The sequence below is a fragment of the Podarcis cretensis genome (assembly GCF_951804945.1).
Source record: "Podarcis cretensis genome assembly, chromosome: 4".
Taxonomy (NCBI): Eukaryota; Metazoa; Chordata; class Lepidosauria; order Squamata; family Lacertidae; genus Podarcis; species Podarcis cretensis.
The window spans coordinates 37,220,466-37,364,644 of record NC_137173.1 but is presented as its reverse complement, the minus strand read 5'-3'; the positions used below and the strand labels follow the sequence as shown (position 1 = coordinate 37,364,644).

The following is a 144,179-nucleotide window of genomic DNA, read 5'->3' as shown; positions in this document are numbered from 1 at the left end:
TCAAGTTGAGGGAAGTCAAAAAGAGAATGGAGATAAAAAAAGATGTATGAATTGTATAAATTTTGTACTGGAAAAATTGAATAAAAATTATATATATATATATATATATATATATATATATATATATATATATAACAAAGTGCAAGAGATCTCACTCAAAATCAATGCCAGAGTAGGCAGGGTGAGCAGTGGTGGCAGGGCAGGGTGTCACTGCCCATTTTGCCTCAAGTGGCAAAACAGCACATACCACCCCTGATCCTGATTGAGATTGGAAAGCACTAAAGTAAGATGGTCAGAATATATATTTATTGGAAGGAGTCCTCTATTTGAAGACATATCTGGGCCAAGTCTCATTTAAAGATATAGTGCAAATCACTATGCCTAGACTATTGCCAGCGAATAACTCAAAAGCTTGTACTGGATGCTCGTACACTTACTGGGCCAGGGTCAAGTTTCTTACATTAATTTAAATGGCCCTTAACAGTTTGGGTCCAGGACCCCTCAAGGACTGCCTCATCCCTTACATCCCTGCTTAATCACTGAGGTCTTTGAGGGGGTCACTGTTAGTGGTCCCCAATGGAGTGGATGTGTGACTTATATCCATCAGGAGCTGTGTTCTGTTTCATGGTCCTAGTTTTATGGAGCTCCTTTCCAATTAAGGCCAGACAGGCCCACTCCCTGTGCTTATGCAACACTTCTTTATTCCTGTAGGCTTTCTACTGAATTCTGATTTTGTAGTTCGTTTGTGGTGCACTTTCAATCTCCTGTACACCTGTATGGTTAAGTAGTATACAAATCATAGAAAGAAAGAAAAGGGGAGAACTATTTCTGCACTTTGTGCAACACAACAGTGTGACTCTTAACAATGCATTTGTGTTTCTGTATACACAATGTATGGAACACACAGACACCATCTGCGTGTTTACATTGTGAGCCTCTTAGCACTTTCTTTTTCCCCCAGCTTGCTGTAGCTATTTAGAGGAATGTGTGTAAATCTGCATATGTTGCTGCGTGAGCTGCTAATTATATGCTCATTGCTCTTCACAGTCAATTTCTCTTACCTGCATTTGTTTTAACAAGCATTTGTTGTAACTGCTGTAATTGGGTTTTATTTACATTTGAGTTCCAGCTTCTCCCACCCCCTATTTCTGCATATCGATGAGTGTTATGTCTGGGGATCCAGCAGAGAAAGACTGCCGCAGGAGAGCTGGAGGTAAACACAACCACTTGCTATGTTTCCTGTAGCACTCTAAGGAAATAAGCAGGAAATACAACAAAGAGCCCACCTGGGGAATACGGGCTTTCGAAAATTTAAAGAAGCACACCGCAGCCTTCAGTGATACAGCATCAGAAAACCACATCATTAGTTTTCACACATGTATACCACCAGCACATAGCAGCATGGAATCCTGGTAAAACTGAATGCTGGGAATAAACTCTTCTTCCCAGGAGGACTACATCAGGGATGGAGAACTTGTGGTCCTCTAGATGTTGATGGACCCTGTCTTTCCTTTCCAGCATGGGCAATGATAATGGGTGATGGGACCTGAAGTAATGGGGTGGAGCAGCAGCATTTGCCTGACCTCTTGACAGCTGCTTCATGGGATGGTGGGGCAGCAGGGAAGTTGGCATGGCGCAAACACATTGGTGGAGTCAAGCCAGTGTTCCTGCCAGTGTGTTTGCACTCTGCCACCATTCTTGCTGCCTCACCCCTCCACCTCTTCCTCCCAGTAAGCAGCAGCAACTCAGCTGCCCAGAGACTGAGTTCCCCACCACTCTGTGGTCCAGCAACAGCTGGAAGGCTACTGGCTCCTTACTCCTTACTCCTTTTCTGAATGTGTGGATTTTCACCTCCTCCAGTTTAATGAAATGCTCTAGAGCCCTACTACAATTTAAATAAACATTCCCACTTGATAAAAACCGAATTGCATTGGAGAAATGCATTCTGATTCCCCCTCGGCATTATTAGAAAGCAACAGAGTTGGGTCAGCAGACTAAAACTGTAAGTTATATTTTAATGTGGTAAACCACTCAACTGAGACTTCTAAATTCTATATCTTTTTATTATTATTATATGCTTTATACTCAGCTGACTATAAAGGAAACAAACCCCCCTTGTTCTGAGCACCAATAAACAAGGTTGGTTAAGAAGAGGTTTTTACGCATTTATTTTTAGGCTCTTAAATCCATGATTGCAAACAGATGCACTTTCAATTTATTTTCTTTTCAGTGGAATAAAAAAAGCAACAGGATTGATAGCTGCTTTGAAATGAACCCTTGCAGATAGAGGCACAAGACAATGGAGGGTTTTGTTGTTGTTGTTGGAATCTAGTCTGTGCCAATCTTCTAATCTGTAAAACATTTAGTCCCGGTGTGTTTGGGAAGGAGGAGGGCAGAACAGCGTGTGTCAATATCAAACTGTTCTGCAAGAATGCCAGAACTGTATAGTTTTTGATATATGAAGCAATTTGGGCTTTTTCTTAGAAGGGAAGGGTGTGTGTGTGTGTGTGTGTGTGTGTGTGTGTGTGTGTGTGTGTAAAATCTCATTGACATTTCTGACCAAGGCAAACTCTTAGCTATTGCTTTTCTACAGCCCATCCTACTTTTTGCAGATGGCCTTATCAAGTGCAGAAAAAAAGGTTGAGGCCATTTTTCTTCATTTCCCCTTCTCTCAGACCTGTAACCAGCATAGAATCATAGAATCATAGAGTTGGAAGAGACCACAAGGGCCATCGAGTCCAACCCCCTGCCAAGCAGGAAACAATTTTAAAAGGCATTGTAAGTTAGCCCAAGATAGCCCAAGTGTCTGCGAAGTCATTTTTTTTACTTAATTTTAACCATATTTAATGTCAAGCCAGTGTTTAAAAGACTGGTCTCCCACCCTCCCATATCTTGGTAAATAAAAGTGCTAATGGTTTCTTACTTGGCTGTTTGTTTTTTAACAATCTCAGAGGAAGGGTCTGTATATACCCATGAATGTCTATGGCACTTTAGTAGGATAAGCTCTGTGCAGATACTGTTTCTGTAAGAGACATGCCCTTGCTACATGGAAAAAACATCTATCTGCATTTTATATCATTTTCAGTTACAAATGTCAACGCCACATTTATCAACTTCATTTTTTTTCCAATTGTGCTACCATTTTGGCCCGGTTTGAATCAGTGGCATGCAAGGGGGAAATAATTTAATTGCTCTATTCATTTTCATTGTTAAAACATTCATTCTTTCTTTTTCTAAGTGAATCAGAGCAAGTCCATTCATTTCCATATGTCCCATTCATTTCAGTAGCCATGGAGTGCCAAGTGTCAGTCAGTAGCCACAGAGTGCCAAGTGTCAGTAGGAAAAGAAAAGAAAAATGGAAAACTGAATGATGGGAAGTGGAATGCCCTACTTGGATGAAATGACTGGCCAGAACCCTAAACAGGAATAAGGATATACCGCAACATTTAGTTGCAGTTTCCAATTGTTTAAACCAAACAGAGCAGTGGCTGCTTAGGCAGACTGCTGCCCATCTTGCACAGCAGCTGAGTGTGGCAAGGCAGAAGAATTGAGTAGCAGACCAGACTCAGGTGCCAGACAGTCTTAAATAGCAGGAGAGATCTGCATTTACACACAAACAGCAATGGCAGTTTGGATTTGATCAGCTACGTTGAGTGTCCTAATGTCAGACCAAGCAGAGTTTGAAGGCTCAGTTGCATAGTGGAAATGAAATGGATCTCTGCCTACTTAGTCTCTTAGTTTGGAGAGTCCCTCAGATAAGTTGTTCTGAGCCTCCTGGAGAAAAAGAGTGATATTAATATAATAAATAAATATATTGCAAAACATCTATTGCCTATCTATCTATCATCTATCTATCTACAACAGGAGATGGCAGTTCTTGCAAGCATCCCTGCACACCCTCAAGCTGGGTGGTGCCTTTAGGCTGTGTTTGGTGTCTGGGCCTCCAGAGATAGAGAGAAATGCAAACCACAAAATGTGTGGCTGTTCAGAACTGACATTGTGGTCCTTTCTAAAAATAACTAGAGGTGACATGTTCTTCGAGTGTGGCCTGACACTTACTCTCCTCTGTAATCTCAGAGGGGGGAAAGCTTTCCAGCAGCCCAGTTTTAATTACGGCTTATTTAGGTTCATCCAGAGGGACTGTTCAGTTGTCGTGACAAATGCAAGGACAAGCAGTTACAATTATCTTATCGTGCAATCCGCAATCATGCACAGACTCTCTCCTTGTAAAAGTTGGATGCTCTAGTTTGTTTGTTTTTAACTGCACATTTGTGACCTTTGTGACAACCTAATTCTAACCTATTTCTCCTAAACCAGAGGTGTGGATATGAGATGTTGTTGGAACACAACACCCATCATTCCTGACCCATAGAACCCCAGAACCATTGACCTTGTTGTCTGGGGCTAATGGGAATTGATGTCCAGCAATATCTGGATGGCCACAGGTTTCTTATGCCTGTTCTAAACCATGCTTGTCATATTTCCTCTGAAGTAAAGAAGTTTGGTGACACCTAAGACAGGTGACTGGAGATGGAAGCAAGTGGTATTCATTCATGTTGCTTATGGGGAAATGGCTACATACCTCCTCCCAGAAAGCATATTGACTGGTGGCAAAGGACTCTAGTCTTCTTTCAAATCATAGTAAATTTGTCACGGTGGATCTTCTTGCAAAGAAGGGCAGCTGCTAGGTGCTCTTCGTCAATGGCAGATCTCATTGTGGGTAAGAGACCCACCAGGGTACTTTCTGTCAAGTAAGTCTTGAGTTGGGCTCTTTACATTTTCCAGCAAAAAATTGGGACGTGTGGCTTTTGGTGGTATTCTGATGTGTGAGTCAGTTGACTCACGAAGGAGCACAGGCACCAAAAGACACTTGAGTCAGCTGGCTGTCTCTCCTTCCATAGCCCGTACTTGGCACCTGCTTGCTCTCTTCCCTCCTCGCTCACTTCCTCTGCCCACACCATACCTCATGCTGCCATGACGGCAGAAGTGGCTGTGGCTTCTGCAGAGAAGGGCCAATAAGAGTGTCGCACACATCCACTGCCTCTGTTCTGGTTGGGAGATGCCTCCCCCATGCAGAAGGGTTCCACTTGAGGAGGGTTCCCCTGTTAAGCACAAGTGCCAGCTCCTTGCTCTCCCGTGCTCGGAAGCAGTGGCGCTGGAGGGGGGAAATGGGACATTCACGGATGAAATTGGAAGCTGGGGTTGCTTCTGTAATTCTGTGAATGTCCCGGCTAAATTTTTTTTTTTTTTAATGATATTTATTAAGTTTTACAAAATATAACAAACTTCGAAACAACAAATAACAAACAACAGAAATACAAACAATATCAGAAAACATAAAAAACAAAAACATACAAAAGATTCAACATAATAATAACAGAAACATTAAAAGAAAACTCTGGTTCATTCTAATAGTCTTCAAAACCTTATTTTCCTTACTTCCTCCCGCCTCCCTTCTTGTATTCCACTTTAAAAGTTTTTTCAGCAAGCTCATTCAAAATCGTTTTATCCTTTATCTTTCCCTTTATACTCTTCCTTATCCTAATCACTGGAACCCCATCATTTCATTTACGCTGCCCTTAGCACTCATAAATTTTACAATGATTTTGTAGATAAACTTTGAACTTCTTCCAGTCTTCTTCCACCAACTCTTCTCCTTGATCTCGGATTCTGCCAGTCATTTCTGCCAATTCCATATAGTCTATTACTTGTGTCTGCCATTCTTCCAAGGTGGGTAGATCTTGTGTCTTCCAGTGTTTTGCGATGAGTATTCTTGCTGCTGCAGTAGCATACATAAAAAAGGTTCTATCCTTCTTTAACACCAATTGGCCGACCATGCCCAGGAGAAAGGCCTCTGGTTTCTTTAGGAAAGTGTATTTAAATACCTTTTTCATTTCGTTATAAATCATCTCCCAGAAAGCCTTGATCCTTGGGCACGTCCACCAAAGGTGAAAAAATGTACCTTCAACCTCTTTACATTTCCAACATTTATTATCGGGCAGATGATAAATTTTTGCAAGCTTGACTGGGGTCATGTACCACCTATACATCATTTTCATAATATTCTCTCTTAAGGCATTACATGCCGTAAATTTCAAACCGGTGGTCCACAACCGTTCCCAGTCAGCGAACATAATGTTATGACCAATATCTTGTGCCCATTTTATCATAGCAGATTTGACCGTTTCATCCTCGGTATTCCATTTCAGCAGCAAGTTATACATTCTCGACAATACCTTAACCCTGGGTTCTAGTAATTCTGTTTCCAACTTCGATTTTTCCACCTGGAAGCCATTTTTCCTGTCCAAATTATAGGCCTCTCTTATTTGAAAGTAATGTAACCAGTCACGCACCTTATTTTTAAGTTTCTCATAACTCTGCAATTTCCATTTATCTCCCTCCTGCTCCAAAATTTCACAATATTTTGGCCATTTAGATTCCATATTAAGTTTTTTTAAGGCTTTAGCCTCCATTGGAGAGAGCCACCTTGGGGTTTTATTCTCCAAAAGATCTTTATATCTGACCCAGACATTAAACAGCGCTTTCCTGACAATATGGTTTTTGAACGACCTTTGTACTTTATCCTTACCATACCACAAATATGCATGCCATCCAAAAGCATTATCGTACCCTTCTAGATCAAGAATGTCTGTGTTCTCAAGAAGTAGCCATTCCTTCAGCCAGCAAAAAGCTGCCGCCTCATAATATAGTTTAAAGTCCGGCAGGGCAAACCCCCCTCTCTCCTTCACATCAGTAAGAATTTTGTATTTAATTCTGGGCTTTTTGCCCTGCCAGACAAATCTAGAAATTTCTTTTTGCCACTTCTTGAAACAATCCATCTTGTCAATTATCTGTAACGATTGGAACAGAAACAATAGTCTTGGCAATACATTCATTTTAATAACTGCTATTCTACCCAATAAGGATAATTTTAAATTTGTCCATATTTCAAGATCTTTTTTCACTTCAGACCAACATTTTTCATAGTTATCCTTAAATAAATTAACATTCTTTGAAGTCATGTTCACCCCTAGGTATTTTGTTTTTTTCACCACCGTTAAACCTGTTTCTCTCTGAAACCTATCCTTCTCCATTTGTGTTAAGTTCTTCTCTAAAACCATAGTTTTTGATTTGTTGAGTTTAAACCCTGCCACTTGACCAAACTCTTGTATTAATTCCAAAGCTCTTCTAGTACTAGGGATTGGCTCCTGTAATGTCAAAACTAGGTCATCTGCATAGGCTTTTAATTTATAATGTTTCACTCCGACCTGTATACCCTGAATCTGTTGGTCCCTTCTAATCATGTTCAGCAATATCTCCAGGACTGAAATAAAAAGTAGAGGGGAGATTGGGCAGCCTTGTCGTGTCCCTTTCTCTATCTTGACTTCTTCTGTAACCACATTATTCACAATTAACTTTGCCTTTTGTTCAGAATAAATCGCCCCTATACTGTTTCCAAACCTTTCTCCCACCCCCATCCCTTGCAAATTTTTCTTCATAAAAGAATGTCCCGGCTAAATAGGGACACTTGGTGGGTATGTGCCCGCAGAAAAAGAAAACCCTTTTCTATCCTTGTTCCAGAAAAACATTTGGTAATCCAGCACAGCCTTAAAATCATCCTTTCCCTAATAAGTTTCAACTGTGTGTCCTAAAACACTTGACATTCTTTTTTCTTCTTTTTTTACTCATAAAAAAGAGCAGCATGTCAAAGGCACAGTCTCTTGATGTTGCCTACCCCAAATGAAAGAGTATCTCAAAGTCATATTTTAAAAGGCTTTTTTAATTCTAAAAAAAGAATCAGCTGGCTTTGGTTTTGTTTCCTAAATATACTATATCTGAAGGTAATTAAGACTCTCAAAAGAGATAGTTGTTATGGCAAAGCTCAAAGGCAAATCCGCCCCCTGCCCCCCCAGGCTAGGCTTTATACAGGTCTGCCGAAGATCTATCAGGCCATCAGCTTATTTATTTTTAATTAAAGTTATATGTTTCTAAAGGTTTGTTCTCATAGGAAATCAGGACTGATTAAGTAGATGATAATGCAGTTCCCATAAAGGTTACCCGTGTGCAGCAATAAAAACCTTGTCTTTGAGAATAATGGGATTCTTTAGTTCAGTATTCTTTCATTGGATTATATGGAAGTGCATATGACCGAAAGAGGGCAGCTAGATGTTTTTTTGTCCCACTGTTAGAGGAGATGGGTATATTTTGGTATCTGTACCTGAGATTGCTTTCAAGATAGGCTCAAATCCTTTCTCAGGTATTACACATAGGGCATTCACAGTTGGAAGTAGGAGTGAAAGATAAAAGCTAAAAGAAAGTACTATGGAACCAAGATGGCCTTAAAAGATGATTAGACCATGGAGGAGAGGGCCATTGGTAGCTATTAGCCATGATGGCTCAGCTCTGCCTCCACAGTTGGAGGCAGCAATAATTCTGAATAGCAGTTTCTGGAAACCACAGGACGGGAGAGGGCTCTTGTGCTTGGATCTCCTTGCAGGTTTCCCACAGGCATCTGGTGGGAACAGGATGCTGGACTAGATGGGTCATTGGCCTGATCCCAGCAGGCTCTTCTTGGGTTCTTATGAGTGGAACTGGGCTTCTCACCCACTCCCAGTGTCGTACTAGCCCCAACATCTGATTGAGCACAGTTGTTTGCAATTCCCATGCAACCAAGGGTCCTATTCATGTGAAGTCCCTTTGGGCAAACATCTGCTTGTGCATTGGGGTTCCTTTGCAAACAATCTGTGAACCGCCCTGAGACCTGCGGGTATAGGGCGGTATACAAATTTAATGAACAACAACAATAACAATAGTGTCCATGGTCAATTTGCTCCCGTTTCAAGCCATACGTGCTCTCTACATGTGAGTAATGCATGAGCAGGGCTTCGGAGAATATTCAAGGGCATTATCTCAGGGCATACAGAGAGGAGGCAGGAGGACAGAATAATAAAAAAAGAATAAAGGATGCAAAACTTGTTGGAGAACGGAGTCAGACAAGAATGGGATGAAGATAACTCTGAAGAAGGCTGCTTTGAAGAGACATTCCCAATTGTCACCTTTCTTTCTTGGTAAAATTGCAGAAGGGGTTCACAGAATGAGACTGGATCTCTGCTTCAGCATCTTGCCAAACAAAGCTCTGATTTTAAATCTCTGTGTGCCATTTTCAGCTGATGCAACAGATGCATCAGTATGTGAGTCCCAAATGTAAAGTGAGAAGCAGCCTTTGAATGAATGAATCATTCAAGGGCAGCTGTAGCCCAGTGCAGTGCACTTAAAGCAGGGGAGTTGTAGAGTCGCCTGGGAGGCCATTTAGCTGTTCTTTACAGTCGTAGGTTTCAACTCCACTTACCTGGGAGTAAGCCCTACTAAATTCAATGGGATTTCTGAGTAGACATGGTTAGCTTTGCAGCCTTAAGCTATTTACACACTCCCATTTCCTGGGTCCAGTGCACTCCCATGCCACTGGTTTGGGAAGCGGTGAATACACAGTATTAGCCACAATTCATATCTATCAGGGGTGCCAACTTGAATAAAATATTGGGGGGGCAGGTAAGCCCCATTCTGCATAATTGATCACATGGCACAGTGCAGGCACACCATTTGAATGGCAATGACCATCAACTTTGGGGAGCCCAGCCCCCTCAAATATTTTATTAGAGGGACGAAAAACTCCTTGGCCCCTAGGAGTTAGCTTCTATCCCATCATTTCTTGTGAAATACTGTGTTTGTCCCCAACACAGCCTTGATCCTAATGGAGAAAAAGGATGACCTAGCTGTGTTTTAACCTGGTGATGTGTACACAGCCTGAGTCAATTACTTGCTTTACATGAGGACCATTCTAAGGTTATTCACCCTCATCCTCCCACCCCCAGTGTAGACTGCAAACAGCTCCATGGCCACAGACTTGCCATTGTTTCCTCATATATCCCACTTGCCTAAGTGTTGGAAACTGGAAGGATGGGGGGGAGGAGCAAGAAAGAGAATAGTGATACATAGAATCCAGTCACTGATTTCTAGCTCATCATAAGCAAACTCTTGGTAATCAAAGAAGCAGCATGTGACAGACAGACATGGACAGGCTGGTCTCCTAATAAAGGATTTCCATTAAATAACAAACGCATGATGTAAAATCAGTAGATATCTAACCAGAGATGCAGTGAAATATAACCGCAGATTTATTTAGGACACTTCTAGGCTGTCACCATTCTTGGGTGGAATGTTTATTTGGTTACATAAAGATATGTAACGAAGGCAACAGATGAGCCTTCCAGGGGAGAGCAGTCCACAAATGGGGAGCCACTGCAGAAAAGGCCCATTCTTATGTTGCCATTTTCTAGACCTTTTGTGGAGAAGGCTCGTGAAGAAGGGCATCAGATTATTATTGTGGGGTCTGGGTTAGAGAATATGGAGAGAGGCAGTCCTTGAGATATTGCAGTCCTGAGATATTTAAAGCTTTTATAGGTCAAAACCAGCACTTTGAATTGGGTCTGAAAACTCATTGTCAGCCAGTGCAGTCAGGCCAGGATTGGTGTTATATGCTCAAACCGTCTTGCCCCAGTGAACAACCTGACCACTGAATTCTGCCCCAACTGCAGTTTCCAAACAGTCTTGAGAGGCAGCCCCACACTGCAGTAATCTAACCTAGAGGATACCAGAGTATAGTTGACAGAAGCTAGGCTATCCCTGTCTAGATAGGGACAGAGCTGGGCCACCAGCCGAAGCTGATGGAAGCAGGATCCTGAACTAGGAGGATGTTTGGCTTGATCCAGCACAGCTGCGACTATATTCAAAGGGATTCCCACTCAGCCCTCTTTTAAAGAAAATATGGTTTATTTCTGGTTTGTTCAGTCTACTTTATTTCTATTTTTGCTAACCTGTGAACCCGTGATCCTTCAAAACCTAAGCAAACCCCATTGTCCTGAAGTAGTATGATTTTTATTTTGCATGCTACTCAACTGAGTGAAAAAATTAGCTTTTTTAAAACCTCAATCTTCAGTGTGGGCCCCTGGCCATTGCCCATCATGGCTGACCCTTGAAGCCAGCTCCCAAGACAACATCTACTTGGAAGCCTACAAATAGCAGGGGACAGGGTTTCTGCAACACAAGTGTGGGGCTGTTGTAAGTAATGACCACTTTGTTTCATTATCAGCTGTGGTAGCTGATGTTTTGTTTATTCAGCTGATAACAGCGAACAGCTGAAATGGCAGCTGGGCCTTGCAGGGACAAGAGGTCAGCCCTGAACGCCTTGCCAGCACAGTATGAAGCTGATGCAAAAGGTCTAAATACAGTATCTTTTGAAACATATAGTAAGATATATAACAAGAAGAACAGCCAATTGCGTATAGAATGCAATGGTAGATTTTTAACACAGAAAATACAGCCCCTCCTGTGTCGTGCTATAAGGCACAGAGAGTGTGCCATATATCTCTTCTGACCTTTTGGGGAAAGGATGGCTATGATAAGCTTGAAAAATGGTGGTATTTGAGTTCATAAGAATGTGCCTTCAAGCGGTCTCTTCTGGGTTTTGCTTTCCACAGAGGGCCAGAACTGTCCCTCTGTAACCCAGGCCATTCAAGCAGGCCTTTAAGTCAGGAGGGATGTATCACAGGCTGTGAATAATGAGAGTGTAACATTAGCATCTGCATTTTCTCAGTGACACTCTAATAGTAGGAAACTGTAACTCAGCATTACATCTCTTTACAGAGCACTGAGTTTCAGAAGCCTCTGTCTGGCCTATAAAAACGTTGCAGCAAAAGCTTTTAATTATGGAAGCGGACTAAGGTAGCCATAAAAGTGTTTATAACCTATGCAAAACCAATAGGCGGCTGCAGCTATTCTGTTAAGTGTAAGCATGGCATTTCCTGGCTATTCTTCCTCTGATAAATTTTTACAATGACAGTTTTTGAAGGAAGATCAATGGCTTTTTTCATTATGGGGCGGGGAGCATGGCTTCCACCATTTCTTTCATAAATCTTTTCCTTTGGGCAGATCCTCTCTAACTGCATGAAGCTTCATGAAAGCTATAATGCTTCACATCAGCTGATGAATTGGCCATATTACAGGCAAGTACAGAGATCAAGAATAAAACTGCAACAATATTATGCTGCTTTCATGAACTCCTAAAGCTAATTTGCTGCACTAAGTCATTTCCGAGTTCCTACTGTCCTTTCATTCATTCTATTTGTGACTAATGATATCTAACTTGGCCAGCAAATGCCACTTATGTGCTTCTGAGAAGGGTTAGACTGAAGCTTTGCCAAAACATGTTACCTAGGAGCTGTCTGTATAGCAACAGGCTGTAACACACAGGATAACCTACACTAATTTCCTAACACAGGAAGCTGGGAACATCGGTCCATCTAGCTTAACTGGCTTAGCCAATGGTAAAAGATTATGGAAGTTGTTGTTCAGCAACATCTGAAGAAGGCTACACCTTGCCTGTTCTTGTTCCATCTCTCATTCTATCCTGAAAGTTGAACATTGTCATGCCTAGTGCAAAAAGTATGATTGCTGTTTTTCTAGTCTTGTTCTGTCCTTATTCAGCAGAAAGCTTTCATTATACAGTGGTACCTCAGTTTATGAACTTCATCCGTTCCGGAAGTCCGTTCTTAAACGAAAATGGTTCTTAAACTGAGGCGTGCATTCCCTAATGAGGCCTCCCACTGCTGGTGCCCTTCCACTGTTTGGATTCTGTTCTTAGACCAAGGTAAAGTTCTCAAACTGGGACACAATTTCTGGTTTTGCGGAGTTCGTAAACCAAATTGCTCTTAAACCAGACTGTTCTTAAACCGAGGTACAACTGTAGTACAGTGGTGCCTCAGGTTACATATGCTTCAGGTTACATACGCTTCAGGTTACAGACTCCGCTAACCCAGAAATATTGCTTCAGGTTAAGAACTTTGCTTCAGGATGAGAACAGAAATCATGCTCCGGCAGCGCGGCAGCAGCAGGAGGCCCCATTAGCTAAAGTGGTGCTTCAGGTTAAGAACAGTTTCAGGTTAAGTACAGACCTCCAGAACTAATTAAGTACTTAACTTGAGGTACCACTGTAGCTCCATATTGTTTGTATCCTGTGCTGAATGAAACCCAGATTTCTTTTTCAGAGGTCTTCATACCAACCCTTTCATGCATTCAATGTTCATGTGAAGAGGGGGTGGAATTATACCCACTAGCCACACCCCAAATGCCAATATGCCCACTGACCTTGCTCCCTGGTGGCCAGGCACTTGGCACTAGTTAGAAAGGGACCTTCCATGCATCTGCCTAGCCACTGTGAGCCAAGGTGAGGGGGAGCCTGTGGGTGCAATTCTACACTCTGCTCATATATCCACTGAATGCATGATGTCTACAAATGTTAGAGACCACAACTCCCATCAACCCCAGCTGCCACCACCAATAGCCTGGCATCATTATTATAGTATTATTATGGTTGTGGTTTTGATTTCACTCTAAGGTCCCAGGGCAAGTCACAATAAATAAAAATGCAATACCTGGTGAGCATATTTCTGGCAACACTTTCCTCCACAGATGTTAAAAGGCAGGGTTTGAAGATGTCTGCCTAATATGAACTTTTAAAAACTGCAGGTGAGGAACTTTTATATATTTAGTAAAACACATCTTTCTAAAGCCATACAAGAAGGCAGTGTTGAAAAGCCTGACTAGGTGCAAATAAAAAATCCTTTATGAGCTGTAGAAACATTTGATTCTACAATTAGAATGGAGTCAACATTTTCCTCTAATGCATAATTTAAACCGGCGAATTTGCCCTTCCAGCTATATGTTTTATGCAACAAAATAAGCTGCCCCCTTGGAAAGGATAGGAAAGATGCATGTTCAGTCTCTCAGCTTTTTCCTGGTACAGCAAAAGATTTGGAATGACTGGACTAAGATGATTAGCTCTCCCTCTCTGTGCTTTGGTTAAACAGACAGGCAGTTTTTGATGTCAACGCTGTCACATTTGTGGGTGGCCCTGAGACTTTTATGCTGTGCAAAGAGCAGCAACAACAAAAATGGAGGCGATGCGTCAGCAGCTACACTGAACTGCTGATATATCAGATTACAACATTGTGCAGCAGCTTTGCAAAATGCACTTGCTGAGCTGGCAGTATTTACTGTGTGAGCAAAGCAGGTATGTTTGGGGAGGTCATTTATAATGTGAGTGTGGTGTGTTTGCTTCTTTTTTATTAAAATAATAATAACTAAAGGGAACGTACACCTCTGTCCTTTAGTGTATATGATTTTTGAAATTAACAACCGTGGCACCAATTTTGCTGCTGTCACATAAAATGTTACACATGACTGGTGGAGTGATGTAAAATGCAAAGCAAGTGCAGAATTCAGTGCAGAGAAAGGGTTTAGGTTACCATTTGTTCAGGTGCTTTCCAAACTAAGTTAATTATCTCTCTCTCTTTCAGGGAGGGGCAATGTAGGTTGAATATGAATTCACTGCCCCAGGTTTTTGAATGCTTCAACATATATGCCCTAATCATCAGCCAGCCAGCATTGGGAGGTGATATCATGCCATCTTCTGGGACTGATGGCCCAGGTCTGAGTCACAGTTTTGTTGTGTTAGGAAATAACTCCTTACTCCAATGATCCCTGAAGAAATTTCACAAAAGTCCTAGTCTTCCAAGCATAAAGGAACCCAAAGTCACATGCAGATATATGAAATCTTTGCTGTTTGAGTACGTGTGATAAGCAGACTTTCAGAGAGGAGATACTGTACATAGAAGACCTCAATGATACCTTTCTGCAAAGAATGAAAGGTCTAATAAATTCTGGACTTGCCTTGCTGACCATCATCTTCTAGCAAGTAAAAGCAGAGACTGAATGATTAACTGTCCTAGACCCAATATTCACCAATAGGGTGAAAGTAGTGGGGACCTTGGGTGGAAGTGACCAAATCATCATGAGATTCATAATACTGAGGAAAGGGAAAGCTGAGCATCAACATGCACAATGGGCTGTTGCTGATTTCAACAAGGTTAAAGAATTACTGAGTGGGGTCACACAGTTAGAAATATCCAAGTAGAAATGAGTTCAAGATGGGTGGGAATTTCTTATAAGCAAGAAATGAAGGCAAAATCACAAACACTTCCAAGGAGGTGAGTGGGAGGCATCTCATAAGAAGCCAGGGTGATTAAGGATATTTCTTTTGGAATCAGATTTTAAAGGGGCATGTATGGGAAATGACTGCTTAACTGGTCCAGAGGTGGGCAGCGGTTATGGCATGGCGGCCTCTCACATTCCCAGCTTGCTGCCATCCTGAAATTTGAAATTGCCCTAACAGGAGCAAGCTGAGGGGTGGAGCCTGGGGTAGAGAAGTCTTCACTCAGAGCCGTCAGCCAGAAATAAAGTCTGACTGCACCTGAGCATGGCACTGCAGCTGGTGGAATCCTTAGTCCAATTATGGATTTGGGGAAGTGGTGCATCACCCTAGCCCAAGCATAGGCAGACTCTGGCCCTCCAGATGTTTGGGACTACAATTCCCATCATCCCTGACCACTGGTCCTGTTAGGGATGATGGGAATTGTAGTCCCAAACATCTGGAGGGCCTATGCCTGCCATAGCCTCAAGCAAGCATAGGTGCCATCTCATGCTGAAGATTATGGGTGCCTGCAACGAAGGGCCTCAACTTTGCCCCTTGACTTTTGGGTGGGGCAGTCCCCAGAAATATATTATTGTGGGTGCCGAAGAACCCACAGCCCCCTGGAGTTGGCTCCAGTGCAAGCAGGTGTGACTTTAGAAGGGCCTAAGTCAGAGCACTGTGACTCAGCCTGCTGTCTCAGCCAGATGAGTTCATCAGGGACTTTGCCCAGAGAACTTTCCCCAGGACCCCTCAAAGCTAGAGCCAACCCCTGGCCATGCTCTCCCCAGTGCTGTCCTGACATGCCTGGGTTTGCTGAGAACAGTTTGTGTTGAAAGTAGAATGGCGGTCCAGACAGGCAAGAGATTCCTGTGAAGCAAGTAAGGAATATAGTTCATCTCAGGACAAAGTGTAAGTCATGGGTGAGTGAGTTGCAAGAGCTTACTGGGACCCAAGACGGAAAGAGGGTCTTGTTGATGCAATGATCCCAGGCGACTCACTGCTGTGCTTCTCAGATAGCAATGATGGAAGGGAAAGCTCCATTACAGCATGATAAGCTACATGAACATGTAGTGGTGTGGGAAGTAATAGGTCACGTGGGCCCGAGAGAGAGAAATACCCAGTTCTGCTAGAACTTCTAAATACAGCTCAACAGTATTGAGCACAGTAGAACAGATTGTCTAAGTGCAGTTTCCCCTTTGAACATAGTTTATAACCAGCACTTTGAAGTATGCCCAGAAATGGGCCAGCAGTCAGTGAAGCTGGTCACACCCATAAAGGTAAAGGTAAAGGTACCCCTGCCCGTACGGGCCAGTCTTGACAGACTCTGGGGTTGTGCGCCCATCTCACTTAAGAGGCCAGGGGCCAGCGCTGTCCGGAGACACTTCCGGGTCACGTGGCCAGCGTGACATCGCTGCTCTGGCCAGTGCCAGAGCCAGAGCCAGAGCCGCACACGGAAACGCCGTTTACCTTCCCGCTGGTAAGCGGTCCCTATTTATCTACTTGCACCCGGAGGTGCTTTCAAACTGCTAGGTTGGCAGGCGCTGGGACCGAGCAGCGGGAGCGCACCCCACTGCAGGGATTCGAACCGCCGACCTTTCGATCGGCAAGCCCTAGGCGCTGAGGCTTTAACCCACAGCGCCACCTGCGTCCCCGGTCACACCCATACTATACATTTAAAACATATTTAAAGCACATAGATTCACCCAAAGTATCCTGGAACTGTAGTTTAACCCTTACAGGGCTACAGTGCCCAGGATGTGTGTGGCTGCTGTTGCAATATCGCTGTCACATTCTCTCGTGGTCACATTTCCCAGCTCTGTGTTAAAACATTTTTGAGAGCAAGATAGTATAACACTAAGCTGAACTTTACAAAAGAAAAAGAAGAAGAAGAATCAAAAAAGAATGTGAATATGAAAAAGTAAAAAAAAAAAAAAGTTTCGTAAAAGAGACATAACAAGGAATCACATAATTAGGCCCATCTTTAGCAGCCTCATCATGCTTGCTTTCATTATTCATTTTGTCTGCAAACAAGCAATTATTCAGCAGATGTGCTTATATTGGACATTTTGTAAGCCGTGTATCCAGCCCAGATGCTTCAGGGCACTTTTAAGCGGAAGGTGGACCATTTGAGCGTGTATTTATCATTTTAGTTTTGCATGCAAAAGTCAGTCAGAAAAGCCATTGGTCACTTGACTCCCCAAGTACACTGTTAAGAAAAAGGCTTGGGGTTGTGGAAGCCCCTCCTCAAAATTCCTGTCAGAACCATTCAGATGTAATCCCTCAGTTCCTTCATTGCCTCTGATCTAAGTTTGCTGAGGGTGTTGGGAGTTACCAGAAGGCGACTATTACCAAAATTTATTTATTTATTTGTGCCACTTCCCACGACTACCATATAGGAGTACCAACCATTTTAATCATTTCACTGTCTTCTAAACCCTGGAGAGCAGCTGTGGGACTCCCCCCCCCCCCCCGCTTCACAGGTCATAGACCTGAGGGCATTGTATCATTTCATTTGGCCTTTTCTGAGCCCTCTCTCAGTCTCATTTGATATTTCTTTCCTGAGTGCGAAGCCCAGAACAATATGGAGTATAGCAGATGTGCTGTTAACAATCCCTTGAAAAGTGGTAATATAACCTCTTTGCACTGAAGGAAATTGCTCTATATATGCACCCGTGAATGGGATCAGACTTTCAGGGGGCAATGTCATGGAGCAGATAATTCATTTGGTTCGGGCAATAATTGCCCTTTTTCCCTTTGTGATTACTTTTTGGAGAAGCTGCTGCCTCGTGAAACTTTTACACCAGGCCCCACAAAGGTGGCATCTAATTTTTCTCTGAAGTCTACATTATGCCTGCCTTCAGGAACTAGTCCCCTGATTACCCCAGTAACTCCACTAGTGTATATTACATTTATCTTCATTCTTACAATTCACCCTTATGATATATTGCCAAGTGCAGCAGTCTAGGAGTGGATGGATGAAGAAATCTATAGACTCTTGGAGGTAAAAACATAGCCTCTGAGGCAATCCTAAATTATCTTAGCTTTTGCAGAGGAAGACATCAGCGAAGTAGCTAGTTTAAATTTTAGAGTGTCATAGGACTGGAAAAGGGGCTAATAATAAAACTCAACTGGGTGGGTACAGTGGTACCTCAGGTTAAGTACTTAATTCGTTCTGGAAGTCCATACTTAACCTGAAACTGTTCTTAACCTGAAGCACCACTTTCACTAATGGGGCCTCCTGCTGCTGCCGTGCTGCCGGAGCCTGATTTCTGTTTTCATCCTGAAGCAAAGTTCTTAACCTGAAGCACTATTTCTGGGTTAGCGGAGTCTGTAACCTGAAGCGTATGTAACCTGAAGCGTATGTAACCTGAGGTACCACTGTACTTTCTTTTTCCCCTCATGCAGCCTGGATTTTTAGATGAAATGATTTTGTAAAACAAACACAACCTTGGCAAAAATGTGTCAAAGGCAGGCAAGACAACAGACTGTTTTGACATTTTAAAATACAGTGGTACCTCGGGATGTGAACAGGATCTGTTCCGGAGCCCCATTCGCATCCTGAAGCGAACGCTACCCGCGTCCGCGGGTCGCGTTTTGCCACTTCCATTCATGCACATGACGTCATTTTGACTGTCTGCACATGCGCATGCTGCGAAACCCGGAAGTAATGTGCTCCGTTACTTCCGGGTCGCCACGGAGCGCAACACAAAAATACTTAACTTGAAGCACATTTATCCTGAGATATGACTGTAGCTATTAAATAATAGGCACCAGAGCAATTTTCTTTTTTTATATGAATGCTGTAAGATTGTTGCTCGATCTGGTCAAAGGCCTATCTAGTCCATCTTGTTCTCACAGTGGCCAGCTAGATGCTTCTGGGAAAACCATAAGCAGGACAAAAGAACAGCAGCTCTCTCTCCTCCTGAGATTCCCAGCTGTGGACCTCAGTTTTCTAGAAGGGTCTCCATTTGCACAAGGGGAAATGTAACACCGGAAAAGAAAAAGAGGACAAAAAGAGGACCTTGATTTGCAAAGAAGTTGCATATACTAAAACTGTATACATAATAGATACAAATTTAAAAAATAATGACTGCAGTTTAAATAGAAATACAATATATCTCAGCAGGAAAGACTGTGACAGGGTGAACTGAATGTTATTGCAGTGAGCTATATCCTGGAGGCTCAGCAAAGTCCAAAGGTCTTTAACATGGGGTGGGGGTAGCTTTTCTCATTATGGTTTGTGTTCATTTTAAACAAGCAAAGAGCATATGACCCAATATTTTAAAAAACTTTTGTTTATTTTCTTTAATGAGTCTCTTACTAGATCTTGCGGTCTAATTTCCTTAAAAGCTTGAGGACAATTGAAAATAATAGAAGAATATGGTAAAAAGATATTAATGTTTGATGTTTTATTATGTGTTGGAAGCCGCCCTGAGTAAATAATAATTTTTTAATTATTATTATTATTACAATATTTTTTAAAAAAATATATATGAAATGGCTATCAAATAAAAGCAGTAGAGAACAAATGTCAATATAAAAGTCATTACTGATTAAAACCAGAATTGATCTTATCCATATCAAAACAGAAGTAACGATTACAGCAGAACATCCCCTACCTTTCCTTGCAACAAGACAGATATCTGCATCTAGGGTTAGTGAGTTCAATTACCCTGTTGCCATGGATGAATTATTTCCTTGTAAGGTTTGAAATGAAAGTAAAATAGCATGATTGCTTACAATGGGTAGTATTCAACTACCTTTTACTCAGAGTAGACCCACTGAAATTAACTTATTCATTTCAGTGGGTCTACTCTACAGAATTATAGTAAAATTTAATAAAACATTCACAGTGGCATAAATGGTTTTAACATTCTGGCCTAATAAAAGGCTTTTGCCAAAAGGAAAAAAGGGAAAAAAGGAGGCATGTGGGTCAGTTTCTGGCATTAGGGTGTCAAATTTCAAAATTAGATTATGATGTAAAAATCCAAATGTTGAAATGTTTTGAATTGTTTCATCTCTATCTTGCCTTTAATGCATCATGCCCAGCAGGACAATTGTTCTTAGTGTTTCCCATTCTCTTATTGGGTACATTATGTTTGTGTACGTTAATTAATAAATGACTAAAACCACAATAGATATCTGTCTGCAAATAATGTGGCACTGCGGGAAGTTACGAGACCATCGTTTTATTCTTGGCTCTGTTTTTGGGATTAGAAAGTGATCTTAGGGGGATATCTCTGTCCTTGTATCTATAAAATGCATGCACTGATATTTACATTTATAAAGTACTTCCACATCCATTTGAGTGCCCAGAATAATTTCTATTCCAGTAACTTCTAAATCAACTAGTCTCTATTCCAGTCACATCATTACAAGCATGTTCTATCACCATACAATTATTTATCAAGGGCACACGTATCATTACTGCTTTCTATTTGATGCCTTTTTTTTTTCATTAGGAGCATGCCTGCAAAACACTTTGGTGAAGTTTAAACTCTTTCACCAGGCTTCCTCGACCTTGGCCCTCCAGATGTTTTTGTTTTTTGTTTTTTTTAAAATAATATTTATTACTTTTAAAGCTTACAAAAAAGAAAAGGAAGAAAGAAGACAAAAGAACAAAAAAGATCAAAAAAGAGAAAAAACAGTACAATACATAAACAATACAAAACACAACCTTAATACATTAAACTAACACAATAAACTAAACCAAATAAAACAAAAACAATTTAAAAACATTCATAATACCTTTTCCACATTCTATCTTTCATTCCCTTGTATCATTGACCTCCTCTCACCTCCCTCTTTGTATTCCACTTCAATTAATTGTTTCAGCAATTCCTTTCCATCTTTCTCTATTTTCTATCATATAAATGTCTTAACATATTTTTAATCTTATTTCCATTAAAATTAGTATACTTGTTTAAACTTAACTCCTTATAGCATTTCAGCTAAAGCCATAAAATTTCCTTCCAACATTTTTCTCTCATTAATTTTACAATATTTCTATATATAGACTTTAAATTTCCAATCTTCTTCCACCATCTCCTCTCCTCAGTCTCGGACTCTACCAGCCACTTCCGTCAACTCCATACAGTCCATCAACCTGGAGATCTTATATCCGAGGCTCTTAACTCTTTTCCACGTCCCTTCTGCCAGTCTTCTTCATATTCTTTGATGCTAAAGAGCAGATCTCGGGGAAACTCCAATCCAACAATACTTTTATTCCTTCTCGACAGGTCAGCCAGATTTCCATAATTAAAGCTAGGATCCATAAAGTATTTCTGGGCATGTTTCAAAATTCCTCCAAATCCAAAGGCCCCCAGAACTCCAATATCCTCCTGACCCAAGTCCATATTCCAAAAGTCAGTTAATCCCTGCATAGAGGGATCTTTCCAACTTTCCTTTTCTAGTCCAGGCCAGGCTCCAATCTTCAAAATCTTAGAATCATAGAATCATAGAGTTGGAAGAGACCACAAGGGCCATCGAGTCCAACCCCCTGCGAAGCAGGAAACACCATCAGAGCACTCCTGACATATGGTTGTCAAGCCTCTGCTTAAAGACCTCCAAAGAAGGAGACTCCACCACACTCCTTGGCAGCAAATTCCACTGTCGAACAGCTCTTACTGTCAGGAAGTTCTTCCTAATGTTTAGGTGGAATCTTCTTTCTTGTAGCTTGGAACCATTGCTCCGTGTCCGCTTCTCTGGAGCAGCAGAAAACAACCTTTCTCCCTCCTCTATGTGACATCCTTTTATATATTTGAACATGGCTATCATATCACCCCTTAACCTCCTCTTTTCCAGGCTAAACATGCCCACCTCCCTTAGCCGTTCCTCATAAGGCATTGTTTCCAGGCCTTTGACCATTTTGGTTGCCCTCCTCTGGACACGTTCCAGTTTGTCAGTGTCCTTCTTGAACTGTGGTGCCCAGAACTGGACACAGTACTCCAGGTGAGGTCTGACCAGAGCAGAATACAGTGGCACTATTACTTCCCTTGATCTAGATGCTATACTCCTATAATCTGACTTTTTCTAGTCTCAGTTATAAAGGGCCTCAACTTGTAGTCCTCAATTTGCCTCTGTAAGGCTAAGGCTCCCCCTTGTATTACTTTAGGTTCGACAACAGCAACTTTCTCCTTCTCCTTTTCAGCAATTTGTCCTGTTGAAATAGATTCCTGTGCCAAATCCTGAATAATTTCTGTACTGGTGCTCACTTTTGGTTCCAAAATGTCAATTTTAGTAGCCATAGCATCCATCTTTTTATGAAGTTGTTCCAACAAGTGGCTTATCTTAGAAAATGCAGTCCATAAGGCTTCTCCTGTCGACATTCTTGGATATCCAAGGTCAATCTCTAGTTCTCACAGTTCTTATCAAGCAGCTGGAGATTTCCCAGCTCCACTCTTGTAACAGTTTCAAAAGCTCCCTCTAAAGGGGAACAGTCTCCACTTGTATCAATCTTTTCCAACACAGATCAAAAAGTAAAGATAATTTCAATTTTCAGATACTTTTCCTCCCTTTTAAACGCAGAAGCGGACAATGGAAACAATATATTTCTCTTATTTAACTGACTGTCAACATCCATTCTCTTCGCTGTCAATGAACTCTCCTGAAACGTCAATCACTGGGAGCCCATTCCCAGGTTCAGAGCAGTGGTAATTTAATTTTAATCACTCTCTCCTGCAGGATACACAGTCCAAAATTTTCCCCCTCTTCTCCTGCTTCCAAGGGGGGTCTAATAATTTCAATTGATGGAAGTTTAATCCTTTACATAAGGCTTTCCGAGACCTTAACTTGTAAGCTCTTTGCTTCAGTCTATTTACAAAAGGGGAAGGTGGACTTCCTGTTTTGAACCTTCCCCGTTCGATGCCAAATTAAGATATTTAAAGATCCAATTTTCCGTTTTACTCATGGGTTGTTGTTTAAAATCCAATTGTCCACAAGAAAAAGTCAGCGCTCTCCGGCAACAGCAATGCGGCTTCACTCCGTGAAAGAAGCGGTCGATTCAAAGCACCGCACTGCTCACCCCACGTCGCTCCGGATCCCCAAAACAGGGTTTCCCCGTGAGTAGGGGAGGCGCAAAAGGTGCCAGCCAAATCCCAGGTTCACAAGCTTCTTCCGCCTGTGATTTCAATGGGTCTCCGCCTTCACCGTGGCGGTTCAGACCCAACTTTCCATGGAGCAAGTTCCTCCCGATTGGAGGACCTCCGCCATTGCCGGGGGCGCCAACCCGGAAGTCGGCCCTCCAGATGTTTTTGGCCTACAACTCCCATGATCCCTAGCTAGCAGGACCAGTGGTCAGTGATGATGGGAATCGTAGACTCAAAACATCTGGAGGGCCAAGGTTGAGGAAGCCTGCTCTCATGGTATAGCTTCATTGACAATAGACTCCAAATGTAGAACAGTCAAGCTTGTACAAATGTAGAACAGGGAGCTTGTAGTTCCAAAGCTGTTATTGCTACACACACACACACACATTATGAATTTGTTAGTTTTACCATCACTCCCTGCTCTGCTGCAGCATTTCATCACTAATTATTGATTCACGGTTTCTGTGAGTAGACGATTTATTCTGTTCTGTGTTTGAAGTAAAAAAGTTAAAGGGACGACTCTGGGGTGTGGCACTCATCTTGCTTTACTGGCCAAGGGAGCCGGCGTTTGTCCGCAAACAGCTTCCGGGTCATGTGGCCAGCATGACTAAGCCGCTTCTAGCGAACCAGAGCAGCACATGGAAACGCCGTTTACCTTCCCGCCAGAGCGGTACCTATTTATCTACTTGCACTTTGATGTGCTTTCGAACTGCTAGGTTGGCAGGAGCTGGGACCAAGCAACGGGGGCTCACCCCGTTGCGGGGATTCAAACCGCCGACCTTCTGCCCTAGGTTCAGTGGTTTAAACCACAGCGCCACCCACGTCCCATGATATTGGTTAGGCAGGTATTCTACTAAAAAATGGTAAAGTCAAACATATTACTGTAATTTTAGGGCTGTATAAAAACAACAATTAAGGGCGGAAAGGTAAGTTGACCTAGTAACTGGAGGAGAAACTATTTTGTCCCCCAGCTTTGGGGTTTTTTTCTGAACTATTTTGTTGTTTCGCTAGCATTTATACTTGGGGTCAGTTGCACAGAATTCTGATTAGACATGCAGAGGGTTGCACAGTTAATGTATTATTATTCTCCCCTCCCTAGAAAAGAATGGATTGCCTCTTAAACCTTTGGGTCTGCTTTTGAATAAACTGGGTGTGGGTGGGTGTTGCAAAACATTCTTATACAAAAAAGAAAAGAAATCCAAATGTTATAAAAGCACATTTTCCTAGGAATGCAGATTTAATGGTAGGGTTGTATGAAACAACATACTGCAACTTTATACAGGCAACTCTGTAGTTGAAATAGGTGTAGTTGAAATCTGGCGGTCTTAATAATTTTGTTTTCCTCATCTGTTTTGGAGAATCAAGGCAAATGTGTATTAATACCTTGTGTATTAATACCTGGATTCAGAGGTCCAGTCATAGAACTCGTTCCCTGTTTATTTCAGTGAAAAGATAGGCTTTGCTGTGCCTGTATTGTTCTCTTCCTTTGAAAGACTCCACATATCAGGCAAGGAAGTTTACTTTTCTGAACTCGAAATAAGCTGTATCCTCTGCACTTCTTCTATTCCACCCTGTGAGAATTCACTTCCTGCAATGAGGCGCTCTCTTTTTAACAACCATACAGTAAAATAACATGATTGCTTACAGCGGGTGCAAAATAATAGTCAAATATTTTGTACCACTGGGTTGCATGCTCATTAAATGTCTCTCCTGGGGACCACTTTATCAGCATATTGTCTCAGATATTTACCATTTAAAGTATACAGTGTGAATACAAAAGTGGCTCGTGAAGCAATTTGAAAATGTTGCTCATTGTCTCTAGGCTTATATGTAGTAGCATTCAGCCAGCATATTGTAATGTGAAGCTTATTTCGCTCCATTTCAGAAGAAGGTATTTCCTTATTTCTCATTATTTTGAAGTCTTATTCTGTCACAAGTTAACTAACACTCTGTCCTTTGAAAATAAGGTTTGGCCCTGGCCAGGAAGGATCATAATGCTGTTGAGGCTTTTTAAAAGGCAAATGATAAAAAACAAACAAATCTGTGCATATGTTTCTGTGTGACAGACTTGGTATTTTTCATAAACTGATGTTGATAAAGTACAGAGACTGGCAACTTTGGGGGATTATGGACGCGTTTGCAAACCAGAGAAATTGTAGTAACACACACACTCATACACCACAACCTATTCTATTGGCTACAACAGAATGCTTTTTAAAAGTCTATTTTTTGGGGGTGGGGACCCTGTAGGCATCAGGGAAGGCCTCTGTAGTGCATATGGGGCACCATATTGGAGACCCTTGATGAAATGCATAGAGTCAAAAGAAGAAACTGGGAATTACGATTGATTAAATCTCAAGAAATAACACTTTTGGTGCTGTTTTGAACAAATTGAATCCTTCCTTAGATTTTAACACTTGCTGGATCCAGGAATTAGAAGGGTCTTAGCATACATTGACTACTTACCCAAAACTCATAATAATATATTTTGAGACCAGAATATGTGATATAATTCAGTATTTCCAAAATTCAGCTGTTGTGTAAGATGTAGTATTTAGTTTATTCTTCAGAAGTATCATTTTGCCACAGTAGTGTCCATTACAGGGTAACTCCAGGGGAAGTAGAATTACACAGAGCTTTCTCCATACAACCAAGAACTCTACTTGTGTTCCCAGTCATGCAGAGAGTTCTATGCATCTACATCTGAACATGTGTCAGCTCCATGAAGACATTCTGCTTAGTATGCACAGGTTCCTTTTCTCCACCCAGGCATGTACACTCATACTGCAGTGTCTCATCATTTCCTTCATCCCCTACATTTTTGGTTGTGGGGGACCCACCAAGGTCTCCTCCCTTTTGACGTGTTCTCCTTAGGCTTTCCCTAGGTATTGCAGCATTCATGAGATCTGACATCTGGTTCTGATCTAAAAACGCCTACACAGCGAGAAGAGTTAAGGAGTCACAGTATCCTTTTCCTAGGAGTACAAATTCTGTTCAGTGATGAGTCACTGGGTTAATCTGATGTTTGAATTCATTCCTTTTGTTTGTTTTTGACAGCGTTGTCCATCAAAGGCCCCAACTGAAAAAGCAATTGTTGTCAATCATTTTAAATAAGGTTAATTAAAACTTTGTTTTGAAAATACCCAGAGTAAAAATGCTTTTTGCAGGCAAGCAGAAGGGGGGGGGTGGGGAGACATTATCTTCATATTCTTCACACATGATCATTTTCTACTTCAAGGTAATGTTTTTGTGGTCACATTGTGGTAAAAGATCCCTGTCACACAGAGGTCCCTGCCAGCCCACCATGTTCCTGGAAAGCTTTATTTATGGCTTTGCTGGGAGCAAACTGAGTTGGCAGCACTGTGTTCCACCAAGAGCTGTGAACGAATGGCTTCTTTAAATTCACCATTTCTCCAGGTGTAGGAGAAATTCTCCAGCAGTTTCTCAGGGTTGGTTCTCTCTCTCTCTCCCTCTCTCTCTCTCTCTCTCTCTCTCTCTGGAGGAGCGAGGTTGGCAGCAGCAGCAACTCTGCTGGCAGTCTGGCCAACGTTGTATATCCTCCAAAATGTCCAGGGTCTAGGTGGATTTGTAGTCTTTTTGGCAACGTGTATGTCAGGTGTCACTAGCCTCTTTAGGCATGTGAGCACTTTTGAGCAAGTGCTGTGGGTGCCACCTCCTCTGGTTATTTCCCTCTCTCTTCCTCCAGATCAGTTCTCCTCCAAGAAAGAAAGAGAGCAGGCACATATGCACACTTTGCTTTTCTATGAGACCTGGGTAAAAGAGACATAATTAATCTCAGCCATGAAAAACTGAAAGAGGAAGTGGGAAACAGCATCACATGTCCAACTTCCTCCTTCAGCTTCAGCTCTATATGTTTTTCAAGGGAGAAAAGGGTAACCAACCATACCACCTTAAGACCAAAGAGGCAGTGAGTAAGGGTGGGAGTGGTTTGCAGATTTGTGGGCACCTGGGGAAGACCTAAAGTGTACCACTGCACCTACAAGTGACATGTTGTCAACTCCAGTGTGTGTGGCCACCCTAACACTGAGAGGATTTATTACTACCCTAGTTGCAGGCAACTGTGCAGTTGTTTATTTCCTTAAAACAAGGAGACAATTTTACCTCAAAGTCCTGCTTTCAAATCTCAAAAGTGAGGTGGAAGGTTGTGGTTCCTCCATGAAAGGGAGAACACTGTGAGTGTTCAGAAGGCACCTAATACTACTTTATGGTGTCTTGATGTGATTCTTAGCACTGGGAACAGCTTCTGAGCCCTGGTGAGCTTGGTACAAATTAAGCATCTGCCTCTACTACCAGCCAGTTATCTAGGGATCCATTCAACCTAAGGATAGCTGACTAAGCTACCACCATTTGGAGCTGGAACTTGCTATCCCAGTCCATTAAAAAAGGTCAGTGTCTTCACTGCCAGATTCCTAGTAAAGTCATTTCTACCTGTCAGAACTGTATTCACTCACATTATAGTCTGATAACATTTGACACTCTCATTACCCAGTTAACAATGACTCCAAGCCGCAGGGAAGCGAAGCCTCAAGACCCTTAAAAATATTTTCCTTCTAGCTGTTGCCAAAACAGAAAGTATTTATTTTATTTCCCTGCCTGCCCCAATGAATTGCTCCTAAGGAACCATTGCCTGATTTAGATGAGAGGTTCATCTTATATTCTAAGAATTTGCAGTGAAATTCTTAGGTGATATTCTTCACTTTCCATCTGACTCCATTTGATGTTATGCTGCTTTGCTTCAGATGATATATGTGCATTAACTCAAGATGTGCAAAGGAGTTCAGGATCCTGCCAACTGGTCCTAGGTTGTATCCAGCTAAGACATACTCAGAAAAGACACATGAAAATCAATGTATTTAATATAATCAAGTACTTAGATTTCAGTGTATGACTTAGCTGAAACCCCGGGTTTCTTACTGATCATAACAAACGCATCATAATTTATGAACAGAGTTGTCTCTGTACAGATGTTATAATGAACATATGTACGGAGACATACAGAAATGGAGGAGGGGTGATCCTGACACCTATGCATATTCTGCCAGCAACCATATATTGTCTAGATAGGCTCTAGTGCCTTCAAGGAAATATTGCAAGTATTGCAGGGTTGGTTATGTCATAGCAAAATGATCATCATTATGAAAGTTTATTGGACAGTGAATTTTCATGTTGCATAGACATCAGTGAGGTGCAAGATCCATAGGACAGCAGACCCAGCCTCAAAGAAATGCATTGCCTGCTGCCACGGTGGCAGCAACAGCCGAGGCAGGTTGCTTGGAGGCTGGCTCTGCCACTTCTGTTGCATCTGCCCCCTGCCCATGCCGTCTCCACAGTGGCCTCTGATAAAACCAAGTGCCTGAACCAGATGGCATTCAATGCATTTTTCTGACAAATGAAGTGAGTCATAATATCACACGTTGCTGCACAGGTTGCCTATGACTGCAAATCCCTCCCCGCTCCATGGTATTTTTGGTTTAAACAGTACGGGATTCTTACATCAAACTCGAGCTGGCATTGGTAGCCTCATCAGTTTAACTCAGCTGGCCATTAGAAACATTCATTGGTGCCCGCTTTCAAAGTGAGCTGCAGAGCACATGAAGCCACAGAGATATGCTTTATTAAAGCTTTGCACCATGCTGTCAATCTCTCAGTATGACTGAAATCAAGATAAATGTTTAAAGGAGTCACAAATGAGATATAAAAAAAGAACTGGCCTGAACTTTGGGGAAGTGCTTCCAATGGAACCCAAACCAATCCTTTGAGGTTCAACAGTATACGACTAATCTTTTCTTCCCCTGCAATTATGTGCCTCTGCAGTGGCTGGTTCAAACCAGAGCTGGGAGTAGAGGAGCTACAGGAGAAGTCTATATCCCGACCCCATAAGACTGTTTCTCTCATATAAAGCACTCTAGGATTTTAATTAGGAACCTTAGGATCTACAGCAAGGAGCTAGCCTAGTGAGCTACCATTGACTATATATGATAAAGCTTCAGAGCCCACTTCGGGAATAGGGATGTGCAACATTAGTCCCTGTGACTGGCAGAAAGTACAGAGCCTTGGGATTGGCTAGTATAAGCATTATGCTCTGGCCTTCTGTATTTGCGGGGTCTAGGGAGCACTGCATTGCCTCACTCAGACTATGGACTTCAGAGATTCTGAACTGGAAAGTGTACCTTTGGGACTTGGGTGTACCCACAGCACTGACACCTTAGAGTGGGTGCCTGTAGGCTCTTCAAACATTATCAGACTCCAGCTCCCATCAGCCCCAGTCAGCATGGCCGATGAGCATGACTGCTGAGCATTATAATCCAGGGACACCGAAAGAGCCACAGATCTTCCTCTCCACCTCCTCAGGGAAAAGTCATCGCTCAGTGCTTTGCACTGCCTTTGCAGGCAGCAGGTCTCATCTTTAATTCCTCAGCATCTCCAGGTAGGGCTGGGGAGAAGTCCTGCCTGAAACCCTGGAGAGACACTGCCAGTCAGTGTGGAGAAGACTGAGATAGATATACCACTGGTCTGTCTCTGTGAGGCAGCTTCTATGCTCCTTCGCTCTGCATACAAACGGCGTTTCCATGCGCTCTGGTTTCTGTCCATTGCACCAGAAGTGGTTTAGTCATGCTGGCCACATGACCCGGAAAGCTTTCTGTGGACAAACGCTGGCTCCCTTGTCCTGAAAAGTGAGATGATACCACACCCCATAGTCGCCTTTAAATGGACTTAACCATCCAGGGGTCCTTTACCTTACCTACAATATAGTTTACATTTTTCAAAGGAATGGTAGTGCTTTCATTCTCCAAAACAGGAATCTGGTACAAACAAGTGCTGCCTGTCTGACATCACACAGACTGAGAGAAAAAAATAGGGTCAGTAACTTGGCAAGGATAGTTTTCTCTTGAAGGAGTATAGTTCCACACAATGAGAACACATTCCTTGATTCTCCGCCATATGAACTACTCATTAATGAGTCATGTCTTTAACTGGAGTTCTTATTGTGAATGTTTTGAGTTTCTGATTTGCCAGGGACTGTGGTTTTAAAATGCTCTCTAGTGAGCATTAGACGTAAAAGGTTGAGCAACCTTTGCCTAGTCAAGCTACTCATTAAATTCATTTTTTTTTAAAAAAAAAAGGCTCATATGAAAAATAAGGCAACTGTGTTTTTTTCACAGGTCTCCTACAGAAGCAGGAGCAAAACAGCTGAGGGAGAAGGTCCTTAGTCCAAGAATGGGAAACTGGTGGACCCTGCTTATGTTCTTGGACTTACCTGGAACATTAGCCATGTGGCTGCAGTTGGTGGGACTTGGCATAGCCAAGTGTTCCCCCCTCCCTGCCTTATTCCATGCTTCAAATAAGATGTATATCTAGTACATGGATATGTGGTAGTAAAGAAGCAGGTTGACAGACATTTGAACAGAATGATGCAGGTACTCCTGGTCATAAATGTGTACCACATTGTATTGTTTCCCCTCCATTATATTTTTTCTCTTGCTCAAACCTCCGGGTTTATCCTCCATTGCTTTCAACAGCATTCCCTCTATGAGAGGCCGAAAAACCTGCCTGCCTCCTCTTTCCCTCCCTGTGTGGGGTGAGCAAGAACAGGGCATGTTGTGTGAAAGGATTATAAAGCCATATAGCATCAGTTCATACAGCATGTTATAGAGTAGCATTAATGCAGTGTGTGATTTAAATTCAGAGGGCATGGGTGAGAGAGAACAAAGAGGAGGAAGAGAAAAGGTTAATAAGGGATACGTGCAAATAAAAGCGCCAAGAATTCGTTTCATTTATATTATGGGTGAGGACTGAAATGTGCAGTCGAAGGCTTCGTAAAAGAGGGGAGCCAGAGGTGGATATTTCAATAGAAATGGTGTTTCCAGCTGGCTGCCAAGAAAGACCCGTCTCAGGCATCCGGCGTGCCTAAAACCCAGCTGACTGTGTGACATTCAGCTTCTAATCTACACAAGAATGCCTGCAGGAGAATCACGAGATGCTTGCTATTTGGCAGGGTCACCTAGAGCTGCTAGCAAACTCACCATAAAGGACACAGAATTTAACTGGCAGTTCTCATGGCACCTGCTCTCCTTCTCCTTCTCCTTCTCCTTCTCTTGTATTAGTTGACCAGCCCTATTTTTAAAATGTAGCTTACAGCTTATCAAAACAAGCCTGCTTACTATCTTAGTACTATTACTCAAGGTTGGTGGGACAAATCACCACTACTGCATGTCATAGTTTGCGATCCAGTGTGGTGTTTAGTGGGCAGAGTGCTGGACATGGATTAGAGAAACCTGGGCTTTTTTCTTTACCAATCTAGCTGAGTCCCTGGGCTCAGATCCTTGCCCAGCCATGGAGTTCACTGTATGGCCTTGCACGAGCCACTTTACCTGCAAAATTGCACCTTGTGTGACATCTATATTGCTTTCAGACTCCTAAAATTTAATTTTTCCTCATGCTTTTTTCTAACAAAACATATTCTTCTTCCCTCACTTTGCTTAATCTTGCCATTCCTACTGATGATTTCTGTAACCTACTGATGATTCTAAGACTCTTACTGCTCTCATGTGCAATGTCTACTTTACGTTGTAAGGTTGCAGGGAGGATTGTATCTAGCCAGCATGGACTAGTGAGTGCCTAGGAGATCTGGGTTATAATGATCCCTGCTTGGCCATGGACTACCTTGGGCCAATCACATTCTCTCAGCCAAACCTACCTCACAGGGTTGCTGTGAGAATAAAACAGGACATCGTCCTGAGCTCCTTGTAGGCAAGGTGGGATGTAAATGAAATAAAAACTAAAGAAACTAAACAAAAACTAAAGTATATACTGCCTACCACTTGAATTTAGGGCATCCAATTGTGCAAATGGAAATCCTTGCACTAACAGGCCAGTGACTTCACACTGCTTTGGATGCAATCCTAAATACTGTACTTTAAATTATTAACTCTATGTATGCCACTTTGCCAGAGTTTACCAGAAGAAAAATGAGAAAGAGAGAAACTGACGAGGGCCTGCTCGCCATAAGAAATAAATCAGTCTCACACCAAAAATGTATTGAATAGGCCTAGCCAGCAACAACTGAGCTGAACTGAGCTGAACAGAACTGATCAGGCCTGCACATGCTCAAACTGCTGCGGCCTAGCATTTTATTATTTCACAGAACATTGTATCAACTCAACAGTAAAAGACAATACCATATAAGGAAAATCACTCCACTATCAGGGTATGCTGTATAAGCCAATCACAGGCCAGCATAAGGTGTCCACGCGCTGATCATGCTTAACACAGCCTGCCCTACCAAAAGGTCAGGCTGCAGTACATTTCCACCCATGCGCCCATTTTCCCTATAGGTAAACCCAACCATATTCCCACAAGAAACGAAACAATACAATACAATACAATACAATACAATACAATACAATACATGAAGTCAATCTACTTTCCAGCTTGTGACTTCTAGACACTTCAGAGATTGTGTTTCTGCATAAAATAATGAGTCCTATCTAGGGCAATATTCATTCCTTTCTCCACTGTATTAACAGATTTGAGAAATATTGCTGTTATCAGCAAAAGTTTTTTTAAAAAGTTTGCTGATGGGACAAGTACAGTGCATTTTAGTATACTGATAACCTTGATATTTGGCAAAAGAAGATTCTGGAAAGTCAATGAAATTATCTCTGAAACAGCATAAATAGAGAATAAAATAAAATAGAAAGGTTTCAAAGTCACGAAATTAGGAAAGAATTCATAACCTTGGGGAAACTGTTTTGAAAGAGGAAGGCCACGTGGCTTTCAGCTAAGATATCTAATGGCATGATTCAGAAAACAATCAAATCAGCCCATTTTTTAAATAATCTATACACAAAAGAAAAGGACTAATCTGATTCTCGGATCAGCAGCATGACTTAGAAGAAATGCTATGTTGTAAATCAGAAATGTGAACCAACTATCATGTCTTACCTTTTATAAATCAGGTATCTTCATAAAGCAATGTTAATCTTTACAGTGGTATGATGGCATCTACCACAAAAAACCACGGGCTTCAATCTCCAAACCACTTGTAACATTCAGAAACACATGGAAAATCTCAGGAAAATCTCTTTTAATTATCTTCCTCCATAATCCCAACAAAGGACAACGGAAATTTAGTTATCATGTGTATTTTCCATTATTTAATATGAATGTACACTTTTCTTGAATGAACTTGCTGCAAACAGCGGCTATAACAGATAAAAATGGACATTTGCCATAGATAGCAGTGAGTAAAATTACTGTTCCATCCATGTCCTAATCAACAAATACCTTTTGCCAGGTTGGATTACTACCTGCAATAAAGCAAACCACCTGTTGGTATAAGAGTGGGTTTTTGGGGACAAGATATGCTGATCTTTTACTTATATTTGGACTACTGCAGGCTGGGAAAACTCTGACTTGCAAGCCAATCTTGGCCCACAAGGCCATTTTCTCCCAACCATACCCACCTGTCAATCAGCTGGTATCACTGGGTAACATAGAAGCCAACTCCTAGGGGCCGAGGTCCCTTCAGCGCCCAAATAAAATATTTGAGGGCCCCCCGAAAAAGTTGATGGGCATTACTATTCATTCAAATGGGGTGTGTGCTGCGACTTGTGATCAATTAATCAGGGCAGGACTTACCTGCCCCCCCAACAATATTTTATTCAAGTTGGCACTCCTGCTAGATAATATCAGCTGATGAGTGTAGGGTGAGATACAATCCTTCTTCCCCAGTGTGTTACTTGTGGTAACTGTTGGGAAATCCCATTCCACCTTAAGTTGCAGACGTGTGAGATTGTTACATGTCACATGTCTGTTTACATTCCAGCACAGTTTGCTGGGAACTTCCATTGTGTATAGCTTTTGCTTTTGACTCTCTCTCTGAGGAGGAGATGGAAAGAGAGACGGCATGTTTCTTTTGTCCTGATTTAGGCTTAATAAATCCGTAGCTTGTTAGTATGTTTCCACAAGCCTCACACCTCGTACAACTCTCTAGATTCTGTTTCATGGAGACTTTGGCTACTTAGACCTCCTGATTTGTAATCCTCTCTTGATTCTCATGCGTACCAACATGCCATGACTGAAAGTTCTGCTGAAATGTATCAACATTTTTAAATGAATTAAAATGAATTTTACTAGGGGGTGATTGACCCACCTCTGATGTGTTCCTTGGACTGCTAGACCTTAATGTTCTCAACTATGCAACATGTTGTAAAGTAATAGCAGCACTCTATCTTGTATTCTTCACCCCGGTGGACTGTCAGGGACCGTGCTGAGGAGGGCTGCACTGAGGAAGAATGGGGGGAGCCACCCCTCCCCCTGATCCTGGTCCTGATCCTGAATCTTCCCAGGATCCTGATCCTGAATCTTCTCAGGACAGTATAGATTTGGAACAGTGGTTTGCAGAGGGGCATAGTTCAGAAGGCAGAAGCTGGGAAATCCTGGATGGAGAACAGCTAGGAGAAGAAACACTGGAAGAGAGAGGGTTATTCACGTTCTTTGGACAGCATTCCTCCAGCACCTTCCCCAAGGTCGAGAAGAGCTCAGTAAGTCTCAGAACAGAAAGTGCAGAGGGTACAAGGTCAGATTACAAGACATAGGAGTGATGTAGATTAACAGGGATGGAGGGGATGTGAGCCTTAATTGGAAGCACTGCCATTCTAGGTAGATGGATTCTTTTGTCTCTCACTGTGATTATTAATGAATCTAACTGGTAAGAAGTTCCTTTTGTTTGATCTCTTCTTATTTACTGCCACAGGGGAGGAAGCCAATTCCCCAAAGCCTGACATGGACATTGTTCAAGGGCAACACAACTATACTCTAGGAGTGTCTACCTGAGTTGAGGAATCTGTGGCTCTTTGAAACACTTGGAGAGGCACAGATTCGCCACCTTTCCCCAGGTGGTCCTTTCCAAACATTGCTTGTATATGTTACTCAATATTCTTCTGACTGGTCCCTGTGCCTTTGGATGTGCTGCCATTATCTCTTTGTACCTTCCCCAGATTTTGTCCTGTTCCAGAGCCAGTCAACTCTCACCCTTTGCCAAGAATGGCAAAAGCAGACTCTGGCCATGATACAATCTTGAGTAAACACTTCAAGATTAAGAATTACACTCATTGTGATTGTTCTTTTCTGGGGTAAAGGTCTTGTTTCGGGTCTTTCTGCCTCTTGGATTCATTTAATTGCTGCTTTTGTGGGTTTAAGTGGGTTGTAGATTTGCAACGCAGGTGCTGCACTACCCTTCTTCATTAAAAAAAAATGAATTCCACCTTTCATGTTTGACAAATGAAATATTAGATCTGTAGACATGGAAAATATTTTAAAAGGTCAGCAGTGATTATGGAGATAATTGTATGGCTCTGCCCCTGAAGAAGGCTTCATTAAACCACCATTTAGAAGAAGGAGACATGCCAATGATAATTTCATAAAGTGTTTTTAAATGCTTTTCATTAGTGCAGGAAACAAAAAAAAAATCTCCTTAGATGAAAATATAATATTAATATTTTGAGACATTTGCACAATTCTTACTCTTTAAGTAATGTGATAAGCTTTCTTCACATGTTATACATAGAGGATAAGCGTGTTCAGAGCAGGCTCAGGGCCACAAATTTAGCCTTATCCCCAAAGCTGCACTTGCTCCTACTGTTGCTGTCATCATATTCAATACCATGTCTGTTGCATAGAGGAGGCTCCCTGTGGGATTTAGAAAACTGGAATGTATGCAGTGCCCTAGGGATGGGAAGTTATTTGGGGGCAGATTACCTAAAGTACTGCTTTCAACTGTAACAGCCTGCCGATGCTTTAAGATCTATCTCTGAGGCCCTCCCTATATGCCCAACAGCCATCAATGCAATCAACTAGGTTGCTGGGGGGGGGGGAGAGGTCTTTTTCAGTGATGGTCCCAAGGTTGCACAACCTTCTTGAGAATTCATGGGTGGCCCCTTCCTTGCAGACGTTTAAGCAGGCATTAAAGATTCATCTGATTCAGGCTGCTTTTTCATAAACACTATTGTGGTCCTACAGGATTTTAAAATGGCTCTAAGGTTTTTAATACTTAGCTGGTCTTAAATGGTTTTAAGTTGGTTTTATATATTTATCATTTAAGTATTTTCTTTAAAAAAATTGTAATATGTTTTACTGGGTTTTGTTTTTAGATAGAATCTATCTTGTGAGAGTAGTGTTTTATCTCAGAAGGTGGCTTATAAATCTTTTAAATACATAAGTAACATAAAAATTACAGGACATCAAAGAATAGGGCTGGATATTTTTAATGGGATCTATTGCCATCTCCAAATGTCTGCACAGAGGTTCAGCATCTCTTTCTTCTGGTGAGATGTCTTTCTGTCTCAGTTTGTGACTTCTTGATTGCTTATATTTCTAATTTTTAAAAATATTATGAAAATTTCAGCTGGGATGAGCAGGGTTTGGATCCAGTGAATCTCCAGCTAAGAAGAGAGGTTCCTGGTGACAGCAAAGTCAGAGCATTTTTCAGCCGGAGCTCACAGGAGCTCAGCTCTGGCACCACTCAGATGGGTGCCATTGCCATTATAAGAAAACAAGGGAGAAGTTCATTTTATAGAAAAATAGCACTGAGCAAAGCTATGCTAGCTTAACTACCTCATTCTCTGCTCAGCAGGAAGAACACCAGCATACAGGATCTCCCATCTTTCTTCTTGTTCTTTGGCGATCACTCATAGCCAGGTAAGATTCTCTTCCATAAACACGGTTTTAACAATGAGTCCGTAAGTGACTGTGGAGGCCAATGCTGGATCCACACGTCCTTCCACTGTGGGGACATTGGTTTGGAGTTGGAATCATGCCTTCCTTTTAGGATGTTTCTCCCTTGCATCCTGCATTCGAGTGTTTTCAAAGCCCATGACACCTTTGGTAAAGGCTGTTCTCTAATTGGAGCACTCACAGGCAAGTGTTTCCCAATTGTTAGTGTTTATACTACATTTTTTAAAAAATGCTTATATCAGCTCAGTCAGAACCCAGTGGACCGACCCAAACCTAGTGGATCTCAAGGTGGTATAAGCCATGAAAAGGGGTGTTCCAGGTGGCTGGATTTTGAGTTCTTTCAGCTAAGTCACTGATCTGGCAAGCTGTTGATAGGTGAAGCCATGAAAAACATAATGCAACTCAAACACTCTTTTAAAGGCTTGTTTTCCCTTTGCCAGGCTTTGACCAAAAGTAGCCCTGCTCCAGTGTAAGCAGATTTGGTGTACTTATGCCACCAAACCTACACTAGGCTTGCTTTATACCAGCTTCCTGTGTATAGGTTGCTCTCCAAATTAGTTAGTTTTCCATACACCGGAGTTCACTTTCAGCTTCCTCCTAAATATATTTTTCTCAGAAATAAATCCCATTGATTTAGATCTCAAATGGAACTTCAGTGCATGCAAGGGTTCAGGGAAGGGACTCCAATCCAGTAGAAACTCCTTTGGCAGAAGGGGAGGGGCAAAATTTTTACCAATTCCCCATTCCTTCACAGTTCCCTCTCAACCTATTTTAGAAGTCCCCCCCCCAAAAAAAAAAACTCCCTGGAGCAGATTTTTATGGGGCACAGGAGAGTGCAAACGAAAGGAGAAAACTGCTTGTCTTAAAAAGACTATTTTTGCCCACGGTAGCAAAGAAATATATGTGGTGTGCAAACAATGTATTATGCCAAATTTGGAACATTAAATAGGAAGGTGGATGCGGTGATGTGATAAAGAAACTTTGCTTTTCTATTCACATCAATCCCAAGACAATTAAGGCAGGCAGGCAGAAAAAATAAAAATGACTTCGTCTTGTCATCTGAGGATCTTAATTGCCTTGGAAATTAGGCACACAAGCTTTTCAAAGAGGCCTTAAGCACTATTATTCTATTGAGGCTCAGAGAAACAGGATAAACTTTTCTAAGCAATTAAGCATCAGAGCAAAAATTGCTTTATATGTTTCTTTAAAAATCATGTCTTTGGTAGCATGAAGAGTGGCACCAGCCTCTCTTACATGAGCTACTTTTCTATAACATAATAACTATAGCAATGTTATCGATGAAGACATTGTGTTCTTTAAAAAGAAGAGAAAAGCATCTTTGGGGTTTTTAGCATGCACTCCTTGGTTCATAAGGCTTGTTAGTTATTTAAAACAATAGTCATTCAGTGAATAAAACAAAAGAGTTATCTAGATAAAAGGAATAACAACAGCCAATGGAGATACGAAGGTCACAGGCCTCATCCAGCAAGCTCTTCTTATGTTTCTGTCAGTTTTGGTTTCTCTCAGTTTCTCACTTTTACAGTCTTAAGTTCAGATCACCACATCAGCTTGTGTTTATAAAAAGGTCCTCAATGTCAGCATTTTAGTATGCATTTCTCATATTATGGACATTTTTGCATTTAATTTTGCCTAATATGATTTCTTTTGCAAGCAGTCTCCCCTAAAAAATAGGAGAGAAGGATAGATTTCTTTCCAATTGTCTCATCAGTCAATGAGTAGGGCGTTAAATCGCACTGCTGATGTAGAATTGAACCCTGCCCCCATCCACAACATCAGCTGATTGACAGGTGGCATAGTTTAAGTAAATAGCCTTGCAGGCACATTAGAGCTCCTGGCATATCAAGGGAGGTTCCCCACCCCTGACATACAAAAAAAGCCCTCCAAAGTACTGGAGGGGTAAATACATAGTAAAAAATATATTCATTTACACACCGCTTTGTATGTGAATTTGCTTTGCACAGTTTATCAGATAAATTCTGATGGCTAAGCTGAAACTTGAATAAAATGGAAGCACAGGTAGACCTTTGTTTTAACTTATATACAGTAAATTGAGATTCTGGCCTATTAAACATTAACAGTACATAGACAACAAGAAGACCCAGATAGATAGATAGATGATAGATAGAGATAGATAGATGATAGATGATAGATAGATAGATAGATAGATAGATAGATAGATAGATAGATGATAGATAGATAGATAATGCACTATATTGTACTCAAAATATACACTAGGGTATAATCAATACAGAAAGGAAAACAAGTACAACTTATTGAACTTTAAACCATCTTGACTTAAGATGAATGCTTAGAGGGTTTCTTCTGGAGAAACAGAAGGGGCAGACAATAATTTCTTTCACAGCTGTTCCAAATTAAGCAGCAAGCAAAGTTTAGTCATTAATGCAAATAGAGCAAACAGTATTGTTTATCTTAGTCTTACAGTCACCAAAAATGTGCCTTTTCAACACTAGTGACCAGACTTCTGGTAATTAGTTCTCTGGTAATTAGATAGATAGATAGATAGATAGATAGATAGATAGATAGATGATAGATAGATAGATAGATAGATAGATAGATAGATAGATAGACAGACGATAGACAGACAGACAGACAGACAGACAGACAGACAGACAGACAGACAGGCACAGGAAAAGTTTGCTGTCACAACTGGCCTCTTTTAGCACAGCTTTCCATTTAGTCCAAGAAATGGAGGCTGTGCAAGGTCATGATGTGTGGACTTTATAAAAGTGTTTGCCTCCACGGAGGAAAAATATACCGGATCCCTTTAATACTGATGATGTAAGTGCATGCAAATGAACCTTCAGAGTCATGTCAGTCCGATGACATTTCCAACTTACACATAGCCTTACTTCTCACTAATAGCATTTGAAGTGGTAAATATGTTTAGCGGCTGTACCACTTCAGACCGCAGCTGAGGGCTCACATGGCTCCATGCAAAATCATCAACACATGTGGAAAACAGCAGAGTCTGGAAGACATCTAGACTTCTCCCTGACATGCTTGTGTTTTCTATACAGAATTTCTCTGTGTGGAGCAACATTTAATCATACAAGCCCCACCTGCAGACTGAAATGGTACAGTCCATTTATCAGCTCATCTTCAGCTGGGGGGGGGGGGAGCCTTTTGCCTTTCTACAAGAAGCCCATGAAGTAATAATTACTGTAGATTTATTAGTTGCCTGGAAACTAAGTTTCCAAACAACTTACATTTAAAAACAGAAACATATGCCCTACAACATTCATTCAAAACACTTACATTCTCATATAGACACCTGCAATTCACACACAAACACATACAGAGAGCGTGTGTGTTAAATATGAATAGGTCATCTTTGCTATGTCTGGACCATAGACTTTAGGCTTTAATGCACTAAGGCACTGAGGTTATATGCAGATTCAATATTTCCATTCTGGTACTTGAATAACCTTGTTGACCAGCTTTGTGTACCTTTAAGATGGAGAGGCAATTATAATTAGAAGATTTGGCAACTGGGAAGTTAAGTGACACTTTTCACCTGTGTTGCTTCCCTAGAACTCTTAGACTTGCAAGCAAAATTTGTGACTATAGGTCCAGCAACATTTTCTGGAATGATTCAATATGCGAAGTGCAAAAATCAAGCTATCCCAGCTTGAGGAAGTCTGGCTTCAGCTCACACAGGAGCCCTGGAGTTTGGGTGATGACTCTGGGTGGTGAAGAGGCGAAGGGCAAAGCAGGACTGCCTCATAAAGGCATGCTTCTACCCCCAGCATCCCAAAAAGGAACACTGCACTATCCTGCTCATGTGCTCATTTCTGCCACATGGAAGGCCAAAACCGCCCACTGTGTAGCTCTGTCAGAGAACCCTTCTCCCAACCAGAGCCTCTTCTGTCAGAGCTCAGCAGAGGGAAAAGTGAGTTCAGGGGACAGATTGTGGAGAGGTGCCCCATTTTCTCATAAAATGGAACCCCCCACCCCTGTTTTTTAAATGTTTAGGGCAAGCACCCCTTTAAAGAGACTGGTCCAGCACTGTCAAGCTTTGCTTGACGATTCAATTCCCAATTTACTCAGCAGTGTTTCTTTAACTTCCCTCCGGTTTAATAGCAGATGTTTTCCTCCAATAAATTTGGCATGAAAAGGAGTTGCGAGTGCCTCAGCTTCCGCTGCTAAGGTATTTACAGCCTTCAAAAGTGGTAGCACTTGGGACAGCATGGAGAAGAACACAATGTTCCTCTCACTGCCTTCGCCCTATATTCTGATGGGAAAGAACCAGCCCATTTGTACTATGTGGTAGCGACAGCAGACAGGGTGGGCTAAATCTTCATAGATACAAAAAAAGTCTGGTTTTCCTGAAAATACTGGGGAGTTTCTTGTCATGATTGCCATTAAAACAATCACTTACATTGATTGTAATTAGTGTGTATTCTGATGAAATGAACCCAAAATGTTCCCTTGTGGATGTTCTGCAGTGTGTAGGGTTATGGATGTAGCACAGTGAGCTAATGCAAAATAAAAAGGGGCTAGTGGAAATTGGTAGTTGTTTTCTCAAGGCTTAAAATAATGATGATTATATAGATTCTATGAGAATAGTTCCCATTTAATCCAATTTGTCCTTCTCTTCAGGACCAACCCAATAAATGTTGCTACCTGACACAAAGTCTGTGTACACCCAGTCTGTGTACAAAAGCTGACAAGACTGGCTGTTTAATCTTACTTCAACATTTCCCCCACCTCACCAGAGGGTAGAAGGCTAGCTTAAGGGGCACAGGGAAGGCCAGGTGGCACACACAGCTCTGTCCAGTTCCCATTTGCCACCTGAAGCAGCTGCCTTACTCTGCCTTATGTTAGCACAGGCCAGAGCCGGCTTTGCCATTAAGCAAACTGAGGTGGCTGCCTCAGGTGGTAGAAGCCTACAAGGCAACAGCCCCATGGGTGTCTTGCTGTTGGCACAGAAGAGATGCCAGTATCAGCACCAATATTGGCACCAAATTAAGGTGAAAATGCTTACAAAATTGCGCGAGATCTTTTCAGCACACAAAATCCTCTGTGATTTTGGTGAGATCTCACCTGAAATTGGCACCAATTCCAGCACTGCTTCTTTGCCCGAAGCCGAGACAGCAGGGAAGGTGGAAAAGCAATGCTGGCAGCTACAGGTATGGTGGAGGGAACAGAAGTGGCAGGTCAGGTCAAGGTGGCACTTCCTATTTCACCTCAAGCGGAGAAACAGGACACGCCACCCCTTGCTACTCCTGTGTTGTGCTTTGCCCGTATTAGAGAACATGAAACCACAAGGCTCTTTCAGACAAACTAACCTTTAGCCAAATTCTGACTTTCGCTCTAGCTTACATTCCAGCAGCATGATACATTGTTTTGCTGTGTGTGTTTTTTTAAAAAAAGAAAAATCTCCAAGGCAGGAAGAGAAGGAAAGAAAATCTGACACCAGAAAATTCTATTCTCCAGAAAAAGAGATTTTAGTAAGGAGCCCAGAAGAACACCAGATTAACACATTTGTGGAAAGTCAGGCCTGGTGAGAGGGTCTTTACCGGAGATCCTAAAAAACACAATGTGCATTTTGTGGGTGTACAGACCCTTTCAAATCTAAGTGTTGCAAGAAGCGTTGTTCCTTGACACATGAGTTTAGAGACTGATGTGAAATCCAGATAGTTTTCTACTCCTGCAAACAGGTATGAGAAGGAGGAACTGCTGATTTTGTAGCCCTTACTTAGGCAACCTTACTAAGGTTTTCCACACTGTTAGAATTCCAGGAGGCCTTCCCTACAAGTATCCTAACATTACCTCTCATCTCTTTCAGGCTGCAAGCCTCAAGCTAGGATAGCTTGATTCTATGCCACTGGAGGCGGTTAGGATTTAGCAGTCATCCACATCAACAGGCCTCTGCCAACAGGGAGATTTCACCACCACAGAGGCTGCTGTTGCAGAAAGCATGATGAGGGGTGGCATTATCAACAGTGAAGTGCCACAAAATGGGGTGGGGTCAAAGCTAGGAGGGCCATGGATCTGCTGGATTCTAAGCCAGTCCAAGCCCTTCCACAGCAAGGAAGACACAAAAAGGACCCTACCCAGGAGACAGAAAGTTCTGGAAGGGGTGGAGCATCTGCTGCTCCATGCCTTCTGGTCCCTAGTTAGGATTCCTCGGTCCTCCTTCTTTCCCAAGTGGGTAAACTTTACACACTGCAGCTTGGATACTTAAAAGAAAAAATGTTTGCTTAAGGTACAGTAATTTAGAATTCTGAGGCAGAATCAAGAAGCAGCAATTGCCAGTGGCACGAGGATGAAATCAAACTGTCTAGTCAAGCAAGATACATCAAAATAATTTCTGGATGTTTTTGAAGAGGCGCTCTTTGCCATCGTATATATGTACTGCCTGAGGCAGTTGACTGGGACCTAAAATTGGAATCAAAAGCTTTGTGCCCCTCTCGACTGTCGAAAGTAAACATACACAATCCTCACCACCCAGCCCCATCCTTTGTAAAATGTGTGTAGATAAAAATGATAGAATGAGCACACATTGTAACTTTCCTCTAATATATCCAGTCTTAGTGGGATTTGCTAAAAGCAGCTCGGCTTTGTCTTTAAAATCTATACGATTTCTTTCCTTTTTTAAAAAACATGCACACACTTGAACTTTTATCTTTTTAAAATAACATTACTGTAGAAACATAAGGAAGAAAACAGCTGTGCTCAGGGGTGTTGTAAAGAAGTGGCACAGACAGCTGAGTCCTAGTCTTCTGTAGTTGAGCTGGATTCTCTTTGAATCATAGAAACGTAGAGTTGGAAGGGAGCACATGGGTTATGTAGTCCAAGCCCCTGCAATTCGGGAATCTTTTGCCCAACATATGACTTGAAGCCATGAACCTGAGATTAAGAGCCTCATATTCTACCAATTAAACTATCTCCTCCCCCGCCCCCACTTTTTAAAAACTTTGCTTAAGAGGACAGTTGAGTCACCCAGGATCTTAGTTTTGCAGAGGCATGTGTGCCTATAAATTAGCATGTGCGCATGCAAATTTGTACCATGGGGCTGCGCCCTGAGTCCTTTAAGTAGCTAGCAACACTTCAGACTGCCATTAAAAACAGCAAGTCTATTGATATGGGTTCCACCAGGGAGAAATGAGAAGTGTCAGGGATTAGACCTCATACCCCAGACCAGGCATAGGCAAACTCCGGCCCTCCAGATGTTTGGGACTACAATTCCCATCATCCATAGCTAACAGGACCAGTGGTCAGGGATGATGGGAATTGTAGTCCCAAACATCTGGAGGGCCAGAGTTTGCCTATGCCTGCCCCAGACACTAAGGTGGGAAAGTGAGGAACCTTTAGCAGCCTGGCATTTTAAGGCCTGTTCATATTTCTGTTGTGGCATATAATAGGGACAGAAAAGAGTAACCCATGTGAGTCTACCACATGCGAGAATCATGTGCATACTTCTTTTCCTATGCATACATCTGGTGTACATTATTGGGAAGCTGGTACCAAGTGAAATTATTTTTGTGTAATCATCATGCATGATCTCAACATCTGGGTTGCATGCACATAAATGTTTTCTTATTTATTCATTTTTAAACAAATGCTTTCTGTATAACCCATTTCAATATTTGAAATATAACTTATTCTCCGATAAAGAAAACAATGCCCGACCTGAAGAATTTGGAGCAAATGATTCAGCAGAGGAAACACAGCCCAGAATAACTAAGGAGATAGTACAAGAATACTTAGCTAGTTTAGATGTATTCAAGTCTCCAGGGCCAGATGAACTGCATCCAAAAGTATTAAAAGAACTGGCAGATGTGATCTCAGAACCACTGGCAGTCATCTTTGAGAATTCCTGGAGAACAGGCGAAATCCTGGCAGACTGGAGGAGGGCAAATGTTGTCCCTATTTTCAAAAAGGGGAAAAGAGAGGACCCAAATAATTACCACCCAGTCAGTCTGACATCAATACCAGGGAAGATTCTGGAGCAGATCATTAAGCAAACAGTCTGTGAGCACCTAGAAATAATGCTGTGATCACCAATAGTCAGCATGGATTTCTGAAAAATAAGTCATGTCAGACTAACCAGATCTCGTTTTTTGACAGAATTACAAGCCTGGTAGATGAAGGTAATGCAGTGGATGTAGCCTACCTTGATTTCAGCAAGGCATTTGACAAGGTGCCCCATGATATTCTTGTAAAGAAGCTGGTAAAATGCGGTTTTGACTATGCTACTATGCTCATCAATGGTTCCTCTTCATCCTGGAGAAGAGTGACTAGTGGGGTGCCACAGGGTTCTGTCTTGGGCCCGGTCTTATTCAACATCTTTGTCAACGACTTGGATGATGGACTCAAGGGCACCCTGATCAAATTTGCAGATGACACCAAACTGGGAGGGGTGGCTAACACCCCAGAGGACAGGATCACACTTCAAAACGACCTTGACAGATTAGAGAACTGGGCCAAAACAATCAAGATGAATTTTAAACAGGGAGAAATGTAAAGTATTGCACTTGGGCAAAAAAAATGAGAGGCACAAATACAAGATGGGTGACACCTGGCTTGAGAGCAGTACATGTGAAAAGGATCTAGGAGTCTTGGTTGACCACAAACTTGACATGAGCCAACAGTGTGACGCGGCAGCTAAAAAAGCCAATGCAATTCTGGGCTGCATCAATAGGACTATAGCATCTAGATCAAGGGAAGTAATAGTGCCACTGTATTCTGCTCTGGTCAGACCTCACCTGGAGTACTGTGTCCAGTTCTGGGCACCACAGTTTAAGAAGGACACTGACAAACTGGAACGTGTCCAGAGGAGGGCAACCAAAATGGTCAAAGGCCTGGAAATGATGCCTTATGAGGAACGGCTAAAGGAGTTGGGCATGTTTAGCCTGGAGAAGAGGAGGTTAAGGGGTGATATGATAGCCATGTTCAAATATATAAAAGGATGTCACATAGAGGAGGGAGAAAGGTTGTTTTCTGCTGCTCCAGAGAAGCGGACAGGGAGCAATGGATCCAAACTACAAGAAAGAAGATTCCACCTAAACATTAGGAAGAACTTCCTGACAGTAAGAGCTGTTCGACAGTGGAATTTGCTGCCAAGGAGTGTGGTGGAGTCTCCTTCCTTGGAGGTCTTTAAGCAGAGGCTTGACAACCATATGTCAGGAGTGCTCTGATGGTGTTTCCTGCTTGGCAGTGAGGCATCTAATCATAAGCTTGCATTTTTATTAAAGCTTATATGTTTAATCAGGGCTTGTATTTTAAGAATGACCTTAAAAATGTTCTGTTTCATGCCAGGCAGAAGACCAGTTGCCTAAAAACCTTGGCAAGATGTTTTACTCCTAGACAAGGGGCCCCCCTGATTTATAGCAGAAAACAATTCTCAAAGTCGTAAAAAGGGAATTACAGGCTGACAGCCAAGGTTACACTGACCCTACAAATTAAGGGTGGATAAATAGTAAAATGAGCCATATCTTCTTCCTAAGGTTAAGAAGGTCAAGAGCAGTGAAAAAGCATCTAGCTGGCAGAAAGAGAACATTTTCTGGGAAGTCTTTTCTAAAGCTGTTTCTTTCTTAAACTAAGATCCTTTTAAGATTTCTTTTCCTTTTAAAAGGTTGTTTATGTATTAAATATATTAGTTTAAATATAATTATGCAAAGGATTTAAGAAATGCTAGATTCTTATTTCATATAGTTGTAAGAGTTGTAACTATCCTGAAATTAAGTCAGCCACCAGCCAAGCCCCTTGCCAGACAGAAGACGCCAATCGAGCACTCCTGATATATGGTTGTCAGGCCTTTTGTTTAGAAACCTTCAAATGAAGGAGATCTCTCAATGTTGATGTGAACTCAATCCTTGACATATGCATAAGATAAAAATTCAAGATTAATTATCTGTTTTGGAAGGCAATAGGGCAAGGAGGGCAAGAGGTGAGCTGGTAATTAAGATTCCTTGTTGAGACACATGTAAGATATATTACTACTTATTTGTCATTTATAGATAGAAGAATATATAGCTTTTTGATTTCCATAAAAGGCAAGAGGAAATGGGTGTATCTTTTGTGATTGGTTCTAGCAAACAGCCAATAGGAATTTTAACCAGGCTGATTGGACAGAGGCAGCCACAGGAGGAGCAAGGGGGCTGGATTAAGGAAATATAAGTGCTGGCCAGAATGGCAAGAGGCCAGGCCAGAGCTTGGTAACCATATACCACTGTGCCTCATATTTATTTGTCTGACAAATAAATTACTATTTTAATTTCTCTATTGCTGCGTTGAATATTTCATTCCAGCTAAGCGTTAACCACAAGCAGGGTGCTACAGCAGGGGGTTGGGCTCGATGACCCTTGTGGTCTCTTCCAACTCTATGATTCTATGAAATGGCTCTTGGTGACTAAGCAGTCAGCAAATCAATGAATGAACAAATGTCAGCTATCACTATGATTAGCAAGTTTCAAAAATGCTATCAAATAAGCATATTTTGGTAGCAGTTCTGCCTTCATTTGTCCATGATAAAAATAGGGACTTGTGCAGAAATCCCCAAAACCAAATTATTCCCTTATACCCAGCTCTACCACTATTTTAAATCAGAACCAGTGAAGGTGGTGAATGTCCTGTGTGAGTGTCTGGAGGCGGCTGGAGGATGGGTGGCAGCTGACGGATTGAGGATGAATTCTGGCAACACAGAAGTACTGTTTTGGGGGGACAGGGGACGGGCAGGTGTGTGGGACTCCCTGGTCCTTAATGGGGTAACTGTGCCCCTTAAGGACCAGGTGTACAGCCTGGGAGTCATTTTGGACTCACTCTGTCCATGGAGGCACATGTCAATTCTGTATCCAGGGCAGCTGTCTACCAGCTCCATCTGGTACACAGGCTGAGACCCTACCTGCCCATGGACTGTCTTGCCACAGTGGTGCATGCTCTGGTTATCTCCTGCTTGGACTACTGCAACATGCTCTACATCAGTGTTTCCCAACCTTGGGCCTCCAGCTATTTTTGGACTACAACTCCCATCATCCCTAGCTAGCAAGACCAGTGGTCAGGGATGATGGGAATTGTAGTTCAAAAACAGCTGGAGGCCCAAGGTTGGGAAACACTGCTCTACATGGGGCTACCTTTGAAGGTGACCCAGAAACTGAAATTAATCCAGAATGCGGCAGCTAGACTGGTGACTGGGAGTAACCTTTAAAGCTCTAAACAGCCTTGGCCCAGTGTACCTGAAGGAGTATCTCCACCCCCATCATTCAGCTTGGACACAGGTCCAGCTCCGAGGGCCTTCTGGTGGTTCCCTCCCTATGAGAAGTGAGGTTATAGGGAACCAGGCAGAGGGCCTTCTCGGTAGTGACGCCCACCCTCTGGAACACCCTCCCATCAGATGTCAAGGAAATAAACAACTACCTGACTTTTAGAAGATATCTGAAGGCAGCCCTGTTCAGGGAAGTTTTTAATGTTTGATATTTTAGTATTCTAATGTTTTACCATTTTAATGTGCTGTAAGCTGCCTGTTATATACTGTGGGAAAACACAGCCAGATGGGTGGGGTATAAATAATAAAATTATTATTATTATTATTATTAAGAAGTCACCTTCTATAAAAATTCAAGAGAAAGCCATATGGCAAAAAACATCACATCTGGGTGCATTTCTTCCAGGCTGGATATTAAGCATGCTAATCACTACAACTGTCACCTCATATGCAGCCTAATTTACATGCTTGTAGAACATGCAACCCCACAATGCAAGGAACGTGTTTGTTTATTTATTTAAATGCATTTCTATCCCACTCTTCTTCCTAAAGCAGATCAGAGTGGCATACAATAAAAACATTATAAAACATTTTAAAAATTACAGAAAGCAATGTAACTCACAGCAGCCGAAATAACTAGGAAGGCATAAAAGCCTGATTAAACAGGAAATGCCTCCAAAAGAGAAGCATTGAAGGAGCCATACACATCTCCCAGGGGAGTTTCAGGGGTTCACCACAGAAAAGGCCTTCTCGCACCTTATGAAGGGACAGTAAAAAGGGCCCCTGAGGATAATCTCCATTCTTGGGCAGGATTATATGGAAGAAAGTGATTCTTCAAGTAGCCTGTTCCCAAGTCATTTAAGACTTACCGTATTTTTTGCTCTACAAGACTCACTTTTTCCCTCCTAAAAAATACGGGGAAATGTGTGTGCGTCTCATGGAGCGAATGTAGGCTGCACAGCTATCCCAGAAGCCAGAACAGCAAGAGGGATTGCTGCTTTCACTGCGCAGCGATCCCTCTTGCTGTTCTGGCTTATGAGATTCAGAATATATATATTTTTTGTTTTCCTTCTCCAAAAACTAGGTGTGTCTTGTGGTCTGATGCGTCTTATAGGGCGAAAAATACGGTAATAGGTAAAAATCAGCAATTTGAATTACACTCAGAAATGAATAGGCGGCCAAGAACAGGCAGTACAAAAGGGGGTTTAACCTGAGTCTTATATTTTTTTTTATTTCATAAAACATATACACCATTGCTTAAAAAAAATAAAACCCTGAAAGCTGTTTACAAAAATAATAAAACAATGCAATTCTTAGTGAATGCAAAACACTGGGCCAATGATACGCTGGGACAGACCCACAGGCGTCAAGGCAGCCATGAAGTCCTGAGCTGTCCCATAGTTAATGGCTTTAGTGTGACTGTTCAAATCCCTCAGAACCAGCACTCTGGGTGTCTGGGTATATTAACCCTATTGATTGGCAAGAGGAATCCTGTTTTAGCAGGAAACTGACAATGCAAATCCAGGGTGAAGATTTAAAGCTGGGTCTTCACAGTCTCCAAGAGTTTCCCACTTGGAGAGTCCATGGGCAAAAACCCCTCTTTCACTGTATACCTCAGCTACTTCCCCTCCCACTCCCCAAGCTGTGACCATGAGTTCCCTCCCACCTAGTCTGAACAGCAGCTGACGATATGGCAGTGCCTTGCCTTTATGCATTTCAGCTGTTGCTTCCTGTATGTGGGCCAAAACAAAGCAAATGGGAGGCAGCAGCTGAGCTTTATAAGATGAAAAAAGAATTTCCGCTGCTATTTTCTCATCCGGTGAAGAGACACTTGACATAGCTGGTACTTTCAAACTTAAATCGTGCATTCTCACAGCAGCCTTTCGAGGTAGGCCACTAATTTTCATATTTATTCCAGAATGGGAGCAAAGGCTGAGAAGTAAAAACTTGTCCTAGCAGAGTTCATGGATTGGAGCCCAAGATGCATTTTCCCAGTTTAAAGTCCATCTGGGGAAGTGTAGAGAAAAGAGAAATGCCATATTATGATTTCAAAGGACAAGCAGAAACACTACACTAGAATTCATATAAAGAGCTTGCAGGGCCCTACACAATGTACTATTTGAATAAGACAAAGTGGCTGCATAAGAGGTATTTAATTGTGTTCCATTTTCTAAGAAATCTGTTCTCTTCTTACAACCCATGAAATTCACCAGAAGAAAAATACTAACCTTTAATATTCACCCATGCTCCTAACCACCAACTTCTCCAAGCTTGTCAAGATGAAATAAAACAGGAACAAAAAAAATTATGTCCTGACCTTCTAAAACAATCCCTTGTTTTATATAAGTTAAAAGTCCCTCTTTTCACATTTGGATGGGTACTTAAGTTTGCCCTTGATTTTTACACAAAGCTCAACCATCTGTATGAAGGTCTAGATACATTTTCCAGGTTTAAAGTCCATCTGGGGACATGGAGAGGAAAGAGAAATACCACATTAATGCTTTGAAAAATCTCTTCTGAATAGCTGAGAGCTCCTGGAAAGAGGTAATTTTTAAAATTTAAAGCCTACCTGAGAATCGGCCAGGGAAAAAGAATCACCAGATGAGGGTTGTTTTTTTTTCAAAATCCCATCTGATTAGCTGATGGTTCCTGGAGACAGTTAAATTAACCACTTCCTCTACTGGGGAAGGGTTATAGCAACAATTGCCAGCTGTCAGACAGATAAGTTGGAAAGTCAGTATGTCAGTCTCAGAAGCAACATGCTGTGTAACCCTATGCATGTTCACAGATGCCCTGTTGTATTCAATGGGATTTGTCCAAGGTAAGTGTGCCTAGGGCTGCAAGCTGAGATTCCCATCACAATGCCCTTAGTAATAGCTAATTAGTGAGAACTACTTTTGCCCCTCCGTCTTGTGTATTTGGAAATGCAAGCAATAGTGTTCATATATTATTTTAGCCTCATCATGTTCTTATAAGGGTTGCTCTAATGTCTTGTTTTGGACAGTTTCAATATGAAAAATAGAAAGATGCCATCCATTAATTATAAAACATAATAGTCGCTCCCATGTTTTTGTTATTAGTGTTTGCAGTGCTCTTGCCATAACATTTGCAAATAAATTCTGGAATCGCAATATACAATACTATAGGGAAGCAATGGCTTAGTGGTAGATCACATGTTTTGAATGCAAAACATCCCAGGTTTAGTACTTGGCATTTGTAGGGCTAGGGAAAAATCTTGTCTGAAAAGCTAGAGAGCTGTTGCCAATGAGTGTAGGCTAGCCTTCGTCAACCTGATGCCCGTAAATGTGTACTCAGAATTCGTACACATAGAGATGTCATTGCGTTCTTGTAGCAATCCTGGGTCTGCATGTGGATAAATTGGCTGAGAAGCTGTGCTTACATTTGTAGGAAATATCCACAGTCCATATATGATGCCTATGAAAATAATGCCATTAGTCATCATATCTGCCTAACCTTTACTAAGTATGGTTGAACCCTTTACCCTCAAGAAATATCCACATTTACTCAAAAGTAGTCCCATTACGAGCCTTACGTGAGATGTATGAGAGAGTTTATGTTGGCTAATTTGCAGGTATCCAATATGCAATTGGGAGCTGGAAGTGAAATATTTTCGTCTTACTTGTTGCTAAGCTCTTTACCCTATTTATAAATCAGGAGCAACAAAATGGCTGATACCCAACTGCAACTATTTCTCCCTTGTGTATTTAAAACATCGCCCCAGAATTGATGGAGTTTTAGTGGTAATTTCACTTGATCAAACCCTGGTCCGCTGACATTCAACAATAGCTTAAGTTAACAGAAATTGAGATAGGGAAAAGACGTGCAGCTGAGCTGCGCCTATCATTGCTTGGCATTTTGCTCACACATCTCCTCCCGAGAAGAGGTCCATATCTTTGGGATACAGAGAAAGCACAAACACTTGTGAATGAACAGGTCTTTCACAGCAACACCACAAGACCCAGAACTCTTTTGTTGACAGAATAAATGACCCCCACAAGCAGGTGAGGTATTATGAATAAATTACTACCGAAACTCAAAGGCAACAAAGGGGATGAAATGCTACATCTTCGCCAGCATCAGGCATTGCACAGTTGCACAGCAGGCAGGAGACACTGAGTTCAACCCCATGCAGTAACAGGACTGCTAACTGGCCATCAGCAGCTTGTGTGGGCTGCTGACATTAGCCATCTTCAGGCATCATAAAACTCTTCAGGCTCATGCGGCTCTTGCCACCCTTGACCATGTGTATTCAAGCAAACACACCTTCAAGTCTCTTTGTGACTGGGAATCTTGACAGTATAGGGCTCTTGACTGCAGGAAGGCTTGTCGGCAGGTTCAAGTGAAAACACCCACAAGCCCCTATCAGACCTTGCCACTAATTGTGGCAAAGTTGGGGGTGGCGGATAAATGGCCTGCATGTGCTGGCCCACACATCCAACAAGGATTCAGTTTCACAAAGCCTGAAGAGGGCATAATGGCTGTGTGCAGGACCAGTGCACTGCTACGCACCTGTACTGTGTTGACCTTGCCACTCTGGGGCTCAATGCTAGTTCTCAAAATCTTTCAGTAAGGCAGAAATGGCTAGCTCATTTTATGGGGAGTCATAGGTTAGCCACTCCTGCAGTCAGGGCACAGATCCCTTTCCATTTCAGTCATTGCAGACTGACAATTGTCATTTACTCACTAAGGACTAATGAAATTGACTCCAGAAAAGAATCGATTAACTTTCCCCTCCTCAAACATAGGGAGAGACAGAGAGAATGGAAAAAGCTCATAATGGTGTAAGCCAACGTTTACGTATATGATAACTGTCTCATCATGTGTATGCAGTACATGTCAATAAAAGTTGGTTTATCAGTGCATAAACCTATGATTTGATTACTATCATTTGACTGTATGAATTGGCCCGTAGCCAGCTGAGACTATTATATTGACTACAGAAAATGCCAACAACTCAAAGGATGGTAGCAGAATTTGCCTTAAATGTTCATGTATTAAATCCCCTCTGTGAAACAAGCATTCATTCATACTCGATGTGAAAAAAGGAATACACACATCCCCAAATTGGTCTGTATATTTTCATATCCCAGTGTATTCCTAATGCCTCGGCTTCCTGTTGCTTTGTTTTGAAAGCCTTTTCCTTCTATTGCTTTCTGCTCCTCTAATGAAGGCAAATGAATAAACAAATGACATCTCAACCCCACTTCCTAACCTCCCACTGACAATCCCACTTCATTCTGATGTGGGATATAGCATTTAGCAGAGCTAGCCATCTGTGATGTGGCAGGATATGTGGTGTGCGCTCCAGGGTAGCACAAATGCTGTCTCACTGGAATATGGCTAAGAGAGACTGAATAAGCAGAATTTAAATAGTTCGAGATCTAAAAGAGACCCTATGCAAAATCCTTTTTTAAAAAAGTTGTTTTGTCCAAGAGCGATGAGGAGCATTATCCATTGAGAACTTGGGTGTAGCAGGGTGGCTAGTTCAATGAAAAGGCTGACCAAGTGTGCAGTAGCTGTGAAAAAGCAAGGTATCATTGGGGAATGGAGTAAAAATGAAACTGCCAGGATCATAATGCCTTTGTGCTAGTTTATGGTGCTACTGTGCACATTTCTGGTCATTGCATCTCAACAAGGATCCTGTGGAAGTGCAAAAGGTGTGGCCAAAGGCAACCAAAACAAATAAAAGGCAGCCAGAGTGACTTCCCCATGAGAAAATGTTTCAGTGTTTTGTACATTTTTCCACAAGGAGACACAACATTACATGCATTTTTATGCACACTCTCCCCTAATATATGTACAGTTGCACCTTGGGTTACGTACGCTTCAGGTTACAAACACTTCAGGTTACAGACTCCGCTAACCCAGAAATAGTACCTTGGGTTAAGAACTTTGCTTCAGGATGAGAACAGAAATTGTGTGGCGGCGGCGCAGCGGCGGCGGCGGGAGGCCCCATTAGCTAAAGTGGTGCTTCAGGTTAAGAACAATTTCAGCTTAAGACCGGACCTCCGGAAAGAATTAAGTTATTAACCCGAGGTACCACTGTACAGACAACTGGATCACAAAATTCAGAGAAGTGTGGATTTTGCAGGAGAGCTAAGTTTCAGTCTGCAAATTGTTTCAGAGAGTAGGTTCATGGGGAAAAATGCAAGTCCTCTCCACCCTCAGTTCACATGAAGGGCAATTATGCCATGATTCACAGGGAGCCTAGAGAATCAAATGAGATACAGGATGTGTGCATTTGTTTGCATTGATGTGCATCAATTAATGCTTTGTCGCAGTTAAACTCCTTGCGTGTGGCCTGAGAATCCTGCTTCAGTGCAAGGCACTGGAACAGATAGCCTTAGGGCTTCCAGCAATACAAATCTGTGCTTCCGTGATTCTGAAAATCCATTTCCCCCTCCCAGTTTTCTATGTTTAATGTGAATGTGATGTTAGCATTTCTTAAAAGCTTTCCATGCGTAGCACAGAGACCTATAGGGGAGTGTTTACCGATTTCTTAAATTGCATTGAGAATATTGACTAGGATTCAGTACAGTTGGTTGCCATGGCTGTTGCTTTCCTATTTACTAATATCTCACTGAGAGACAATGGTGGGTATTACAGAGGCATGGAATAAACAGTGCATTTATGTGTATATTGACAGAATCTCTCTTGGAAATAATATCTTTGTTTTGCTTTCTCCCTAAAATGGCTGATATTGCCAAGGTTTGAATGGAAGCAAACATTACCATTGTTCCTATTTGCTTCAACATCTCAATAGTTAATTCCATTTCCTTCAGGCTAAATATCAAATCTGATAGTATTATGTCTGTAATTGATCAGCAAACCAAATTTATTGATGGTACTTTACATGTTTTTTCCAAAATATTTCACCATTGTCTGTGAATACCTATCTATCCATTATTTCCATTCAACCTTTCTTTCAAGATGGCATGCATGCTTCCCCCCCCCCTTCTCATTTTATCCTCACAACAAGTTTGCAAGGTAGGTTAGGATGAGAGACAGTGACAGGCCCAGGATCACCCAGTGAGCTTCATGGCCAACTGCAGATTTGAATTGTGGTCTCCTAGGTCCTAGTGCAACATTCTAACCCAGAGATCACCAAACATGGTACAATGGGTATCGGTTTGCCCAATAGCACCAAGTGTGGCACCTACAAAAAGTCTTGGTAAATATCCCCTTAGAAATTCACAGTGGACAATTCACAGTGTTCACTTGCTCTTTGCATTGCTTCTGCCTCTTCTGCCCTGAACACACCTCCTTAAACATACTCACATTTCATTGGATTCCAGGATTCGGTTCTGAATAGAGGAGAGGTACAAGGAACTTCTGTTTGTGAAAAAGCATGGGGTGACATGGGGGACTTTTTTCTTAGCAATGGGGAGTGGATGAAGGTACCATTTTGTAGTATGAACTCTTTTTCAGCTCTCTTACGTTCATTTTATTTATCAAATTTATATACCACCCTATACCCGGAGGCCTGAGGGTGGTTCACAGAAAAGATCACAATATATAAAATCAAAATAAGAACAAGAACCCAAGAACACTCCCTCAAAGAGAGCCACATTTTAAAAGGGTATAGGATGTCAATCAGGTCAATTAAAGGCCTAGTTAAAAAGGAACATATTTGCCTGGTGCCTAAAGGTGTATAATGAAGGTGCCAGGCGAACTTCCCTGGGGAGAACATTCCATAGATAGGGAGCCACTGCAGAGAAGGCTCATTCTCGTGTTGCCACCTTCCAGACCTCTCGAGGAGGCATACGAAGAAGGGCCTCAGAAGATGATCTCAGGGTCCAGGTAGGTTCATACGGAAAGAGGCGGTCCTTGAGATATTGTGGTCCTGAGCCGTTTAAGGCTTTATAGGTCAAAACCAGCACTTTAATTTATATGTGATAGCCATTTTGTGACTGGCACCTACAGACCTTTCTTAAAACTCCAAATATGCCCACTGGACTCTGCTGCAACCACTACACCACACTATTCACTCTCTGTCTGAAAATGGAGTGGAGATGTTTCTCTGCCTTTGTGACGGCTGGGCATTTGGGTGTGCAATTGCTCTGCAGGCACAGACATATGCCTACTACACAGCTCTGGCCTGAAGGGAGATGACCAAGGAAGCTGGAGCACCAACCATCAGGCAGCACATAGGCAGAGACAGCGCCTCCAGGAGTGACTTGAGAAAGTGCTTCTCCTCACTTAGCTTTTCCAGTGGAGGAGGAAGTGCACGTCATTTGCATTCATACCATTTGTAGTATTAAACAGACATGGTGGCAGACAGATCAGTTTATTTATGATCTGTGTCACTGTTCCCTTAAAAGTCCTTTCTGTCTTGCTTCCATATTAATCTGCATGAAAGAAAATCATTTAAATGCTTGCTTAAAGTGCAATGTATTTTCTCTCAAAATGCTCATTTCTATATGTAGGTTGTTTTTTTTTGTTGTTTTTTTGTTTTTTTTGCAAAATATTGGCTGGTATGCAACTAAACAGTTCCACTAGCATTAGAAGTCTCCGCTGCACAATGGGACTTCCCTGCCCTCACCACAGCACCCCATAAATCTGCTGTAGGGGGTTGGTGAGACCCCTAGAACTGACTGTTTATCTATCATCTGTCTTCCACACAGCTCATGGGGACATAGGTACAATGAAAACAGGTTCAGCGCTGCTAAGAAGGAATCAGAAAATATCATATACCCACAACAATCCAAAATATACACCCATGGCAGAGACACATTCATCCTGCTAGGAGGGCTCTTCACAGTAAGACTGCCGTCAGTTGTTTCTCGCAAATACAGGTAGCGGTTACGAGCCGAATCTCAACATGAATGCTACTCCTCAGAATGGGGCGGCCAGCTAAAAGCTCTGCTCTGAGTTATGGTATCCTTGGAGCTTGCAGGAGAACCTCTTGTATAGACCTATAAGGGATAAGGTGGTCTCCCCAGAACCCTGGTGCTGGCCTTGTAAGTTAGGGCAAATCCCACAAGCAAAGTGTTATATTCTGGTGGTAGTTTGCCCCCACAAGCAACCTAGCTGCTGTGTTCTGCACCAGAAAGACACATGGGGATAGCACAGGGTGAGCAAGTTCCATTGTGCAGCTAAAACACTTCACTGTTTAGCTGGATACCCCCACTCATTTTAAAGAGCATTCGGATGCATTTTTGACCCGAGAACTACATCACAGCTATTAAAAGGAACACTATCCAGCCATGTCAGACAGGTGTGGTTGTTTTATCTCCTAGACGTGTGCCCAGGAACGAGGCATCCTTCAATTTAAAACCAAGTTTGCCAGACTTTTTAAGCAATCCATCTTTCCCAGCAGTTGCTGCTCCCTTCCTTTCTCATTTACCGACCAGAATGTGTGGCAGTTTACCACCCACATATGCAGGATCATATGGTCTGGCCGTTAGTCACAGACTTTAACAGAGTTCAGTGAACCAGAACTGTAGAGTCACTGCTCTGCACTGTGTGATTAAGTGAAAGACTCCACTTTGAACTTACAGCACACAAATAATTAAAGGAGGGAGAGAAAGGAAGTGAGAAAATGAGAACCACCCTAAACTTTAAGGCTGCAGCTCTGATGTTGCTGATTCCGAATGTCTGCTTTAGCCGAAAACAAATGCTGTGTTTAAAATTATCCTCAACCCTATTTTCCAAATATGACATTTCTAGGGCAATCTAGTCTTTTTTCCCTCAAGAAATGAGCAGAGATTTTTTGCTATAGGAATGTTGCAAGACAACAGCAGGATAACAAACAAGAAAGAACATTTCCGCCATCAATTTGTGACATGGTTAATCTCTACGATTTAATCCTATCAGCTTCAGAATAATGAGCCGTCCAATTTATTCCACAGCCGGCTTTAATGAAAATACAAAGTTCTATTGGCTGAAGTCCAAAACAATCACATTCTGGTCCTGTTGTAATCAATAGGATATATTGAGATCTTTTTCTGGGTATCCTCACTGAGTGAAGTGTTGTGGGTGGTGACAGGAAAGAGAGAGCCTTTTCTGTGATGGCTCTTCACCTTTGGAATGCCCTACCTGAGAAGGCTCACCTATAGATCTCATTACTATCATTAGGTGCCAGGTAAAAACATTAGTTTACCTAGGCTTTTAGGAACTGCTAGTGCAAGTAAGCATTTTCCACTGAAATCACTTTGATTTTACTGTCTACTTGAATGGCCTGCTACTTTTTTTTTTTAGTTTGTTTTAATTTTCTGTATTACTTTGTAATATTATTGTCCATTTTGTTTCTTACTACTCTGTTAGCTGCCCTTGGAACATGAATTTATGTTGAAGGTGTGGGATCTACAAGATGTAAATAAATAAATAACTGAATGCACAATAAAGCTGAACCAAGTTTTCGCAAATACTCAAAATCCGACAGAATTTCCATTTTTGTTTACTTTATTAACAAGCAAAATCTGAATTCACATTTTGAACGTCAGCTTTTAAAACTCTAAAATGTTTTATACTTGTTGGCATCGCATGGTTATATCTCAAAGATGACAGGCCTGGCCACTGCCATTATGCCTTCCTGGTTATACTATTCTAATAAGCTCTACATGGGCCTGCCTATGAAGTTTGTTATATCGGTTTAGATTGCAGCCAAGAGACTGTCAATTAGAGGAAAGCAAATAATGTGGGTTACTTCAGTAGTGTGTTTTCTTCATTGTTTTTTTTTTTTTCTGGACCCAACTGGCTTTTATCTTTAAGGTTCTAAATCCGGGATGAGGAACCTGTGGTACTCCAGATGTTGTGGAACTCCAACTCCCATCAGTCACAGCATTGCTAGCATGGGCAACAGTTAGGGATAAAGGAAGCGGTGGCCCAGCAATATCTAGAGACCCACTTGCTTTTCTATCCTTGCCCTAAGTAGTGTAACAGCACAATCCACACCCAGTATTGACCAGGGTGAGAGGGTTTGGATTTGGTGGATCTTGGGCTTTTTGCCAGAGCACGTGCCTCACCCTGGCACAGCTGGGAATCAACTGGTGTATCTTAAAATCCTGTAATTTATGCTGGCGTAAGTCCCCGCAAAGGGGCATTTAGGGAGCGTAGCAGAGGCAGGACAGGACAAGATGAGATTTACAAATATTTTAAACCTTGTACGTTTTAGTCATGTCACCTTTTCCTTGGATATTTATGATCTCAGAACAATGTGATCTTAGAACCAGTGAAGGCAGTGAAGGTCCTGTGTGAGTGTCTGGAGGCGGTTGGAGGATGGATGGCGGCTAACAGATTGAGGTTGAATCCTGACAAGACAGAAGTACTGTTCTTGGGGCACAGGAGGCGGGCAGGTGTGGAGGATTCCCTGGTCCTGAATGGGGTAACTGTGCCCCTGAAGGACCAGGAGCGCAGCCTGGGAGTCATTTTGGACTCACAGCTGTCAATGGAGGCACAGGTCAAATCTGTATCCAGGGCAGCTGTTTACCAGCTCCATCTGGTACATAGGCTGAGACCCTATCTGCCTGCAGACTGTCTCACCAGAGTGGTGCATGCTCTGGTTATCTCCCGCTTGGACTACTGCAATGCGCTCTACGTGGGGCTACCTTTGAAGGTGACCCGGAAACTACAACTAATCCAGAACGCGGCAGCTAGACTGGTGACTGGGAGCGGCCGCCGAGACCATATAACACCAGTCTTGAAAGACCTACAGTAGCTCCCAGTGCGTTTCCGAGCACAATTCAAAGTGTTGGTGCTGACCTTTAAAGCCCTAAACGGCCTCGGTCCAATATATCTGAAGGAGCGTCTCCTCCCCCATCATTCTGCCCGGACACTGAGGTCCAGCTCCGAAGGCCTTCTGGCGGTTCCCTCACTGCGAGAGGCCAAGTTACAGGGAACCAGGCAGAGGGCCTTCTCGGTAGTGGCGCCCGCCCTGTGGAACGCCCTCCCATCAGATGTCAAAGCGATAAACAACTACCTGACATTCAGAAGACATCTGAAGGGAAGTTTTTAATATGTGACATTTTAGTGTACTTTTCATCTTTGTTGGAAGCCGCCCAGAGTGGCTGGGGAAACCCAGCCAGATGGGCGGGGTACAAATAATAAATTATTATTATTATTATATGTGTCCTAGGACCTCTTTGGATTTACAGTGATGCTGCAGCCCAAGACTGCCCCATGTTGAACTGAGTTTGCATTCTAGGACAGTCTTCACCAGACTGGTGCATTCCAGCTGTGCTGGTTGGGAACTGCAGCCCACAACATCAGGAGGGTTTGCAAAACGGGCCATGCAAATCTCAGAGGCAATGTGGCCGTCACACAACACCAGCCTTTGGTAGCTGATGTTACAGAAAGGACTTGTAGGAGGTTCAGTTCTGGTGACCTAGCAGCTGATTCAAGTTTCAGCAGGGTTTAGGTCTGCTTGCTTTCCTCTGGATTTTGCTCATTCCCTTCAGATAACCATTCTGGAATAGGCTGAATCATGTCACTTCTATTCACTTTTTGCAGTTTTTCAGAGCTCAGTGTTAAGTGTAATTTAAACTGATGGGATTGTCTTGGTTAATCTGTCGGACAAAACACAGTCACTAACCCCCATTGCTTTTTTAAAAAGTGTCATCTTTTAAATACGTAATATACTACTGGTGAATTCCTGTCCTCAAATTACTGTGCTTAGCATAGATTATTTATTAAGCTTAAAGGTTTACCAGGTTCCTGCCTTATCTGAAGTCTGTTTTCAGAGGGAGTCTGTATAACTTAAGCCTCTGAATTACTCTGAAAAGCTGCTAGTCGTTTGGCTAGAATGTGCCAGTATTTTTACATGAGACAGAAATAACATTCCACATAAGAAAGCTGTTGCTCAACAGAAAGTACTCATGCCCTTATAAGGCTACTGGAAGTATTGCGTGAAGGTAAAGCTTCCCCCCCCCCCCTGAAGTTTCAGATTCCCAACCAGTGGAAAGACGATTGTGTTTCCAAGTGACGTAGTTATAGTCGTAGTTGGGAGTCCTGTCTAATGGAAATGGGGGAGTCAAGGCCCAGATTAGTAACATCAGCAATGCTTCCTTTTCCTGTAAATGTTTGGGAGGGAAAATGTGCACTTATTCACAGAAAGCAATAGAAATATGTACCACATGGGAATGAAACATTAATGGAGCATTCTCGGATACTTGGAAAGTTATTTCCTGATGCAATTCCTTACGTCAGCTAAGTTTTTGTTCACTCGAGCTTCTTTTCTTTAGAACCCTTAGAATCATGAAGGACTGGAAAGGAAGATGTTCATCAAACTTTGGGTGAATAATCAGAATAACGACTTCTCACCCGTGCCAAATCTATTCATAAATAAAGGACTTCTTGTGAGGAGGAAATAGGAGAGCTGGTTCGTAGGGTTTAAAATGCTTTTTGGGTTCCTTTCTACAGTGTGTAAACTAACTGATTCTTTAAAAGTGTACTTCCACTGATAAGCTAACAATTTCAAGGTATTATATTGCATTGGGATTCCCTGCTGATACCCTAAACATTCTCAAAATATAATCTTGCATGAGGATTTTATCTCCAATAAAGTCCTGTTTTAAGTATTTATAAAAGTATTACCATATCACAATATCATAAAATATCAAGGTGGTGCACAACAAATGTTAAGACCATATGAAGAGCCTTCTGGATCAGGCTAATGGTCCATCTATTCCAGCATCCTGTTCTCACTGTGGCCAACCAGATGTATGTGGGAAATCACTAAGCAGGACCTGAGCATAAGAGCACTCTCCCCTCTGGTGGCTTCCAGCAACTGGGATAAAAAAAAACACATTTTTTTTAAAAAAATGCAGATAATCATTAAGGTGAATGGCTAACTGAAAACAAAAATCAAGCAGCTGCAAAGGCCTGTCAATATAAAAAGTTCTTCAAGAGACACTTGAAAGTCAAAAGCGAGGATGTCTGTCAAATCTCTGCTAGAAGGCTGCTCCATACCATGGGACCAGTGACACTCAATGCCCGCCTTCTACAATGTATTGTGGTGCAGAAACCAAGGAATATTATTACCAAGCGGTGTTTTACTAAATTGATTGTTTGTGAAACAAATTTAATCATTAGCATTTCTAAGTGGTATGCATAAAAGCGAACCATAAAGAGAATAAAATAATGGAAAGTTATCATAAAACCAAACGCTACCTTAAAATGCCTGATGGAACAAGAAAGTTTCTGTGATACCCCTGAAGTTCAGCAAAGTGGGTGGCTGTCTAATCTCAGGAAAGAAGGAGTTCCACAAGTTTAGGACCAGAACACCGAATGCACAGTTTAAAGGAGTACTGCAAAAGAATGTGAGAAGAATCAGAGAGCATAGCGCATGGAGAAGTTTTTAGTGTGTGACATTTTAATGTATTTTTAATCTTTGTTGGAAGCTGCCCAGAGTGGCTGGGGAAACGCAGCCAGATGGGCGGGGTACAAATAATAAATTATAATAATAATAGTCTGAAATGGCCTTTGGTCTTAGCACATAGTAGGATCCCTAGTCTGAATGGTTAGAGGAGCTTTTCCCAAACTAGTGCCCTCTAGATGTTGCTAGTGGAGTACATCTCCCATAAACTGACTACTGGTCATACTGGCTGGGGCGGATGGGAGTTGGAGTCCAATGATGTCTGGAGGGCACCAGGTTGAGGAAGGCTGAGGTAGAGATTTGTGATAGAATACTTGTCACACAGGTCCAAATATATGATCAAGCTTCATGGTTATATTAATGAAGTGTGGGCAAATTTTTGCTGTAGCCTTTCATCTCGTGATAAGCTTCGGTGGAGGAGCATTTTCCCACCCCACTGATTTGAAGAAGCTTATGCTGTCACTCACTGTTTGTAACCTGTCATTTGGAGAGGACAGTCATTTTTCCCGCTGTGACGCTGCCACCAGCACTGAAATGATGATGGACAGTGAAAGCTCTCATTAATGTTTCAATCCCAAACGTTACATTTCTGCCTCTCCCTCTGTGGACCTTGGAAGTGAATGCTTGTCACACACAAAGTGCTGCTTGTAGCTTTTTGCAAAGTTTCAGCACACTGAATAGTATTGTGGCAATGTGCTTAATAAAGCATTTTCTGCAAATTACGTGGAGAATTGGAATGCACTTGAGGAGCAGCTTCAGCTCAGACACAGAACATCTACTTCCCAAGTTCAGTCCTTGGCTCATTAAAACAAGGATGAGGAACCTGTAGCCGTCCAGAATTTGTAGGCCTTCAACTCCTACAAGTATCTCAAGTGTCCCAAGTTAATCATTCCTAAGCTAGAAATTTCAGGTGCCAGGGCTAGGAAGGGCCTCCACACAAAACTTTGGGGAGTTGCTGATACTTAAGTCACATGGTACTAAAATACATTGGATTATTGCAATGTGCTTTACATGGGACTGCCCTTGAAGAAGGTTCAGAAATGTCAACTAGTCCAAAACACAGCTGGCCAAGTTTTCATTTATAATGCACATTGTCCCTGTTTAGAAACAGCTGCACTGCTTGGCAGTGAGGGTCCTGCCCCAATTCAAGGTGTTTACATTGGTGTTAAAAGCACTAAATGACATAGGCCTCAAATATCTGAAGGGCTTCCCTACAGAACCTTTCAGGTGTTAAGATTGGCAGAGAGTCCTATTAGTACTTCCACACCCCTTGGAAACATGGGGGATGGCAGTCTAGGAAAGGGCAGCTCCCAATGTGTAGAACTCCTTCCCCACCGAGATGCATCAGGCATCCTTATTCAGTTTCTGTTATTTCTCTGACACTTCAGATTTGTGGGACCACCTCTGTTGTTTGCTGGCTTGTTTTAAATTGTTTTATTGGGTTTTAAGGTTGTATGGTTGTAACCCACTGGGGGATTATATAGTGAAGAGTGGAGTAAGAAAGGCCTCTATATTACATATTAAAACTTACATTTCACCTTTATTCTGTGAAACTAATTATAGCATCTTTGGGATTCCCAGTGGTTTCCCATCCAGCCACACAGAAGCCCAGTGTAGTTTTAGCAAAGTTGCTGCACCATGAGTCTTCCAGCCTTGTTCTGGAGCTCCATTTGTTTGGCACAGGGTCAGAGACAGTAATTGTGCTCTACAGCACACCAGCAAATGATTTTTTCCCCCTGCAGGAATGTTGCCTTCAGGAGAAAGGCACCACTTACTGTACTTTACGACGCCTGAAACAAAAATATGATGTCATCTCCTGAAGTTTTAAAACATTGTAATAAACTAATTGTCAGTGTGCAATTTCATGCCCCAGATCTGCCGCCTGACACAGACTGCCTCACCCTGCCTAATGATAGGGCTGTTTTTCGGCTCTATTTTCATAGGGTATATTACATTCCCTAGCCTCCCTATTAGAGTGACCATGTGGCCTGCTTTACAGTGGGCAATCCTCAATCTGATAGGCTGTCCGGTCCCAAGTCCAGTAAAAAGTACCATAAGATAGAAGAACAGGAGCCTTGAAGTCATCTGGTCACAGTCTTCCCCACTATGATGTAATGTATTGTATTTATTTTTTAATTAAGATAATTATTTTCATATGCTCTCCAGGCCTCTGTATCTGGACCTCTCTTCCTAGGCCCCACTTTTCTTTGGCCCTGTTTTGCATTTCCAGGAGCGTTTTTGCCTGGCTGAAATATGCCCTTGAACTGGAAAGTGTCCTTGCTTGCCTGAGTGGAAGAGAAAGAGGGGTTTGTGACGGTATATAGAAACTAGCTTACTATACAAAGCTAAAATTAACATTCATTGCTCTGCTCATTTTTGCCTCTGGCCCTGCCCACCTTGGGCATGTGGTTACCCAGAAAAGTACCCAAAAGGGGGGAGGGGGAGATTCTTATATAAGCAAATTGTATGCGGATCTGTGCCCTCTTTTGTAATGATGCATTTCCTCTTTTTTTGGCGATGCAGAAGTGGGTAGCCTGCTGCCCACATTGTGACAACCTGGGCTCTGTTATTCTGTATAAGCATATGCTCAACTCTTGCACAGCTCCAAATCCTCTTAAGAAAGCCCAAACCTTGTTCAAATTCCTAAGTATCTACACCTATAATTCACAAATGATGGGTTGGAGCATTTCAGTAATCTATGGGAATTTTGTAAGTGCTTTTCTTTTCGGCAATAGGTATGGGGGCAATATATGGTACAAGGAAAAAAAGTGAGCATAATTAAATATTAGATATGTGGATAGTTTCAATTAGATGTTTTATATATGTATGAGCCATAGCTAATCTCAAAGGAAGGTAACAGTTCACATACTGTACATAGCAATTTGTCTCTTGGATTTCAGCAGAAAGAACAGCAACCTCTCAGCACTTATCTCTGAGATAGGAACAGGACTAATCACTTGTTCCCAAATAAAAATTAATTCCAGTAAGTGCATGCTCTCAGAGACATACCTCATAGTTCAAAGTTCTTGTATTAATTCACAAGACCCTTAGCAACTTGGCTCCAGGGTACTTCCAAGGGTTGTCTAATCCCTTATATTCCTGCCTGATCACTGAGCTCTTGGAGGAAGTGACTTGGATGCATGGTTTGTACCCACCAGGAGCTGTGTGTTTAGCATTATGGACCCAATTTTATGGATTTCCCTTCCAGTTATGGTCATACAGGCCCCCTCCCTAGTGAATTTCTGGTGCCTATTAAATACTTTGTTATTCCAGCAGCCATTTTCATTGTAGTTTGTTTTTATAGTTTTAACTATATATTTTTTGTTTTTTACTGAAACTTTGTAAATTGCTTAGAGACTATTTAGCAAAGCAGTATATAAATAGTTTAAATAAACAGTTTGTAAAATAAACTGGTACATTTTACAATGTTTAAAAATGTTGTATACGTTTTATTTTATAGTATCTCTTCCAAAATGTCCACTCTCCCCAGAATGTCTTTCTTTTTCATTTCTGATCCACTTTGAAACTGATCAAGCCACATTTTCAAGCACAATTTAGCAAGTAAATGTTACCAATGTTTCCCTCTATGATTGAAGCAGTCAGGATGAGACTTCCCATCACTGTTTTTTCCCTGCTCGCCTATGTTACGTTCTTACAAGACAGGAACAAGAGGCTGCTTATTGATGAACAAGTTAGCACTCAACTGGTTAGGAAACAAAAAGTAACCACAAGAACAAAAGGTCTTAGCTGCAACCCTTAATAACTGAAACTCTATCTTTTCTACAGATTTCTACAGCCTGAGTGCTCTAGATGCAACTGTCCAGAAAGGAGATGTTAAGCTCAAGGTACAACTTCTTCTATTAAGACAAACATTTAGTCAGGGAATGTGAGCTTTTAGTTTTCAAGAATTTTGCTTCATAAGGAGACAGGATTTTCTTTTTTCTGTGAGGTATTCTGTCAAGTTGAATATATAAAACTATAATGATTCCTACAAGAGATGGACTGGTAGAGGCAAATGTAACTATTAAAAAATGGTAGTTGATAGATCTGTTTGAAGGGTCAATGTCAGGGTCTTCTCCTGGCACTCCCCCCGCCAATTGCCCTTTGGTCATGAGGCTGTGAGAATGGTTGCCCTTTTCTCCCTTGTGTATAGTTACATAGATGTTAAGGTGGACCTGTGCTACAGGCCTCCATGAGACTGTACTATCCCAGAATGCAAATCAGAAAAGTGTATCCACATAAAAGCATATTTGTATGAGAAGAGTTACAACTCCAACAGAATGCTCGGCTAGCAACTTTTATTCTGGCATGTAAGCTTTCCTTGTGCAAGCAAATTTGTGGGTGGTGCTGGTAAACCACTTTGTTGAGAAACCCAAAGTGATATCACTGTGTGGAGGACTATACAATGCATCTTTCAACTTGTGAATAAAATGGAATTGGTCTGTGCTACTAACATTAAAAAATAAATAAATAGCTGGTTTCATTAGCATAACTCTCTTCTTATGGAGATCTTTAAGAAACAGTGATGCAACTGGAAAATATTTTGAGTCTCTTATTTTCCTCTAGTTAATCATTTAGGGCTCAATCATAAGCAGACTTATGACTGGGGACTTTGTTCTGAGTAAACGTGCCTCATTCTCAGTGGTATAGGAACTAAGAGTAGTATACCTCCAGGAATTAAGAGAAGTTGAATAGCACAGTTAGGTAACCCGTGGCCTTCCAAGATGTTGCAGAACTACATCTCCTACCATCACTATTAGACATCCTGGGTGTTAGGACTTCAGCAGCATTATGGAGGGCCAAACAAGATGCCTACCCTTCACTCACGATGGAGTAAACCCCAAAGCAATGCCACACTGCTCCTACATTTCCTATGGAGATAATCACCTCAGTGTCTTTTCAGTTGGCGTACACTTAAAAACAACGCCAACAATGCTTGAGAAAAATAAGAACAAAAATGCCACTGCCTCCCACAGTTGCTTTGAAGGTTTCCCGTTTGACATCTGAGGGTTTACTGCAGTGGTGCACCTGGCGATCAAGAGGTGTGACTCAGAACATGCGTCTACAAATGAGAAGTGGAAATCCCTACACCTGGTGAAACAGCAGGGCCACAGGCACATTCCTCATGAGCCCCACACAGACAGTGCAACAGGTGATGGAAAGGAGCGACATTCTCTTTGGACTTATAAACAACAGGACCCCATCTGACATGTGGGTAGTTCTAGGGTTGCCATACGTCCAGAATTTCCCAAACATATCCGGAATACAAGCAGTGTCTGGGCAGAAATCAGCTAAATGTATGGGAAAACTGGACGTATGGCAGCCCATGTTGGCAGTGCATTTTTCCTCAGAAATAGCTCAGAAACATCCAATTTCTTTGCGATTTTGCAGAAAAAGGCTGAACAAGTTTAGGCAAAATGAATAAAAGCTCAACAGTTTCACTGATGAGGTTTTAGGTAGTCCATGGAGAATGACTGGCATCGAATTCCCACTCAGTTCCATTTGCATGAGGCTCATCTGCAGGCTTCACTGAAACAAACAGAAGTTGTGCAGAAGCAGCCCTTGGTTTGCTTGAAGGCTATAAATAAAGCAGGTAGAATTTTGAGGAACCGGAGAGAACCTAATACAACAAGGCAAGCTGCTGCGGCAACCTTTGGGTTTTCCTTTCTCTGATCCTCCCACCAGCAGAGTCAGATTTATTGCACTGCTGTAAGTTAATTGCTTTGTTTTGAGCATTTGCTAAACCTACTCTGATTAAGGCTGATAAATAAAGATGACACTCGTCTCTCCTGAGGATTCGTGGCATATAAAATGTGTGTGTGTGTGTGTGTGTGTGTGTGTGTTAGTTAGCAATACTGGAGCAGAAAGGTCTCTGGAAAGATTGCAGGTTTCATATTTGCAGAATTCAGAAACAAGAAATTTGACAACTGCACAGACAGATTGCCTGCGGTTCGAGTTATCACTTCCTTTGACATTAGCAAGGCTAATTCAACTGAAAAAGGGGAAGCCCCTGAAGGCAAAAACATCATGGACACTGACTGTTAATCATTTAATTATATCTGTTTACAGTGCAATCCTCCAATTGCTCTGCGTGAAACACAGCTCCACACAAAAAGGTCTGAAACAACTGAAGCTTCAGAACTTCAATTCAAAATATGTCAGGAGAAAACAACACAGGATTCTACTTATCATTCTCCCTCCCCTTTTTGAACTGAAGATAAGCTCACATGGAGGTTTTAAATCTGATGTGCTATGCTTCAGATACTGTCACATGCACAAGATCCAGCATTTTCTTAAATGAATAATGATATCTGCATCCCACCAGAAGCATCTTAAAGGCGTGATATTTCAGATGCAAGCAGCCTGTCATTTCTGAGAACTAGTCCTCTTCTTTACATATTTCCTGGCCCTCCCTTGCTTTCCTCAAATGTCATATTTGCTTTTGCGTGCAGACCTGTGGGTAGAGCTCATGCCTACTTCTGTGCACAGCACCTATCTGCCAAATGCCCTTGATAAATATTATGCTGAAGAACCAAGGCATTAAATCATATTCCATGGTCTGGAAAAATGTTATTTACTGCATTTGTTTGTTGCTTTAAACAAAAATAAAAATTATAAACAAAATCAATTAAAAACCAACTCAAAATACAGTGGTACCTCGGGTTAGGAACGTAATTCGTTCCGGAGGTCCGTTCTTAACCTGAAACTGTTCTTAACCTGAGGTACCACTTTAGCTAACGTGGCCTCCCACTGCCACTGCACAATTTCTGTTCTCATCCTGAAGCAAAGTTCTTAACCTGAGGTACTATTGCTGGGTTAGCGGAGTCTGTAACCTGAAGTGTCTGTAACCTGAAGTGTCTGTAACCTGAGGTACCACAGTAAAAGAACGATGTACAAATTCCCCACCCTCAAAAAGTGTTCATCCAACAACACACTAAATTATTATTTATGCACACACACACACACACACACACACACACACATATACACACACACATACATACCCCACCCATCTGGTTGAGTTTCTCAGCCACTCTGGGTGGCTCCCAACAGAATATTAAAAACACGACAAAACATCAAACATTAAAAACTTCCCTAAACAGGACTGTCTTCAGATGTCTTCTAAAAGTTAGATAGTTGTTTATTTCCTTGACATCTGATGGGAGGGCGTTCCACAGGGCGGGTGCCACTACCAAGAAGGCCCTCTGCCTGGTTCCCTGTAACCTCACTTCTTGCAGGGAGGGACTCGCCAGAAGGTCCTGGAGCTGGACCTCAGTGTCCAGACTGAATGATAGGGGTGGAGACACTCCTTCAGAACAAACCCTGCCCCAACAAAAAATGAGCAGCACAGAAGAGACTAAAATAATGCATTGATGAAGTGATGGTGCCAGGCATGTTTCCCTGGGAAGAACATTCCACAAATAGGGAGATACCACTGAAAAAAAGCATGTTCTCATGTCACCACTCTCCACATCTTTCTGAGATGAGGTACAGGAAGAATTGCCTCTGATGAAGTGGCCACGGGTCCATCCTGGTTCATGCGCAGAGGGGCTGCCCTTGAGGTATTGTGGGCTTGAGCTGCATAAGACATTATGGGTTGAAACCTGAACCTTGAAATGTTGACTTTAGTTGTGTCAATAGATCTAATGACATTTTTAAAGTAAACAAAAAAGGTGAGGAAATTACCCCTTGTACAAGGGTTTTTAAAAATTAAAAGTACATCAGTAACTCCATGACAGTTCTACTCTAACTGTTGTGAAGTAAGTAGCGATGACCACCAACCTCCATACACAAATACACAAATACAAAATTCTGCAAACATTTCTCAGAATGAATTATGTATTAAAATCTATGTTGCTGATAAAATATGAATGATGCTCTATGGTTTTTAATTAGGCTTCATCTCATACCTACTGCTGTTAAAAGTAGAGATTGGGAATAGTAAAAATAATGCAAAGAATTGGAGGGATACAAATGAATCACCAGCAGCCACGGTTGGAACTAATACCCTTCCAGCCTGCTGAAAATTCAAAATATTAGTCATCCAAATCAAATAAGTGTGACCCATTACCAACACCCTTTTTAGTATTATTGAGCTGTCTGCAACAATCACTTGTCTTTTTACAACGTAAAAGCAATTTTCACTTGGTCTTCAGTTTAAGACTTGCAACTTCAGTTCAGTTCAGTACTAGGGTAATATATGCTGCCTTTTAATTTAAATCATGACACAGCAAAAATAAACAGATAAGAACAAACGATATGTGTTAATCAATGTTTATGAAAGGAGCGGTTGGCTGGTAAAACTCAGCGGTCATGTTTTTTAAAATGAATATAGTGCTTAAAGGGAAGAATATATCCCCAATAGTAGCATGAATATCAGTTTAAACAGACTATGGTTTCAGATCGTGATTTGCTGGCAGTAAACGAAGAATAGTTAAGCCAGTGGACAAACTTGGCATATGACACTAAACCGTGGTTTAATAAATCATAGTGCTATGCTTAAACCAGGCCTAACAGGTTTTGCAAAGTATGCTTCTTCATAACTCTCAACCACAGAAGCTAATGATCACATTATCATACTGGATCAAGCTTCTCAGGCAGAAACATCACAAATGTGTGGGCTACTGGAGCAAGAAAAATGAGTATATTCTGGTAAGCAGGCGATGAACTTCATTTTCTTTCCCTCAATTCCCTCAACACCACAGGTGAGGAACTAGAAAAGAGGAAACACATTTTAATAGAGGAAGCAAAACAGCACTGCCCAGCTTTCTTGTCTGTCCAGTTCCTCTTTAGTGAGTCAAATTTTAACCTCTGGTTTACTGTTGAAGAACCAGAAGTTCTCTGTACAAAATTCCTTTATTGTACCACAGCACCACAAAAAATCATAGTAATGAGAAGGTGCCATGCTAATCAAAGAATATACCAAAACGTGGCTTCTTCCCTAGAGGTGATACTAGCAGGACTGACCTTACTGTGTGACATGGTCACTTTGGGGTGCTAACTAGGACCAGGACCTTTTCAGTACTGGCCCCGACTTGGTGGAACACTTTGTCACAAGAGACTAGGGCCCTGCGGGATTTGACATCTTTCCGCAGGGCCTGAAAGACAGAGCTGTTCCGCCTGGCCTTTGGTTTGGACTCAGTCTGACCCTTATGTTTTCCTCCCCTTATGATTTTGATCTATGGGCTACTTTTAAAATGAGGCTGTATTTAAATTGCATTTTAACCTGTATTTTAAATTGCCCCCCCCTATTATGTTTTTACTGTAATTTTACTGGACACGGGTGGCGCTGTGGGTTAAACCACAGAGCCTAGGACTTGCCGATCAGAAGGTCGGCGGTTTGAATCCCCGCAACGGGGTGACCTCCCGTTGCTTGGTCCCTGTTCCTGCCAACCTAGCAGTTCAAAAGCACGTCAAAGTGCAAGTAGATAAATAGGTACCGCTCCGGCGGGAAGGTAAACAGCGTTTCCGTGCGCTGCTCTGGTTCGCCAGAAGCGGCTTAGTCATGCTGGCCACATGACCTGGAAGCTGTACGCCGGCTCCCTCGGCCAATAAAGCGAGATGAGCTCCGCAACCCCAGAATCGTCCACGACTGGACCTAATGGTCAGGGGTCCCTTTACCTTATGTGCTCTGGCCGGGGAGGGTGGGGTATAAATAAATATTATTATTATTATTATTATTATTATTATTATTATTATTATTATTAAAGAATGGCAAATTGTCAGTCACTGGCAGGAGACATCAGGCTGCAAGTGGGATAAATGGATTGGGGTAAGCTAATGGTATATGACACAAAATTCAGGAGAGTCAAGGTTGACGTATGACCTTACCTTCAGAGCCTCTTCTTCATGTTACAGAAGATGCTGTAAGGGAGGGCAAGAAAACTTGGTACTTGGCGCTATGGGTCAGTGTGTCTGGCTGTTAACCAGAAGGCTGGCAGTTTGAGCCCACCCAGGGCCAGCTTGTGAGCAAGACTCCTGCACTGCAGGGGGTTGAATTAGATGGCCCTTGGGGTTCCTTCCAACTCTATGATTCTGTTCTGTGACCTCAGATTAGTTTGCAGTCAGTAGCAGGGCAAAATGACCACCATTCCAGTTCTTTGCAGGGAAAGAAGCCATTTGGATTCTCCACCACAGAAGACTAGATCTTTGGAGCGCAGACAGTAGTGTACCACACGCTTGGCCTAGAAGTAAGCTTGGTGGCCTGGACTGATTCTAGTGTAGAAATCTCCCTGCCACAACAGGAGCAACTTCGGCTGGGCAGCCACTTGTATTCTCCGATCTAGCTCAACGTGAGTCAGCCGAGAGAAGTGTAACTTCATTTAAACCAAGGTCACAGGGAACAATGGATCATATTGCTTTTTCTCAGCTACCTTAAAAACACTGGAACCTTAGTCAGATCATTGGTCCATCCAGCTCAATATTGTCTACATTGACTGGTAGAGCCTCTCCAGGATATTAGACAGGGATCTCTTTCAGCCTACCAGGAGATGCTGGAGATTGAACCTGAGTCCTTCTGCATGCAAAGCAAATATACTATCACTGACATACAACCCTTCCCCCAATTGTACTTTAATTGAATGGAAATGTAGGCAAAGTCTTCTAAAGAAACCTTAATTACCAAGGTCCATGTCCAGGAGCTTAGTCATGGTGTCAATATGGCTGACGTGGTGCAATTTTCTTTTTGCAACTTAGCTTATTGTCACCAAATTCGTTCTTTTGCTCCATTTCCTTCTAGTGCCCAAGGACGTTGCTGTTCTTTGGATATGGGCCGTTGCTGGCACACTCTTTTTTTCTGCAGTTTGTCCTTTCATTCATCCTGAAAAAGCTATGTCACTGCTGTTCAGGGACATTAGTATACGGATATCAAAAGCAGTTCTTTCCATCATAACAGCTGCGTGAGGGACGGATGGATGGCACTGAGTCATTTGGCTGGCTAATTAAGGGCTTAACCTTAAAAGAGTTTTCTTAAGGATCTGACTCAGCTTTATATTTAGGACGGCCAAAAATCCACGTGATTTTAAAGTTCCAGGGAATTATTTTAGCCAACATTACCAAACTTTTAAGTGGGACTCAATAAATAAACTTCAACAAGTCTTAGCAGATGAAAAAGTTTCTCGTTTTTATATGGATGGGGATTCATTCAGTTCCTATAACTGAAAATGAATGGTAAAAAATTTAAATAAAGCGGGTCCCCAAACTGTCATGTCATATTGCCATGCAAACATTCTGATATTCAGGTTGTAAAATGTGGTATTTGAATTTTTAATAGTGGTGGGTTTGGGGGTTTCCCCCCAGTGGATGGTCAAAATTTGACCAAAACTCTAAGCTGAAAAATATATAGAATTACTCTGACTTTTGAGAGATTGACAGTCCACATCTACTCAGAAATAAGTTCACTGAGCTTGATTGGGCTTGCTCTCGTGTATAGGATTGTGCTTTTAAGCAGCAACAGGGAACTATTCTTCCTCTGAAACAAATCAGACTTACTCAAGTAATGTACTTTAGCTAGATTGTGCCCAACTGTCACACAGCTGCAAGCACTGTATCCTCACAGGATGTGAACAGCTAAGCTATGCTTGTTCTAAGGAAGTGCCTTACCTGCAGAATGCATTTTCACAGTCTGTACTGACAAACCTCCCAGTGTAATCTGTTAGCTGTGATAACGAAGAACTCATTTCATGGAAGACTTCGTTTCCACACCAGAACTAAAGAAAATGTTGGCCTTTGCTTGGAACATTACTTGATGCTGTTAAGACACAGTCTAAGTAATAATGTTGACTCTGGACTCTTTGTGACATGATTGGGTGAAGAGAGCTTTGGGGAAAATGCTACAACCAGTGAAATTCTGGCATGTGTAAAAAGCTGAAGAACAAATTTACAGCATCGTTCTGCCGCTTATAGAGTTGTAAAATCATTTTGCTGGGTGCCAGCTGCATAAATATGAACTGCTTAACCCTAAAAGGGAAGATTAATCCTTAATCAATATTAATATACTGGCTGCAGGCCTCAAATGCACCACACCTTCTGCTAGGTGTTTGCTTCAAATCCACTCCCAAACACAGGAACTCATTCAGAGAATTTCACATCCCAATAATGTGAAATCCCAACAATATCCCTGTTTGCTCCAACCGCTCTCCCTGTAACCAGAAACCCTGCACTATCATGGTTGTTGATTGTAGCCAGGTTTGTAACAGCAACATTGGCTAACAGCAAACCATTGATTGAATGTAATGGCTTTGGATCCCAGTAATGAAAATCTGTATTCATAAATGCTATTCATTCTTTTTCATGTGGTCATTCAATTTGCAAATGTTTTGAATCACTCTCGATTGTGAAAGGTGCTTTGTGATCTACATCCTATGAATCTGCATGGGTTGAATATGAGGCAGTGATTTACCTAAGACCACCCAGCAGTGGTCCTAATAATTTGGCAGTGCAATAAATTTATCCAAATATCCTAGGGTAAATAATATTCAGTGGCTTTGGTTTTCACACTTTCTACAAATTAAAGTTTCAACGTTGACTTGGCTTCCTGGCAAATCCTGAACCTCAGCCACTGAACCTTTGCAGAAGATTCATGCGTTTGTGTGGGATACTGGCCAATCACAAGTTGCATTACTACTGTCCTACATGAACTAAAAATGTGCTCTGGAACATTCCCAAAGGCCACATATTTCAAGTGGATAGAAACAGCAGTGGACAAGCTCCTTTTTTCAAGGAAGGTTCTCTAACTGATACATCTAAGAGCTTCATGGAAAACCACTAGGGCAGGTAGACCCATGGCTTTAAAACAGCTTTCCAGATATGCAACATGTTCAGCCATTTGCTTCAAATATAAAATCACTTTAATTAACAGTGCTATGGAAGCTTGATAGGATGATCTACAGCCTGCTGCACATAAGTATACATTTCCCCTCGCCCCAGACTATTTCTCCCCACAAGACCAGTAGGACTATTACACATTTTTAATATGTTATGGTACATTATCCTTCAATTTAATGTTTTGGAAATACATCCATTCATTTTATATTCCTTAGAGCTGCACAAATTTCAACTATGTCCTTTACATTGCATGTTACTATCCTCTTAAGCAATGTAATTCTGCTTTCTGCAGAAGCACTATAAAATGACTAGTTTGCATGCAACTTGGTGGGTTTTTTTTGAGGGAGGGAGTTCATTCATGTTGTAGACTACGCATTCACTGCCACAGAAAGTCTGAATACAAATGATTCCCATTAAATAATATCCAGTAATGTATTTAATATAGACAGAAATAATTATAATTTCAGATAAAACATAACTGTCGCAACCAATGATGCCAGTAGGACTTCTTACAAGTAACAGGTTTCATTCCAGTGTACTTTGTTTTTTTTTTTTTTAATGAAACTTTAAAAGCAGAACTGAAACCCTGCATCTGGTAACTTCAGAGAAACTAATTATGTGTAACTGGGCATTAAATTCTGAAAAATAACAAGAGCTGCATCTTAAGTTCACCCAAAAAAAGAGTGCAAAGGAGAGTTAGCAAGGGCTGAGCGGCATCGTAATATTAGTCAGAGTGAAAACTAGAAAGAATTTGAAACTGCCACTCTGCATCACTGAAACTGAAACATTTTGAAATCATTCAATATTTTATTTAAAAATAAATGCAAGGTCAAAATTTCATTTTACCATATTGAAGAATAGATAGATAGATAGATAGATAGATAGATAGATATAGATATAATATGAAATAAATGTTTATGCACCACTTAAAGAGTTTTCTGAGTAGTGAATGCAGTTACAGGTGATAGAAGCTTCTGTGACATTCCAAGGAAGACTTGACAAAATAAAGAGGCGGTGTGAGGCATCAGAATGCATTGCAACATCTTGGTTAGAGCCCTCTGCACCTGCTTCAGCAGATGGAATGGAATTATTAAAAGGAACGACACGGCAATGAAAACAAAAGTATTCCCTCAGGGGCAAAGATGTTTTGAAATTAAGTTGACACATTTTTATGTTATAAATTAAAAGGGAGGTGCTCCCAAGGAGCCTGTACTTTTATAGCCTCAATGTAAACTTACTGCTCTCCGTGGTGTGTTATTGTAATGGAAGGGAGCACACTTTGGCCTGCAGATACAGATGCACTCTAAGATAAAGCACCATCTAGCCAGTTAATTGCCCAAGCTATGCATGTGTGCGTATGTAGAAGAGGCAAGCAAAGGCTCTCCTTGCCTTGTTCCATCTCACTCATCACCAACTTTGTATTTGTGCACTTTTAAGTATATGTTACTATATGTGTGCAGGTGTGTGTGTTTTTATGTGCCTACATGAGTATTTATGTACAAGTGTGTGAGCAGCACTTGCATATTTGAGCCAAAGGAATGTCAGAATCCACATTCATCTGCAGTGCAGGTAAGATGTCTTGTAAGGGGATTTCTTTTTGGAGCAGTGTGTGTATGAAAGTGAAGTCTTCCTGCTCAACCAGACCTTAGTGCAAGCCCTTTGTTTCCAGCAATACCCTCCCGAGGTATATTGATGCCTGAAGCAGAGTCCAAAGGGTGGCTGTCTCTCCTTACCCAACTAGGGCGTTCACATTAATAAGACTTGCATCTCAGTTCACACACAATTCCTGCCTTCAATTCTGCCACCCTCATATTGCCATGTGAAGCAAGTTGTTTCACCCTGCTTGCATTATTGTGCAGCCGAACATGTGCCATTAGCTGCAGCATTAGATTATTCCTTTGATTTTGGCAGCTAAGTAAAGTTAGCCTGGGTCAGTGTCTAGTCTGAGAAATTTGAGCAAGATGCCCTCCCTGGCCACTAACCTTATGTCCCCCACCCCAAAAAGAGCTCACCAAGGGGCAGTATGTACAAATGGGAATGGGTGGTAGGATTGGGTGGGTAGGGGTACACTTTCATCTGCCCAGTATTCTGAATGCTACTGAAAAGAAAGGCCTCTGGACCCCAATGTTGGGGCAGGGCTCAGAGACACTGTAAATGTTCTCTTCTCAGGGCTTGGCCGCCGTCTTCTTCTTCTTCTTCTTCTTCTTCTTCAGAGCAATGCCAGCAGATGTGGAGTTTATTCCCTATTCCCTAGCAACTGTTTTTAGCATTGTAGCCCAGATCATGTTATGCTGCTCTTTTTTGTTGTTTAAAAACTATACATGCTAGTGAAATGTTTTTGTTTTAGGAAACTAAACATGTATTTGGACAACTCATAAAGCTACAATAACCCTCTTTATTTTAGTAAGTGTCCTGCTATTCAGGTTGAATTCCTTTCTATTAGTTACAAGTTGTGGCCTATATCTACAAAAAGCAGGGGAGAGTTCCAGTGGGTGGAAGTTTTGAGCTCTAACTACCATTAAAGCAGCTACTATTGTTAGTGAGATACAGTCAGATTATATCAACACTTCCAAGCACAGTAAAAGATTTACTATATATGTTCTCTTTTAAAAGACTAAGTTATACAAATATTCCGTATACTGAAGAACAAATGTAATTCAAAACATTTTGAGACAGCCAAGAGAGATCAAATTTTTCTTACAGAAACAGCAAGCTGAAGATTGGAAATAATTTCCCCTAGACAAGAAATGAGAGTTTCACCAAAGTGCTGAAAGCTATTCTCTCAGGAAATAACACATTTTGAAATAAACATTGAAGGATGAAGTTCTTCCTTTACATCTACACAGCAGATCTAAACGCTTTGCCTCCTATTCCCAGGCTATATGAAGCTTATGTTTAAACCAAGTAAGATTTAGTTTCTCTGAAGGGATGAAGATATTTTTAAAGCCCTCTTTTAGCTGATTTTTATTCACACTTGTCAGAATGAAATCCCATAAACTGTTTTGGGCAATGCATTCAAGAGAAACAGAAGCACAAAAAGGGATGAATGCTGAAGTCCCTAAAAATGTACTGGTAAGTGATTTACCTTTTCTTCATATGAATTTACCCAATATAATAGAAATACTTGATATTACTTGACTAGTTTATGGTGGACTCAAAATTGTTAGGGTACTTAACCCACACATTCAAAAATCTGCAATTGGCACATGCAAGAAAGGCCTAAAAATAAGTGATTTGCACGCTGCTTCCTTTTAAAAAGTTTTTTATTTATGATTTTCATTTATAATAAAATTTCAACAAAAATAATCCTCACATATCAAGCCTCAACTTCCCCTCTTTCTGTGGTTCCTTAAATTTACTCTCCCCCCCCCCCCCACTGCATATCCCCATTTGTATGCTGTTTCCTTGCTAAGGTGGAAGCACGAAGTGTATCTCTGAATTGTTAAGGCACTTCTGTACTAGTTAGAAAAATGCAGGTTTATACATATAGGTATCAAACGTTCGTATGTGAATTCATTTAAGTGTAAGCACCACAGCTGAATACAGTGAAACTTACTTCTCAGTGAATATGAATAGATTGCACTGACAAGAGTCTAGGGGGGTGGGGAGCAAGGCCAAATTTCACACACACACAAACCAGCCCTTGCTCTGCCATTCCAAAGCTGACTAAGCCGGGTGCCAGGCCTTGGGATGGAGGAACAAGGGTGTAGCAAGGTCTCAAGAGCTCCCCTACCTCCTTCCCAAAGCTGGGAAAGTGCAAACTAGGCTTTGAGAAGGAGCTGTGAGGACTCTAGGACCCTGTCAGAGCCCTAGTGCCTCCTCCCCAGAGCCCAGTGCTTCACTTACCTGGTTTTGGTCTAGGACACCATAACACATGGAAATGTGAAAATGGCACTCTTTGGCATCTAATGGTCAACATCTGTGGTATCAACTGGATCTCACAGTAAACAGATTACTTGTTATGGTGAATTCTTAACTCCAAGAAAGCAACATTAATATCACAGATTATGTTTTAAATGAAAACATTTTCCCCTTCCTTAATCACCCTTTTGGCACTTTGATCTAACTCTGGGTTGCTGCGAGTTAAACACATTGCTTCAAAGCGCCCTTTTTGAATTCACACACTATTAACTTTGGTGGGCGAGATCAAGTAAAAAGAGACACTGGGGGGAAAACCACGCATGCTGTTCTATGGGGAGCAGTGAAACTTGTGCAGTGCACACTTTTAAAGTTGCCCTGCTGAATTTAGTGGGGCTTACTTCCAAGTCGATGCGCAGGAGACCTCAGCCATTGATTGACAGGCAGGCCTAGGGTGATTTCTGCGGCACACAAGGTTGTGCATGTCTGTTTCCTCAGAAGTAGGCACTGCTGAGAGTTCGTGTGGGTTTTACTCCCTAGGGCATGTCGACAGGATGGCAACCTGATGTCGCCTGGAACAGATGGGAGGGAAGGAAATGTTGAAAACTGACGTGCAAGTTTTGCTCGGGAAGCAAGCCCACTTGACCTCAGCGGCACTCACCTCTGAGTAAAGGCTCCCGAGGTCGAGTTGCTTTGCTGCGTTTTTCGTGCCCCGCAATCCTAATGCGAAGCGAAGCCCTGCAGGCTGAGTGTGCCTGGGAAGAGCGTCAAGTCAACTCTGAGCAAATGTGTTTAGGATTCAACTGCCCGCGGAACCTGAACCAGTACGATGGCCGGGGTGGGGTAGGCCTGCTAACACGCTACTGAATCCGGAGTGGAAGGGCTTACTTCGGAGCAAAGAAACACGCAGAGGTCCTTACGTAACACTCCGTATCCAGACTCCCCCCGAGGCGGTGCCTATTCCTATTCCCATGAGCCTCCCTTGCCTCAAAAACCGGATACATTTCCTTGTCTCTATCATACCGCCCCCCGCCGGCCTCCTCGGTCCTCTTTCACCTGCTTTCCTCACTCCCACAGACCCGCGTATACTTTCCGGAGACGAAGTTCCTTTGGCTCCCTCGGCCCGATTCATGAATCACAGTCGGGAAAGGAGGAGGGAGGGGGGAAAACAGCCCCCCCCCCAGCGCCGGAAGTCCTTCTCCGTCCTCTTATTGGCCTATATCCTTATCAGTCAGGAACTGGAGGACCAACAAACTGCCCCCTCCTCCCCCGCCCCCAGAATTCTTAAAGTTGGGCGGGGTGTGTGGGGGGGAGCCTTACTAAGTTGTCAGCTTGGGCTTTTCTTTCCTCCTCCTGACTCCCCCCCCCCCATCGCAGTCGCGCGCTCACCTTTGATTGGGTAATGTCAAGGGAATTGAACCTTAGCACCGTTAGAGAGAGACAGAGGCGCCCCCCTCCTCCCTCACAGTACGCAGGCGCGGTGCCGCCGGCTGCACGAGCTCTTTGCCCACTCGCTCGCCTCTTCCCGAGGAGGGCTCGGCTGCGGGCGGGTCCTAGCGCCGCCCGGCCCGGCCCCTCGAGCGCCGCCCCCGCACGCCCCTCACCGGGGCAGAGCGATGAGCGAGGGCAGCGGGGCTGCTGCTGCTGAGGAGACGGCGGCGGCTGCGGCGGCGACGACGACGGGCCCGCCGGGACGGATTAGCCCCCCATGTTTCCCCGCGGAGCCCCAGCGACGGCACAGACTGTGGTGGGGAGCGGCGTCCCGTCCTCTTTGTTGGCTGTGCTGCTGCAGTCCTCGCCCCTGAGGCTCCGGGCGGGGGACGAGGCTTCGAGGAAGGGAGAGTGCCGTGTGGCGGCGGCGCCCGCCGCTGCTGTTGCTGCGAGGGACAGAAAGCGCCCGACCAGCAACCGGAACCAGGAAAACTGCTGGGATTTAATAGGGCGGGCTGCGCCGAGGGATGGCGTGTGCCTGAAGGAGGACGGGAGGCTCCGCGAAGAGAAGGAACAAAGTGAGGGGGCCAGAGAGACTCGTCAGGGGCTGATTTTGGGGGGTCCTCTTTCTTCACCCCGACCCCTCCGACATTCCCCGTGAGGGAGGACTTCGCTGCTGCTTGAAACTGACATTGGAGAGAGTTGGGATCTACAAAAACTAGCAACGTTTTCCTTTGGATTTTCCTCCCCCCCCCACCTCTTCCCCCCCTTAAAAACCACACTTTAAGAATACATATCTACAAATATCGCTCCAGGTTGCTAACTTGTAGGTATATTGAATGTAGCTGGCATAAGAGATTTTATTGTATTTATTTGTTTTAAATCCCCACCCCACCCAGACTTGGTGTTTGGGAACTTGCCACTTGAAAACAACCACCACCAGTGCCTTGGTTAGGTATTGGGTGTTGTGTGGCCCTTGCAAACCATGTGTGGACATTAATCATTTATCTATGAGAGCATGTAGGAGGGAGACAAAGCATGAACTTAAAAAACGGAGGAGAGTGTTTATCACTGTTCACCAGTGTCTTTAAATTTTGAAGGTATTAAGGAAGTTGATGGGTAAAATCGGTGGTGTGGGGTTGTTGTTTTTTTGGAAAGATTGTTAAAGCGGTATATTTCCATAAGTTGTGCAAAGGTACCGTCAGTGACTGTGTATGACGTGATCCATAAAAGATCATTTCCTTCTGACTAAAAGTTACCATGGGTGGGTGATGGGAGGGGGGCTTATAATCAAAAGTTAACCTGGTCTTTCACTATACTGTGTGTTTGCCCTTTGGTGATTAGCTGAAGGTGGGGTGTGGGTGTCAGTTTGGGTGAGGAAATTTCATGATATTATACATTACTCTTCTTTTTCTTACAACATTAAGATCCCAGATGGCCAATTCCCTCAACGGCCGGAACCCAGGTGGCCGAGGAGGAAACCCCCGCAAAGGGCGTATTCTGGGCTTCATTGATGCTATTCAGGATGCAGTTGGCCCCCCCAAGCAAGCAGCTGCTGATCGCAGGACTGTAGAAAAAACTTGGAAATTAATGGATAAAGTGGTGAGTCTGTCAGTTGAGTCCTTGTACCAGAAAATAGTCAAGACTATTTATATGTGTACATGTATGGTCAGATCAGTTTGTGTCCTTGTTTGGAAAGAGTGAGTGTTTTCACATTTATGGCAGATCCCCATTTAACCGTGGCTCATGTTTTCTCCTTAATACAGAAGAGGGAAAAATACATTTGTTTTAAATGTACCTTTTGATAAGCACAGTTCTTTAAATAGCAGAGATTTGTAGGGTTGTGAATAAGCAGCTTGTTTCCTGTGAACCAAATGTTCTTTGGTTCCCCACTGGAGCATGTTGTTACAATATCTTCTTGAAAATGAAACTTCAGTTAAGGTAATCAAGTTGTGAAGCACTCTTACGTTAATCATATGCATGCAGTTCAATTTGCAGTTTAGGGGAATAAAAAAACCCCTGCTTTCTCTCGTAGGAATGAGCAAAACTTAATGGCCTTGGCTTTCAATTTTAATGGTTCCTTAAAATGTATTATGTGATTTCTTGAATAGTTATTGGAGAGCTGTTTACCATGGAGGCATGGTGTACGACTCAAAAATTATCTGTTAACCTGTTTCTGAATCTGAATCACTTATTTTGTTAAATATTGTTGTAGAATAGTTAGCACGTTTAGTCATTGCAACTTCTACTAAGTTGTATGCAACATCCCTTTTCTCACTGCAGAAAAATATGGTTCATTACTAAGGCAACAGGACAGATATTTAATTAAGTGTGCAGCATTGGCTATGAGGATGATTGATGGCTTTCTTTTTAATCCTTCACAACTGAACAAGCAACATCAGTTGGCATTAAATTCGTAAAACAAAAGAATAGTCTTTACTCATGGCTTTATGGCTGGTATTTCACCTACAATGAATATATGAAGTTTTTATATAGGTAAAGAATATTATTGCATATAACTAGGTGGAATTCTTACAACTTTGAAGTGAACGTTTATTGAGAGAGCAATAGGACTTTCATTTGTCAAGCAATAAATGTCTCAATGAAGATGCTTAAATAGCCACAACTGATTCTTAGGCCTTTTACAATTATTATCAAGCCTTAACTTGGAATTCAAGACTAATGTATTGCGTAAAAGTCGCACATTTGATTCCTGGTGTTGAAGTCTAGAAATAAACTTCTTTGGAACTCAAGTTCTGATTGTATGTGTTGCCAGCCTAGAGATTTCAGAACAACTTTAAAGGTTACTACTACTGCTAAGACTGGCAGTAATTCAGGCTAAAGTGTGTGCCTGTAATACCTTATCTACCTACCTGATTAGGGCAAGTTACTTTAGTCTCAGTTTAGATATCCTATAGATTTTCCATAATTTATGCCATGCAAGTTGATCATCAACCCTCTTTTCTTTCTGGAGTTACACTTTTGTGCCTGCTTTATACAGTACAAAATCCATAACGTGAGAACTGAGAAAACTGCATTGCTTAGGCTGCAGTGCTATGGACATTACTTGAGACTAACATCTTATACCAGTTCATGTCTACCTTATAACAGTTCATACTATTTGTCAATTTAGTCCAGTCCTGTTTGCAGTAGCTCTCTAGGCTTTTTTCAGGTGGAGTCTTTCACTTCATTTGCTATATAATCCTTCTAACTAGAAATGTCAGGGATCATATCTGAAATATTCTGCATAACAAACATGAGCTCTACCATTGATCTGTGGCCATGCTTTCCAGAGTAGCTCCAGTTGGATTCAGTAGAACTTGAGTAAAAAATAGTTAGAGTTGGGCTGCTCAATCCATAACACAAAGCAGACATCTCTACAGACACTGTGGATCTTCGTTTTGTGACATACATTGAGGCCATGATAATATAGACATTCCTTATTGTGCTGTTTGAGTTCCATGGGTCAGGTTTTTTTTAATGTATTCAGTTTAAAGATGCAGATATCTTTTTGCTTTTAACATGTTTCTATTAAATTAAGATTTCATTTTTAACATTTCCTTTTTTTTACATTCATATTTCTTCCCCAAAGCCTTCCTGGAGGAAAATGAGGATTTTTTTTAGTTGCCCTTTGTGAACCTAGGTTCATTTATCCCTTGTGCATTGTTTCTATATCTAGCACTGTCACTTCCTCACAGCTTTATCTTGCCAATCTTGCTAACCATATTTATCTGATTTCAATGGGACTGATGTCCAAGTAAGGTTTTTTTTAGGTTTATAACTTTAAATAGCAAGCCGCCATGGCATGTTACCTCTATCCTATTTATGTAGCAAACTGGTAGTGCTAAACAAACGTATGATGGAAACAATCACAGTTGTCTGTGATATATGTACAGTTAGTGGTGAAGCAGACTGATTAATTTACTGAATTATACATCCGTATTTGGTTATAGTAACATCATACTTAAGGTGTTTCTCTGAAGCAGCAATTGTTGCCCCATCCTAAGCACTGATTTGCTGACACTTCAAAAGTAGTATGAATGACCAGTATTAACATAGTATCGGTTCATAGAATGGCTAAATACAATACTGTAGTTCATTACAGTGGCCCTATCCATACAGCTGTAAGTGAGCCCAGATTTAATTACAGTACTTGTGTCTGTGTGCTGTAGCTGTAATCTAGGAGAACAGGAAGTTGCCTTGTGGGTATAGACTTTAGCAGGTGTGTTCTGAATGGCAAAAAGATACTGTTATTCAGGTCTAAAATTAATGTATTGTTAAATTGTGTATGTAAGGTTTAATTTGGACATAACTTCTATAATGCCTTATAACTGGCATTCAGTACTATAACTCTTGGAATGTAAAATTATTAGCAGTATTCATCAGATGTAGGGATGTAACCTGAGATTTCTTCTCTAAGTGGTATTAGGTCTAAATCTCAGAAAGCTTTCTAATGTTGTTTTCTTGTTTCAGTTACTATGCAAACTGTGAAAGATCTCATTGTTTACATCATTACTGCTTGATTTTTAAAAGCCTTGCTACAATGGCTTGTATCCCTTTAATTTATGGAAGTTCATGAAATAAAAGTTTCCTCATCCCTCTGTCTTTTCCAGAGGATTCCCCTGCCAACAGTGACAAGGGAATTGTCACAAATTGACTTCTTTAAGTTAACTTATTTTAGGGCCCAAGCCAATGTTTTTGCCCACGAGAGTATAGGGTCTGTTTTACAGAAGGCTTTAGGAAGTCTAGATGCTATACCTTCCCCCACCCCCCTCTTCCATTGGTTAAGTGTCCTCAGTTGGATCTTAATGTATCCCATTTAAGCTTTTGTCAGTTAATCACATTTTATCTCGAGATTAAATTAAAGTATACCAGACAGGATGATGTCATGATGTTAGAATCCTGTTATTTGTATCTAGAGTTGAGTATTTGGTACTTGTAGTGGAGAGGATGCATTTGAACAAACACTATTCAGCCATCTTTTGTGTTAGCAGATGGCAAAGGGATGTTTTTTCATAGTTAAAATAAATACTAGATTGTAAAAGCATTTCCAAAATTAAATGCAGCTTATGATTTGATCCTGCAATGCAGTTCTTGCAACAGAATTCTGTGGAGGAAAATACCAGAGACTGCTCAATACGATGAGGTTGTTTTTGTGATTAGAGTCTAACTGGCCCAAGTACAATTGTAACACTCAGCCATATAAGAATAAGCCATGGTATCCCTTATTACACCCTCCCCCCCTTTGAAAGTTTGTTTTGAGTAAGATCATTAGCTTGGTTTGCACAATATGGTAAACAGAACTGTGGCTTCCTGGGGTCACATAAATGCATGGGCTCCCAAATAGGAATTCACAGCCGCTTTGGTCATCTCCAGGACTTTTTGTTGGCACATTGAGCTTAGTAAGTGTTTGGTTTAGTGGGTTTTCCAAACCCAGGCTTGTGTTTAAGCTTTCTCCTAGCTATAGCATGTGCTTAGTGGGGAAAGAGTTTAAGCATATTAACTTGCATCTTCTTTTTTTTATTCTTCATTAAATTTGTAGACTGCCCTTCCCCAGGAGATTCCAATGTAAAAATACAAAATGAAAACACGAAATATATAATAAAACAAACAACCCCCCCAAAAAAAAACACATTTAAAAGAGCATAGAATGTTAATCAGCCAAAGGCTCAGAGCAGGGAGGAATAAAGTGGCTGTGGCTGCAAGTTTCTCTCTAGGAATCCACATGTTTGTGTGGTCCTGGTAATGGTAAGCTGTAGTTTCACATAGCATGTGTTGCGAATGAAGCCTTTATGCCAAATTTGGGGAAATTTGGCTTATTCTACCAATGCTTAGTTAAGAAAAAGAATCATGTTTGCTCCAAATATAGTTAGATTAAGCTACTCCCCCCCCCTCCACCACCACTACCTTAGGTAACGGGCACATCAGATTTTACTGAACTGAAAGTGGAAGCTTTTAAACTCCTTCCCATGCATGTGGCACATGAGGGTAAGGCTTGCCATGGTTCATTTTCAGTCACATAGTGCCAAAGGCTTCTCTGGTTTGGAGCTGTATTTAAAAGCCTGTTCTTTATCGTCCAGATGATCTGATAGATAAGCACAAGTTTGTTGCATATTCTACAAAAAATCACTATACAAATTAAAATGATGGTTTATCTTTTAAATATCTAAATAGTCACTATGCAGTTTTTCTGTATATATTTCACTCCAAGCATTTCATAACAAAAATGACAGATTGTTGTCCATAGCTCCATATTAAAAAGTTTCATAATAAGAGATATGCAATAAAAGTCTGTTAAAACAAGCCATTAATAATTCCTTGCAGGAATGGTGTGATATCCTGTGTCCTAAGAGATGGTAGCACAATCCCTTGAGATGTTAATGCTGTTTTTTGGTGGTGATAGTGGTGGAGAGAAACATCCCTAGACAACTTTGGAGGCAGTGTTTGGAACTCTTGGAAGCTACACAAATTATTGTTCATTTCAGTACCTTATTATGTAAGCAGAAGGTAATAGGCATTTTGATTGTGCTGCCTGAATTTGATTGGATTCAGTAAGTTTGTGTCCAGTGCTACGTTCTACATGTCAGACAGTATAAATCTATATGGATGGCAAATGTAGAACTGTATAATGTGAAATAAACAAATTGCATACACTACATAGGAGAGGCTAATTACAGTTTGAAAAGCCACTTGGATGTTTTGCTTGTTTATTTAAAATATTTATATCTTGCATTTCTGCTTGACATCTGGCCTCCAGGCTGGATGACAATAAAAGAAAGCTAACACACAGTGTAAGAATAGGGGATGGCTACAGCTCAGTGGTAGAGCATCTGCTTTGCACACAGAATTCCTGGTTCTATCCCTGGCCTTTCCAGGTAGGGTTCAGAATACCACCTGACTGAAAGACTGAAGAGCTATCTAGATAGAACTAGATAAACCCAACATTTGAAACTCCCATTGTTCTACGCGTTTTGTGACCGGGAATTTCATAAATGCGAGCAGTTTCTGAGTTCAGGGTGCAGTACTGCGCCTAAGATTTCAGATTAAAATTGCCACTATTACTTGGAAGTAAATCCCAACCAAGTTCAGAGGGGCTTCGTCCCAAGTAAAACGTGCATGGATTGGGGACCTAAAAACTTTCTTTTCTTTTAAACCCAACATGTTTTGTTTAGGTTTAAGTTGTCATGTTTAATGTACTTTTAATGTATGATGTGCGTTTAATTTGAAATACAATAGCCAGTTATCTACCTCACACTCTCACAAATTTTGGAGTGGGATCATTGGAGGACCCTTAAATCTTAGGTTTGCGAACTGAACACTCAAGGTGTGTGTCTCTGCCATCAGTTGTAAAGGCCTTTAATATGTGTTCATTTTGGTGCCAAAAAGATATATTTATATGAAGGAAAGGGAGTGTAGGGAGAATCCAGGGCTTGTCTGCAGAGTGGAAGGAAAGGAGGACCTTTTTCTGCCTCCCCACTTCCAGCCTCTTAAGAATATTAGGGGGGCAGGCAGGGGAAGCATGGCTTTGTTTTTTGAAGTCTTCAGATGAGGACTAGACCATGTGAAAAATGAACATAAGATTTTAGCTGCAGTTCATTCATTTTCAGCTTTGTATTCTTGTTATAAAAAAGTGCAGAAATTCTGTTGTTGAGCCCATAACCTAGGTTTAAGGTGCCATTTAGCTCCTAGCTTTCATATCTCAGTTTCTAAACTGGATAGACCAATGATTTGACTAGGGTATGATGTAAAATATCCAATCCCACCGTGCTCAGATATTGTTGTTGCTGCTAATTCCAGTAGGAGATTATGTTTCCACTGTGGACACTACATAATATTTAAAGAAGAGTAGCTGGAGGAGTTGTGTGTTCAAATTTCACACTTAAAAGTTAGAAATGGAGCTCTGAGAGTGCATAATCTATGACTGGGTTGCTGCTCAGTATTTTGTTAGTAGATGAAGTAAGTGCTTCAGTCTTTACATTTTTTCCAGCAGTGACTTAGCATTTTCAGTTTGGGATGGAGTTAGCCCTTTGGAAGAATGGTTTAAGGTAGATTGCTTCAGAGGTCCTATTATTACTATTATTATTAGTATAAGGTGGCACATGCACTCCCCTCCAGCTCCATTTAACACTGTGAAGTAGGTTAGGCTGAGAGATACTGTGAGTGGCTCAAGGTTACCCAGTGGGCTTTGTGGCTCTGTGAGGATTTGCGCCTTGGTTTCCCACTCTAACCACTACACCACACTGGCCTGGAACAAAGATCTCATAGAAGCCTGGTCCAGACGCTCTCAATCCTCATAAAGTCTGAAGCAGGAGCGTGCAGCTTCAAATATTGTGGTTCTTCTCCCTCAAAAGCTCAATATTGTAATTTCACAGAACCAGATATTTGACCCTTGCTAACATTTTAACTGGCCAAATATTTATTTCCTGCATAATTTTGTTGCAGTCAGGAAAATATTTATCACTTGTTGCATGCATGTTGTTGTTTAATTACATATTACTTAAAACACTAGGTGCTTACTAGAAAAGAAAAATCCAACCAGTAAAAGTTAATAAACACTTACTACCAGAATAAATGTTTCCTCAGTTTGGAGCATGTTTTGTAATTGGTAACTAAGCTACAGTTGAATCGGTCAGTTTTTTTATTGCAGTAGCTGATGACTTCTTGCTTATTGTTAATGCATATATGTTAATGCATATATTTGTGGTATTGGATCATCCTCATAGGACAGGCATAGGTAATCTCTGGCCCTCCAGGTGTTTGGGACTACAATTCCCATCATCCCTGACCACTAGTCCTGTTAGCTAGGGATGATGGGAATTGTAGTCCCAAACATCTGGAGGCCCAGAGTTTCCCTATGCCTGTCATAGGATGTAGAATTAACAGTGGTGTTTTATATATATTCCCCCTTTCATCTTAAGTCTTGGTTCAGTCTTGATTTCAGTAGTTTTCTATTTATGCATTCCTGCTGTTGATAGCTTTTCACATGTTTATATCGCTAAAATCTTTATTGAAGTTTATGTCAGCAATGGATAGCATCCAGCATTGTTGCATCTTGAATGAAGAGCTGAACTTGTATGAGTACAACTCTCATTCCGCGAATGGTAGCTCCTTTCTTTCATAGTGTGACATCATCATCTGTTGCCTCATAAATATACTTAGTCACACCGGTAGTGAAAACAATGTTAAAAGACTGTTAAATTTCCCCCCTAAATTTTAATGTCTTTAACCTGGCATCAGTTATGTGTTCTGTAGTTCTTTTACTTCACTTGATATACAACTCATTGGTCTTGGACACTGCTTCCAATTGTTGCTTGGGATTTATATTTTTCAGTCTTATTTGAATGTTTCGTCTTGTCAACTCCATTCACTTTGACAACTTGAATCAGTTCAGAGGTAACAGGAAATCGTTTCCCAGTATAAGAATAAGCTGCAGTGGGCATTGGGTTCACATCCACTCCTCTACTTTTCTTTCATGTCCACCAGGAAATAGAAAGCATTTGTTCTTGATTTTGAACTAGCCATATTTCCATGTGACATCTGAACCAGGATCAAACCATGTTTCAGCCCCCCAAGTTTGGACATCATGTGGTATTCTTAGTTTTCAAATCGAGATTGGGTTTCCTTGCAGGAATGAAAGAAGAGGTGGGAGGAGGGAGTGTGAAAGCTGTTGTTTTCCTGTACGTTTGAAATTAGCTATTTTATGTTCTTCCATGCTACAAATGTCTGCAGCGCATTCCTGATCAAATGGTTCTTGTTTCATCAGCAAAGCTAGGATTGCTTGGGACACTATACAATGTTTTGGCTTAAATATATGCTTCCAGATGCTGTCTTTGATATACAGTAAAGTTTTATCCATTTAGATAATTTATCATTCACGTAAAATTTAATTGTTCTTTGGTTCTAGGTGAGACTGTGTCAGAACCCCAAACTTCAGCTGAAAAACAGCCCACCTTATATACTTGACATTTTACCAGATACCTATCAACACTTGCGACTTATATTGAGCAAGTATGACGACAACCAGAAACTTGCACAGCTCAGTGAAAATGAATATTTTAAAATCTATATTGACAGTCTCATGAAAAAATCAAAACGGGCTATAAGACTTTTTAAAGAGGGGAAAGAGAGGATGTATGAAGAGCAATCACAGGACAGGTAAGAAAACTTTGTTTGGCCCATTGGTCATGGTCAATTTTAGTATAACTTTATTTGTATATTTCAGCAGTATTTGGATACTTAATTATTTGAGGACATAATGTTTATTTTCTGAAAACAGTGACCTGACGGTCAACTAGTAACTCATTGCATTTTAAAAATTTCTATAGTATTCATAGCTTTTAAGTGAACTTCTGATGCAACTGTTTTCTTATGAAGTCTTACTTTTTATGTACAGTTCATATTGTATAGGAATATAGCCTCTTTAGAGTGCCAGAGTTGGAGGTTTGCTTTTATGACACATATAAACTAACAGCAGGGTTACCAATCTTTTTGGACCTATGGGCATATATGCAAACTGGAGAAACAGCTATGGGTTCAAACACACTCTGCAATCAAGCACACACTGCACCCTATTCTATTGGTTTCAATAGAATGCATATTCAAGTCTAATTTCAGTGCAGAGAGGGACCTTGAGGGTACCAGGGAAGGACTCTTGGGTGCATGTCTCCCTTTGGGAACCATGTTGGTGACCCTGCTTATGCATTTGGAAATTTGAAAGTGGAATGGAGTAGTTCCATTCAGTATTTATGTCAAATAGTTTTGGAGATGCTTTCTGGCCAATATGAGTTTGGTGCTGGATTTGTCAACACTTCCAAAATATTAACGTGACACTTGTTTTCCTGGTTTCATGAAGTAAGGTGTTGGTGACAATGATCATACTTAATAATAAGCCAATCATTTTGGCTTATCATGGTTTCTTGTGAACAAGCAGCATATTGACATAGCCCCAACATACAGCAGCATACATAGCCCCAACATTCTTTCTCTGTTGTAGAAAACCAGGAAGCCTTAGCTTCCCATTATATCTGAACCAGAAATTATTGTTTGTTGTACAATTGGCAAGCCAGTAACAACCAAGGCTTAGGGATAGCTATCATGGATAGTTAGCGAAAAAAACATGATTCCTGGTTTTGAAAGTAACAGGAAGCTAAGGTTTCTTAGTTTATCCCACTCCAGGGCAGAAGCAATTCTACAGTCTTCATGGTACACCAAAAAATCTGACTTAATCACTGTTGCAAACACACACAGTTAAAAGTACTTATTGGACATTTTTTTATTTCTGATTTTATTTGTTCTTCTTTCATGTCCTTTGTGGCCTGTAGAGATCCTGCCAAAGTTGTGTCATGGAGCTTAACATTTATTGAAAAGAGTAGGCATTAATACTAGGTATTTTAGTCTTGAATCCTAGTGGCAAGAAAAGCTACTTCATATATTGATTTGAGTGAAATTATTTTCTGAGCAAATTAAGTTTTGTATGTGCTTGAGAAAATAGCAGGAAAGAATATAATAATTAAGAATGTTGCTTTGTGAAGGAATCATGCAAGAGTGAAGGGGCGTTGATGTTAAGCATGGGTGGAAGATTCAAATGGAAATTAATGTCTCAAAGCTTTTTAAACTATGGAAAGGGTGTTCTTTTCTGACTTAAAACAAATGCACCCATAAAGAGTTTATGTGTAATGGAGCATTTGTGAACTTTTGAGTGTGTGTTAAAGAGCATAGTAAAATAGTAGTGCTTATGATACTCTTTCATTCTCAAAGTTCTGTTGTTGACTTTAATAGGCCAAGCTGCAAATAGCAAGTTAGTCATGCTACTTTGCATTTGACAGGGACATTCCTCCTCCTTCCCTTTCTTTATAAAATCCTTACACAGTTTGTAGATCTCATGTAATGTCAGATGCAGGGGAAAACGTCACTTCAAAACACAGGTTTAAGAGTGGGGAAGTTTTTCTATAATAACTGTGGCTAGCACCATGTGGTGTTGCATTTGAATGTATGCATCATTGAGTGATGCCAAGTAAAATTCAAATGGAAATAGATGATGTAGGTTGCTATCCGAAACATACTTAGTAGGGAATAAATCCCATTGAATCCAGACTTACTTCTCGCTAAACTTGCATTGGATTGTACTTCTTATAAATCTAGCTTTGGGAAACAACAAGAGGCAGGTAATAAGCATTCTCAGTGAACCTGGACATTTACAGATGTAGAAAAAACAACAACCCTAAGTTCTGCTGCCACCACAACCCAACCTAATGAAATCTTAAGGATGCTCAGTGTCTTGCTGGAGTGGGGGTGGAAAATCAAGAAAGAGGAGGAACGAAACGGAGTACAGGCAACTACCCATTTGTTTGGGGGTTGCATTCCGATGCACCGTGCGCATCAGTGGGATGCGCTTAAGCCCGCCCTATTCTATCCTGCTTCCTTTTCATGGCAAAAACAGTGTGCAGAAGAGTTCATATGCGTGCCAAACACATGCAATTGGAAAGTGGCCTGTATCTTGAAAGAGGAAGTGATTGCCCGGCATGAACACTGAAAGGGAACACTGTGTATATTTATTTGCAAGTCCCACTTCTGCCTCCATATTAGAGAGCAACTACAAAAACCAAGAAGCAGTGGAAACATAAGTGAGTAGTATACTGATCTGGGTCTTCACTTTCTTTGAGAGAGGGTAGATGAACACTGTCTTCTTCATGATGACGGACCTCTTCTTACTCAATGTTAGTGACTCAGTTCAGATGTAACAACATACCATGGATGAGCTGGCACATGCTCAGGCAAGCTTGCTCCCCCTTATTTGTGTTCAGTAGGAGGAGTTTTGACGTTTCCTAGCTTATTAATAAAATTGGTTGAATAAATTACCATTTGCCACTTGAAAACAGCAAGAAACTACAGTTTGTTACTGTTAGTGAAAGCTTTGATCTTTCTCCCTTGCATACAAAGGGGGAGGGGAAGGCACATTTACTTGAGGCTTGTGCTAGGTTCTTGCATCTGAACTGGACCACTGACATACATAACTAGAAGCATGAGGTCCTGCATTTATATTCATGTAACAAACTGTGGTTGGCTTGTTATGGCCAGTGTTTCTCAGTTTATTTCCTGTTGTCGCACAAATCATTTCCCTGTTAAAGCGAACAGGGTAATGTTTTTAAAACATTTTTTAAAATGTTTTTAAAATAGGTATGGCTAATCCTTTGTGAACTTTACAATGCATGGCAAAGGAGAGCTCAAACTGGTGAATAAATATCCCTAAGCTGTGTTTAGTTGTAACTTAATGTTGCTTATTTGAACAGTTTTTCAGAACAGAATGTCTTAATTAGAAATATGAAAGCCTGGTAGAATTTTTTTTAAGAGGAAGTACTTTGAAGTGGCACATTGCTGTCTTTTTCAGAAATATATTCTGGCAGTCTATGACAAAAACAAATCAAAACCTCCTTAAGTCCAGGCATACTGCAGTGATGAAGTTATTGCCTGAGTGTTTTATGTGCATTCTAATGTTAAAATGTACTTCTTAAAATTGCTAATTTAAGCATATTTAGTTGCTGTTAAAGAGTTTGATAAAAGCGAGAATAAGAAATGATTCTTATCTGAAAACATGGAGGCCAGCCAATTCAGCTGACAATCCCACAAAATCCCTGGTTGATCTGTGGAATGGGAAGATGACCTGGATTGGTTGCTAGGATCACTCCCAAGTGCCCCTGCTCATTGTATTGCACTCTGTTCCTTGGTTATTTAATGAAATGCTTAGGAAGAGGACTAAAACAGCAATGAAGGAACACACAGGTGATTATAGAACCTTTTAACCATTGCCTGGATGCCGTGATGGACTGTAGATGGCTAACAGGTGGAAGCTCAATCCAGACAAGAGAGAGGTATTGATGGCCAGTAGACAAGTTGATCTGGATTGGGAATACATACTGTTCTGGATGGAGTGGCATTCCCTGTAGAGGATCAGGTTTGCAGTTTGGCTGTGCCTCTGGATGCCCAGGTGAATGCTGTAGCCAGGAGTGCTTTTGTTCTGCTTTGGCTATTGTGCCCACTACAGCTACACCCTTTCTTGGAGAAGACAGATCTGGTCATAATGTTGCATGCCTTGGCCATTTCCAGATGTTACTATTGCAGTGTGTTCTGGATGTGCCTTTGAGAAGTGTTAAAAAACTGTGGCTGATGCAATGCGCAGTGGCTCGGATTCTTCCTAGTATATGTTTCTCAGATCATGTTGGGGGTGTTGTTGGTTTGCTTTTGTTTTTATTATGTATTTTGGTGTCATCATTTTGTCAAAATTTCATGAGTGTGTGTTAATCCAGGACAGGGGACTTGTGGCCCTCCAGTTTTGGGGATCTAGGCAGCATGATCAATCGTCACATCTGAAGGATCACATTTCTCCATCCTTGTCCCAGAGAAGCTGTTTGCATGCTGCCTTAACTTTAGAGTAGACACAGATTTTATTTGAAATATGAAAAGGAAGCAACATCCTGATGGTATTGATCTTTTACTTTTAATCCTATTAATTAATACTCTGTGAAGAATGAACAGTAATGGCTTTCAGAGCTTCATAATAAAATCAGTGCTGATCCGAGACATTTAGTGATAAAGTTTGTTGCTGACTCAGTTGGTATCCAGATGAGAGGTCGTCGCCTATACAGTAAATGTTTGCGTTATCCCTGTTGTTCATGTAGCCCAAACTATATTTTTCCTTTTTAAAAGCACCACATTGTTTGCAAGCAGTGATCCTTCTGATGCCAAATAGTGTGTAATCTGGTTATGTTACAACCTGCCTAATCACCAATCCCTTTTCTGCCAACTCCATCCGGCCTAGGGGGCGGGGCCTGCACTCACACCCACAGCATAAGAGGCCTGAGAGAGGCCTCCGGGACACGGCTGCGGCTGCTGCTGCTTGCGTGAGTGTTGGGAGGACCGCTCCCTCTCCTGCCAACTCCATCCGGCCTAGGGGGCGGGGCCTGCACTCACACCCACAGCATAAGAGGCCTGAGAGAGGCCTCCGGGACACGGCTGCTGCTGCTTGCGTGGGTGTTGGGAGGACCGCTCCCTCTCCTGCCAACTCCATCCGGCCTAGGGGGCGGGGCCTGCACTACCACTGTTGAATGGTTTCTTTAAATGTAAAGGTTCATCATTGTTCCACTCGATGTGTATGTCTTTAAGGGGCCAGAGCAAGGGCCAGAGCAAGATAACGAGACCCAGCTTTACAGCTGTGAAACATAGCAGGTGCTGCTGAGTTGTACTGATTAAGGTGTGTCAGCATTTGGTTGTAGTATATAAGGAGCAGCACCTAGCTCTCCCATTACCCTGGGGGTTGGGTTGGTGGTTGGGTCTGGTTTGTAGTTAATGTATTTAATGTATAAGGAGTTTTTGTTTTTTTGTAATTAAAACCTTGTTTAAGTTATTTTTGAGTCCCTTTCTTTTTAATGCATGGTCTCCCCAGCAAGCTCTCTGCAGCGCTAAAGGTAAAGGTAAAGGTACCCCTGCCCGTACGGGCCAGTCTTGACAGACTCTGGGGTTGTGCGCCCATCTCACTTAAGAGGCCAGGGGCCAGCGCTGTCCGGAGACACTTCCGGGTCACGTGGCCAGCGTGACATCGCTGCTCTGGCCAGAGCCGTTTACCTTCCCGCTGGTAAGCGGTCCCTATTTATCTACTTGCACCCGGAGGTGCTTTCGAACTGCTAGGTTGGCAGGCGCTGGGACCGAGCAGCGGGAGCGCACCCCGCCGCAGGGATTCGAACCGCCGACCTTTCGATCGGCAAGCCCTAGGCGCTGAGGCTTTAACCCACAGCGCCACCCTCTGCAGCGCTACCATACTGCAAATAGCCAACAACCACTACAGTTTAGAGGCCTGAGCAGCTACCGGCAGCAATGGACAAAATGGTTTTAAATGTTTTAATTGCTTTTAATTTGCAGCACTTTAAATGGTGGTTGTTGTTTTTTATAATATTATATTATTTCATTATTTTATTTTTGCTTGGGGTGGGATAAGCACTGAGTCAGCACTATTGTTCCTTGCTTTGTTTTGTTTTGTTCTGTTCTGTTTTATTATTATTATTATTATTATTATTATTCTGTTAAATTATTATATAGTTTGTATTTTGCCTTTTAAGGGGAAGGGTCATGGCTGCCTGGGAGTGGGCCTCAGCCAATAGATTGGGTGGGGCAGGTTCCACAGGGGGAGATGTATTGGGACACCCGATCTCAGTGATCACGGGCAGGAGGAGGAGTTATGCTAAGACCAGACCATGTCATTACCGAAGAGGCAGGTTTAGTCGTTGTTTGAGGACTATCCCTGCCTCCAGGTCTGGTCCTGACCGGAAGGATACAGTAATCAGCAAGGGAAACCCACATGACCTGAAAGTGTTGCTGTGCAATGCCAGGTCAATGATGAATAAAACCACTGCCATCCACGACCTGATTGTGGATGGAGGATTTGACCTGGCATGTGTGACAGAGACCTGGTTGGATGAAGCAGATGGGCCTGTCCTTGCCGCTGCTTGCCCACCAGGTTTCTCTTACGCACAGCAACCCAGGTCATGTGGGCGGGGAGGGGGGGTTGCAGTGATTTTTAGGAAGTCATTAGTCTGCACCAGGCGTCCTATTGGGAAGACCCAGTTTTCTGAGTGCATGTTCTGGAAGTTGGGCAATAGGGGCAGTACAGGATTCCTACTGGTGTACCGACCTCCCCGCTGCACCAAGGATTCCCTGCCCGAGCTGCTTCAGGTCGTGGCGGATATGCTCCTGGAGACACCTAGCTTGGTTGTCCTGGGGGATTTTAACATCCATGCCGACACGACCTTACAAGGGGCCGCTCGGGACTTTGTGGAAAGCATGGCCTCCATGGGGCTGTCCCTGAATAAGTCTGGCCCAACTCATAGCCACGGACATGCCTTAGACTTGGTGTTTACCTCTACGGATGTTGGTGATCTGACATTAACTAAAAGCGAAATAAAAGAAGTGCCATGGTCAGATCACTTCCTGGTGCAACTGGACTTCTCCGCAACCCTTCCCCTCCGCAGGGAGGTGGGACCGATTCGGATGGTCCGCCCCCGCCACTTAATGGATCCAATTGGCTTCCAGAGAGTGGTAGGGGATGCTTTATCCCAAGTTGATGGCCTTTCAGCTGATTCCCTGGTGGCACGCTGGAATGCGGAGTTAACCAGGGCTATTGACTGTCTGGCTCCGAAGCGCCCTCTCCGATTGCATGGAGCCCGGACAGCCCCATGGTTTTCCCCGGAGCTGAGGGTGATGAAACAATCGTTGAGACGGCTAGAGCGCCGGTGGCGGAAAACTCATTCTGAATCAGACCGGACACGGGTTAGAGCTCAATGTCGAGCCTACCAAGTGGCAATGGCGACAGCGAAGAGGGCCTTCTTCGCCGCCTCCATTGCATCTGCAGAAAACAGCAATAGGAGACTTTTTCAGGTGGTTCGCAGTTTATCGGAACCACCTGTACCACCGGGGCCTGGTAGGGACCCCAAGATCTCCTGCAATGCTTTTGCAAAGTTTTTTGCAGATAAAATCGCTCAGATTCAGAAGGAGGTAGACTCCACAGTGGGAGCAGGGACAGGGCGGGAGAGTGCTAGAGTTCTGTCTGGTCCTGTTATATGGGATCAATTCCAATCTGTTACCTCCGAGGATGTGGACAGGCTGCTTGGACGAGTGAAACCGACCACCTGTCTCCTTGATCCTTGCCCATCCTGGCTGATAAAAGCGAGCCGGGAAGGGCTGGGCGATGGGCTTTGCGGGGTGGTGAATGCTTCCCTCTGTGAGGGAGCCTTCCCAGACCCGCTGAAAGAGGCGGTCATTAAACTGCTTCTTAAAAAAACATCTTTAGACCCGGCCAATTTGGCCAACTATCGCCCAGTCTCAAATCTGCCATTCTTGGGCAAGGTGATTGAGCGGGTGGTTGCTGAACAACTCCAAGCACGCCTGGAGGAAACGGACCATTTGGATCCCTTCCAATCGGGATTCAGGCCTCATCATGGGACTGAAACTGCCTTGGTCGCGCTGGTTGATGATCTCCGGCGGGCTAGGGACAAAGGTGAGAGCTGTTTCCTAGTTCTGCTGGATCTCTCAGCGGCCTTTGACACCATCGACCATAACATCCTTCTGGACCGTCTAGAGGGGCTGGGAGCTGGGGGCACTGTCATACAGTGGTTCCGCTCCTTCCTCCTGGGCCGTGTCCAGAAAGTGGTGGTGGGGGGTGAGTGTTCAGACCCCTGGGCTCTCACTTGTGGGGTGCCTCAGGGTTCTGTCCTCTCCCCCATGCTTTTTAATATCTATATGAAGCCGCTGGGAGAGATCATCAGGGGGTTTGGACTGGGTGTTCATCAGTATGCAGATGACACCCAGCTCTACCTCTCCTTTAAATCAGAACCAGTGAAGGCGGTGAAGGTCCTGTGTGAGTGTCTGGAGGCGGTTGGAGGATGGATGGCGGCTAACAGATTGAGGTTGAATCCTGACAAGACAGAAGTACTGTTTCTGGGGGACAGGAGGCGGGCAGGTGTGGAGGATTCCCTGGTCCTGAATGGGGTAACTGTGCCCCTGAAGGACCAGGTGCGCAGCCTGGGAGTCATTTTGGACTCACAGCTGTCCATGGAGGCGCAGGTTAACTCTGTGTCCAGGGCAGCTGTCTACCAGCTCCACCTGGTACGCAGGCTAAGACCCTACCTCCCCGCGGACTGTCTCGCCAGAGTGGTGCATGCTCTGGTTATCTCACGCTTGGACTACTGCAACGCGCTCAACGTGGGGCTACCTTTGAAGGTGACCCGGAAACTGCAATTAATCCAGAATGCGGCAGCTAGACTGGTGACTGGGAGTGGCCGCCGGGACCACATAACACCGGTTCTGAGAGATCTGCACTGGCTCCCAGTACGTTTCCGAGCACGATTCAAAGTGTTGGTGCTGACCTTTAAAGCCCTAAACGGCCTCGGTCCTGTATACCTGAAGGAGCGTCTCCACCCCCATCGTTCAGCCCGGACACTGAGATCCAGCACCGAGGGCCTTCTGGCGGTTCCCTCATTGCGAGAAGTGAGGCTACAGGGAACCAGGCAGAGGGCCTTCTCGGTAGTGGCGCCCGCCCTGTGGAACGCCCTCCCATCAGATGTCAAAGAGATAAAGAATTACCTGACATTCAGAAGACATCTTAAGGCAGCCCTGTTCAGGGAAGTTTTTAATATGTAATGCTGTACTGTTTTTAACACTCATTGGGAGCCGCCCAGAGTGGCTGGGGAAACTCAGCCAGATGGGCGGGGTATAAATAATAAATTATTATTATTATTATTATTATTATTATTATTATTATTATTATTCTATGATAAGAGCAATAAATAATAATGTGCTTGTGGAGTTAAACCCTTTCCCCTCCAAGTTAGCTATTAAGATTACCAGTTAACTACTGTTTTTGCAGTGCAGAAGCAATGAGCTGGTGCCGTTTATGAATAAAATCACTAGGTCTAGTTCCTTCTCTCAGTGATTAGAACAGTAAATGCTTTAAGGTCTGCAGTGCAAATAATCACCAACAGTGCCTCCTCTAAAACCCCTTAAGCTAATCAAAATGTATCCAATCTTCAATTAAACTTAATAAATGAGTGTTGCTTTTATGTTTCAGAGCTGTTGATAACATTTGGATTGGGAGAACCTTAAAGATAGGCAGCATAAATTAAATACATTAAGTCAGTCTTACTGCTAAGAACTTAATGATTTTCTTTTTCCTGTCCCTGCTTACCCCACTCCACTTTCTGTACTGTATCTGTATGGAATGTATGCATTCCATTTATGGTTAGCATTGTAGAATTGTAGAGTTAGAAGAGACCCCAAGGGTCATCTAGTCCAACCCCCTGCATTGCAGGAATCTCAACTCCAAGCACACATGACAGATGGCCATCCAACTTCTGCTTAAAGGAGAGTCCATCACCATTCCACTGTCAAGCAGCTTGTGCTTAGATTTTTCTCCCTAATACTATATGCTGAGATACTAACAAGATAAGCATAAGCAAGGCAACCAACCCCCACTCCCATTAGATATAAACCTGCTGTTGCATCTGTATGGGGGATTTTTTTAGTTTCTCTTCTGTAGGGAAACTCAGCAAAACGGTCTATCCTATAGTTTTTTGTTTAGGTTTCTGTTGAACACAAAAGGCTAGAAATGTGCTGTGTGTGGTGTTCCACATGCACACTGTGAATTATATTCGTCAAGTTGTGAGGAGCTGCAGCTGGAAAGGAAAACTGGCAGTTATCCCATAGGTACACACAAGTGCTTCCATACAAGTGTAGGGCTCTTTGGATCCTGGTCCAATTTAAAACATTATTGAGGAATTTGCCGTATGTGTGTACAGTGGTACCTCGGGTTAAGTACTTAATTCATTCCGGAGGTCCGTTCTTAACCTGAAACTGTACTTACCCTGAAGCACCACTTTAGCTAATGGGGCCTCCTGCTGCCGCCGTGCCGCCGGAGCACAATTTCTGTTCTTATCCTGAAGCAAAGTTCTTAACCTGAAGCACTATTTCTGGCTTAGTGGAGTGTGTAACCTGAAGCGTATGTAACCTGAAGCGTATGTAACCCGAGGTACCACTGTATAGAATTGGCCTTCCATTGCATGTAGAGATCTGAACATTTTGTTCCCTTTGATAGCATAGCAGCACAATTACGTGCATGTCTCAGAAGAAACTCTCATTTAGTGCAGTAGGACTTATTCCCAGGTAAGTCCCTTGAATTCAGTGGGTTCTTTAAAGATAGATATATTTAAAATAACAATAAAATAATAAACCGAAAAACCTTGCCTAGAACAAATTAGTGGAATGTATTTGGGTCTTAGCAGTATAGACCTGTAGTGTGAAGATAAGTGTATCAAGCCTATACAGGTTTCTGAAATCTTAAGCTGGAAAAGTGGCGCTGTTGGAAGCAACTCCACTGCAGGTAAATGATAGGCAGGAATGGCTTAGCAAAATGCAAATTCAGCAGTAGCAGCGTTTTGAACAAATGAAGAGTGTGAGCATTCTGCAGGCCCACAGAATATTTTTTCATAGACATATAATTTGTGGTTGGACATGGGATTCCTACTGCAGTGGAATTTCTAATTACCTGCATACGTTTCTTGTAGCTTTTTCTCTAGTCGTTATTTCTTCCATCTTAAGCATCTGATGTAACTCATTTATACACGCTATTTGTGGGCTTTTGAATCTGAGGAAAGAGTGTATGGGAATATAATGCACTGCAGCTTTCAGAAGAAAAATGGTCATACTGACTTAAATTATTGGTAGCATATTGCAGCTTACACATCTTTCACTTGAGTTCTGGTATAGTTTGCCCTTTCAACTGTAGACACTATGCCTTGTGAGTTTGAAGACTCGTATCTGAACCATTTTCATAATAGTCAGGAAATCAAGATGTTGGGAACTGCTTAGTAAGCTGTGTTGGCTCTGACACTGTGAATACATAGATACTCTTGGTAAATGGGATACATAGATATTCCTCCCAAACAAACGTGCTGCTTGGGAAATTTTGTTTTTGACATGTTCGCTTTGGAATAGAAGAAGACGAAGTTTATATGAAGATTAGTGAAATGGAAATAAAGCAAGTGCCTTATTCACAGCTTTTATCATGATTTGAAAAAAGTGGAATATTTGTTGTGTATGAATATTTAAAGTTGGTAGGCATTCTCAAGTAGCACATCATTTAACAGTCAAGCGAAATACTTTTGCAGCATGTAGACCTGTGTCTGATTATTACCTTGTATGACTAATGCCCACAGTTAAACAAGTTGCAGTCTATTGATAATAGATTTCCTGTCTTATTTCCTGTGATTATTTGAGAAGAAGGTGAGTGGCTCAGAGGTAGTGGCTTGTACTGGCCAATTATAATTTGACATGGTAAGAGACCAAATGGGCCAGCAATGTTACCGTGCTGAATGCTTGCGCTGAGTTTGGATTATCTAGTTGTATTACTCATACCAATACCTTAATGAAAATGCCCATAGCCTCATGGGGAGATCAGGCCTTCTCTCCAGTCTTACATTGAGTAATATGGCTTATAAGAAATTAGTGTTGTGAGAAGTTGTGTGGGAGATTCTGTATCTGTAAAAAAAGGTTCCATAATGTGAGCAAGATGCTTGAGCAACAAAGTGGGGATTCAGTCTTGAGAAGGAGAGTGTAGGAGGGTTTTCCTTTCAGCTTTATGAAAAGAAAGAAAACTACTATTTTCCACTTTAATCAGTGCTACAAGCTCATTACTGAAGAGCAGTATTCAACAAGATGCTTATGATGAAAGGAAAACTTGCTCCATTATTTCCTTTCACTTTTGAAGTCTTCAGAATGATATTAAGAAAAGACAGAGCACTTCATATGTGTGAAGATGGGAAACATACAGGTGAAAATAGTACAGAATAGTGGGATTTTGGTCCTGAAATAGCTTTGTAAGACATATGTGCCTTTCATGATATATAGATCAAAATACTGAGTTGTAATAAGAACCCATTATTTCATTAGAAAGTTAAATGTAATCTGTAGTACTTATTTTATACAAACACACACACAAAATTTAGACAGGCACTATCTCCGATGGTATTTTGGTACCTCCTTAAAATAAAACTAGACTTTTGCAGTTAGATAATTCTGTTTCTATTCTTTTTGCTTCTGCCTCATTGCAGCTGTATTTTATTTTATTAGTATTAATTTGTATCCTGTCTTTCCACTCAAAGGAGCCCAAGGAAGGAAGCAAACACCAAAATGATAAAACAATGCAATTTAAAATAAAATAAAAACATATTTGAAAACATATAGAACATATAAAAACATTTAAATACAATTGCATACCCAGTGCATGATTCAGGATTGCTGACACATGACCCCATAAGGCTGACCCACTTACCAACCAAGCAGTCATATTCTGCGCTAGCTGCAGCCTCCAGACTTTCAGGCCAGCCCCACAAAAGAGTATATTACAGTAATCTAAGCAGGTCACCAGAGCATGGACAACTGAAGTCCCATCTATTCCAGTCCAGAATAGCTGTAGCTCTCAAACCTGCCTAAGCTAGAGGATAGTAACTCCGGGCCACAGAAGTTACTTGAGAATCCATTGACAGGTTAGGAGAGGGTGTGAAGAAAAACTGGCCTTTTTGTCCCTCCTGGGATTCCCCACTCTACCCTATGAATTCCAGACTGACTTGTGTATTGAACATGAACCCTTTTATTGAAGGCTTGAACACACAGGGACGTTTTGTTGCAGATACCTTATTTAAAGTATTTTAAAGGTATTTATTCATGTATGTTGGTGCTCTCCTCCTTCCTGCCCACAGTATATTATTTCAGGTTGTGGTTGTAGTAGGGTGAAATAAAATGATTTAATTGGTCAGTACAGAGCACAAACAACACCTGACTGAGGGGAGAAGGGAGGATAGATGTGAGTCCCATCCTGACCAGAGCTGGAGTCTGGGAAGAAGGTATTTAAAGAGAACCTGTTACAGTATATTTGTCAAGTTAAAGTCTGCTTCAAAGCTAAGCTGCAAACACCAGGACTAAAGGAAAGTGATTGCATGCTGAAAGCTATTGCCCCTAGATGTGTGTTCTCTGTAGGCTAGTGCGGGTTCCTTGAATTGCATCCACTATACAGTGGTGCCTTGGTTTAAGAACAGTCCTGTTTATGAATGATTCGGTTTACGAACTCCACAAAACCAGAAGTAGTGTCCCGGTTTGCACACTTTACCTCGGTCTAAGAATGGAATCCGAATAGTGGAAGGGCACCGGCAGGAGGCCTCATTAGGGAAACTGCGCCTTGGTTTAAGAACGGTTTCGGTTTAAGAATGGACTTCCAGAACAGATTAAGTTTGTAAACCGAAGGTGCCACTGTACTTTATTGGCATATTTAGGTAATGTGTTGCTAAAATGCATTACATAGGCATGAATATTAAAGATAGGTATCAAGAGCTTTGTTGAAGCTGAATAACTGCCCCCCTTTGATTTATGGACAAACAGGTTTAGGGGTGAGTGGCGGGGGAGGAAGCTGTCCTTTCTCCTGCTCTGAAGTCTCTTCCCCACCCTTTCCTGAGTACCAGCTTGGCTTGTGGTCTGATCAGAAACACTTGTTCTAGGGCAGGCATAGGCAAACTCGGCCCTCCAGATGTTTTGGGACTACAGCTCCCACCATCCCTAACTAACAGGACCAGTGGTCAGGGATGATGGGAGTTATAGTCCCAAAACACCTGGAGGGCCAAGTTTGCTTATGCCTGTTCTAGGGTCTGTGCATGCAGATACATTTTCATCTGTGTTTCATTGGAGTTTCTAGTGCTTTCTGGGTGGGGCATTACAAGGAAGGAAAAGAGCATCCTTTCAAATTATGACCACATCTGGAATACCACGTGGAGCTGTGTATATTTTTGGCAAATTGGAAACAATATAGTAGATGAGTTCTAAAAGACTATAAATGTTTCAAAGGCAAATCTTAAGAAGAGCTAAAGAAACTGAGTAAGTTTAGCCTAGAGTAGAATATTAAAGAGAAAATATTAAGAGGTTGTCAGGGGAAAGATAACAGATCATTTATCTTATCTGCTGAGGTTACAAACAAGATGCAGTGGTTTTCATCTACAAGTAGGAGATGATGGTTACACACTTTCGGGGGAAATTCTAGCTGTTAGAGCGGGTCAGGGCATGCCATGGTTGACATTTAGAAATAGTTGTTTGTGCTTACATAGGCTGAAGATCTAGTCACTGATATCACTTATTCACTACCTAGTTGTTTCTCACCCCTTTTCTATCTGAGTTTAACTAAGTTGTTTAATTATGTTGTTTATCTACTATATATTTTGGAAAGTAGTTTATCCTTTATGAACTTGGGTGCCTCTTGATGTATTGTCACATAGACGGTTCCCAAGATAGAGCTGTTTTTGTCTACATTTTGAAACCACTGGATACCATTTTGAATCAAAACGGTGGGACAAACCTTTACAAATGGCACCATTTTGATACAACAGTTCCCGAGCTAGAGGGGTAGATTTGGGTCTGTGTTTGGAAACCATTGGATACCCTTTTGAATCAAGATGATGAATCAAATCTTTCCAAAATTCATTGATTTGGGCACCTTTGAAGATACTGTTGCTCAGTTTGGTATGACAGTTACTGAATTGGAGGGTTGGGTTTTGGTTTACATTTGGATATTGTCAGACACAATTTTGAGCATTACCAGAATATGTGCATTAAATTTGCCTTTGGGGCTCAGGCAGCTCCAGAACCTTTCCTGGGTAGTAAGATATTTCATTAATACTGAGTTTCTGGTACAAGCATTGTTTAGGACGTGTCTTAGCACTTTTCCTTTTCTTAGTGGACCAAGATGACTTTTTTAAAAATACAACTTGATTAAAGAATAGAATTTACACAAGAACGAAAAGGAAGAACACTACAAAGTTAATAATACATACACTTCAAATATCAACGACATATCACAGACTACTTTGAATAAGAAAAGTGTGCTAGTTTGGAGAGAAATATATGTTCGAACGCACACAGGAGAGGCATCATTGGCCATCTGTCAGGGTCTCACTCTGATGCCAGACTTGTGCCTCCCTGTTCAGGGTTTGTGTCTCTGAGCTGCCTGTCACTTTAATTAATCACAATACGCCCAATGTAACATCACTCAAATCCTCATGGGACATTAAAATGTCAACCTTGCTTTTCCAGTTTCTGAATGGTTCCCAGATTTTGACTATGTGCTCCCTGGGGTCAGAATTTTTCTGTTTCCTTGCTATTGTTACTGCGTGTAAAGTACTATGTACATTGAAAAATACAAGTCTGTGAAGCTTCCCTGTGTGTTAATCACTGAAAACTGCAGGCTGTTGAAAAGCTGAGATCAAGGCCAACCTTGTAATTTGCTACTTGCCTAAGACAATTAGCAATTTTTATCAAAGCAAGAAGCTCTCTGGGCTCACTATCTGACCTGTGACATGCATGTGGACATTAGTAAATGGGCTAGTAAAGTATTTTTGCCTGCATTTCTTTTTGTACACCTGGAACATGTTTCATTTTTATTTGAAAGTAAACTGTGCCTCTGCAGGAAGGAATGTGAAATTTAATGTTATGCGTACATTAAATAAATCTATGCTAGAAAGAACTTTGTGAAAAGCAGTTTTGCCCTTAGAATAACTTAATGTGTGGTTTAAAATAAATTCCACTTCCTTTTGTAAAACCAGTTGATTTCCCTGGATATCATTCAATAAGTATCAACAAGTTGTTTTCCTTTGTCTTACTATGTCTTATAAATCTTCTCTTATATGGTGCTGATTGCCTACAGTGGCTACTTGAGGCATTGTTTTGTAACAATAGAGCTATCAATTTTTGCTGTTTCTTATGACATAACCTCAACAGTTTTATGAAACAACTGCATTGAATATGGCTATATTTCACCTTTTAAAGTACAGTGACTTCCCTTACTGAAGACTTTTGAATCTACATAAACAATTTATCAAATTTAATATACGTCTTTTGTTTTTATTTAAATCCTTAAAATGTACCCAAGAAGTGGCATTATTATTTAGCAAATGTTTTCTAAAGCACTGTTTAATTGTATGAATGTGGTCTTAAAAATAAGAAAACATGGGACACATGTTGCTTTTTGAATTTTTGAAATTTAGGTCTTCATTTTCCTTTCAAACAAGAGAATTCTTAGGTATATTTTGCTTAGTTTACCCCCTGTTTTATTTCATTGAAAGGCGAAATCTTACAAAGCTGTCCCTCATCTTCAGTCACATGCTTGCAGAAATCAAGGCAATCTTTCCTAATGGTCAGTTCCAGGGTGACAACTTTCGTATCACAAAAGCTGATGCTGCAGAATTCTGGAAGAAATTTTTCGGTGAGAAGTAAGTATAGTCAATTTTGCAAAAGTTTTTTTGTGTTGTATATGATTCCCAAGGATGTCCTGAAGTCTCTCCCCCCCCCCCATTTTTAGTATCCTTTTAACATTTATGTATAAGGACAAGTACATAAGAGACACTTGTCACGTAAGGTTTTGACCAGATGTGGCTAAAGTGCCTTGCAAACTATTCATAACAGACTTAATTGCCTGAAGTAGATGTTAACAGACCCCAGACAATACAAAGAAGGTGTGCTGGACAGTTACTTGAGGATGCAATGGGGGAGGAGAAGTGAGACACCCCCTCACCACCACACAGTAGGCATGTTAAGCTTGTACTCAGTGAAATTCACAACACGTCTTTTGCTGCTTGCATTGAAGCCTTTGTTTCTAGACCAATTTGCTATATAATTGTATATCTTGAAGCAGATTACAGTAAGGAGTCAGAGACTCAAAAAAACCACAATAAAACTCAATATTGATATTCAGGTAATTGATATAAAAGTTCAAAAGGAAAATCAAAAGATATAATAAGATATAAAAAGTTCAAAAGGAAAATTAGATTACGAAAACTAACAATATTGAAACTAACAATATGAAGCTGTACATTCTAGCGGTCAGCAATTGAGGAAGGCTTGGACAGAAAGGTCCATTTTCAGTAGCTGTATTCAAATGGTGGGAGTGGGTTTGTGATTATTGATAACAGGTTTTATAAGGTAATAAATTTGAGTATTCCACAGTTATCATGATAGGTGTTATCTAAGTATTACATTTCCTGATGCACAAAAATACTGTATTAAAATTCTCAGAAAATATAACACCCCTGAAAAACAACAGACCATACATAAGATAACATGTTGACATTGCACAAGTAAGAAAATGTGCCTTTATTGTACTAGGAAAAGTGATTATGACCTTATTTAGTGCTGAAGGTTGTGTTGAAATTCAGCATGATCTGGAAGACTGAAGCTAATTTCTGTGTAATACATATATTAATGAACCTGCTCACCTCTGCGAGTTTGATCCCATCTAAAATTTCATTCTGTGAAGTTTACCACAGAGTTCTTACACAGCCACTCCCTGTGAGCTATTTTTGCTTCAAGGTAGGAAATTCCTTTGGCAAGATTGCTTATGGCAGATCTGTGACTGTAACTATTTGAGTATAGGCTCTTCAAAACCTCACACCCTACAAACTATCTACCTACTTGTCTTTCAGCAAGTTGCATTATTGAAACATCTGGGTATATTAGGAAAGAATACATGTGGTAATAAATCAAAAGGAAAAAAAATCTACACTATATATTAGCTGGGAAATTTGCTGAGATGGCACTAAGACTTCAGAAAGCTTATTGCTAAAATTTAGCATTTAGCTACTGTCTGGATATGAATCATGATGGGCAGCATCTTCCTGGTTTGAGCTATTTTTAAATATTATTTAAAGGTGGGGATATTAACTTTGAAGCCAATAGCAATATTTTCCCCTGTAGTCCACATTTTCAATTAAATAATTGTTATCTATCTATTTAGCACTTTAGTTACTCTATTGTCAGAGAGACAGTTGAAGTGTGAACAAATAACAAGAATAGCAAATGGGACATGAAACAATTTTGCAATGTCAGCTGCTCTTGTACAGTGTTTCCTTCAGTCAGCCAGTTCACCCAGGATGCTCCATTGCTTTCTCCTTCCATCCAGTTTTCCATCCTCCCTCAATAGTCAGTCATCCTTCAGTGTTCACTGAGTCCTTGGTGCTGTGTTGGGTTCTCCCCTTCCCTACTTTCAGTTTCTTTTCCTTCTGCAAACCTCGGGGCTTCCCCAAATGTATTGCTGCCTCTCGTTTGTGGGTGATGCATTCTGGGATCTGAGCAATAGTACTCATTCCTATAAACTGGAAAGCACAGGAATGATAATGTCATCATACAAGTGGAAAATATTTTGAAAAGAATTATGTGAAGATACCAATTTTAAGAAGCCTCCAAAATCTGCACATTATTTAAAGGGCTGTGAACCAGTATTAAATGTTTTTTTCTGGGCAATCTATTTTTTACAAAAAGGAATTGGCCAGGTATATTTCCAGTATGTTCCAAAGTGTGGCTTGCCACCACCAAAGGCACATATCCATGCCTTTGTGTATCCTTTACCTAGACACAGAGCCATGTACAGTGCTGACACAAGTAATTTTGCCCCATGAAGTAGACCTTGAATGGTGCTCTCCCCTCCCCCCGGTGCCAACTTAAAATCTTGCTGCGCTGTTCAGACACCAATTCCTGCCATCATCTATCTTCTCTCCTCGCCCCTGGCCATGGTGTTGCCAGAAGAAGATTGCTGGTAGCCCTTTACCTGGAGTTGTAAGCGAACATGATGTGTTATCATGAACCTACATGGCTCTGATTTTACAGGATGTGATGTTACTTAGAAAATGGTAGCGTATTATGTAACACTTCAATACTGTTTTTGCATTATAGAACCATAGTGCCTTGGAAGGTGTTCCGTCAGTGTCTGCATGAAGTGCATCAGATTAGTTCTGGTTTGGAAGCAATGGCTTTGAAATCTACTATTGATTTAACCTGCAATGACTACATTTCAGTCTTTGAATTTGATATCTTCACCAGATTATTCCAGGTAAAATATTCAGCCTAATATTGAACATCCTCTTCCTATGTTGTCTACAACCAAGTATGTTTCTTTAAACCCTACAAAGCATTCACTAATTGTTGAAGTCAATATGCCATTTTGTTCAGTTAAAAACAAAAATCTTTGCCACATTTTGTTCAGAGAAAATGTCAAGAAAAAAGTCTGATTAAAACTGAATAAAAGCTGAGGCTTGGTTTAACGTAGAAACTTTATTTGTGTGAATTATCTTTGGCTTAACTTTTTAAATAAAAAACCCAGTTTGCTTATTATGCTTAGAGCTCCTCTATTACTTTTTTTTCCTCACCTTCACAATAAATATAATGTTGTAAGGAGAGAGTACAGATGAGAAAAGAAAAAAATTCTTCCCTTTATGAGGGCAGCTTAAAGACTCAGACAAACTAAACATCTGGGTATGGGAATATGAGATAGGATCTGTTTATATTCTTGAACTCTATATACCTCCAAATAACAATAGTTGGCAGGTTTAGTATATTACTATGCATCACTGCTGTGATAAATTGCATACTTAACACTAGGTAAGATTATAGAAATTGCTGCTGTATTCTTGGGCCCCTGATGTTGGGTACTACAGCTTTCTATTATGTTTTATTGCATTGTTTTATTGTATTGTGAATCATGTTAATATTATTTTTATTAAAGGCAGTATATAAAGAGAGAGAGAGAAATAGTTTTGATTGAAGATCAAAATTTTGATAGCTGCTTCATGAGGAGCAACAGTTTATATTTAGCTGACAGTAGGCTTTTCTTCACCTGCTATGAACCTAGGCATGTTTCCCCCAGTTAAATTGTATCAAAGTTAATCACGTACATTGAATGAATTATGTTAATAATTCTATAGACTTCAGAAGTATGTCTTGCATACATTGTGAGACACTTTGATATGGTGACTGTCTGGAATGTTGAGAATAGCTGAGCAAAATTTCACATCTAGCCATGAAGTTTACTGAGTGGCCTTGGCCCAGTCACTATGTGCTGGTTTAGACACAAATATCATGGCTTAATAAACCATGATTTATTAAGATGGATACAGTTCTCATGCTCCCCGTCCCCTCATGTGCTGGTTTCAGTGTTTTTTAAAAATCATGCTTGCTTTAAAGCACTTTCCCTTTATTTCCAAAATGATAAACTGTGATTTAAAGTAATCATGGCAGAAACCAGTAACACAGAGAGAAATGCAGGGAGCCCACAGGCATGAAGCTCATTGCCTGCTTTACCAAATTATGGAACAAAATCCTGACTTACAAAAGCATGTTTTAGTAAGCTTGTTACATTCAAGCTGGCCCTCTTTCTCAGCCTAATCTACCCCACATGGTCACAAGTGTAGTGGGGAAATAGCAGTGTATGCCACCACAATGATTGGAGGAAAGATGGGACAAAAATACAGTATTTTTTTCACTTTGTGTTTAGCCTTGGGGTTCAATATTAAGAAACTGGAACTTCCTAGCTGTAACGCATCCTGGATATATGGCATTTCTGACTTATGATGAAGTTAAAGCACGGTTACAAAAATACAGCACCAAACCAGGAAGGTAATACATTTTTGCTAATACTTCTTAGAAGAGGGTCATTTGACCTTTGTGTTCAGTAAAACCTTTTGCTCTTTGTGCTATTTTGACCAGTGTTCACTTGGTATATTTTATGAGATTCCCTGCTACACTGGAAAAACCTGCAATCCTGGTGTTGCTCACCTGACTGAATTTGCATTTTAAAATTATAAAATGCACTTATGTGAATATAGTAAAGTCTAATAAACATAGATCCCTTGTTTTAACTGCTGAGCCTTTTAAATGTGCTGCTTTCAGATTTTTTTACCTTTCTTTCAGAACTGGGGGGGATTATTACCCCTCTTTCTAATTTTAAATGAAAGTTTTCCTAACTTTTAACAGGACCCATGTTTTTCATGTAGAGGGTGGGCTATAGGCACCACATACTGTAGGTTTAGTGGAGAGATGGTTAACCTCTGGCCCTCCAGATGTTGCTGGACCACATCTCCCATCATATTTTTGAGCTTATGGAAATTGAGGGTGAAACAACATGGAGGGCAGTGGGTTAGATGGGCCTTTGGCTTGATCCAGGAGATCTTTTCATATGTTGTTAAGTGTGTTTTTGTAACATTGCCTTATAGCTACATTTTCAGATTAAGCTGCACTCGACTAGGACAGTGGGCCATTGGATATGTCACTGGCGATGGAAATATTTTACAGACAATACCTCATAATAAGCCTTTATTTCAAGCTCTGATTGATGGCAGCCGGGAGGGATTGTGAGTATAAATGTTTACTACTTTAAATACAGAATCTTGGTTCTTTGACAGATGGGATGCACCTTAGAGTGATATGTACAGTGGTACCTCGGGTTACATACGCTTCAGGTTACAGACTCCGCTAACCCAAAAATAGAACCTCGGGTTAAGAACTTTGCTTCAGGATGAGAACAGAAATCATGCTCTGGCGGCGCGGTGGCAGCAGGAGGCCCCATTAGCTAAAGTGGTGCTTCAGGTTAAGAACAGTTTCAGGTTAAGAACGGACCTCCAGAATGAATTAAGTACTTAACCCGAGGTACCACTGTATTTCAGTCTGACCAGTGTTTAGTTATTCAGTATAAAATTAGATCTTTATTGCAATGAGTGCTCATAATTTTCATGCAGGGAAAGGGAAACAAACACTCTTCTTTAGTGTCCCAAATGTAGGCAAACTAGAGACTATGTTGCTGACTTAACAGTAAAACAAGGAGATGAGAAGAGAAGAGGTGAGGGTGAACTTATATGCGACAATGAAATGAAAAATGGGCTACAATTATCAGCAGATAGTGCATATAGAAAAACAACATAAACATGGATATTGTAATGAATGGCAAGAGGAAATGGAAAAAGTTGTTGGAAGCAAATGCTTAGAGTGGGGTCAGAAAACCTTTGGAACCCTCATCTAAATTTACCATTCATAAATATCTTGGTGGTAGAATGCTTTCAAGTGTAACTATTGTGATTTGTGTTGTCTAATGACCTTGTGAACTTGTCCCAGTTTTATCAAATTCATTCGGAAAGCCATATGTTTGGGTTTTCTTAACTTGTAGCTATATACATGTTAGTGCACATTGTGTGATTAAATGTTAAAAAATTTAGAAGCAATGTAAAATTGTAAACTTTATTTCTTTGTAATCCAGCTATCTGTACCCAGATGGAAGAAGTTATAATCCTGATCTGACAGGACTGTGTGAACCCACCCCACATGATCACATAAAAGTTACACAGGTATGTTGTATATTATCACTTCATTTATAGCAAAAGCATTAATAAAAAACAATGCAACAGATTTAAATCCCAGATTTTAGTAAGATGTTCATTTACACCCATTAATGGGCACTCACTATTGAGGTGTGGCTGGGGAGTGGGGGCACTTTTGGTGGGAAATATATGAGATGGGTTTGCATAGGGGCTCTCTGAAAAAGTTTGGATTTACTTTATAATTAAGCTAAATATAATATTATCATTCAATAGTCTCAAAATAACATCCAGATAAAATCATCCTTAACCTCAAAAATATAATTAATTGCTTTACAATCTCTAACCTTCATTAAAAGCAATTAGTGTGTTTTACAATCTCTAACCTTCATTAAAAGCAATTAGTGTGTTTGTTGTGAACTGTAGTAGTGAGGGTGTTTAAAACCGTAATGATCTTGGTAGCCTGTGAATTTATTTTTATCAAGCAGCTTGACCTCTCTGGATGCCTCTCTGGTGATAATTACATCTTAGGGCTTGAGTGACCTTTGGTCGTATATGGTGAAAGGATAAAAAAATGAGGAAGTGTTGGCCAGAAATCCATATCTCTTCTTCTCTGCACCATCCATTGGTAGTTTTGTCATATTGATGAGGGTGGTCTATTCATTCTCTGTAGCTGTTGTGGATTGGCCAATACCCTGGCTGCATTTTGAATGATTCTGATGTATGTGTCATGTTGTTAGACTTGATGTTTTGATAGGCATTACAAAGTATTTTTTCATAGTAAAGATAAATCACTATCACTTAAAATGAAAAAACAATAACAAACACCCTCAAATACCCCCCAAGTTGCCTATACATGCTATGTGGAGTATGCTAACAATGCTGTAATTACTGCTTGCATTGTGACATTATTTTTTCTGACATTTAAGGAAGAATTGGCACCTAGAGTACAAATGTTATGAGCACTTAGGAGATAATTATCCTTCTAGCAGTGATGACATGCTGAAGATGATATTGGAAGATTATAATTTCCTTACACATCTTTGATTGGTATTTCACCTACTATAAAAATGAAAAGACAGGAAAATTAAGGAAGAAGAGCAGAACTTTGGCAAAGACAAGATTTTGTTAGAAAAGACTAAAATATAAGCTAGAGATACTTCATGCTGTCGTGCTGTTCTAGTTCCCAACAGAGGACACAACTTTCTAGCTGGAACATGAACTTCCACTTACCATGGCAAATTAGGAGGAATTAACAAAAAGATAATTCCTTTGCTGCTTTCAGGTATCATTTCCAGGTCTTCTGGAAAGAAGACCCCAACCCCATTTGTTTTCAAGTTATGCCCGTCTTGAAATAGTTTTCTCTCATAATGTCAACCAGTAACTGTAGCCAGTAACTGAGTTATTTTCTGTCACATGAATGTCTTCAAAAATAGGTGATCTCAAACACTGTTTTGCTTAAAAACCACAAACTGTGTTAGAAGCAAGCTTGTAAACATACCATCCCACAGAGCCACTTAACTGCAATAGTCTTGTTTTCAGGAACAATATGAATTGTACTGTGAAATGGGTTCCACATTCCAGCTTTGTAAAATTTGTGCAGAAAATGACAAAGATGTGAAGATTGAGCCTTGTGGGCATCTGATGTGCACATCTTGCCTTACAGCATGGCAGGTAGGTTGTCTTTCATGTATTCATTCACGATATGTATATATTTAGGTAGGTTTATTTTCCGACTTCTTGTGGTCCTCTTTTCACTGTTCATTTTGCTGGTTTTTCAGCAGTATCGGCTTCAGGAATATGCTTTGAAATATTGCTACTTTGCTTCCATTTTGTCAGGCCAGTCCTATAATAGGCAAAGTGAAAGGGTCGCCTCAAGTGGCAGATGCTGAGGTACAGAGTGGCAGCTGTTTCCCTTTGTTGGAGGACAGACCTGTGTATGCTACATGGACTGTCATAGCCACTTCAAACTACTGTGCTGCCTCAGGTGCTGTGGACAATGCAATCGTGTTACCAGCATTGAAATAAGCTTCAGTTGCCGGTCCAGTTATGTTCTTTATATGGAATGTGGTGGAGGACATTTGGCCCTGCACTTTGACACACTTTGTCATATATGAAAATAAATGCAGGGCTGTATTCAAAGCTAGATCAATAAGCTATTGAAAATTACAAGTAACAGCATTATTAGGTGTGAGCTTGTCAAGGAAGATGTTTAAAAATTATTGGATGGAGAAGATAAGTGGTAGTGTATGGGTGGACAAGAGAGAGACTTCTCAAATGGTCAGCACTCCTAAGAACTTGTGCGATAAATAACTCACCCAGCAATAAAACACCAAGCCGAGGAGGAAGCTAAGGTGAATCATCTCTCTTTCTCCTACCCCTCTTCCTTTGCTTACCAAATCTGGAGAACCCTTACTGTAGGGATGGGGAACCTCTGTCCTCCAGGCCAGTCATGGTCCACAAGGGGATCCAATTTTGGCCTGCAAGGCTATTTTTCCCAAATCATGCCCACACTATCCCATCAGTTGACATCACTGATGTACAGGATTTAATTCCGCGTGGCTTTTTGCTGTATACCCAGCAGAGAACATGATCATGGGTACAAGGCAACAGGATGTAACCTCTGCTCGTCAGCTGATGGACAGAGATTAAATCCTGCTCAAAATGGCTATTTGAAGCAACTCACTTCAAATTAACTTTTTCGGCTTCTTAAAATGAGAAAACTTAACCAGGAGTGAATGTTTATGTGAAAGTACAGTACGTTCTGCTTGTTTCTAGTAATGAAAAAAAAATTGCTGTGCTCAGTCGTGCTCAGAGGCTGTATGTTAGAATATTGTGCCAGGCTCTTGCTGGTAGATCTTGGGGTTCTCGGAAAAAGCAAAATTAATCTGACAAGCCTGAACTCTGCCTACTTGTACCTAAATTGTACCTAAGCATTTAAAATAGAAACCATTCAAAGAAAGTTAAACACACATAAATCTGGTGAAAGCTACCAGCGAGTCCAGTCCTATTACTTCTAGCAGACTCTCAGGAAGTAAATTCTCTCGGATTGCACCCAGTGTGATCTTTGTGTGTATAAATTTTAGGCTCTGTTTTTACATGCTTTTGTTTGTCTGGTGGAATCTAAAGAACTATTAAGGATGCTAAGAAGGCTGTAGAAATGGTGGCAATTGAATTAAAAATATCCCTTTTCCTCCTTTCACCAATGGGGATTGCACTCTCTGTTGGGTCTTTAGGTGTAGCAGCTGTAAAAACAAGTGCAGAGGCAAATTGCAGGTGTTAACTTTCCATTGGAGAGCTGTTCCTCCTTCTACGCCTCAGTGGGGATGAAGAATATGGCCCAAACCAAACACACAGATCGTGTATTTCCAGCTAAAGTGTAACCCTTAATAAGTGAATTCTAATGAGAAAGAGAGAATTGGGCTTTTCTTGCATTAGCAGCCACATTTCCTATTTAATCAAACTTCATTGCAAATTTAACTTCTGTATAATTAATGAGTTGATGAAAGGAACATACTGTAGCAATGTCAGTTGATACTTGCTAGTGGTTAGTGTTTAATTGCTGTCATAATGGCTCATTAGACATGCCTAAGGAGAAATTGCCAGTCCCCTTTTCCCATAGTGAAACATCTGCGTTATTAAATAAAATAAGCTACTCCATGTCTTCAGTTATTCTGGGTATTCTGTACTGAATGTCAACTTTCTCAGTACTTTTTAATGGAGAGAAAACTAGGATAAATAAACACTGAAATAAAAATTAAAATGTATAAGATAAGAAAAAGGAACTTATCTTGGTTTTTTTAAAAAATAGTTTCTTTCTCATACTCATGCACTGCCCTAATATTCCTGTATGCTTATAACATTGAATTGAATTTATATGTGTGCGTAGCTAATCACTCATTTGTGTAGAATCATTGCTTATTTTAAAGCCCAAAGTGGGTATCTACAAATGCATTGTCAAGGTTGCTAGTAACAGTCATCTCTTTTAATGTGACTACCTTCCTGCACAAAATGAGACCAAGTTCAGAGTTTGTTTATTTTTTTGCATTTTGCTTCAGAAGCATTCCCTATGCCTCTAAAGCTTTGACCAATTTCAGACACAAGACAGCACTCCTATTCTGATTTTGAGGATAAGGCAGAGTCAGAATTTGATAAGTTATCAAGGCCTGACAAAATGTGGAGACTCCTTTCCAGTAGGCAGTGTGAAAAGTCACTTGTATATTGTCTTATTTAAGCAAGTCTGACTGAATAGATATAATTTACATTCATAATGGTGCGAGGATGCATGTGATATAGAAATAAATAAACAAGAGAGAAAGAGAGAAGTTTCAAAAGCACTTGATAAAGCATAGAGCCTGTGGTTAAAAAGCAAAAAATCTTTCTTCTTTTCCCCTCAAATAGTACCTCTATACTGTAAAGTAAATAGTACCTCTATATTGTAAAGTGATATTCTTTGCTCTTTCTTTTGCTCTGTTCTTTAAAACACGTATTTTTTTCCTCTGGTTGTTTATGTTTGTGTTGCATTTACTTATAAATGTAAAAAAAACCATGCACAGTTAAAAACTTACTTCTTTAGGGAGAATAACAGATTGGGTAATTTATGTTTATTCCTCTTAACAATTTTGGTAACATAATACCAATGATGTTCATGCGCAAGGTAAACAAATATGACCTTTTGAAAGCTATTAGATAATATGTCCCTAATTGCTTAGAAATGTTTGTGGAAATTCATTGATATGAAAGCTTTTGACCTAAGTTTTGGAATTCTACCAAATGAAAGAGGTTCCCATTAGTGTAGTTATTCACAATACTGCAACATGTTAGTGAGAACTGCAAGTCCAGATGTATATCTGAACTTTCATGAAGAGGCAAGCCTGGAAGAAAAAATAAAACAGAACTATATTTGAATAACAGACATTCACTTGGGTTTTCTTTTGCAGTAATTTTAATTAACAATTAAAATTCTTTTCACTGATTTCCCTTTTCTTGAGGAATGTTCTATACATACAAATAAAAATAGTGCTCAGTAATTAAGGACTTTGCTTTTCACCCATATAGGAGTCTGATGGTCAGGGGTGTCCTTTCTGCCGCTGTGAAATCAAAGGAACTGAACCCATAATTGTGGACCCCTTTGATCCCCGAGATGAGAACACAAGGTGCTGCAGCATTATGGATAGTTTCGGTATACCCATGCTCGAATTGGATGATGACGACGACAGAGAAGAATCTTTAATGATGAATCGATTAGCTTCTGTGCGGAAGGTATATATATATATATTTCCAGATATATCATGTGCTTTAAAATATAGCTCTGGAGGCTGACATGGGAGTGTCGAGGCTGTTTTTAAGCACTTTGCAAAAGTGCTGCTTAAAATAGCTGACTGTTCTTCTTTAAGTGAATGCGCAGGCAGCAGCCAGGTGTGTGAAAAGAGGAGTCTCTGCTGCCATTACTACTTACTGATGAGCAGGGATTAAATTCTGCTGCCTTGGCTATTTGATCCTGTTCCCTTCAGACAGGATACACAGCCAATGTAGAATTAAACCCAGTGAGGTCAGTAGATGGGCAGAAGGGAGACGTTTGGGGGAAATGGCCTAGCAGGCCAAATTGGAACCCCTAGCAGGCCAAGATTAGCCAATGGGATGGAGTTTCCCCACCCATCTCCTAATTTAATAAAATGAATCTTGTTTACCTTCTAAAGCACAATTTGCACAATTGCGGACAGAAATACCTAATTTCATGCTCAGAACATTTAACAGAAATCATGATCTCCCTACCCACTTGCTGCAGTCTCAGAGCAATCTGGGAATTCCATGGTGCTGTGCATCATGCCGAGTCAGTATCCAGATTGCTTTGCATTGTGAAACATTTATACCATCTGGTTTGCTACTCTTTTGCCAGAACCAGAGCAATTGCCTTGAGCATATTTAGTAGCTGCTTTGTAATGTCTGAAGAGAAAGTAATGAGTTTCAGATATGTTTTTCTGTTTCATGCAAAAAAATGCAAATTTGTAATGTCTGAGGAATAAATCACAAAACCAAAGTGACAATCTTTCTCGCAGGAAAACTCTAATGGGAATAGCTGATACGTTAAACTTGTATCAACCCAACCAACATACCATGTGCAAATGCTCTCAAAGCACGAGTTGTCATACAATATTAAAGTCTAGCTACTGTAATTGGTCTGGATTCAGAATGCTAAAGCTGATGATTATTCAGTTATGCCTTTTTTCTATGCCTCCGTTCCATGTAGTCTAATTTGGGCTCAAGCCTGCAAATTCTTAAAAGTCTATTCATTGTGTACAAACACTAAAGAACAAAGTGTGGACATGTTATTTCAATTGCAAAAGTTTTAAGACTGAAACTGTAAAGTATTGCATGTTTTGCAGACTTTATTTACTTATAAGAAAGTGGTAGAGATGGGCAAACACTCAGCTGCTCAGCTGAACTTGCAGTTTGACTACTTGTTTTCAAGTTGAAAGTTTGAAAAACCATGATGGGCTTTACAAGGGCTTGACTTATAAGCAGCCTGATTTCCTATGCTCTGCCCCACCCTCCCAACTGTCGTATTGAAATAATGCTTACCTTAATGGAAAGGGGCTTTGCTCAGCAGCAAAGCTTCCTAGATCATGTGCCACCATATCATGAGACATTGTGCATCTCATTACAAATGTTGTATAAAGCAAGCTGGCCACCAAGAGGAGGCCCTCTTGGGTTTCATCTGACCTATCATCCTTCCCTTCTCCTCCTGGCACCTCCTTCCTGAAGGTAAGATTCCCCCCCCCCCAAAGGGCAATAGCTCAAACTCAAAAAGTAGTCAGTTTCAGCAGAGGGGCCATGTGGAATACTCACCTCATCCACAGAAGTAGGTTTTAAAGCTGATAAGCTACTACAGTGGTACCTCTGGTTGCAAATGGGATCTGTTCTGGAGGTCACGGCTGCATCCCGAGGAATTCGCAACCGGAGGACCGCTTCTGTGAATGTGTGCGGCGCGTAGAGTGCTTCTGCGCATGCGCTCGGGGCGAAACCGGAAAAATACTTCCGAGTTTGCCACATTCGCATCCCGAAGATTACATATCCAGAGGGATACGTAAGCAGAGGTACGACTGTACTATTGATGTGATAAAAAATGTAAAGGTAAAGGACCCCTGGATGGTTAAGTCCAATCAAAGGCATCTATGAGGTATGACACTCATCTCGCTTTCAGGCTGAGGAAGCCAGCATTTGTCCACAGACAGCTTTCTGGGTCATGTGGCCTGCATGACTAAACCGCTTCTGGTGCAACGGAACACCATGACAGAAACCAGAGCATACAGAAATGCCGTTTACCTTCCCGACGCAGTGGTACCTATTCCTCTGCTTGCCCTGGTGTGCTTTCTAACTGCTAGGTTGGCAGGAGCTGGGACAGAGCAATGGGAGCTCACCCCTTCACATGGATTTGAATTGCCGACCTTCTGATCGGCAAGCCCAAAAGGCTCAGTGGTTTGCATTAATACTAGTTAGGCAATAATGGCTCAGGAACACAACTGAAGAGCTAAAAAGCTCAGCAAAATTACAACTAATCACTTATTGTGAAGGATAGCATGCACACTGCAATATCTCCAGCAATAAATATTTTCCAAAAACAACACAGGTTAAAAAGAAGTATTCAAAATGACATCAGTGTCAGATAATGTGTGTGAATTAAATGTTTAGGCTTCTGTCTATCACTGTGGAATATATGAAATATATGTATATTGTATATATATGGAATACATGTATATGTATATATATGGAATATATGTATATTGCAGTGAATGCACATTGTTGATATGTGAAATACCAAGGATTTGATCTTCAAGCAACTTTGCAGGTGTTCCAAACGTAGTAACATTTCTTGGGTATAGCCCTACTTGCAGAAACCAAGTACTGCTCCAATAAGTTTCATTTCTAATTAACTTAAAACTTCAATGGGATTATGTATCTAAGAATTCCAAGATATTCAAGTGTGTTCAGTTTTAGCTAAAGTGTCTTTCTTGTAGGCTTTATTAGTACATCAACATTTAAAAAATGTAATATAAAAGAGCAAAGAAATTTGTGTTAAATTAAATTATAGCCGTGCATTAAATTAACTGTATTTTGAAAATATTGCTGGAGTTTGGAATAGAACTTGACTACAGAGGCACCAGATGTCGTCACTTGAAGCAATATGCTACCCTAAAAATCCCCAACTGAGCAATCTTAAATAATCTTAAAATTAAAATCCTCAGCACTAGAAAGTTCGTTCCCCTGAACTCAGTGGGATGTTTAGTGTGAGAGTTGCCACCTCCAGCAAGTGTATTTGTTAAGCCCTGGTGTAGGGTATATTTATGCTCTCATATGGAACCAATTTGTAATTATATTTATTTGTCTTTATTTCTCTTTCTTTGAGCAAATATCTTTATCTTCCTCATAATATGAATCTATTTAATACTTACTCTTCAAAATAAATTGTGAGCATCATAGCAATACAGCCAGTGTAATTGTTGATAGGTGCATAAGCCATAAGAATTTGAAAGTGTATATGAAAGTATCCCAATAAACAAAACCAAAACCGTTTTATAACCCTTATGGATACTTTGTTGCAGTGTACTGAAAGACAGAATTCCCCAGTGACATCTCCAGGATCCTCTCCACTTGCACAAAGAAGAAAGCCACTTCCTGAACCCCTCCAAGGACCTCATCTTAGCCTCCCACCAGTGCCTCCTCGACTAGATCTAATTCAAAAGGGAGTTGCTCGATCCCCTTGTGCCAGCCCTACTAGCTCACCAAAGGTAGTCTTATTTACTCATACCATTTATGGTTTTGACACCCTCACCCAAGAAATTAGATGAGATCCGTAAGTGTTTACATATGTGATGCCTGCTGGTACATGGGTAGGCTTCTCAGGTTGCCCTTGCTACTTTCACCATTCTTGCAAACTACTGCTTTAGGAGCAGGCTGCAGTGCACCACAAGAGATTCAAGCCAGCGATGAAACTGTTGTGTCAACACACAAATCCTTTCTCTGTCTTGATCACTGTCTGTCTAGCTATCTATAGAGAGAGAGAGAGAACATCTATTGGATTTTTCACAAGTGACTACATTAACTAAATAATAAACATAACAATTCTAATCAAATGCAAATAACTCATATACCCATAAAGAACAGTGTTACTCTTGTTGAATCACTAATAATTGCTTCTACAGCTTCCCAGTCATTTGGTGCTGGCTGCTGCTGTTGCATGACAATGTTCTCTCTGGCTGAAGACTGGTCTACCTCTGCCTCTTTTTCTTTCACACTTAGATTCTCATCCCCACTGCTTTCCCTTTGCTTTCTCCACTGCTGCTCCTCTTCATCTTTGATCTTCTCTGCTTTTCTTCCATCACTTGTCATCTGTCACTCCATACCTCTTCCTTCCCCCATCCAATATTCATTTGCCTTTGCAGGAGCAGGCAGTACAGTGTGAGTTCCTGTCCTCTGTGCATGCACTTGGTAAGAATGTAAGAAAAAGGGAAATAAATTTTAAAAAACAGTTGTAGTTTAATATGGTTTATTCTGGACTGTTCAAACCCCCTCCCCACAAAAAACCACATATTGTTCTCCCACTTTGTAGACCCGCATACCCTGCATCCAGAGTTGTGTTAAAAGTAATTTTTACGGTCAACCTGGGGGCCCTTACAGAGCTATAGTAAAGATCCCCAGTGACTTAGTAAAAATACCACAAAGCATACATTAAGTTGGGCATTAGAATCTAAGCTATATGTTTGACATAGGCATCCCTATGACATTAAAAAAAAAAATGTTTCTATTGTAATATCCCCCATCCCATGCCATACCAATTTAATGCAGTAGAAATACTGGTGTCAAATTTTACTTGTATCTCACCTTTCAATGAATACTTAAGTATGCCAATAGAGTACACTATTTATTATTCCAGTTTGCAAAACTAAATAGCAAGTGAAAAACAGTGGCTGTGTTCACACATAACACAAAGTCATAAAGCTTGGCTTAAATCATTTGTGCACAAGCTACATACTGGTGCACACAGTGCAAGCATCCCCACTTTTCACTTCTTTCCAAAGCCATGGAGAAGCCAACTTAGTATTACATCTGAATTTGACCTCATGGTTTGCTTTGCCCTAACAAACCACAACCTTGGGTGCAACACTAAGCTAGCCTGTTTCATGATTTGTTTACCCCCGTGAAGGAAGGGAGAATCGTGTACCAGTGTATAGTTTGGCTTAATAAAAGATGGTTCTTGGCTTTGCATTACATGCAAATGCAGCCTTTGAAAAATTGATTATCTGACTTACATTTAAATTGTACAATATTTTCAAATTTATCTTCATTTCCATATGCATAGAGTGGTATCAAGTGAAAATGTTTCATTAGCAGAAGCATTTCCATTTGCACAACAGATTTTCACCTCCCTCTCCTCTTCCTGCACATACCCTGCACCTTCTCCAATTCCATTCCAGATATTTGGAGGGTTCACCAGAACAGATTCAGAGGGTTTTGTGGGAAAGGAGGGGGAGATGAAGTTCCACTGTGCAGCTGGAAGCTTTTGCTCTACTTGGATGAATACCATCCATAATTTGTACTTGTCATATGTTGTTGAAAGTAAGGTGAGAAACTGTAAACCCATGGTTTACTTACAGTTACATAAAGGGAAAAGCTGTACTCTCAGCAAATTGTAAATTCTCTTTAAGAGGGAAAGCATTCAGAAAAATATGCTTTCTTTAGGGCAGAAAGAATAGTCAACAAAATAGTACAGTCATGCACAAGCATTCTTCCTAAAGCAAGATCACTTGGGTTGTAATTGGTACACCAAATATAATTAGATTTTTAATTGAATGTTGAAGGCATGCTTTGAAAACTGTATTAGTGAGTCTGTGTGCCTGCCTGTATGTGTGTGGATGACCAGTGATAACTTACAATTTACTTTTTATCAGCATTTTGCCTTCAACTTGGTAGTTCTATTTGCAAATTAAATTTCATTCTAGTTGCATAATGCTTAGACAACTGAAGTACATAAAATGTTTATTCATTGCTATCATAATTTTAATTAACTGTCATTTAAACTGGCAGTGAAGGGTCAGTGTTGCTGGTCTTTAGCCATGAGTACAGACATTAGTTTAAGATGATGAACATGATGGTGTATTCTGGGAATTGAGTATATTGCTGATTTTCTGTAATGAATATTTTACAACTCACGTTACCTATTTTATAGTATTTTTATTTTTAAAGTTTTCAACTGGTTATACTCTGATCATTATTACTTAGCAAAAGTTTGGTGCTGCGTGAACATGCAAAGAATATTCTATTCTCTTGCCAATAAATGTCGTAGATGCAGAATATCGCTTCCCACTTATATGGGAAAGAAAATAGATCTTTTAAATTTCAACTTCCTGTCAAGAATTATTATTACAATCTCACTTGGAATAATTGGGATTGGGCTGTGTGGGAAATGAAAAACATTGCAGGTAGAGAATAGTTTCCCCAGCGCTTTAAAGCCTTGCTTAGTTTTTTTCTGAAGATAATTCTGTGGATAAAGCAAACCTGTTTGTAATGCATGCAGTTATAGATATATTGCTTTCTGTTGCGTCTCCCTAGTCTTCTCCATGCATGATGAGGAAGCAAGACAAGCCTCTTCCTGCACCACCGCCGCCTGTACGAGATCCTCCCCCACCTCCGCCAGAAAGACCCCCGCCCATTCCACCAGATAATAGGCTAAGCAGACACTTGCATCATCCTGAAAGTGTGCCTTCCAGAGACCAGCCTATGCCGCTCGAAGCCTGGTGCCCCAGAGAGGTGTGTGGAACAAATAATATCGCAGGATGTCGAATAGTAGGAGGCGACGGTTCTCCCAAACCTGGACTCACAGCAAGCTCAAATATGAATGGTCGGCACTGTCGAATGGGTTCTGATCCAGTATTTCTGCGAAAACACAGACGCCATGATTTGCCTTCAGAAAGTGCCAAGGTGAGAGATCCATGGTGCATGAAGCTTAATTTTATTTCACACTCTGGCACAGTGGCCCACAAGTTCAAGTGCCGTTTTATTGTTCTTTTCTTACCATTTGACAGCTATATAATTGAAATCCTGTTAACAATCAAAGAATTATTACATCTACTCATTTAAAGTAACGCTACAGCTTGTACACTTTAATTTGTGGGTTATTTGGTTACAAAAAAAGGCCAGAAAGAGGGAGCCATTAAAAACTTTAATCAAATTATTATGATAGTGACTTTCTATTGCCAATAGCTTCATTTTTTCCTGTTTTGTGGTTTTCTGGAGATTTCTTTGTGTTTTTATAAATACATTTATTTAAGTAAGAGAGAAGAGTAAGACAGAAAGGAACATAGAATAAATATATAGGCCTAGTTTGCACATCAGATTAAGCCAAACTATGGGTTGGTGCAACCTCCTGGGGAAGAGATTGTGTCTACTTTGCTTCTTCCCAGTTATTTTGCTGCTGTGCCATAGTGAGCTCAGCAATAGTTTAGTGTGTCTTTCAAACTCTGGCTCATAGTTTAGCTCTCTCCAGACTAACTATATGCTGTGAACAAAGAAGAAACCTTGGTTATGATTCATGGTTACTTTGGAGAGAGCTAAACCACGAGCCCTGGTTCAGATTACATATGACTTAGCTTATGTTGACACACAACAGCTGAACAACCAGAGAGGAACAAAGCAGCCACAGTATTCTCCTCAGAAGCTTGTTTGTACACACTAAGCTGTGGTTTGTCTTCGCATGATGGCAAACTAGGCCAGTCTGTGTTAAATGCCTGGAGTTCCGAAGAAGACCACTTTTTGTGTAGAATTATGAGCCTAGGGCTTGCCTATCAGAAGGTTGGTGGTTCGAATTCCCACAACAGGGTGAGCTCCCATTGCTCAGTCCCAGCTCCTGCCAACCTAGCAGTTCAAAAGCACGTCAAAGTGCAAGTAGATAAATAGGTACCGCTCCGGCAGGAAGGTAACTGGCATTTCCGTGCGCTGCTCTGGTTCGCCAGAAGCGGCTTAGTCATGCTGGCCACATGACCCAGAAGCTCCCTCAGCCAATAAAGCAAGATGAGTGTCGCAACCCCAGAGTCATCCGCGACTGGACCTAGCGGTCAGGGGTCCCTTTACCTTTACCTATATTGGTATGGGACTACAAAGAGCAGATTGAGAGACATTAAATTTGAGGGGAAGGACTTAAATAATGCATCCAGTTATTGATTTTACCTACACATTGTGGAGGAATTATAATACTGAGAAATCCATCCTGTGCAGATATTTTCAAATGGCCATCTAGGAAATGAAGAGTATGATGTTCCACCTCGGCTCTCACCACCTCCTCCAGTTGCCTCAGTCTTGCCGAATATGAAGTAAGTTTTATTTTAAAGTTAAAAATACTGCTTACAAAGTATGAGGGAAAAGAAAGTTGGCTTGATTAAGTTAACAAATTAAATTTCTGTTAAAACTAAAATGTACCTTGTCTAAATAAAAAATTAAAAAATAGTCCAGTAGCACCTTAGAGACCAACTAAGTTTGTTCTGGGTATGAGCTTTTGTGTGCATACACAGTTCTTCAGATACACTGAAACAGAAGTCACCAGACCCTTATATAATACCCAGAACAAACTTAGTTGGTCTCTAAGGTGCTACTGGACTATTTTTTAAAAAAATTATTTTGACTGCGTCAGACCAACACGGCTACCTACCTAAATCTATACCTTGTCTGTGCATGATTTTAAAACACCCTAAAAAGATGCATATTTACAAGAAACCGGGGATGAATTTCCTGCTGGAGTAATATGAAATGAAAAAACAGTATGCTCTAGTTCCTCCAAATCCCATTGTGGGACAATGTGTCAATTATACAAGAGATGAGCGTCATTCTTTGGTCAAGTTCTGGAAAAGCATGGATTTGGTGGCGCATACGACAGGGGTGTTGTAAAAACCAGAATTAGCATGTGGTGGAAATGGGAATTTTGCCTCTCAAGGAGATACTCTAAAATATGAAGAAACCTGTCAGAGCTACTCTGCTTCTTCCCCTACTCCCAGTTCATTGTGATAGAGGAAATAAGCATGTTAGCAGTTCATTTTGTATATTTTGTTGAAGCAGCTCCCCATGAGGCATTTTTGCCAGGAGGAAAAAACCCACCAAATGTATTCTACGCCCCATTTGATTAGATCCTATGGTTTGCTTCTCATAATTGAACAAGAAATACACTCTTCCCCACCCCCATCCTTTATTTCATAGAAAGATGCAGCCCAGCCTCAGATACTAGCCAAAGGCAAATGGGAACTTAGGGTAAATGCATACTAATGAGCCCAAGAAACCACTTCTTTCAAAGGAGTAATAATGAACTGTTTTCTTGGGTTCATTAGTATGCTTTCCCTGCCTTCTAATGGTCACAGTTTTTATCTTGGTTTCCTACTGGTCATAATGCGGCATGTACATTCTTTTATTGTGCACATTTGTATTGAATTAATATAAAGTCAATGCATCATGTGTGGAATGTGTTCTGTGTTTAGGTTATTGTTCTTGGTAACCTCTTACCATACTAATATTATGCTGTGTTTCCAGATGTTCTTTGTTTTAACTTCTTGCTTTGCTGACCCAGTAGCAGGCTCTCAGAACATGATACTTCCTCATAAATAGCAAAAGTGTTATATAATAATGTAGTGGTAGCGTAACAAGTGTCAGCTTACATAGGTTAGTAGTTGCAAGAAACAGCTTTTTGCTATGTTTGTTGCCTTGTAAGCTGGATGTGCCATGCTGTTTAAGCACAGCAGATCCTGTTAATGGCAAACAAACACTTTCCCTGAGCTTTTACTCATTGTAAAGCTTTGGAAGATGGAATGTTCCTTTTCAGCTGATTGGAAAACAATTAACATTTCCAGGGCAAACTATATGATATGACTCTCTTGTGGAACTGTGGAACTTTAATATGCTTAGAAGTCATTGTATTGGCTTAACATTATTGAGTGCAATCAATCAATCAATCAATCAATCAGTCAATCAATGCTGGTTTGTTTCTTGATATGTTGCCCTTAATAGGTTTTTTGAAGAGTAGGATATAAATGCTTAAAATAATTAGGAGTACATTTTAAAGCATACAACATTTCTTGACATGTTTATTAATAGCATTGTAAAATTAGCCATATCCATTAATAATATTTTATGGCTATTGTAACTTAAACGGAAATTCAAAAGACTGGTGCAAATAGATTAGTAGGGAGATTTGATGAGGTTTCAAAAGCTATTTGCAGAACATGGGAGTCACCTTTAAATAAACCAGTCTTACATGGTTAAGGTCACAATCCTAGACCTACTTACCTGGGAGTAAGTCTCACGGAGTTCCATAAAGCTTAAAGCTTCCTTCAGCATAGTTGTGGGTAGGATTGCAGCCTAACATATCAATATATGCCAGGAAACTCAGTGAGATCCCATCAGATAAATAAGAGGCTTTAGTAAGCCTCTTTGAGTTCATTAACAATAAGATCATTTGATGGGTTCAAAGTTAAGTTAATTTGGATGTACCAAATTGGATTGAGTGAACTAAGGTGGGTAATTCCCCTGAAGTAAAAATACACTCGATTTTAAAACAAAAATTAATCTATTCAGATGCAATAGTCAACCTCATTTAAGGAAGGAAAATGAGGATTCAACATGGTTTAAACTAAGTCCAGAGAAATGGAAGGGCTTTAGGAACACACGAAGCTTTATCCTGTGCTCCTGGTTTTGTGAGTTAGCAACATTAAATTTAAAATTATGCTAACACTTTTAGCTTTGAATATTTAGTTGGGGTACAGACAAGAGGCATAAACCTCTTTGTTTGAATATATGATGTGCTTTGGCTCCCTCTACAGAAGGTGGTTAAATATTGCACTGCATGAATATTTAAATTTCAGATTCTCATCTTCTACTGAAAATCCATTTTCTGTTACTGTCAGTTAAATTTCTGCTTCACATTTTTTAAATGTCTTGAGTTCTTTTAACTGACTTTCTTCTTCTTTTCTTCTTCAAACTTTGGAGTATGTTTAATATATGTAGAACTCTCACTCTACTTGGCTTTTACTCTCTTAACTTGCCCATAATGGCCAGGTTGAACATGTGGAATCACCTTACACAGTTTATGTAGTACATTGAATGAAGTGTAATAGTTAAAACAGATATCTGGAACCCACCCTGCACAGAGGATGGGAAGAAATTTGAGTGGAAAAGCCATTGATAGGAAACAACTAAGCATCTCCTATTTTACCCTTCCCTAGTTCTTTTCCATCCAAAATGGCTGTTGCTTGTCTTTTTCTTGAATCAGGCTTTCTTAAACTTGCATGTAGTTTGAAAATGGAAAGTGTGCAGATCTTGCTAAACATGCCATCTCTCTGTCATTTAATATTGGGCACCTACATTATACATTTCAGGATCATTTGATGAATGATTAAACAAAAAAATAAGTTCCCGTTATCTCTCTCTCTCCTTTGGGACATCAGCTGAAGATAAAATTACTATGTTAAGGGTCAAGTGTCCACTGCTTCTAACATCTAGCTGAGGGGGCACCAGAAATCTCATAATTTTCCTTAGCTTTAACAGGAAAACATTATGTAGCTACCTTATCAATAAGCATCATATTCCATTCATATTTATGCTGAACTTATTGCATATTTTTGTTACACACAGTGTGAAAAATCACCAAATGAGTGTTGCATTTGGATCCAGGAAAGTTGTTGGTTCAAATCCCTCCTCAGTTGGGAAGCCTATTAGGTGACCACCTGCTAATCTTAACCTAACAGCCCTGGAAAAAGCTCAATTTAAATCACCAATAAATGTCATCAATATCTGCTACTATAACAAAGAAACTTATCTGGGTTTGATATACTTTTCTCTTGAGGTCTCCTGTTCCTGTTAAAAATTCCCTCCCTGAGAAACCAAGAGAATGTTTAGAAGAAGATGAATACAAGATTCCTTCATCCCATCCTGTTTCTTTGACTTCACAGTCACCTCATTGTCATAATATAACGTCTCACATTCGGTAAGGCATGGTTTGAAGGCAATGGTGGAATCATTCTTTGGCATGATAGTATATCTAGTTTCAGTTTAATTTCATGTTTTAATTTATTGATGCAAGTGTTCAAATTAGGGTGATACCAACTACTATCATTTTCATACAAAATATGATGTGGTCAATATAACTTTTTAAAAGGTGATCCTCCAGATGCTTGTTTGTTTGCTTAAATAATGTCTCCATTGCTTTATATTTAAAACATCATCATAATCTCAAAACTGTTTACAGACTGAATCAAGGCATCAAAAAAAATTACAAAATAAAACAAAACATTACAGTACAAAGTTAAAATATTAAAAAAATGCACATTTAAAATAACTTAATTAACAGGAAAACAAAACATAAACATAAAATATTAGATAAAAATCAACTGACCGCAAAAGAACTATATAAAACAGTATAATTAGTAACTAAGCAAAATAACTGAAATAGAAGCTGCAGTTCCATTATACCCACACATCCCTACACCTGTAACCACTCCCAAATACATCCTTAACCATCCTCCACAGCCAAACCTCACTCACATTCATTTATTCCAGCCATGCAGATACCTCAACTAATCCCCAGTCAACCAGTTGTTACAGGGCATTAAAACCATATAGCAACATTAAGCATAATTTAAAACCAGCTCATTCACCCAGCTCCATCTGGGGCAATATAATGCCATGCAAACAGCCACATGACATCTCCCTCCCCATCTCTTGCCAAAGTAGGGTCATCCCTATATTGCTTGGGTCTCTCACACTGAGTGGTATACAACTCTGAAAAGCAAAAAATAAAATAAAAAATAGGGCAATCCAGACACTTAACTCTGGGCAGCAAAAATTCCGTTTTCCAACCAAAAGGGGGTGGCACCCTCACATTGCTCTTGAATTATTTTCCGGAGATAGTATTTGTTTAGAAATAATTTTTTTGTACCACTTACTGTTACAAATGTACCTTGAAGTAGATTACAAAGATAGGAATAAAAATTACATTAAAACTATTTCAATTTTAAAATTTGTTATTAATTAGTAATGTTTTTAGTTTTCTGACCCCCACCCCCATTTTAGAAAGGTGAACCAGTAGGTTTTTTTAGAAACACAATGGCTTAATGAATTAATGATCATCTATGGTGAATTTCCTTTTTCTGTTTTCGTATAACTAACATGCCAGTGTTCAATCTCTGCTTTCAGTGTATGTGAGAATGAAATAATGAGCGAAACACACAATTCTGCCTCTGAGATGAAAAGATTGAAACATCCAGAGATGGGTATGACTTCTAAACTTTGTTTTTCCATGCTTAGAAGACAACCAGATTATTTTTTAAGGTGCAGTTTTAAGAAATCTGCTTTTGCTATTTAGGTGATACCTTTGAGCCTACTGTTCCAGTACCTTTACCACCTGCCCGACCTCCTTTGAGGGAAAACTTAAAACATGGCTCAGTAGTCAACAGGACTCCCTCTGATTATGACCTGCTTGTGCACCCTCCAGGTAATACATTATTTTACATCTAATTTTGTAGCATAAATTATGCAGAGGAGAGCTGGTGGAATAATGAATTTCTATTCTTTTATGAATTCATAGTTGGGCTACTTAAACATATTAGACCAAACAATGCTACAAATTGTAGGTATATTGTATATGTTTAAACTTGACATAAACGAACACACATGCATATACAACTAGATATATTATATTTTAAATGATAAAATGTAGCACAGCAAAAATATCTTGTAGTCAAACAGTTTAATACAAATGACTCTAACATGATACTAGGTGCTGCTTTTTAGAAGGGAAGAACTACTCTCCTGCACGTGGACTTCCCTACATAATTCTTTGTATCCCAGGCTAAGTAATACTTAAGTAATACATTTGTAGGTGAGACGATTATTGCATAAAGCAAAGTTTTAAAAGCACAATGGAATTCAAAAGCTCTTAAGAAATGACATCACAAGCCTTATTCTACTTCGTTTTAAAGTCATTAAGATTTCTTGCTTTGCTGCTGTATTTTCTTGATTGCTTTGCTTTGCTGCTGTATTTTCCCACTGAAGATGTTCCATGGCTCAGTGAATTGAGCTGACAGGTCCATGGATCCTGCCCATGTTTCTTCTTGCTGTTTAGACCCTTGCCTTGTCAATAAGCATTTCCTGGTAGTGATGCTGCGTGCTAAAATTACAGCTCATGTGAGCATTCATATATGTACTTGTTTGTGGGTTTAATTATGATCTGTCATAATCACCTGAAAGAAAGTTCATCCTGCATTCATCATTGAACCCACAATGCACGAAAGCTCAAATGCAGATGTACAGATAATTTTACAACACAGAGAAAACTTCTAAAAACGATACAGCGAAAGGTCATTCACAGCATGCATTGTTGGTTGGAAGCCTCACTTTTATGATGCACAATTTCATTACTGGAGTCACTGAACTCCTTGATAAACCTTTGGAGGAAGCACCTCTCTTCCTGGCCAGAGAAAATCAATTTTAAGATTCACTTTTGATCATAGCATTAATGAAGATTCGCTTATTTAATGAGTTTTCTCTCAATGCAGGCGAAGATGCATCTGACAACCCGCCACCCTCACTTCCCCCTCCGCCACCCCCTGCACGCCACAGCCTCATTGAGCAATCAAAGCCACTCATTGCAGGAAGCAGACCTTTGTCGGGACACGAACTCTACCTTCCTCCTGCAGGTAAGAGTTTAAAAGGGAATTCATTTTTCATCTTCTAGTAGAGACATAGACGGGGGTGGGAACTGTCATCAAGTGCTAGCTAGCTTTGGTCATATTTCTAACTATAAACTTACCATTTAGACATTGTAAGAAAATAGATGATTTGTGTACGGTATAGTGAATGATAAATTGCAAGGAACTTTGACAAATACAAATGTATGCACCACTTCTGGATAGGGCACTTGAGGTTCAAAGAGGCACATTGGAAAAATCACGCAGCAGTTGTCTGTGTGCACGTAACTAAGTCTCAAACTGAAACTCTTTTTCTCATTCTGAAGATGAAAAAGCATATGTTACAGAACTATTGCAAAATTATAGGTTTTTTTCTGAAATAGTGAGGTAACAGTGTATAGCACCTACCACACAACATTGTCCAAATCTCTTGAAGTAGCCTTATATTGTCATAAACCTTCAAAAATACCACCATTTGGATCTGATTCTGTTCTCACTGTTTACTGTTGATACATACCACTCTGTTGCTATACTACAGCAAAGAGCATCCCATCTCATTTTGGAGAGTCTTGTATCCTCAAGAATGACTTTTCAGGGGAACTTGGGAGCTGTAGTGAGGAGGAGGAGGAGGTGGTACAGAAGCCCTGTTGTCTGAATGTATTTCCACTCTTGCTGTTCAGAGTTGTTTTTGTTTTTTTAAAAAATGTGCTGCTGCTCAGCGGGTGGAGTGGGGAGCAATGGCTGCAGTACTGAAAAACAGCATGAGAAGGTTTGATGTAGGGTAGCCACCAGAGGCCTATTTGTATTTTTCACCTTGAGATTTGGAGGCAAAAATGCACAGCCGCTCTAGCCCAACCTTCCTTTGAAAGTATATGTTGAAATAGGTTTGCAAACCATAGTTTAGAAGAAATAAATCCTTTTTCGTCTGATTGTGATTTACATAGCATGGGAGGAAAGGAGAAATCTGCATGTAGGTATGTATGAGTGCACAATTACATAGCACATTTTGTGACATTTGAATTAAGCCTATATTTATTAGTTCACCAGTGATCTCATTTGTATTCATTTCTTATCTTCATATTCCTTGATTACTATAATTGTCCTAGGAACATAAAATTTCCTTTTGTTTTTAAAATTGTATAGATCTTTTCTTTGATCCTGTAAATGGCTTAGTTCCTTTACCTCCAGTTCGAAGATTAACTGGTGAAAATATGAAAACACACAGAACATCGCAGGACTATGACCAGCTTCCATCTTGTTCAGGTAAGCAAAGCACAGTATACAGAACCATTTCTTTGCCACCTTCTCCCCCAAAGAACAAATTGATAACTTTGTTCTTTTTGTGATACTGAACACAATGAATTACTATAAGGAAAGAAAACATTTGAAATTGGTGATCTATGGCACTTACACTGTCCATCTTTATCTGAACTTCTGTTGTAATTACTTTATTAGAGAGATAGCTGTGTTTCTCAGGCCCACACTACATACTGGTTTCCCTCCATACTCGAAGGTAATATTACATATAGACAAACGGAAATCATACTATATGAAATAAGGTCTAGGAAAATATTGCAGGAACAGCACGAGGGGTGTGCCACAACTAAGAATAGCCTCTTCTAGTCCCTGCCTGTCACATCTCAGATGGCAGGGCAACCACAAGAATGCCTCAGGAGAAGATCTTGGTGTATGGTCCGACTGATGGTTTATTACTAACATTATGTATATACCTTTCACCACAAGGCCCCAGGAAGGGTTTCAACAATTTAAGCTACAATGTTAAAAGCAGTTTTAAACAAGTTACAATCACAATATAGGGTGAGTCATGCAAATATACATCTCAGATGTCAAAAGGCCAGGATAAAGAAGTGTATCTTCAGTATGTGACAGAAAGTGTATGATGAAGATATGAAGATGCAAGATGCATCTCTGTGTGGCCATTTTAACATTTCCACTGCCTCACCTGAATTGGGTGTGTTTGTTCAAGAGCCTTGCCTGTGTCCTGCCGCTACTGCAACTGAAATTCATCCAGTAACACAGGATCAAATAGGGCACTTTATCACAAGCTAGAACTTTCACAACATTAGCATCAAATCACAGCGTACATGAGTGAGCTTGTCCTCAAAGTAGTATACACATCATCACTTAGTAAATGCATCAAACTTGACATTGTCAGCTGGGCCAAGTCAAAGTAGGCCATGAATCACTCAGAAAAGCTCTTGTAAGAGGCATTGTAAGGACACAGTAGCTGTGGAGAAGTATTACTTCTTCACTGTCGTCACCACCACAGAATATGATTGATAATGAGCTCTGAATTTTGTTAGGTCAGAGTCACAGTGAGTTTTGCTGCTTATTTTCTGGCATTCTCCCTGCCTGCTCAGTTACGTGAGGTAGCTGAACAGGCTCTACCTAGCAAGAGAAGGCACTTGGGAGCCATCCTGTCAACCACTTAAGTGATATCTGCATTCCACAGAGTAACCTAAGATATTAAGAAGAGTGTCCATTATGCCAACCAGAATTATCCCTCAGGAATGTGCAAAGTATGTGATTTGTACTCCACGAGTTCATAGTTTGGACAGTTATTGAATGCAACAGCAGCTGCCCAGGCAGCATATGCACATTGTGAAAACTTGACCCTACATTCCCATGATGTTAGATGGAAATGTAGTTCTGCAAGCCGAAGCCTAGTATTAATATGTATATTTTTAAAAATTGGACCTGGTTGTATGAGGCATTTAAATACACTTGCCCATTTATCATTTACACACCTTAGAATACAACACTTGAAAATAGAAAAGCCACCAACATAGATATATATTGCATTCCACCAAATAAGATTACACAGTGCAGTGTATCGAATGTTCATTTGTATACCTAGACTAATGAAGTATAGTTTCAGGTACAGTAATACCTCGGGTTACATACGTTTTGGGTTACATACGCTTCAGGTTACAGACTCCGCTAACCCAGAAATAGTACCTCGGGTTAAGAACTTTTCTTCAGGATGAGAACAGAAATCGTGCGGCGGTGGCGTGGCAGCAGTGGGAGGCCACATTAGCTAAAGTGGTGCTTCAGGTTAAGAACAGTTTCAGGTTAAGAACGGACCTCCGGAACGAATTACTTAACCCGAGGTACCACTTTAGCTAATGCAGCCTCCCGCTGCTGCCACGCCACCGCCGCACAATTCAGGTTGTGCTTCAGGTTAAGAACAGTTTCAGGTTAAGAACGGACCTCCAGAACGAATTAAGTACTTAACCCGAGGTACCACTGTAATTGGAAACAGACATTACAGACAAAACATACCTAACTGAAGATAGTTCCTTTTTAGATAAACATAGCTGGTGTTGGGAAATGAACTCCTTATTCCTAAACATTTCAGTAATAAATATTAAGTGGGATTTTAGAAGTTTTCCCCTCAGAAGACCATGGCTGCAGCTGGGGTTCTTTCATTATATTCCAAGAATTGATACATTATTATTATTTTTTCTCCAAGGGGCCAAATTTGAGAACTGGGTGGGCCTGCCTAACTCTCAGTCACATATTGTCATTATTGCATGACAAGATGAACAGGTTGGTTGTCCCGCTGACCTGCCAAAAGCCCTTGCACTGTGTTCCCAGGTGCCTCACAGCCAGCTTGCTGTCAGGCTTTTAGAAACAGCAGCACAAATGCTGTTGTGAGCCCTATGCTCAGCACTTCACAAAGCACAGGGGTAGCAAAGCCATTATTTCTGCTCTCCCCATTGGGGGATGGGGAGAAAGAAGCCAGCATTTAACAGGCATCTCATAGCCAATCTGTCACTCACCTGCATCCAACATGGCAGGATTTAACCCATGAATTGGTGCCTGTTCCCTGCTGGAATTCAGCATTGCTCAACCTGCAAGAAGTGCTGAATTCCCTGCCCTCCCACCATCCGCTGATGTCACAAGTGATGCCAATTGAGGCAGTGCCAAATTGGACTCCCTGGTGGGCCAAGATTGGCCCATGGGCCAGAGGCTCCCCACCCCCTGCTCTAGTCCACAATGAACACAAAACAGTTCTCTTTATAAAATGCCACATTAAAGCTTGCATAGTTAACTTTATCCATGCTTTAACTTACTTAGGGTGTGATTCTTTAACTTGAACTAATTGTTTTCCATTATTGGTGGTCCTTCTGATCCCAGACAAATTTCTTTTTTAAACGTTAACCAAATTGCTGCATGACGTACTTATAGTCGTCTTGATATTTGTGTGGGCTACATTATTTTGAAGATTTCTACCACAATCTTCTAAAATACCCACGAGTTTCAACCAGCACTACAAATAATGATGCAGTGTGAATTGTATCAATACTTTCAATTTAAGCTGAATTAAATGAAAATCTGTGTACTAAATCATGTCATAGTATAAACTGGAAAGTTTTTTATTGGATTTATAGTCTGTGTAATTAATAATATTCATGAGGAACTGTTCCACCTTTAACCTGAATTGAATAAAACACTTGTGGATACCATTTGTATTCTGGAACAATTCAACACATAATGCACATTTTATATTCATTCCAGCTCATTTTATGGGCGATCAGAATCTGTTTAATTATTTGGCAGAATAAGAACCTTAAAATATGACAAATTAATCACTAATTTATCATGTGTAAAAATGATGGGAGTGGTCACACTCCAGATGTTCTAAGACTCTGTGTTCCCCATCCGTGATATATAATAAGACAGCCCTTGCCCTTGGGTTTATAATCTGAGGGACACAACCCAATAGGAAAAAGGGATTTTTTTGGGGGGGGGGCACAAACTCAAACACTAGGTAAGAGCTATAGAGCCCTTGTAGTGACCAGCTGAAAGGCAACAGTTCAAAGAGACACCAACCTTTGCTGGTTTCTCAGCTATGTCAATGGAGCTGTCCCCCAGCCTTCTCTCACTTTATCTCTCTCTCAATTTATTTTTATAATTTCCACAAATTATTACAAATTAAACCAAATTATTTTAATTTAATACAGTTTCTTAAAATCAGGTTTTCCGCTCCTGTTGCAAACACATGTCGATCATTTCCTCCCATAGCAGCATCATTTCTTATTTAGTGTCCAGTTGTCATCCTTCACTTGGTCCAGGAGCGCCTCTTGATTAAAGGTAGTTGCTCAGATTAAGGAGGAACCATCCACAAACCATGCTGGTAGAGGAGGATCATCCATAGCAGGGACACCCTCCCCCCCAAGTCACTCCTACTCTGCCTTTCAAGTTGGCAGACACAGGATTGCATGGCACTGCAGGATACTGTAAACTCCCCAGACTCCGCTGGGAAGCATTGCGAGGATTTCTTCTCTTTCCCCTGCCTCTTTCCCCGTAGCCAGAGGGCTACGAAGAACATCCGCCATTGATCATGGGCGTGGCCGGAAACCCCAATCTTCTCTCTTCTTTAGTCTAATGGAATGGCTGGTGCGATGAGGAAGGAGCCCGACTGGGCTAGTTTTTCAGGAGAGCTGATAGACAAGGTCCTGCAGTGCCATCTCTTCCTCTTCATTTACTGAAGAATGTGTTGGCCATGCCAGTTCCTGCTTCTTTCCTAAATATCAGCCATCTATCACCATAGAAATTGCTTTAATGGTTTTTTATGTTCTTTGTAAAATTGCAAATTGTGTGGTGAAGACATAAAGCTGAACACTCCATAGTTGATATCCATGGAAGATATTTAAGCCCTAGCTTAGTTCTTGCACTGAAACCAGTAGGACTTAAGAAGCTTAATTTTGACTGGTTGTGTCCTTTCTTTTTCTGCTGTTGGCTACAGGCACGTATGACTAATTCTGCCACCAAATAAAATGGAAAATCATTTTGACCTTACCTATACAGAATTTAAATGGAACTGTGGATTGTTTTGGTACATGGCCTTGTACCAGATTTCCAATTCCGTTCAGGTTTCATTGTGAGCTTTGATAACTATGTAAGATTGGTCCTTAGATTTAAAAAGGCAAGAAGCCAATCTTGATTATCAGTGATCTGCTGTCTCATATTACCTTATTCTTCATTAAGTGTAATCGTATGGTGCATTTAGGAAACAGTATGTATAAAAATAAAAATGACATATGATGATTCAGGTTTGCTGCAAACACTTCCCCAGCACCCTAACAAATTAAGCTAATTAATAAAAAATTCCACACAGAAACATTGGCTGTGAATAACTATGAATGTTGGTTCTTGTTACATTTATTGAATATCAAATTGTGTTTTTCTTTTGATTTTCTTCTTGTGCAGATGGTTCACAAGCACCAGCCAGACCTCCTAAACCACTGCCCCGCCGGACTGCTCCAGAAATACACCATAGGAAGGCACATAACTCTGACCCATCTATAGAAAATGTTGATGCAAAAATTGCAAAACTTATGGGAGAAGGCTATTCCTTTGAAGAAGTGAAGCGGGCGCTTGAAATAGCCCAAAATAACCTTGATGTAGCACGGAGCATTCTAAGAGAGTTTGCCTGCTTTCCTCCGACCATTTCCCCACGTCTCAATCTATAGCAGTGTGGAAAACCTTGCAGCAAGCCTGTCCTTCTGAAGTTTGTGAGTGTGAACTTGAGAGCTAACATGCAAGTGCAACACTGCGTGCAAGAGAGAGATTATTCTCGGGACATTTTCAAAGAGTAGAGTTCCAGCAGTTTTTCAGGGAGGGGAAACTGCTCCTTTCAAGACATAAGTGGATTTGATCGTCTGTATTTTTGCTAGCCATACTTTTTTGAATCAGGGTTGAACTGACAAATAATTTAAAGAAGTTTACTTCCCATAAACTTTTAATCTGTGAAATGCATTTTCATGTTTACAAGGTGGTGAGTGACCATTTTCAAGCTGATAGTCCTCTTTTGTTCTTGTTCATATTTTCTACTCTTGTGTAGCATTTCCAACTGTTTTTGTACTGACTTGCCCCATCAACTATAAGTCACTTATTTCTTATCTCCCTTTTTTCTTTTAAAGAAGCTTTAATCTCTTTTTTCCTTTTTCTTTTCTTTTGCATTTTAGCATCAAGCAAATGCAAGGGAAAATGTGGCCTTCACTACTGATTTTTCCCTACTGTTGTATCTTTGCTATTTAGAGAGAGAAAATTGAATGTGTAATACATTGTTTTGTCTTTGGTCTGCCTCTTGGGGGGCATTTTGACTGCAACAGTGGGCAGCTTTTCTTTGACATATGGCCAATAACTTTCAAGGTCTAGATGGCTTCAATTTTAAAATAAATTAAACGTTCACAATATTAAATTGCATTATATGATAGTTTCCCTGAAATGTAAATTGTACCTGGAACATATACTAAAAATCCATTTGTATGCATTTCAGATTAGCCCTTCATTCCATGATGAGCTTGATGAAAGGTGCCCATGTTCATGCCTTGAATATTATCAGGCATGCCAAATAGATCCATTGTGTCGAGTTATATTAGCAGTGACCAGGTAGATTGCACTCCTGGAAGGTGGGATCAGTTAATTTCCTGTGTGAAGAATTATTTGCTGATTCATCACAGCTTTGGGGACAAGTTCATATTAACACAGGTACTTTGAATCTTTGCACTGTTGAATCCAAATGCAATTATTCTGGCACTATTTCTTCGAAGCTCACATTATTACCTTAAAAGCACATTCAGTGCCGAGATCAACCAATTGCGCAAGATTTTCGTTTTTGGAGATACCTTAAATATGTTTGCCTTGAGTTCCTAGTGGTGCCCCACACTGTGACATTCCAAAGCACAGGCTGAATCAAGACCTTCGACTTCTTAAATGAAGTGTTATTGGTAAGCTCCAGAAAAAAATCCACATGTGCTCTCATTCTTCCTTCTCTTGTCAACATTGAAGTCTCCCCCTTTACTTTCACATACACTCCCTGACATTGTTTAGCCAGAATGACAGGTGGTCCAAATGAATACACGCTGTGATGTGAGATGCGGAAAATGCATATCGTCTATTGCTCATGCAGCTGTTGCGAAGAATACAGTCTGAATACACTGACTGCTCTGATACTACAATTGTGTTCAGAGCAGGAATGAGGAAGGTGTGGCTCCACAAATGTTGCTGGACTGCAGCTCCTTTCCTCCGTAATCATTGGCCAAGTTGGCTTCGCCTTATGGAAGCTGGAGTTCAACAACATCTACAGCAAGGGGTGGGGATCATTTTTCAACCCAAGGCCTACATTCTCATGTGAGGAACCTGGGATCCGCATACTTCTGAGCAGTCGGGCAGCAGCAAAAGTGGTGAAGCAATGGATGTGACTCTTACCTTTGACTAATAGGCTACATTTCAGCCATGCAGACAGAAATTTATGTACACATCTGCATCCTTGATCAAGGCAAGCATGAGATGGTCACTGTTGAAGGCTACATTCCAGATGAGCACAAGCACTCAAGGAAGGCATGGAGCAGGTCCAGTGAGGGGTGTGGTCTGAGGAAGGAAGGGTCCAGGGAGAGTCCCAAGGCCAGATAGGGAGCCTGAGGGTTCCCCACTCCTTTTCTAGATGTTCAAAGTTTCCTTGCCCCTGGTTTAGAGCCAATATAAGGCACCTATCTCTTCAGCCCAGCCACCATATGTGACATGCCCAACATCACCTGGCCTAGTGGTTCAACATCCAATGAAGCTGTTGTGACCTTATAAAAACTGATGCAATCATTCAGAGGAATTCCTGTTCCTGGTTGAATATAGACTAGTGGAAAAAAATATTGCAAGGAGGGAATCAGGAACCAGGTCTCCAAAATTAAGGCTGTGATCCATTTTCCAGAAATCGGATTAGGCAAGATCAGGGACATCTCAGTTTGTGGTGCTCATCCTCAGCCCTTTTCCTTGGGCCAGTTTTGAGAAGATCTTCACCTAGCAACTCATTGTCACAACTACTTGATTTGATTTTGGCGCTCTAGCTCATTTATGGTGACAAATTTTAAATATAATTTATATTGGAATTCCAATTTTTATATCCTATATTCTTTCATAAAGATCTGAACGTGACATACCCACTTCTAAACTGTTCAAATTGTAATTCTGTGCAATCATACTTGGCTATCTCTTTGCTCCTCATAAAGAGACTTATTGATAAGTCCCGAAAAGGATCATTAAGACTGGTTTTGAGCCTTCTAATTCATAAGAACCTTGTTGATGTGCTGCTAAGTTAAAAAGCTGCAATTTTCCTACAGAAAACACAAGTTATATTCTGCCATTTTAAAAGAGTAATATATTATAAAGAGGGAAAGGACTACTTGTCGTAGCACAAGACTTTCAATTGCAGTAGAGACCATTGTTTTTAGTATAGGTCAGTGGTTCCCAAACTGTTTGGGGGCACCACCCTCTGGGTTCCATAAACTCAGCCTCAGCGCCCTCCTACCCTACCCTATAAAAAGCATTATTCAAAATAGTGGCATGCACAACCTACAAAGGAAGAGAATAATACAATATAATTCAAAACAGTAATGATTAATTACACATTTATTCAGAATCCAATTAAATTATTTAAAGTAAAAAAAATTGATGCATTTGATCCAGTGATGCCTGCTTTACAAAGTCTGACAGTCATATATTCCTTCAGCATCCCCTTGCCTCATAATGCCCACGCTAGGTAATTCCACCATCCCTTTGCAGGCAGTACTGCCCACTTTGGGAACCACTGGTATGGGTATTTAGGAAAAGTACCTTTTCTACCCTCCTAAACTGCACAGTGTGGTGTTTTGTGTTACTGGGATGACTTGGACTAATTCCAGTAGATGAAGGCTTGTGAAAGAATGTGTCAACTCAGCCCTCCATATGTTTTGAGACTACAACTCCCATCATCCCTGGCTACTTGTCCTGCTAGCTAGGGATCATAGGAGTTGGAGGCCAAAAACATCTGGATGGCCGAGGTTGAGGAAGCCTGTCATAAACTGTCCCAAGTCTGGATCTAATGAATCTAGGATTCATAAAGTCTTTGAAGAGGTTACAAGGCCATCATATCCCAGTGAAGAATGTCCACATTAATGCCTACTCAATCTAAGTCATCCCATGGATGACAGAATGGTCCTGAAAAGCATTCTTAATAATATAGCCATGCAAAATTAGCTCTCTGATGGTTTGGTTATTGCTCATGAATTAGCAGAATAATATGGCAAGAGTTCTGTTCTGAACAAGGTCTCTACATTGCCACAGAAAAAGGGCTTGTTCATACAAATATTCACACATATTTAAGCACACTGTTGTGTTTGGTAGCACATAATTCTCAATCGATTTCAGAGGTATTTAAGCTACTCAGAATGGTGGTCCTGTTCCTACATCCAAGACTCACTCAAGAGCTTTAATTATTCATTTCATCATAGTGTCAGCTTTCTGCTAAAGAATTCTAAAATTGCTGACTCAGATGATGGGGCACATCGACAATGCAGACAATATGTAATGCAAGCAAACTCAATGTCTGTTAAATGAGCTGCTGTTTTAGTGCTTGATCAGTGTCCTCAAATAGCCAACTAGTCTTGTGCCAGGTTTGCTTAAATCCCATGTGTGTGCTTGAGTATTTTTCATAATGTGAATTTATTTGTACCAGAATCATATTTCCAGCTTGAAGCTTTACTTTGCACTGACCTGGTAAATATTTTAATTTGTGTCTTAAAAGCTTGACAAACTTGGAAGCAGATAAGTGTGTTTTTAATCAGGTACTGCCTCTTGACCTGGAACATAGTGCTTCTAGGACTGGTTTCTTGAAAGGACTGCAATAGTTTTCATTTTTGAAGGTTTATCTTCTAAATAACTATTTTATCTGAAAAAAAGCCTTTTTATAAACTTGTCTAACGTGGCAAACATAGTGATGTGATCAATTCCTATTTTATTCAACATTCTTTTTTCAATTCTGAATATTATGTAACCTCAAATTACTTTATCTGTTCTTGTAAGGTATTTTATAAAAATGTTAACAGAATCATACATTATCTTGGAGTGTGTTTATTAACTTGTTTTACCCAAGCATCGTGTCATTTCCACAGTTAACCTGCAAATGGATGGATTTGATATTATTTATATGGACTTGTGAAGATGAACAGTTTTTAAATAATATGTTGATATCCAGGAAACTTCTGTACCACTGGACTTATAATCATGTTCTCAAGTTCATGTGTGTGTGTTTGCATAACAATTGTGAGTTT

General features: G+C 41.0%; 1 protein-coding gene and 1 long non-coding RNA gene across 3 annotated transcripts; one reads left to right on the top strand and one right to left on the bottom strand.

The window, feature by feature from the left end:
• Window positions 1-78,589: 78,589 nt before the first annotated feature.
• On the bottom strand, window positions 78,590-80,252 carry LOC307215294. Its single transcript, XR_013838435.1, has 2 exons — window positions 79,864-80,252; window positions 78,590-79,774 (listed from the first exon to the last, which is right to left on the bottom strand). It is a non-coding gene; the product is annotated as an uncharacterized lncRNA (long non-coding RNA).
• A 500-nt stretch (window positions 80,253-80,752) lies between these two features.
• Window positions 80,753-143,961, top strand: CBLB (Cbl proto-oncogene B). 2 transcript variants are annotated; one of them, XM_079974357.1, is made up of 19 exons: window positions 80,753-81,463; window positions 82,061-82,235; window positions 90,538-90,788; window positions 107,333-107,479; window positions 109,935-110,091; window positions 111,532-111,653; window positions 112,250-112,387; window positions 113,287-113,374; window positions 114,887-115,018; window positions 118,403-118,606; window positions 121,948-122,133; window positions 124,955-125,323; window positions 126,617-126,711; window positions 130,224-130,364; window positions 131,573-131,649; window positions 131,742-131,870; window positions 132,934-133,074; window positions 134,209-134,328; window positions 139,303-143,961. In XM_079974357.1, the coding sequence occupies exons 2-19, from the start codon at window positions 82,068-82,070 to the stop codon at window positions 139,563-139,565; spliced, it is 2,928 nt and encodes a 975-aa protein (XP_079830483.1). In that variant the 5' UTR covers window positions 80,753-81,463; window positions 82,061-82,067; the 3' UTR covers window positions 139,566-143,961. The 2 variants fall into 2 exon arrangements, with proteins under 2 accessions (XP_079830483.1, XP_079830482.1); XM_079974356.1 differs by having other exon boundaries at window positions 80,754-81,459.
• Window positions 143,962-144,179: the final 218 nt, after the last annotated feature.

Excerpts from the sequence above, each read along its gene's own strand:
- CBLB (XM_079974357.1), top strand. The coding sequence starts at position 82,068 with ATGGCCAATTCCCTCAACGGCCGGAACCCAGGTGGCCGAGGAGGAAAC. Across the intron at positions 118,607-121,947 it reads GATTAGCTTCTGTGCGGAAG|TGTACTGAAAGACAGAATTC; the intron begins GTATATATATAT and ends ACTTTGTTGCAG. Across the intron at positions 134,329-139,302 it reads CCAGCTTCCATCTTGTTCAG|ATGGTTCACAAGCACCAGCC; the intron begins GTAAGCAAAGCA and ends CTTCTTGTGCAG.